General features: G+C 39.5%; 10 protein-coding genes and 1 non-coding gene across 21 annotated transcripts; 5 read left to right on the top strand and 6 right to left on the bottom strand.

Annotated features, from left to right (window-relative positions):
- Positions 1 to 14,340: 14,340 nt before the first annotated feature.
- Positions 14,341 to 15,508, bottom strand: LOC121049788. The gene is made up of 5 exons (XM_040507940.1): positions 15,391 to 15,508; positions 15,138 to 15,302; positions 14,951 to 15,052; positions 14,798 to 14,864; positions 14,341 to 14,515 (listed from the first exon to the last, which is right to left on the bottom strand). The coding sequence occupies exons 1-5, from the start codon at positions 15,429 to 15,431 to the stop codon at positions 14,426 to 14,428; spliced, it is 465 nt and encodes a 154-aa protein (XP_040363874.1). The 5' UTR covers positions 15,432 to 15,508; the 3' UTR covers positions 14,341 to 14,425.
- Positions 15,509 to 15,898: 390 nt separating this feature from the next.
- On the bottom strand, positions 15,899 to 17,177 carry LOC121050034. The gene is made up of 4 exons (XM_040508574.1): positions 17,169 to 17,177; positions 16,324 to 16,773; positions 15,960 to 16,220; positions 15,899 to 15,904 (listed from the first exon to the last, which is right to left on the bottom strand). Exons 1-4 carry the CDS (start codon positions 17,175 to 17,177, stop codon positions 15,899 to 15,901), a joined length of 726 nt encoding a protein of 241 aa, XP_040364508.1.
- A 28,626-nt stretch (positions 17,178 to 45,803) lies between these two features.
- LOC112173704 (MDIS1-interacting receptor like kinase 2) lies at positions 45,804 to 49,868 on the top strand. Its single transcript, XM_024311382.2, has 2 exons — positions 45,804 to 49,281; positions 49,396 to 49,868. Exons 1-2 carry the CDS (start codon positions 45,927 to 45,929, stop codon positions 49,749 to 49,751), a joined length of 3,711 nt encoding a protein of 1,236 aa, XP_024167150.1. The 5' UTR covers positions 45,804 to 45,926; the 3' UTR covers positions 49,752 to 49,868.
- Positions 49,869 to 51,836: 1,968 nt separating this feature from the next.
- Positions 51,837 to 54,269, bottom strand: LOC112172752 (eisosome protein SEG2). The gene is made up of 4 exons (XM_024310223.2): positions 53,870 to 54,269; positions 53,413 to 53,621; positions 52,230 to 53,274; positions 51,837 to 52,144 (listed from the first exon to the last, which is right to left on the bottom strand). Exons 1-4 carry the CDS (start codon positions 53,954 to 53,956, stop codon positions 52,034 to 52,036), a joined length of 1,452 nt encoding a protein of 483 aa, XP_024165991.1. The 5' UTR covers positions 53,957 to 54,269; the 3' UTR covers positions 51,837 to 52,033.
- An 11,494-nt stretch (positions 54,270 to 65,763) lies between these two features.
- TRNAM-CAU lies at positions 65,764 to 65,858 on the bottom strand. Its single transcript has 2 exons — positions 65,821 to 65,858; positions 65,764 to 65,799 (listed from the first exon to the last, which is right to left on the bottom strand). It is a non-coding gene; the product is annotated as a tRNA-Met (tRNA).
- A 57-nt stretch (positions 65,859 to 65,915) lies between these two features.
- On the top strand, positions 65,916 to 68,715 carry LOC112171943 (heterogeneous nuclear ribonucleoprotein 1). The gene is made up of 2 exons (XM_024309066.2): positions 65,916 to 66,291; positions 67,266 to 68,715. The coding sequence occupies exons 1-2, from the start codon at positions 66,070 to 66,072 to the stop codon at positions 68,328 to 68,330; spliced, it is 1,287 nt and encodes a 428-aa protein (XP_024164834.1). The 5' UTR covers positions 65,916 to 66,069; the 3' UTR covers positions 68,331 to 68,715.
- A 175-nt stretch (positions 68,716 to 68,890) lies between these two features.
- On the top strand, positions 68,891 to 73,765 carry LOC112171942 (protein NRT1/ PTR FAMILY 5.2). Of its 2 annotated transcripts, XM_024309065.2 has the most exons (5): positions 68,891 to 68,951; positions 70,994 to 71,147; positions 71,323 to 71,540; positions 71,864 to 72,438; positions 72,816 to 73,765. In XM_024309065.2, exons 2-5 carry the CDS (start codon positions 71,012 to 71,014, stop codon positions 73,648 to 73,650), a joined length of 1,764 nt encoding a protein of 587 aa, XP_024164833.1. In that variant the 5' UTR covers positions 68,891 to 68,951; positions 70,994 to 71,011; the 3' UTR covers positions 73,651 to 73,765. The 2 variants fall into 2 exon arrangements, with proteins under 2 accessions (XP_024164833.1, XP_040364600.1); XM_040508666.1 differs by lacking the exon at positions 68,891 to 68,951 and having other exon boundaries at positions 71,026 to 71,147; positions 71,286 to 71,540.
- Positions 73,766 to 79,713: 5,948 nt separating this feature from the next.
- LOC112173769 (protein NRT1/ PTR FAMILY 5.2) lies at positions 79,714 to 83,141 on the top strand. The gene is made up of 4 exons (XM_024311452.2): positions 79,714 to 79,875; positions 80,021 to 80,238; positions 81,147 to 81,718; positions 82,014 to 83,141. Exons 1-4 carry the CDS (start codon positions 79,743 to 79,745, stop codon positions 82,906 to 82,908), a joined length of 1,818 nt encoding a protein of 605 aa, XP_024167220.1. The 5' UTR covers positions 79,714 to 79,742; the 3' UTR covers positions 82,909 to 83,141.
- A 7,151-nt stretch (positions 83,142 to 90,292) lies between these two features.
- Positions 90,293 to 93,731, top strand: LOC112173941 (protein NRT1/ PTR FAMILY 5.2). Its single transcript, XM_024311632.2, has 4 exons — positions 90,293 to 90,539; positions 90,714 to 90,931; positions 91,903 to 92,474; positions 92,674 to 93,731. Exons 1-4 carry the CDS (start codon positions 90,407 to 90,409, stop codon positions 93,572 to 93,574), a joined length of 1,824 nt encoding a protein of 607 aa, XP_024167400.1. The 5' UTR covers positions 90,293 to 90,406; the 3' UTR covers positions 93,575 to 93,731.
- Positions 93,732 to 93,777: 46 nt separating this feature from the next.
- LOC112173942 (BRCA1-associated RING domain protein 1) lies at positions 93,778 to 99,809 on the bottom strand. Its single transcript, XM_024311633.2, has 13 exons — positions 99,611 to 99,809; positions 99,425 to 99,478; positions 99,262 to 99,332; positions 98,337 to 98,432; positions 97,757 to 98,214; positions 97,196 to 97,441; positions 97,008 to 97,108; positions 96,327 to 96,513; positions 96,142 to 96,218; positions 95,805 to 95,892; positions 95,133 to 95,298; positions 94,450 to 94,568; positions 93,778 to 94,345 (listed from the first exon to the last, which is right to left on the bottom strand). The coding sequence occupies exons 1-13, from the start codon at positions 99,739 to 99,741 to the stop codon at positions 94,001 to 94,003; spliced, it is 2,139 nt and encodes a 712-aa protein (XP_024167401.1). The 5' UTR covers positions 99,742 to 99,809; the 3' UTR covers positions 93,778 to 94,000.
- An 8,815-nt stretch (positions 99,810 to 108,624) lies between these two features.
- On the bottom strand, positions 108,625 to 117,439 carry LOC112172287 (proline--tRNA ligase, cytoplasmic). Of its 10 annotated transcripts, none has more exons than XM_024309567.2 (13): positions 112,834 to 112,899; positions 112,356 to 112,418; positions 112,090 to 112,159; positions 111,849 to 111,941; positions 111,304 to 111,420; positions 111,006 to 111,190; positions 110,694 to 110,760; positions 110,186 to 110,308; positions 109,947 to 110,099; positions 109,550 to 109,834; positions 109,195 to 109,416; positions 108,994 to 109,093; positions 108,625 to 108,894 (listed from the first exon to the last, which is right to left on the bottom strand). In XM_024309567.2, exons 3-13 carry the CDS (start codon positions 112,147 to 112,149, stop codon positions 108,830 to 108,832), a joined length of 1,470 nt encoding a protein of 489 aa, XP_024165335.1. In that variant the 5' UTR covers positions 112,150 to 112,159; positions 112,356 to 112,418; positions 112,834 to 112,899; the 3' UTR covers positions 108,625 to 108,829. The 10 variants fall into 10 exon arrangements, 7 of the variants coding, with proteins under 7 accessions (XP_024165335.1, XP_024165337.1, XP_024165334.1 ...); XM_024309569.2 differs by having other exon boundaries at positions 112,356 to 112,453; positions 112,834 to 112,879; XM_024309566.2 differs by lacking the exon at positions 112,356 to 112,418 and having other exon boundaries at positions 112,834 to 112,969.
- Between the last annotated feature and the right edge of the window lie 2,086 nt (positions 117,440 to 119,525).

A 119,525-nucleotide genomic window follows, 5' to 3' on the forward strand; every position in this document is an offset into this window, starting at 1 on the left:
TAGGCCCTAATCGATATTGAGGTGCCCCCCAATGTTCAGCGGGGAGCAGATAAAAACAAAAAGGCCACAGAGACAAGGCCGAATAACCATAACGCTGCGAGTCGCTGAAGATTAAGGTTGCCCCCCAGTCGGACCAAGAATAGAGTCGGGAGGATCGTCAAACTCCCAGACACTTGGATAATATTTCTTCAGAAAACGACCGTTAATAGGGTTGCGATGGAGATCACCGTCGATGTCTTTGAGGTGGAAAGCACCGCGCTCCAAGATGCGGTGGATAACAAAGGGTCCCTCCCATCGTGGCGTCCATTTACCGCGACCGGCTACCTTTTCACCGAAGGGTAAAATGGCCTTCCAAACGAGGTCACCTTCTTTGAAACTGCGACCCCGCGTCCTCTTGTCATAGGCGCGGGCGATACGCTGTTTGTCCATCACCAAATTGTCCAAAGCGGCCAAGCGCTGCTCGCTTAAGTCTTCGTGCTCCTGCCACATAGCTTGAACATAATCCTCGCCAATCAAGTGATGCTGTTCTTGGACTCTTAAGGAATGAACATTGATTTCTAATGGTAAAATAGCGTCATGTCCAAACATAAGCGCGTACGGCGTCGTGGCGGTGGGGTTACGTTTGGAAGTGCGATAGGCCCAAAGTGTCTCGTACAAAGTATCATGCCACTGTCGAGGATTCTCCAACAACATCTTCTTCAGTAAGGTGATGATTGTCTTGTTGCTCGCCTCCGCCTGACCATTAGATTGAGCATAATACGGAGTACTATGTGTGAATTGAATGCCAAAGTCATTTACCAGCTCCTCAACGGGGCCTCCCATGAACGCTGCCCCCCTGTCCGATACCAGCACTTCAGGGATGCCAAACCTGCATAGAATATTACGGAAAATAAACTGGCGAATGGTAGTGCCGGAGGCTTCCTTCAGAGGCTCTGCTTCAACCCATTTCGTGAAGTAGTCAGTGGCGACGATGATAAACTTGTGCTGTAGGGAAGAGTGAGGATGGATCATCCCAATCAAGTCCATTGCCCAACCTCGCGCAGGCCAAGGTTTAATGATAGGTTGCATAGGAATGTTAGGAACATGCTGGACAGGACCGTGTGCTTGACAGTCCACACAGCCTTTGGCGAATGCGATACAGTCCTTCAAAATGCTAGGCCAATAGTAACCATGACGTCGGAGGAGCCAACGCATCTTAGGCCCAGCTTGATGAGAGCCACATATCCCCGTGTGCACCTCGCGCAGCAATCTCTTGGCTTCGCGACCGTAGACACATCGAAAATCTATGCCATCTTCTCCACGTCTGCGCAGTTCATCGCCTCTAAGGAAGTAATTCAGTGCGAGGAAACGAGTTTTCCTATCAGCGCTGGGGTCTGGTTGTTTGAGGTATTCAATCAATGGAATCCGCCAATCGACATCAATGGGCTCTAGTACCGCAACCACGGGATCATCTGGAGGGTCAGGTCGAGCAAGCCACGAAGGTAGTGTGCGACGCTCAACTTTCAGGATGCGCTCGCGCACTCCGTACTTCAAGCTAATGCCTGTAGCCAACTGAGCGAGCTCATTAGCAGCAAAGTTACGCTCACGTGGTATATGTTCCATATCAACATCTGTAAATTGGTCCAAAAGCTCGATGGCTTGATTCAGGTATGGGATGAGCAGCCAACTCGTACAGCGATATTTTTCCAGAAGCTGATTGATAACGAGCTGAGAATCGCCGCGAATCTGAACGTCCCGGACGTCCATTTCCAACAAGACTTCAAGTCCAATGATAAGAGCTTCATATTCGGCCTAATTATTAGTACATTGGAACGTGAGCTGGAAAGAATAAGAGAAACGATCACCGGCGGGGTTCTCCAGAACAATCCCCGCGCCGGCAAGAGTATCCGTTCTTGAGCCATCAAAGAATAACACCCAGGGCTGTAGAGAGATTGTAGCCTGATACCAAACCTCGTATTCAGGGATGCATGCTTTATCTGATCGAGTCGTGGCGTTGCAGGCAATTTCCAACTCTTTCAGTACGGGCATTTCTAGCGGCGGATGATGTGCTAGAAAGTCTGCGATAGCCTGCCCTTTGACCGCCTTCTGGGGTACGTACTGGAGCGAAAACTCCGAAAGTGCCAATACCCATTTACCAATGCGGCCTCTCAAGATAGGCCGGGACAACATATATTTGACCAAATCGGTCTGAGCGATGATGCAAGTAGTAAAGGATAACATATAATGTCGCAACTTGCACGCCGAAAAGTATAGGGTTAAGCACAGCTTTTCCATAGGGGTGTACCTTGTCTCGCAATCTGTCAGTACACGGCTGAGATAAAATATAGCGTGCTCGACACCGTCTTCATCGTCCTGAGCGAGCAGGCTACCAATGGAGGCGTCGGCTGCTGCGATATATAGCTTTAACGGGACCCCGGTTCTTGGTGGAACCAAGACTGGTGGGTTTGCCAGATAGGCCTTGATACTGTCGAAAGCGTCTTGGTGCTTGGGTTCCCACACAAATTCATTCTGTCCTTGTAGTCTCAGCAAGGGTGAGAAGGGCTGGATTTTCCCTGCAGAATTAGAGATGAAACGCCTTAGAAAATTAATCTTACCCAAAAGACGCTGTAATTCCTTCTTCGTCCGTGGGTGAGACGCATTAATGACTGCGCTTGCCTTGTCCTCGGGGACCTCAATTCCTCGCTGGTGGACTATAAACCCCAGAAAGTCCCCTGCTCGAACCCCGAACACACACTTGGCCGGGTTCATTTTGAGTCTATGTCGGCGCATGCGCTCAAACACCTTCCTGAGATCCGCGATGTGATCCTCTCGCTTATGGGACTTGACGACTACGTCATCAATGTATATCTCTAAAACCTTTCCCAGTAGGTCGTGGAAGATCAAGTTCATGGCTCTTTGATACGTCGCACCGGCGTTCTTCAGGCCAAAAGGCATGACCACATATTCGAAAACTCCCGCGAAGCCAGGGCAGCGGAAAGCAGTCTTGTGTCTGTCCTCTTCAGCGACCGGAATCTGGTGATATCCTGCGGTGCCGTCCATGAAGGACAACAGTTCATGGCCTGCCACCGCGTCTACCAACATATCCGCGACCGGCATGGGGTAAACGTCTTTAGGTGTGGCGAGATTCAAGTCTCTATAATCAACGCAGACTCTCAACTTGCCATTTTTCTTTCGGACAGGCACTATATTAGATAACCACTGGTTATACTTGGCAACCCTTATGATGCCGGATTTGTGCATTTTTTCTACCTCCTCCTTTACCAGAATTTGGGTCTCGGAGTTCATTCGTCGAGGTTCCTGCTTGACGGGCCTCTTTTCAGCAAGAGTTGGTAATTGATGACAAACCAAGTCTGGTGACAGGCCGGGCATGTCCTTATACTTCTCTGCGAAGCAATCCTTGAACTCTAGCAATAGTTCGATGAACCTCTGTTTCTCGTTAGGCTCTAGGTAAGCACTGATCAATACTTCCATGGGCTCACTTACAGTACCCAGGTTGACCTTCTCAGTAGGGTCTTTGACCTTGGGAGGTGTATCGTCCAGCGCCGCCGGAGCGAGCTGAATATGGACTTCCTCGTCATCCTCCGGATCAGCGAGTTCTTCATTGACGACCTCTAAGGTCGCAACGCGATCGTAAGCCTCTTTTTCCACCATGTATGATGACAACCGTTCGGGTATCGAGTGGAAGGCTTCCATTCCCTCTTCAATGAAGTCGTAATCCATTAATCAGTTAAAGGTTTGGGCACAGCATGGCCGGGCCGCTCCAAGCCTTCTTTTGCGAGCGTGAGACCCCACTATGCCAGTTCAGAGGCCGTCACCCCTGTGGGGCGGCCCTTATCATCGATGCCACTAACCTGCAATGGAGTGATAGGCTCCAAATAGTATCTGGCATCTACATAATTTGCGGAGACCGGGAACGGACGGGGATCTGCTGGGACCACCTCTGCCGTGTCTGTTTCTCTATTCCACATAGCTAACTCTTGGTGGAGTGTCGACGGAACACAGTAGCTCCGATGGATCCAATCCCTGCCCAAAATGGCGCTGTAGGCCGCATAACAGTCCGTCACAAAGAAAGCATAAACTCCCTCTGCTGGTCCGACTTTAATACGCAAGAACAATAACCCTAGGGTTTTGGTTACAGTTCCTGCGAAATTTTTGAGCGCAAGAGATGTGGATTGGATTTTCTCCCGCTTGATTCCAAGCAAGTGCATGGTCCGAGTAGTGACTACATTAACGGCCGCTCCGGTGTCAATCATGATTTTGCTGACTTTAATACCACCGATGTCTGCCGTAATGTATAGCGGCCGCATGTGTTGGACCATGGCCGGTGTTGGCCTAGAGAAGTGCATGAGTGACCCCTTGTCTGGAACCCCCGCTGGTTCTGGTAAGGCCCCGTCTTCTAACGGTGTTGCGGCTGCTGAGGTGACCTGCAATGGTTGCGCACCCTTTTCTTCTGTCTCTACGCAATCCTGAGCCGCGACCGGCAAGGCATATTTCGCAGGGAGCACGTAAACCATGTTGCAAGAAACATTATCTGACTCAGTCCCTTCCACGTCGACATTCAGATCAATCTTGGGTTCTTCCAACGGGATATCAGTCTGAAACTGTCGAGCCAAGCGATCTACTAACGACTCCTCTGTAAGGCCTTTTACCTGGCAATGTTCAGGCCCTTGTGACTCGAGTTCTTGCTCAACTGCTAACGGCTTAGGGTTTTCCGGTTCCCTACACTCTTTTGGGGCGGCAATGACCGCACTTTGGACTTTCTTAGGTCGCCATTGCAAGGTGCTAACCACTCTGTCCTTGCCCCCCAGCCTGTCGAAGACTGAAGCCTTGACCGCCGGTGCTTCTTAGGAGAGTCTGCGCCTGATATGCGGTCGCTGAGTTGGCGAGCCATTCCTTTGGGTAGGCAGCGGTGAGATCTCTTTAGCAATCCTGCAAAACACACTGGGCTTTGAAGCCCCCATTAGCAAATTTGTTTGCTTGTCAAGACCACGGAGAGGTCTCAGTGGTTTAGCGGCCAGTGCCTCCATTTCTTTCTGGTATCGTTCAGGCGACTTGACCAATTGGGAAGGTTTGATTAGGCCTTGGTCTAAGGCCTCTAGAGTGCGCTTGGCTTCACCGAACCTGCGCTGTAGCTTCCTCTTCCTGGACGGGCTAATCTCCACTGCCTTCCCCTTTTCCCTGGTGTACCATCTGCCTTCTTTGATAGGATTAGCTGCTGCAGGTGGTATATAGGGCTTGGTCAGAACATCTTTGCAGCCGCTTCTGACCTTTTCCTGCTCTGGTTCTTTCTTAGTTGCTTTTAAGTTCAGGAATAAATTGGAGTCTCTGGGGGGTGGTGGTGATGTTACTTTCTCCCGTTCCCTCGGGCTGGTAGGCTGATAGTTCCGCGACGGGGAAGCCCACTTGACTGGTGGCAGGGAACCAAAGCGAAATGTCTGCTCGACTTCCTCATGCGGCATTTGGATACCACATTCCTCTTTACATCGCGAGCACAGAACCACGGGTGAGGCCTGGTTGGTTGTCGCAATTTTATCCTTAACAAATGCCTCACCTGCGGTGGATTTATAACCCTGTTTGCTCGTGGCCAAATCCAGTGTTGGTTTCCGTCGCTGCTTTCTATTCCAGTCTACGTTGACCATATTGACCCCAGTATCAGGGAAAGGGTCCACATCCGCCAGTGCCGTCGCGGTGACTGGAGCTTCGACCTGCAAGTTACCGTTATTAAGCCATACCTGAATTTGGTCCTTGAGCTTTACGCAGTCCGCAGTGTTGTGGTTCCACAGGTTATGGAACTTGCAGTATTTCTTCCCCTTCAACTGCTCTGGCCGCGGAAACGGCCCAAAATCAGCCTTCACCATCTTCGCAGCAATCATTTCGTCGAGAATCTCGTGCGCTTTGTTGGCATCGTAGGTATATGCTGCGAACTCGGGCTTAGTAAAGGCCATCGACTTGAGCTTAAAAGGCTCCTTGGCAATCTTCAACTGTTTCAAAGACGAGCTCTTCTTCCCAGTCAGTTCGTAGGCTGCTATATCATTATCCTCATCCTCTTCATCGTCCTGGCTCACCTCTCCAATACCGCGATGATAATAAGGGTTGTAAGTGGTCGGCTGGTAGCTCAGGGTCGCTACCGTACGGTGTCTACCAGGCACATACGTTCCTTTGGAAGCATTCTTCCTTGCATCTGTCTCTCGAAGGAGATGCTCAAAACTGCCTACTTCCGTGATGAGTTCTCCCATCGAATGGATCATGCTGCCATGCTGCTTCTTTCTTTGCCGGGGTTCCAAGCCTTTAACCGCTAACTTGACCAACTCCTTCTCGGGCATAATGACGTTCAGTTTGGCTTTCTGGATTTGAAAGCGCTGAAGATAAGAGACTGCTGATTCTGTAGGCTGTTGGGCCATCTGAGTAAGAGAGGCCAGATCTACTTCAGGCTCAATATTCCCAAATGTTTCCCGGAAAAGTAGTTCCATCGCCGGCCAATCCGTCACTGTCCCTGGCCTAAGTTTGGAGAACCATCTGAAGGCAGCGCCGGATAGGGAGGTACCAAAGATCCTGCACTTGAGGACGTCATCATTCTGATATTGGCCGCACTGCACCCTAAATCTGGCCAAATGAGTGGCCGCATCTTCCGTGTCTTCCCCTGAAAAAGTAGAAAAAATAATGTTCTTATAACCTCGAGGGAAAGGTGCGAGCATGATGTTTGGCGGGAAAGGTCCCTCGTACACTCCATCTGGCTGAGCCCTAGGGTTTGCCAATCTGATCATCTCCTCTACCTCCTCACGTCTCACGTACTCCGGACCCGGAGGCGGAGGAGGCATGACCACAGCTCGATGAGCAGTATGCCCAGGGGCTGCTTGGTTTACTATTGTTGATCCTTCCCCGACATGTATAGTGTGGGTAGCCGCTTTTGGCTGGAGAGTCACTGCAGGGTTAATCTCTTCCTTTGACAAAGCGGTTATCCTGATCGGAGTGCCAGTTTGGTCGAGCGCATAATAGCTTCCTGGCAATTCTTGATATACTATTTTCGCTCCGTCACTGTCATACTGGATAAAAGTCGTAGGCTCTGACGCAGCTCCTATACCCTTCGAGGCTTGATGCTTCTTGGCGGCCTGTCCACTCGATGAAGCAGCCTTTTCCTTGCTGCCAGGAATAACCAAGGCCTGCTCCTTGTTCTTTGATGGAGTAGCAGCAGCCATCGTCGACGAAGAACCGACGTTCTGGTTGGCCTTGTCGCGCTGATTTGGTGGTACGTACTTGCCTGAACCGGACGGCTGGCCAAGAGAACCAAGGATAGTATTAGGGTCTCCTAAGGCCGTGTGCATCACCTCCTTCGCATGGTTCAATTCAGCTCTCTGCATAGCCACTTCAGTTGCCAAGTTGGCTCCATCCTTGCGGAGATCGGCTATGTTTGATGCGGTTTGCTTGGAATGATCCGCTATAGCGTTCAGAATTGTCTTATGACGCTCATTTTGTGCGGCAGCGATCGTTATAGCTTGGGCTTTCAAGGCGCCCTCTGTCTGTGTGACCTGCTGCTTGGTGTTCTCCACATAGAGAGTCATGCGCTGCTCAAACTCGCGGAGGAGCCTTTCTGATTTTGCAGTTTCTCTGGCGAGATCCGCGTCCATCTTCTTGCGATAATTCTCGACATTCTCCATAAGGATCGCGATAGTCTCATCGATGGTTGCTCCTTCCGGGATAGGCTTCGAAACAAAAGCCTCTTCCTCTTCACCCTCCAACACAGTGTTGACAGTGGAGGGATTGACAGGCTCGCTGGCCTGATTAGTGTTGACGCTCTGACCCTCAGTTGCGGCCGAGCGATTCTCACCTTGAGAAGTTGACATACTGGATGATTGAGTCTGCAGAGAGAATCGTAGCGTCACTTGTTCCTCAGATAGACCACGACAGTCCGCACGAGAATGCGATCTGTAGCTGGAGGTCTTATGCTTTGGGCAGCTAGCGTAACCTTTTTGGTAAGGGTTATCGCTGGGCTTCCCAATGGTTGCGTTCAGTAAGAAACCCTAGTCTTGGTCCCACTGGGCGTGCCAAAATGTTTGGCTCCAAAACCAGCTGGTGTGCAAACAGTCTCTTTTGAGCGAGTGGTTGCGCAGGCGTGCCAGCACCGCGGGGTGCAGTCGTTGGGGTAGTCCCGTGACCTGACTTCTTCTTCAAGCGCTGTGGACGAGGAGAGCACCAACCTCGTCACAGGGTTCTTTTCTTGCCTTTCGGAAAAGGACTTCTTGCCTTACGCGGGTAAGGGCTTTAGTTGTGGTCTCTTTGCGTTCACCGAATCGATACTTAGTGTTGTAAACTAAGCAGAGCAATCACTGGGAAGTTGAGAGAAGCACGGGTTTGCTAAAGCGTGACTTTAGCTTCGCTGGGTTGCGAGGGCGTTACCCTTGCTTCGCTGGAAGTAACAATGGCGGTTGTGCTCGCAGTCGGCTCCTGGGGAGACTGGGACTGGAAGTACGGTCGCCGGGTTGATCTGGTGAGGCTGACAGTCGGCTCGCGAGGAGACTAGGACTGGCGGGCGGTCACCGGGTTTCAACAAGGTTGAGGGTTTGCTCCGGGGAGGCTTTGTAATCGCTGGGATTGATTGATTTTCGAGGAGTCCACTCTGTATCGTTTTTAGCCTCTATATATAGGCTACTGCAGATTCACTTTCCAAATAGGAATGGAATACTATATTTTAGGCCACAGTTATTGGCCTTGAATCAAATCAAAACTCTTAATAGTTTTGATATTATCGTAAGTAATAAAAGATTGACTCTGTTATCGCTTAGAATATAGGTCAAGATTAATTGCCTCTTAGAGTCCTAGATGTGATCGCTGGATGCGAGCAGTAGGACCCGCACGTATTAATTGCAAATATATCTTCACGCCTTCGCGAGCGCTCATATCTTCATACAATTAAAGCCGATATCTCCTTCCGAAACACGGGATGAGCAGCGTCACAACCCAAGTCCATGTAGTTCCATTTTTGGGCCGCAAGTATCGGCCCACTGGCTCAGACCCACTAAAGGATTTTGCCAAACTATGTTTTGGGCTCAAACAATAAAGATATAGTCTTTCTGTAATAGAACTAAAACAGATTGTACAGTTTCAGTGTAGACTATTAGTTTATTTGGAGGCTCATCATGTCTTGTGGTATTGAAAATGTAGGGTGTACAGTTTCACTAATGCACTATAAACTATAAGTTAGTCTGGATGCTCACTATGCCTTTTGCATTTTTGTGTTTCTTACATTTATGTGCTCGAACAATTACTTAAACATGCTCTAGTCAATGGTGTATTACATTGGTCTCGATTTAGTGAGGACTGTTTCATTTCCAGTGAAATATTTGGTAAGTTTTGAGGGACAGAGATATTTGCTTTATTTCAGAATAAGAGGAATCCCTTGCCTTTCATAAGAGATTTGATATTTGGCAAAGTGCTTATGAAAAGTTTGATATGTGGGTGATGCAAGAGTATGCTGTGGCGGAAAAGAACTAGCATTGAAATAGTGCCTAGAAGAAGATTATGCTAGCTTATCCATTATTAACTAAAGTCCAGAAGTTGTGTTCGGGCACTTGCATTTAGAGAGACTGGTAACGTAGTGCTCAATTTCCTTCTTACTGAAGTCCCTAAAACAAAACGAATTGGTGATTTCAAATTTGAGGATAACAGTGGTGATGCCTCATTCTCATTTCGTACGAAATGCATGCAAACCAGGTTGGTTGGAATATTTTTCTGTTGTTTCCTTTTTTTCTTTCTTTTTTGTATAAGTATGCCCTATAATTTGCAGCTATGTACTGAACTCTCTCTTTTTATTTATTTATTATTATTATTATTACCCAAAAAACTAAAGTAGAAAGCTTCACACTGAAACAATTATAATAGACATGAGGAGCAAACAGGTAATGACAAATTAACAATCGCAGAGAAATCAGTAGGTCTATGATTGGAAGATTACTAAGACTAGCATTTTAAGATTGTAGATCCATTAGAATCCTTTTACTGTATCATTAAGTTTTTCGCATTTGGAAACTGTGGAATTGGTTGATAATGTGTTGGTTTGCTTTACCAGGTATATTGGTATGAAATGTACAGGAGCCTCGCCATAGGGCACTAGCAGTTGAGTACAAATACTATCATTGCGAAGCACGCACCTTAAATTTTTTTTGTTCTATCAATAAACTGTTTTTTTTTTTTTTGTGAACTGATATTTATACTCTTAATTTTATTTTAAATATAATAATTTTATAGTTTAATTAAAACACACATGAGAATAATGTTAGTAGTAATTTAATGAGAATGAAATTGTTTTGGACACCCGCGGTTGATGGTTCTATCTCTGTTTCGGTACACATTTGTTTAAGCAAAAAATAACAGGCTCATGACTAATAGGCCAGCACTTGTGTTTGTAAATAATCTTTATTCGTCTGTGTATTGCTTGCGTAGGGAACGATGTCACTAAAGACTTGCAAGCTATATGGCTTTTGGCGTCACTGCTCTGGCTTTGGTCTTCAGTCTGACGTCATCATATACACCCTACCAAGGTCACCTACCGAGTACTCAAGCTTTACTAGTTGGGAACTTGGGATACAATATAGAATCGGGACCCGTAGGGTAACTAGTTAGGAAAATTAATCTGATCTGTTGAAAGAAGTAGTAATCTGCTTTGATTACTACAGAAATAACGTTGTTGATTATAAATCTAAAACAAATTGCCCTACGGGTCCCGATTCTATATTGTATCCCAACTAGTAAAGCTTGAGTACTCGGTAGGTGACCTTGGCAGGGTGTATATGATGACGTCAGACTGAAGACGAAAGCCAGAGCAGTGACGACAAAAGCCATATAGCGCTTGCAAGTCTTTTGTGCCATCGTTCTCTATGAATGCAATACACAGATGAATCGATGAATCGATGAATTTGGATTTGGGATTGGGATTGGGATTGGGATTGGGGTGGGGTTTTATAGGAGTTTCTAGCTGCATCTTTCGATCATGTAATTGTATATATGGCCGGTCATGCACCAGTACTACACCACCTAATTATCCCTATGTGCAAGGATCGTGAGCACAAAATCACAATTCTATGCATTCTTTTATTTCTGATAAAAAAAAATTATTTCAAGTGAAATTAATGGAAGCACAAGTTGCATTTCTTCTAAAATAGTTGTGGATGAAACTGATTTTGTCTTTGAGAAGACAGTTTTTCATTTATCTCTTCTTCGTTTGCAGAGTGATAGGCTGAAGCAGATACATGCCCATTTGGCATGGGTACATTGAACTCGTTCTGCTTAGTCGGTTTGGATTTCAAATAGAAGGATGTAGAGATAAGTTTGGACTTATTGAACAATTGGCCACTGAAATAAAGAAATTGTGCAATGCTAAATTATAGAGAATCCAGAGCGTAAAGATTGTTCTCCAAAAATTATATTCCTTTGCTATATTTTTTCTTTTTTTCTTTTTCGAAGAGAGTGTAGGGATACTATATGGACTAATATTTTGATTCGTGAACTGGGGGTTTAGGAGCAATGGTAATCATTCTCAAAAAGAAAAGAAAGGAGCAATGGTCATCATTATGTTGTTTGGGTTATTAGCTTATCATCAAGAAGTTGCAAATGCAATCTTCTCAGGGTTAGAGAAACTTTCTTCTGCTTCATCGGTTTACCCAAGCCAACCTCCTTGTCAGATTGTATCCATCGATCACAAACATCTGGATTCCCGTTGCCCGAGCCAGTGCCGGACTCCAGCGTTGGTTGTTGGTGGGCGGTGTGGTCCTCCGGTGCATGATGGGAAGGCATCCAGGGGAGCTACTGACTTCTCTATCGGAAAATGGAGAATTGCTTTTGAAGGATTTGCTTGACCATCGACTTTGGTCTCCTTATTCAAGTCAATTAGCAGTGCAAGTGGTTTCCTTAGTTACAATGGCCTTGGCCTGCACCAGCAGTAATTCGGAGTCACGACTCACGACCCACCATGCATTTTGTGGCAAAAGAACTATCAACAGCCCGGACCTGGACTTACCTTTCTGAGCTGTTCGGCACCATAACCATTAATAAGTTGGCAAGTTCTCATTACTAAAAGCGGCTGAAAAAAAGAGATAACTTTAACAACTAAATCCTACACCAAAATTGAAAGATTCTTGCATTTCCTCTGGTTTCTAGTTTTTTGGTGAATACATATACTAATTCTAGATCCAACAATGTAAGGTTTGATAAGAGTAAGGTATTCCATATTAGAACATATAGAAAGTTTGGCTGTTGCCATGATTTTTGTTTAAGATCATATAGAGGGGATATTACTATAGTCCGTAGCAATTTCATAAGCAGAACCTGTTCATTTTCTCCATCTTCATCGAAATTGTACAGCAGAGGACTAAACTTGAGCTGTACTAGTACAATTGTCGAAGCTAGATTGTTACAATACTTGTTGCATGTTGACGATACAGAGTGGTGGCTGGAGAGGAAGCATTAAGCTGTTTCCAATTTTTATCAAATCTCTGTAAAGTTACCTTGCTATTAATTCGGTTTTGGACGCGGCATTCCCTAGTGCAATTTCTAAATGATGTGCCGATCCAAGTGAGAGTTTTAAACTTACTTTTTATCCAGTATTATTCCGGAATGAACATGTGAGAAGTGAGATTCACGATGTTGTGGCTCTTTGTAACAACCCTCTTATATGATGGGTCATAAATTTATATAACTTTGTCTTCATGCAAATAATCGGTTGTCTCGTTTTTTCGTTACATTAAACAGAAATTAAACTCTTGATTTAATCGTAATTGTAAAAAAAAAAACTGAAATCTTAAAAACTCTCTCTGAAAGAAATTTTGCCTCGCCTGTCCGGCTTCTCCTCGATATTGGCCTTGCTGGCGCAGGATCAGTGCAGCCGGACAGGTAGTTTTCTTCTAAGGCGTATCCCAGGCTCGATGACTGGGATCGGACGGGGTGTGGCTTTTCCTTCCTCTCAGTCGAAGGGTGGAGCTGAGTTGCGGCGGTGGACTGGGGTCTTTGCCAGAACGGAGCTGCGTCTGGTGGACGTCAGGGTTGGCGAGCCGGATCTGGTGGCTGGTTGGAGTAAATCGAAGACCGGTTGTTTGGGTTCAATGGCTTGCAAGCTTGGCTCTTCGCGTTTGGACGTTTTGATTTGGATCCTTGTGCAGAGATCCTTTGCAGGCTGGTGTTGGGTGAACCAAGACGGCAGAAGTCAACTGCCGTTTGGTGGTCGGTGACGGGAAGTGTTGGTGGCCCGACGCAAGTTTGACGGTGGATGCACACTACTAGAATTTTTCTCATATACATCGGCCAAAAACCGATGTAAAAAAAAATTTGTACACATGTGTTAGTGGGTGATGTAAAAGATCCCCAAAACATAGACATCGGTTAAAAACCGATGTCCCATATAACTATAAACATCGGATTAGATTCTAGACTCGATGTTAAACTGCTATTATGATCTCAAATTGGTGTTTTTAGATATTGTTAAAACTTCATATTTATGCATTTAATGCTTAACGAAATATAGGTCCAATAGCACTAGTATTCATTTTAACATCATTACTCATTCTAGAAACGATGTGTAATATATTCTTACACATTGGTATTTTTGAAATTTGCCAACTGTTTATAAGCTTTACGGGTACTTGCCATATACCAAACTATTTCCAATAGAATCTACATTCTTTTGCATTATAGGAACGATGTACATTATTATGTTAAACATCGTTTCCTTTTACGAAGTGATGTGCAAGCTTATATTAAACATCAGTTTTTGAGATTGTCACCGATGTTCATACTTATAGTAAACATCGTTTTTCATTTAATAAATCGATGTCCATTGCATTGTTTTACATCATTTCTTACTTACAAAGTGGATGTCCATTGCGCTGTTTAACATCATTTCTTACTTAAAAAGTCGATGTCCATTGAGGTGCGTTACATCGTTTTTTACTTAATAAGTCGATGTCCATTGAGGTGCGTTACATCGTTTCTTACTTTATAACTCGATGTGCACTGAATAAAGAGATCACATCGATTTTTGTTTCCAATCTGATGTATATATCATCTGTTTAATGACATCGTTTTTGTAGTTTAATACTGATTTGAAATAAACGTATATACATAATGTCCTTTACATGAGCATGATGTCCACTAACTTTGTAATTGCTGCTACAATGCATCTATAATCCACATTTGACAACATGAAATGCCAAATAATTTGAATATGGGGCATTGCATTAATTTGCATAATCCAACATCAAAGATGTTAATAGTTCAAAAAATAGGCAAAAATACCCCAACCTACTTCAAGGCTAGCCTAAAACATACCATTGCAATAAGTGTACATGTTGTTCACATTTGCTGCAACAGTACAACTACTCCAAAATAGTTCACAAAAAATCTAGCTAGCCTTACTCAAAATCACTTTGCTAGTCAACATCTATAGCAAAGTCTGCAAATAGTCAGCCACCTCAATGCGCACCTCGTCAAGTTGCTGTTGGGTGTAGCCTTTCCGAGTCTTTGCTGCCCACTAGGAATGTATTTCATAACGTAAGTCATAATCATCGGGTAAACGCGCCATTTATAATTAAACAAAAGTTTATATATATCAACTATAATGCATATACCTTAGTCGGAAACGAAAATGTGTCATCATTTATAATCTTCTTCATATATCTCATTACATAATAGCCATATTCAATTCCACCCGGTTATTTAGGTACGCCCTATGTATTCAAATTATTGAATTAGAAAGACTTTACCATACTAAATCGAATATGGTAACTTAATCAACCACATATATCACACTAACCGGAAGTAGTTTCAATTTCGGCACCTTGTTAGCCCTATCCGTTTCAGCATTGAAACTTTTAACCGCACTGCACCATCAAACTATGTAATTAAGTAGCAGAACATTACTTGGTTATAGAGAATTACAAATAAAAAACCATTCTGATGTGCTTACTTTATCACCGAGTTCTCCCATGCTTGGTAATGGACTGATTTTCCCAAAGGGTCCAAGATGTAGATATCATCCTCCCATATGATTGTCAATATCCAATGTTCCCTACATTATTAATGCAGCCCACATAATATAACCAACTAATTAAGCAAGCTGCAGCTGAGAACCAAAAGACATGAAGAATACTTACCCTGGATTGTAGGGCATAAAGAATATGCGATCAGTCTTGCCCTCTTTCAACCGGTTCACTAAATAGGAACCAAAATCTGATCTCTCACAGTTATATGTAGCAGCCGGATCAAGAAAGGCAAAATTATCAAACTCTTCTCTTTCAGTAACAACTTCATGTAGGTGGCTGTGTCCAAAAAATTCTTAATTAATTAATTTGCTGAAACTTGACACAAGAAAAATCAAACATTTAATCCGAGTAAGAAAGTGCTTACGCCATGTATGCTGCTATCACTCCTTGGCCAATCTTCTGCATTTCTAACAGATCAATCACATTCTCTGTCAAGATGAAGAGTTCTTTGTGTACGCCAAAGACTTTATCGTCCAATACTCTGGTTATTGCCTCGCTAATAGTATGTTTCATGATTGTTGTGGCATGTTTGTACAATAGCTTGCAGCGCTTGGGCACAAATGGGTTGACCTTAGCTTTATTGAACAATGATTTGACAAAATCATTCTTCCTTATCTTTTTCTGTTAGCAAATAAGCTGAATATATGAGATCATCATTTAATTAAACCTTGTATAATATCTACTCCTAGTTTGACAAAATCATGAAACAGATCCTCTTTTTCTGTTAGTAAATAAGTTGGATCAGAGCATCATTTACTTAAACCTTGTTTCTATGTCTACTCCTACTTTGACAAAATCATGAAACAGATCCTTTTTTTCTGTTAGCAAATAAGTTGGATCAGATCATCATATAATTAAACCTTGTATAATATCTACTCCTACAATGGCAATATGAAATAGATCCAACATTATGCAACATATAGTTACACATACCTTTGATGGCTGTCTCCAAATTACAAGCTCCTCAGGCCAAGCCACGTGACTTCCAATGGCTTCTCGAACCAATTCCATCTCACCCGCTATAGGGAAAGGAAGTGGTGCATCACCTTGAATCTCACCATCCACTGACACTCTAACGCATCCCTCCTTCAATGCAGCTCCATGTATCATCTTATTAATATCCACATCATCAAATACGGTACCAAAAGCAACTATGTTGGTGATGGTATTCACTGCTAACTCACATACGCCACCCTAACCAGAAAAATCAGATGCACATATTACCAAATAGCAATGGTATTACACACATTAACTAGTTTGAGGAGTATTGGAATTGGAGTTGGAATAATATAGTTACCTTATCAGTAGGTGGAGGAACAATTTCACAATCATCCACATTTTCTTGCACCTTGTCATCTAATATAGGGGAATTTTTTTTCACTCTATCATGAAAACTGCCCTTATCTGATATAGGGGAATGGGGTGCATAGTTCGCCTTGTTTGTTATTAGTGCTTCTAGTTGAGCAATCCTTTTGTTTAAGAGATCTTCTGCCTTTGCTTGTTTTTCAATAAGCATTTTCTTTGTCTCCTCCAACTCCCGATCACGCTCTCTATCACGTGCCATTAATTCTGCCTTGGTAATTCTGACCCTTTTCTTCTTTGGAAGCTTAAAGTAGGTGGACGGATTGATGCCTCCAACACCCCTCACCCTACCCGAGTGTTCAGGAGTTTCTAGTGCTTGAGTGAGAACATCATTGCTCCCTGATATTTCTAGCTCACCCTTACTCTTCTTCTCCAACAATTCATCCTATTAAAATATGTAAAGATGCATTACATGAGGTAATAGACTATATTTTTACAGGAAATTCATCGAAAGCACTAGCATAAGTAATAAAAATTATTTAGTACCAGCCAAAGATGTGATTATATGTCACTATCAAAATATGCATTTGATTCGGAAACTGCTTCAATTGATCAGTGCAATACACATACCTATTACAACTTCAGTTCTCAAACATATGTTTCTTTTAATCATTAAATGACTATTGATGCTTGTCAATTCCTATATACAAGTCTACTGGTGCACATATCAAGTCCCAAAATGCTGAACAGCCAAATCCATCAAAGATGATTAATACCCATCAAATATAGACATGCTTCACATCAGCAGTATTAACGAAAATGTTAATTTTCAGACATTACAATTTCCATTTGAGCAAAGAGGAAGATGTTTGTCCAGAAAAACAAAACTAAAATTAAAAACCATTCAGTCCTTCAACTATATCACAAGTCTTTAAACCATCAGTGGAATAGATTCATAGAACAATATCTGTGATACTTACTATCTTTCTTGCTACCGGTGTGACCTCTTCACTTATCTCCCCATTTTTTAGTAAACGGGCTTTCTTCCATATAATAGCGCGATCAATTACCTCTCCTTCAGGCCAAGTATCTCTCTGTGCATAGGTTAAAAATTATAGTGAAAACATTAGACAAATAAGCCATACAGTTATCATTAAGCTAAAAAAAAAGACTACAATAACAGATTATTACCAATTCTTCCTCCAGTCCAATATATCCCTTTCTTCATAATCTATGATGATATTTTCTCTTCTTGACTCGTTCCCTTTGGTCATTGTTAAGTTTCTGCATGAAAAGTAAGACTATAAATCATTTGTGATACAATATACATGTATCTGAATTAGCTTAAAATCAGAAAAGTACTCGTAAAGTAAACCATACTTTACTTATATGTAAACTCATCATACCAACCATTCCTCTGTCTTCCTCTGAGTTACAAATTCCTTCCATGGTTGTAACCCAACGAATGTATATTGCTTCGGTGGCTTCCTCAGTTTCTTCTTCTTCCCCAAGTATGGCAGCGCATGCTTATTTGTTAAGTAGGTCTTGAATTGTCTCCATTTAGTGTCGGCAGATGTCAACACCAATTTCTTGCTTTCAGGGGCCACTTTGAATGTATCCTGTACAAAGAGGATTAATAGACGTGTAAGAACAATCGATTCAAAGTCACAAATTGACAAATAACAAGCTATCAGTCCAAGTCATTGATGTTTGCCCAATGGCTATTGTTTCACAAGAAGTACAATCAACAGTAGCTTGCATACTCCAAAAATAAACATTCATATTTGTTTAGTTTAATTGCAGAAGTTTCCAGAAACAATGAAATGTAATATCACTGAAAAATTGAAATGTGAAGCCCCCTTATTCTTCTCCTGTTCATATTTTTCAACTTCCACAACCTAAAACAGACTACAACTTTCCTCTCCTTGCTTTCTTTGCTTTTCCACTTCAAAACTGTGTATCTAACTTTTATATAGGAAACCAGAATTTGACAAAGAAACACCAGCTAATTTATTCAAATTTAGGCCCAGTGGTCGAGAACAAAAAACATGCCAACATGGTACTAGTGCCAAAACTAATATTGCAAGATGATCAGAGGACTCGATCCTTCAAACTGAGTTAGAACAGAAACTCTGTTTCCTGAAACCTAACATAGATATGGAAACATAATTCCCTCTACATTCTTAAAATTACTTTCTTAGCACATATCTGATGCACCCACAAGTATCATCATGTTTCAAGTAAAAGATAATCTATATATATAGAGAAAGAAGGAGACCACAACTTCTTCGAAACCAAACATTTGCCAGTCATAATCAATTGACAATAGCATGGATAAATACCTGGACATCAATCCAAATTTTATCTTTCAAGTCTTTATCCACTGCAGGCCAGCTTTCAATGTTGATCGGCACCATTTTACGCGCCAGCATTCCTATGTATGATTGCAGATTGTGCCGTGCTCGTCCATTAGGATTGCATGTGTCAGTGTATGTCACTTTCAACTTTTTACCCAATGCTTTCTTGATCAAAACATTGTACATTTCCACCACACTTCGCTTCCCTCTAATTTTCGTTGATTTGCTGGTTGTGACGGTGTCTGCTGATATAGATTCTACTTGCTTCTCAACAGACTCATCAGACTCGGGACAAGTCTTCACATCAGCTTCTTCCACTGATTTTTTCTTTCTTTCAGACTTTCCCTTCTTCTTGGAACCCATGGCTTCCTACAATCTGTTGATAAAGCAGAAATAAATGTTATAGACAAACAATAATGTAATAAATCAATTTCCACAGTTAAGTACTAAATCAGTAAACACAGTAAAGTACTAAATCAGTAAACAATACGGTTATATGGTATTAGAGCTGCAAAGCAAGTTCAGAGAGACGAAGACTACCACAAACAAATGCAGTTAACAAAATCACATATTCAATTCAAAGTCATGAAACAAGAATAGAAAATAAGGTTTTAACTCCTAAAACAATCAATATAGAAACAAGGCACTATTATTCTCTTGGAGTGGTGAACTGGTCAACCCAGAACCCCTCCACATTTGGTCTCCTATATGTGGCATCATCCTCATTCTCCTCTTCATCATAAGGCAATGGTATTTCTGCACAGAAAGGTTGATGTTCCATGGAGGTGTCCCCTAGATCATCTTCATAGAAACAATCACGATAGTCTCTATTTGGGGTCGTTAGTACAACCGACATGTCTGCATCGATCGGATCTTCCACATAAAAAACTTGCTTCACTTGACCAGCATAAGCAAATTTGTCTTTCTTATGGCCCTGTCGATTAAGGTTGACCAATGTAAAACCAAACTCATCTTGTTTTATTCCCTTTTCATTCTATGCCCATCGACACAAAAACAAAGGGGCTTTGAATTCATGATAATCGACCTCCCAAATCTCTTCAATGATCCCATAAAATGTCATATCACTCTCAACTGGATTTTTATCATTGGCACTGGAAACCTGCATCGTCTTAGCCACTAAGGTCACACCACTATTTTGGACAGCTCTAGCATTGTCTCGCTGCTTTGTGAAGTATTTCACTCCATTATACCGATACCCTTCATAACTAAACATTGTAAAACTAGGTTTTCCAGCTAGCCATCAAATTGTTTGGGAAACCTCAGTCGGATTTTCCTTCATTTGAGCTGAAACCTGGTTACAAAACAGCCATATTATGTCAACTTCAGTAATCTATACACTTGATTCTTACAAAATTAAGCAACTGAACACAATGTGTAATCACCTTCGCTTGAAACCAATCTGCAAATGTACGATTGTGCTCACTAATTAGCCACTGTTTACTCTTCTGTTTCCCAGCATATAGCTGCTCTACATTCCTTTTATGTGCGCTGTCCACAAAAAAATAATGAGCAGATGCGAAAAACATTCAGAGCAGCTGAATTTAAATTGCACATATAAATATAAGCTTAATCTACTTACATCTTATACGGATCCACCTCAGCATTATTGGACAGCACATGAAGATGTGCCTGGTCTCTGTCTTTCTCATCTATAGACTTCAGTTTCGCACTAGAAAGTGGGCCCGACAGCGTACTTAGATCCTTAGGAATCCCAATTGGATTACAACGTTGAACAAACTCCGAGCAAAACTCTACAGCTTCTTCTCCAACATAACTCTCTGCTATACACCCTTCGGGATGAAAACGGTTACGAACATACCCCTTCAAAACTTTCATGAACCGTTCAAATGGGTACATCCACCTATAGAAAACAGGGCCACATAATCGCACTTCTCTAACTAGGTGCACAGTAAGATGTACCATTATGTCGAAAAAGGAGGGAGGGAATATCTTCTCTAACCCACACAAGGTCAGAACCAAATCAAATTGCAACTTATCCAACTTTGACACATCAACCACTTTGGTGCACAGAGCATTAAAAAAGAAGCACAGCCTCATTATAGAAATTCGAACATGCTTGGGAAGCACTGAACGAATGGCCACAGGAAGCAACTGTTGCATTAATGTATGACAATCATGTGACTTCAATCCATACAATTTCAAATCATCCATGGACACCAAATTTTTAATGTTTGATGAATGACCATAAGGAATTTTCATAAACAAGAAAGAAGTACACATTTTTATCTTCTCTGCTCTCGACAAAGTATAAGGGGCAGCAGGCAAAAATGTTTTTTTCTCCCCAATATTTGGACCCAAATCAAGACGAACACCCATGTCAACCATATCTAAACGGGCAGCCACACTATCCTTTGTCTTAGAAGGCATGTTTAGTAGGGTACCAATCACACTTTCGCAAACATTCTTCTCAATATGCATTACATCGAGAGAATGGAAAATATGAAGAGATTTCCAATACTCTAAGTTGAAAAAAAATGGTTTTTTTCTTCCAACAAGAATTACCGGCAGCCATTGAATTCTTCTTCTTTTTTCCCTTCCCATACTCATAACTTCCATGTTCTACCCTCTTTAATACCTACTCTCCGGATAACGGTGTAGGTGCAACTTCAAATTCTTGCTCATTATTAAATGCTTTTTTGGCCCTCCAATAAGGATGATGACAAGGCAGGAACTTACGGTGGTAGGCATAAGACATTTTCCTACTATGAGGCAAATGGATGGCTGAAGTTGTGTCACCACAAATTGGACATGCTTTGTAACCTTTAGTGATGCACCCTGATAAGTTTCCATATGCGGGAAAGTCGTTGATGGTCCACAACAAAATAGCCCTTGGAGTGAAGTATTCTTTCCTATGAGCATCATACACATCATTAACTCTAACCCACAAAGTTCGCAAATCATCAATTAATGACTCCAGGTAAATATCAATGTCATTTCCTGGCTGTTTGAGACCAGAAACTAACAGAGATAATATCATAAACTTCCTCTTCATGCATAACCATGAAGGAAGATTATAAGTCACCAATATTACGGGCCAACAACTATACCTACTACTTAGAGAGCTATGTGGGTTAATACCATCTGCTGACAATGCTAACCGAAGATTTCTTGAATCACTACCAAATTCTGGTCACTTATAATCAACCAACTTCCAAGCAGGAGAATCAGCTGGATGGCGCATGTATCCATCCCTAGTTCGCTTATCCTCATGCCAAGTAAGCATTTCAGCAGTTCCGACAGATCTAAATAAGCGCTTAAATCTGGGAATTATAGGAAAGTACCACAACACCTTGGCGGGTTGCCCCACTTTGATTGTTTTATCCTTCTTTAGCTTCCAACGAGAGACCCCACACTTAGGACAAGTACTTGCATCAGAAAACTGTTTCTGATACAATATGCAGTCGTTAGGACATGCATGTATTTTCTCATATTGTAGCCCCAAATTAGTGAGAGTCTTCTTTGCCTCATATATAGTTTGAGGCAATACATTATCTTTTGGAAGCAAAGACCCAACAGTAGCAAGTAACTCAGAAAAGCAAGTATCACTCATGTCGTACCTAGCTTTCAAATTGTGAAGTTGCACTAATGCATCTAACTTCGTGTGTTCACTATCTTCAAATAATGGAGTTTCTGCGTCATCAACAAACTTATTAAACTCATATGAGTCCTCATCATAATCACCTTCATTGAAAGCTGCTTGACACATATCAACAGTTTCATAACCAAATACAAGGTTTGGAGGCTGGCCTAAACTACTAGGTGCACTAGCACAGGAGGACAATGTAGGTTCTCCATGCCACATCCAGTTTGTGTACCCCAAACTGAAGCCATAATCAAAAAGATGTCCCCTAATGACTTTAATCGACTTTTTTTTTGAAGTTTACACATCTTAAGCAAGGGCAACGAATTCTCTTAGGGTTACTAGCATTTTGTTCAGCAAAAATAAAGAAATTTTCAACACCCAATTCATATTTTAAAGTATGCCTATCTGCATTTATCCAAGATTTATCCATGGCTGAAAATCGGAAGAAAAAAATAAAATAAAAAAATAAAAAACAATGAAGTCAGGCCATCAAACCAAACACAAACAATCAAGAATTCTTAAATTTCATGCACAAACCAAAGTCTGGAACAGTTGGATTGCTTACCTGAAAACTTGGATTTATCTTGAAGTTTGTGAAAACCAAAATGTAGCAAACGCTTTTGCACCTCCTCAGATTTGACACCCTCTTGTTGTTAAAGCACTTCCTCAACAAGATGCCCTCCTGCCAACATATTGTAGTTTAGAAAAAGTACCAGCCTTTAAATAATATGGATATAAGTATGAATTAAAGCAACTGCCAGATAACTATAGAATATAAGAACTATATTACATTTGGTTCAAGCATTCTGATTATACACAATGTTAAAGCATCACCCAGTGAACTGAATATGAACATACAAACCAAGCCAAAATCTTATTAAAAAGGTGAAGAGAACTAGTACTGAATCCCAACCATAAATTTAACTAGTTTGAGGATAGATTTTGTCTTTATAAAGTACAATGACTACATCATTTCTTCTAACTTTCTACATTACACCAAATAGAAAAAATCACTTATCCTATTAAAAATCAAAAATTCCACATTCTAGTAAAAATCACTTATCCTACAAATATTAAGTAAATTTGAATGAAATGCCACAAGGTATATCATCTTAATAAACTACGGGTGAAATTTAAATAAAGACTACCTTCTGAAATCTATGTCAACATCCATTCCGGTTGCAAGTCGAGGGAGTAGATTGATACAATCGGCTATATTCTGCTGTTGGTTTCCTACATAGATCATCATTTATTCCACAGAATGACAAGAATGATCATTTTAATTTCAATTTACATTGATAACAAACAAGCAAAGTATAAAACTGAAAAAGAAAATTACGATGTGATTACATAAAGCTTACTGTTTGAATCAATTAATCTTCCAGCACAGAGTGATAGTAACTTTTCTTCAACGATTATATCAAAATGTTTGCACTTAAATTCAGCTTGTTTTCTCAGGGAGATAACATTACCTGCAAGAAACCAAAATGTAAACTGAAATTAGTAGGCGTGCATCACTCTCCTTCAAAAAAACAATAATCCAGGTATGCATACCTTTCCATATGAGAATGGAACACCATCATTCATGTTCAACTTTACAAGCAAAGACATAATATGCAAGCATGAATGAAATCTACATTCCTAGTTTCTCTCCTGTAATGAATGACATATAGATTCCTAATTTCCTATTCAAGTTTAACATCTAGACTAGTAGAGTTGTATTTGAATTTGGGCCAACGATAGCAGAACACCTGACAGTCAAAAACTTTGACATTTATCTCCTCAGATTTTTGGGATCCAAATTATGTACTATAACATTATGTGCTACAATGTGCTTGGACTTCAAGATGATGCTGCCACATCATAAAATGGAAATCAACAGCTTAAATCTATCTTTCCCTTCTTTTGGCAGTTTTGGATTCTGAATCAGTTCTGGAACTAACTTGCTTTGTTCAATGAAACAGAATGAAATATATATATATATATATATATAGATATGTATATATATGGCGTAAAAAGATACCAACATGCACATACTGCCACAATGACACACATACACAAACAAACACAAACAGCTGCAACATCAGAAACCATTAATTGTTTACAATGAAGTAACAAGCAGAATGAGTAGTTACTGTTTTCGCTTGTTGGCCCAAGCTTAAAACTTCCAAGCTACAGAAACCTTCATGACTAGATAACACAGTTCCAAGTCTCCTCTGCAAAACCGAAAACCTATAACTCAACAAAAGTGCAAAAATTTCCCAAAACCAAGCACAAACAATGAGAAGAATCGAGAGAGAGCAAACCAGATATGGAGAATGCCCAGCAAACCAGATATGGAGAATGCCCAGAAAGGTCAAATGCAGCCCACAAAGCTTTGGTAGATGAAACACAAATCCTTGGAAGCAAAATAAGAAACAAAATCAGATCACTGAATTAAGGACTCACAAATCCTTCGACGACATGCATTGAACAAATTCTTCAATTACCTATGACAAAAAGCTCAAATTGTCTCCCAAACCCCGGGCTCCATCTCTGATTCTCTTCACCGTCTTCGAGCAGAGGAGCTAGTCTGAGGATGAAAAGGAGGAGGACGAGGCGGGTTGGGTTGTGATTGTGATTGTAGCCGGAGAATGAAGACGAGGAGGAGGGTTGTGGTCGGAGGCGGAGAACGAAGAGGAGGATGGTTTTTGTCAGATGGGGAGAACGAAGAGGAGGATGGTTTTTGTCAGATGGGGAGAACGAAGAGGCTGATTCTCTTCACCGTCTTCGAGCAGAAGAGCTGGTCCGAGGCGGAAAAGGAGGAGGATGAGGAGGGTCGGGTTGTGATTGTAGCCGGAGAACGGAGACGAGAAGGGGGGTTGTGGTCGGAGGTGGAGAACAAAGAGGAGGATGGTTTTAGTCAGAGGCGGAGAACGAAGGAGAAAAGGGAGGTTTGGTCGAATAGTGTTAGGGCAAGCTGAAGTCAATGTTAGTCCAAATATGTCTAAGTGTGGGAATGAGTTTTTCCTCCCCCGCGCTTCTTTAAAAAATTTTAACTTAGCTGCTCAGCGGTTTTCTGAAAATTCAAACAAAATTTTTGTCATCGGTCAACAGTAAAAAGCGATGTCAGTTATATACATACAAATCGGTTTTTGCGAAATCAATGTTAATGACATTGTTTTACATCGCGTGTATTTCTCACCGACTTAAATGGCATGATGTCTATGAGCATAATTCCAGTAGTGGCAGCTGCAGAATTGAGTCGGGCGGCTGGAAATGGCCCACATGCTGGCTTGGTCTATTGGGCTTGAATACTGCCTGAAGGCCCGTTTGCTCTTTTGGGCTTATTGGGTCATTATTTAGTTTTTTTTTTTATTTCTAATAATTCCCTTTTATTTTGGGATCTATGCTTGTTAGTTTTTAGTAAGCATCAAGGAGTCTTAATTATTTCACATATTTACTATGTTGTAGTGTTAACATAGTTTATAGGCTTGCTTTTTTCAGTGAGCAAAGAACTATTAAATGAGAAGACCTAATCTATGTATTGCTGTGGCACCACCACAAACTTTTTATATACCCTATGACGGTTGAGAGAGGATATGTAATGGCTCATTCTGGCTTTTGATGAATGATATACAACCGATTGGGTTTGATTAAATTTAAAAAAAAAAAAAAAAAACTCCTGATTTAATCTAGTTCTAAATATTTAATATAATTCTCAATTCCACCATAAATTTTTTTTATTTTTTTATTGGAGCTTACTCCCTGTTGCTTGTTACATCAAAATTCGTTTTATTTATATGGTTTGGATTCATTTTAATACATCTATCATGTAATTATGAAGAGTTGAACTGAAGACTTTCCATTCAAAAAAAAAGGGCCTTGACGCTGTATACAGAATCAGGCTAAGGCTTTCCCACTTAGAGCAACTCCAACAAATTCGCTATATTTTGATTTTTCTCTACTTTAGGGAAAAATAAGCCTCTTTTGCTCCAACAGATTCCCTATAACTATCTCTATTTTAGGGAAAGTGAGGAGAGAGAAACCCAAATTCCCTATATTTACAGCAAACTCCAAAATTTTAAAGAAAAATATGGAGATTTTATAGATTACTGTAAACTAGGGAATCTGTTGGAGTTGGAGAAGAAAAATAGGCTAAAGGTTTGACTTTTGCTTCTCTATAATACAAAAATTATAGGGAAGCTGTTGGAGTTGCTCTTACACCATTAAAAGTTTATATTTTCCAGCTATCCAACTCAAGCGTTAAATAACAACTTTACCCTAAACCAAATTAATAAACTACATCATGCCATCGATCTATTTCTCCTCTCTCTCATACGGATACGGTCACACATCTTCGATCTGAAACTCTCTCTCTCTCCCTCCCTCCCTCCCCCGCCCTTCCCTCTCTCCTCATCGGAGTCGGACATACGACGTCGCTCTGTTGGATCTTTGTGCTCGACGATGGCCGGCACGAAGAAGGATAGCTCCAATCTAGTACTCAGAACATGGAATTTGATTGGTACTCTATCATCTGTGAAGCCTTTTCCGAACACCACCACCGGTTTCCGGTCGCCGTTTCTTGAAAATTAATTTCCATTGGGTTTCGACGCCTTCAACCGGATTCTGACCCACTCTACCATCGGGTTTCTGGATTTCTGTGATAAGGGTTGCGAGGAGGAGACGTCAATGGAGGAGGTGGAGTCTGGAAGGGACTTGAGCGCGAAAATGTTTGAGAGGTTGAGGGAGAAGAATTTAAATTTTCTAGAAAAGGTCGACCCAACCTAGGCTCAGGCTTCGGGTGCTCTGGATGTTGCAATTATGTTGGCAGAGAGTCTACCTAGAATTAATCATGCATGTGTTTCAGTTTGTGGTTAATTGGTTAAACTAAGCCCAAATATGCAAATAGCTTGGGTAACAAAACTTCTATGATGGGTACCAAATGTTTTAATTCATCACCCACTAGTTTGGGCCTTAGTCACCGTTGTACCAAAGAGAAGAATCTGAGTATAGATATACTGCAGTTGCAAATAAATTTTCCTCAAGCTCAACATTGCAAAGGCAATTCAATCATTTTGAGTATCTCAAAATGGGAAAGTGCAAGGTTTGTCCTTCAGCTGTAATAAAACAATTATTGCCCTCCAATAAATGTTTATTGCCCCCCCCCCCCCCCAAATAAAAGATTTTGAATTTATGTAATCTCTTCATCTTCTTCTTCAATCAAAGTTTTATTTGTCTAATTTTAGATAAATTAATTCCCCTTCTCCCTAATAAATTTTTATTGCCCCCCAATAAACCTTTATTGGAGGGCAATAAACCCCAATAAAAAGTTTTCATTGGGGGAAAATAAAAATTTATTTGTGGGGGGTAATAAATCTCTCCAGCGACCTATGAGATTTCCGACTACCTCTTTGGAGACCTTCGGTGAGGTTTCATAAAATTTTATTGTCCTCCAATAAATGTATATTTGGGGTAATAAATGTTTATGAGAAGGTCAATAAACCTCTCTGGTGACCTATGAGATTTCCAACGACCTCTTTAGAGACTTCTGGCGAGGTTTTCAGAGAAGTCCTGTGGCTGGTGATTGGTGACCAGATTCTCGCGGCCAGTCACAAGACTCTGGTGTAGTCACCTATGGGGAGACCTTCGGCGAGGTTTCATAAAATTTTATTGTCCTCCAATAAATGTATATTTGGGGTAATAAATGTTTATGAGAAGGTCAATAAACCTCTCTGGTGACCTATGAGATTTCCAACGACCTCTTTAGAGACTTCTGGCGAGGTTTTCAGAGAAGTCCTGTGGTTGGTGATTGGTGACCAGATTCTCACGGCCAGTCACAAGACTCTGGTGTAGTCACCTATGGCTTCTCCCTCTCTCTCTCTCTCTCTCTCTCTCTCTCTCTCTCTCTCTCTCTCTCTCTCTCTCTCTCTCTCTCTCTCTCTCTCTCTCTCCCTCCCTCCCTCCCTCCCTCCCTCCCTCCCTCCCTCCCTCCCTCCCTCTCTCTCTCTCTCTCTCTCTCTCTCTCTCTCTCTCTCTCTCTCTCTCTCTCTCTCGCTCCCTCCCTCTCTCCCTCCCTCTATGTAACAAAGGGGTGAGGCACAATAGTTTCAAAAAAATAAAAAAAACTTAATTGGGTATTAGGGAATACCTTATTAGAGTCTTTATGGGTATGTGGAAATAAAAATAAGTGGATGGTGTGAGGGGGGGAAAAGTACCTAGAATTAGGGTAAATGGTCAAAACTAAAATAAAAAAATAAAAGCACTAAGGGACAATTAGCTGGCCAACTGTACAAGCTTTGTTTTTTTTTTTTTTGGAAAAAGGGCTGGTGCGGCTGCCTCAAGTCTTGATTAATAAAATTGCAGAATCCAAGGGAGGGACGTAAAGCTTCAACCCCATATATATTACAATATGCATAAAGAGAACATCCTGAAATAATAACAGGATTCTCCAAAAAATCTATGTATTCTAAGTTCTAACAACTACCAATTAGCAAAGAGTGCACGAATGGTTGCTCCATTTTCTTTGACATAGCGGTGCCATACAGGAAAGATAACTTTATTACGAAGAAGTATAATTACAAATAACACCGTTTTCCCACTATGTTGCTTCACGGAAATAAATCCGGCGACACTCAATTTCATCCTGCCACTAGAAGGTTGCGTCCATTTCATCAAGTGAATAGCTCGTCACCTCGTTAGGACAGACAAGGCACACTGAGTGTGCATACCAAGACAAAACCCACATCCCCCTACCCAAAAGTGGTAGGGACTTATTACGGGCATAGAGCCACGTCTTTTTTTTTTTGGAAGAAAATAATGAATTTTATTCATCAAATATGATTTAGGTCATACAATAGGGCATCCGAAATAATAGTTGGAACAGAAGTGAACCACTTAGTCTGAATAGAAGATTCAAAACCAAGGCTAGCCAACCTATGAGCAATAGAATTTGCTTGCCTATTTACATGAAGCAATTCAATGAAATGAAAGGACTTACATAAATCCTTGATATCATCTACTAGGTTACTTAGTAGCGAGTGGTCACCAACCTGATCAGTAACAAATTGTATAGCAACAAGACAATCACTTTCAATTTCTACCTTTGTCGCTCCCAATTGTTGAAACATATGTATGCGATGCTTGATGGCTAGTAACTCAACATGAAGGGGTGACATAATAAACTGCACTTTACATAAACTGGGTCAAGGGCCATGTCTTACTAAAAGTAAATAACAATAAAACAAAGTAGAAAAATAAACTAGGTCAAGGGTCAAAGCCCAGACCCAAAGCCCATTAGGCCCAAGTTTGAGTAACTGATTGCAGAGATCACGACCCACCCATGCTGCCCGCCCCTCACCAGCAGCAGCCTCGCCTCACAAGCTTTGTTTTAAAACCTATGTTTCAGTTTTTTTAAATTCAAATCAGGAGGCATTTGTCGTAATGGCCGTTACGTACTCACCTACGTGTCAAATTATTATTGGCTTCCGTGATAACGGTCTGGCTACCCTTCCTAGAAAAGACATTGCCCCAAAACAGAGTCCTGTTTTCTCCCATTACTATTTCATTCAACCCTCTCCCTGCCTATTGCGACCTTTCATCGCTTCAGAACCAGCAGCAAACTAAAACCCCCAGCTCCTCCATTTAAACATCAAAGCAAAATGTCACCGAAAAATCAATCAGTGCAACCGATCTCAGACGCCCGTCAAATCTTTACTCAAATGCAGAGCAGTATGCAAATCATTGTGCTGTTTAATCCTCATCCTCAGCAAACCATCCAAAACGACGATGCTCACCTCCTCCTGCATGTCCAACGAGGGAAGCATGCAGCAAATTTCCGTAGGTATTGGTCTTTGTTGGAATATAATGATTACAAGTTTGATTTTATGTATAGACGAGAAATGTGCGCTACTATTGTAGCAACAACTTTAATTTCCATCTTCAGTTTTTGTTTAAGATTGTTGACCTATTAGGATCCACATACAATTAAGCCTTTCTCTTAAAGCTGAACCTCCCCGGAATGAGACGCCTGATAAGATGAATGTTGTGTGTAGGTTGAAGAAGTCACTATATGGTTTGAAACAATCCCCCCGTGCATGGTTTGGGCGCTTTACTCAAGCAATGAAGCAATTTGGTTACAAACAAAGCAATTTGGATCATACTCTCTTCCTTAAGCATCAGAAGGGTAAAGTAACAGCTTTAATCATCTATGTTGATGATATGGTGATCACGGGTGATCGAGAGGAAATTAGGAGGTTGCAGCAGCAGTTAGCTTCGGAGTTTGAGATGAAAGACCTTGGTGACTTGAGATATTTCCTTGGGATAGAGGTAGCCAAGGAAAGTAGCAGCATCTTCTTGTGCCAAAGAAAATATGTTCTAGACTTGCTGTCAGAAACGGGTATGTTAGATTGCAGGTCAGCTGATACACCAATTGAACAGAATCACTGGTTAGCAGAGTACCCTGATCAAGTCCTGACTGATTGACAGGACCCGCCCCAGATTTCACCTTGAAATCCGAAGTGACCCTGCGGGGCCCACCTTAGAAGAAATTCTACCAAAATTTTGGCGGAACTCCCTCTAAAGTGGACTACCTAAAAACCTGTAGAAAGACATTTACACTTCTAAAATAATCCACCCTTAATCTTCTAGAGCCACCATACTCCCTAAATCACAACGTCTCCCAATTTCACAAATAATTCTGAACTTAAGAATATTAATCTCAAGAGTTATCAGAGCAATCTATTTCTTAGGTGTACAACAAGCTAGAATACAAGATAAAGGACCGATACTTTATAATGCGGAAGCTATGACAGCTATGTCTCAACCCCAAGTACGCTCGACCTCAAGCTAAACTAGCCTGCAAATTGGGCATTTGAAACCAAAGAGCCCAGGGGAAAACATTTAAAAACCGTTAGAGTGAGTGGACAAAAAAATAAGTAATTTTGAATGAATACGTAAAACGTAATGCTTTCCCAAATTATTCTCTAAAATCTCGCATGCAGTAACAATATTGAAAAATACTTTTAATCATTATCTTTACTGCAATCTTAATCGCATAGAAATAGAACATCTTAAAATCTCATCCTCAATCCTTATAAAAACATCTTTTTCAAGAGGCTTGCTTGATGACTAGAAAGGACTGCTGTCTAGTCATCTCATGCCATCTGGGAGGGACTGCCACCCAGATGACGCATCGGAAGGAACTGCCAACCGGAATAGGAGGCGGTGGTAGAAGGGACTGCCAACTAACCACAGGTAGTAGACGGGACTGCCGACTAACTACCTCATGTCATCTGGAAGGGACTGCCACCCAGATGATTCATCGGAAATGACTGCCAACCGGAATATAGTCTGAAAGGGACTGTCAACCAGACTATTACCTAGAAGGGACTGCCAACTAGGTACTATACGCATGCGCCAAAGATAACCTCCTTGATAAACTGGAAACAGCCTCTTACAATTACCTGCTTTTGGAAATAAACTCGATAATACTTCAATAAATCATTAATAATCCGCTAAAAGCATACTCATGATTATCCCGCTAACTCAAACCTCAATATCTCAATAAATCCTCGAAAGCATAAATCAAATACTCTGTAAATCAATAAATGATTTAGGAAAGAAAACTCAATAATTCAATCACGCTCAAATATTTGCTAAATCCTTCGTACTCGTAAATCCTCATAAAAACTGCTATTCGAAAACAATAATTCTCATAATCTTTTCTTAATCAGTCACTTCCTGAAAATCGTTTCCCAACTCAATAACTCATAAATAAATAGCTTGAAAAATCTATTGAAAGCCCTCGGGAAGGAAATCCACTAAAAATCTTGTAACTCATAGAGCATAATAAATCTCAAGAAATCAAGCTCATAAAATCATAATACTCAATAATTCAAAATAATAATTTAAACCTCAATCGGAAAATAATAATATACTGCATGCACATTTAATTTAAAATAAATGTCCACTCACAGTACTATTTAGGCGACCACGCTACAGGTTTCCTGCGTCGAGCAGTAGCTCGGCACGTCGCCATGTATACAATTATAATTCGTGAATAACAATCCGGAATTTAAATACGATTCCAATGTCCTATTGTCAAAAATCAACATTTTCATTTCTTCTCCAATTTAATCCAAACTTCACCATTAACACCAATTCCTTGATTTATATATTCCACAACGAAAACGAGGGAAATCCGACAACCGGATTTCCCATAATTCAATCACAAAACTCCAAACTTCGGAAAATCACAAACAATTCCAAATTCCTCCAAAATTCACCAAACTTCACATACAAGCTCTACAACATTTAAGAAATTAATCTAGCTAAAAACAGACATTAAGTCACTATTCACGCACCGCAATCACTGTTCACCGCACTGTTCACACACCGGCAACCTCCTCCTCCGGCCACCAAATTTTGGCAGCAGCTTCGTCTTATCCATCCAAACATCTTTCTCAACTACCACAAAGTCAGAAAACACATGAAAATACCCGAAACTAAGCTCAAACAGTAAAACCCGATTTCCAAATAGTACCCAGAAATTCAAACCTTCGATTCGTCAATTTCACTTCAATTTGTGGAAAAATCTTGGAGGGATATCATCCACGTCTCGAGGTGCATCGATCAAGCTCAAAAATGCCGCCAGAGATGGCCGAAATCTGGAAAAATTTTCCAGAAAACCCGAGCTGCTACAGTGAACTTGTTGGCTTCGATTCGTCGTCTATGGTGAATGATAGGGTGCAAGGCATATATAGATAGAAACCTTGTTTCAAGATGAAGAGATGGACACCAATTTCATGGCCATAGGTGGCCGGACGAGGCGGCGGTGACGTCGAAAAGTTACATCGGCGAGAGAGGAAGAAAGCTGGAAATTTTTGGGGCTTTCCCGAAATGGAAAGTCCAAATTTCTATTTATAGACATGAATTTCACAAAATTACAAAACTGCCATTAACTTAAAACCCTTATAACTTCTTTGTTACAACTTCAATTTTAGCGTTCCACGTGTCTCTGAACTCGGTTTAACGTCCTCTACAACTTTCATGAAGAAAATTTTCTCAAATTTTGACCCGAACAAAAAATCATCTTTTAGGGCTCCCTAAAAGTACCGAAACGACAGTAAAAGTGAAAGAAAAGGTCGTTTACCGTCCAAATGACTAGTAAATCGGTATATTCAGGTTCGAGACGTTATACTGATAGGGTGAGGTATCAAAGGTTAGTTGGCAGATTAATCTATTTGGGTCACACTAGACCTGATTTAGCTTATGCAGTGAGTGTGGTGAGCCAATTCATGCATAACCTAGTGAAGACCACATGGATGCAGTCGTGCGAATCCTGCAGTATCTAAAGAGAGCTCCTAGGAAGGGCCTTATGTTCTCAAAACATCACTGCCTGGAGGTGACTGGTTATACTGATGCTGATTGGGCTGGTTGTATTACTGATAGGAGATTGACCTCAGGTTACTTTACATTTGTCGGAGGGAACCTTGTCACTTGGAAGAGTAAAAAACAAAAGGTGGTGGCAAGGTCGAGTGCTGAAGCCGAGTATAGAGGTATGGCACATGGAGTGTGTGAGTTGTTATGGTTACGTAATTTATTGCGTGATTTGGTCAAGCCAAAAAGAGCTATGAAGTTGTTTTGTGATAACAAAGCAGCTATTGAAATTTCACATAACCCAGTGGAGCATGATCATACGAAGCATGTGAAAGTTGACCGACACTTTATCAAGGAGAAGTTGGACACAAACCTGATTGCCTTCCCATTCGTACCAACTGAGGAGCAGTTAGCAGATGTTCTGACTAAGGGTGTGTCAGTCAAAGTATTTCATGACTCACTTAACAAGTTGGGCATTCGAGATGTGTATGCTCCAACTTGAGGGGGAGTGTTGTGAGTCACAGATATTTTAGGATTACTATTAGGAATAGAATTATACTAATTGTATAGAATCATGATTGTAATTGTGGTTTGATTACTTTCCTTATTAGTTCAGAATTAGGGTTGTATAAGGTTGTATAAATATGCCTCTGTATATTGAATGAATGTGTGTGAGAATTCATCCTTAAATTATACTAATTGTATAGAATTAGAATTGTAATTGTGGTTTGATTACTTTCCTTATTAGTCTAGAATTAGGGTTGTATAAGGTTGTATAAATATGTCTCTGTATATTGAATGAATGTGTGTGACAATTCATCCTCAAAAGCTTCTTGTTCTCTAGAGAGTCTTATTTTTCAACTGGCAACATCGAGACGAAGCCTCCAACACTCATTTGTCGCGGTAGCATGGCCGAAATAAAAAAATTCGTTGGAAAACCGGTGAAGCTTTAGAGGTTCGATTCTCCCTCACTAGAAACCCATCTTTGAAAACCAACTCCATAGACACGTCAGCAACATCGAGATGGAGTCATTTCTGCCCGTCCATCGTCGAGAAGTGGCCGGAATACAAGAATTCGTCAAAGAACTCGAGAGTCTTCTGGGCTTCGTCCTACCGCCATCGATGGTTGTTCAGAGCAAAAAGTACCGGACCTCATTTTGCTCTGTCAATACAAAGCTAACGACATCAATGCTACGTTGGTAGGTGGACGGACGACAAAGAATGGACAAGGTCGCCGTCGTTGCAAAATGGGTCATCGACTCGGGTATCATGTCGACTGATCTGATCCGTTCCAAACTGATCCAGTGATATATCTAACACGATCAACGGTACAGATCTAGCACTGTTTGAAATCCATGATCCAGATTGCGTCGCATCATGTTCTATTTTAAAAAAAAAAAAAAAAATCGGATAACACTAACTTTCAAAAATGATTAAAAATAACTTGAATGTCTGAAAAATCCTCCGAAATTTGTAATGAACTCGTAATGACCTCTAATTTAATCCTAATTGCTCAAAGATAAAATTGGAAAAAAAATTAAATAATATTTGAAAGTTATAGAGTCTAAAATAAAATAAATAGTAGTAGGAATTCAAATTAAATTTGCTCGAAATTGTATTTCCTTTTTAAAATAGGAAACTAAATCTTCGAGATCTTACATTATGATTGTTGTGGGTGTGTCCATTCCTAAACTCAATTTGCTTGTGGGGCTAAAATCCTAACAAGTGGTATCAAAACTTTAATTCAAAGTTGTGGCAGTTTGTTTGAGATTCAGGGCACCAAAGAGTTTTACAATTCAACAACTGATGGCAAATGCAACATTACTCTTTGGCAGAAGAGAGAAAAGGATTTCTTACCCAACAAGTCTTAGTTAGAGCTTTAGTAGGCAAGGATGGAAAGCTAGAAGGAATAGAAGATGATAAGTGAGAGGAGCTGGAGTCACACTGTGTTAGCACGGTACGGCTGTATATGGCTGATGACATTATCAGCAATATGTTACGGATGAAGATATTCTCTGCTGGCTCAATGGGAGGAGTTGGAAAAACCCTATCTTGCATAAAGTCTGACCAATGTTGTAAATGATAATGATTATTCATGCAATAGGTATTGCTTAATGTATGCGATTGACAGACTCGTAATGTATGCCATTGACATACTTGTAATGTGCGATTGATTAGTATAGCTATTATGTATTGCCTTTTGTATACATGATGTAACCCTATATAAACCTCATGGTGAGATGAATACAATACAATTATCCAATTCTCTACAACACGTTATTAGCACGATACTCTAACCCAAGCCCTAGCCGAAAAAAAAAATCTAACACCTGAAATTTCTTTCACCAAAAATTGCCGCAAACTCCTACCCCTTGCTAGCCATACCGTGCACTTCTCCTGTATCCCTTGAGTACTCGTGTGCCTCCTACTGGCCATGCAGCATCGTCGCACGCCTGCTGCCCCTGCAGCACGCTCATTCCTGTGCAGATCAGCCTATTTACACGCCCCTAAACGTCTTGATCGGGACCTCAGATAAAAATCCTTCCTTCATCAAAGTTGTTCGTCTCTGCCTCTACTATCTGACCTACAAATTTCAGCCCTATTGGAGTCATTTTGAGATCTGTACACCATTCGAAGTGGGAGATATTCAGAAGCGAATCTGCTCTGAATTTCAACAAGTAAGTTTTAAAGATTAAAGTTTCTGCTTTCTTGTCTTTTAAATTTCTTTATTTTCTGCAGGATTTTCAATATACGAACATAGGTTCGATTATTTAATAAAGCGAAATTGTGGGGATTCACGCTTAACAAACTAAAAGTGTTCGTATGAACTAAGAGTGTTCATAATGCTCGGACTAAGAGCGTCCGTAAGCATCAAATTGTGACCATATTAAAACATTATTGTTTGGTCTAATCCAAAAGAGATTCTTGGAAATTGTTTTCTTGGTAGCATAGCTAGGAAATCTTATTATTTTAGTTTTCGTGGAAGTTTAGCTCCGAAACTAATATATCTTCTCTTCTTATTTTCAGGATGTCAAATGAACCTAGACTCGACTTTCCCATGCTTGACTCAACAGGCTCGGATTACCATAGTTGGGTAACCGATGTTGAGAACCACCTCACTTCAAAAGGAATATTACCCATAATCCAGGCACCTAACCAGGATTGTGTGTTCGTGTGAACACCTACAAAGCATGCTCAAGCAGTTATCTTGATGCGACGCCATATGGACAAGGCACTCAGATTGGAGTATATGTCAATCAAGGATGCAAGAGAGCTATGGGTAGCACTAGAATAGCGCTTTAGCAATGTCCAAGATCCCTCCTCCCTGACTTGAAGGTTCAATGGAACAATCTGCGCTTTGCTGATTTCAAGTTTGTTGCTGAATATAATTCAGAAGCTTTTCGCCTACAGTCCATGTTGAGGTTTTGTGGACAACTTGTCACAAAGCAAAAGCTAATTGAGAAAACTCTCTCCACCTTCCTCGTTTCAGCCATTGTGGTATCAAAGCAATACCGCACTGAAGTCAATGCTGGACGGATCACGAGGTTTCATCAGCTTATCAATCTCATATCTGTAGCTAAGAAACATGATAACATACTCGTGAGGAATTATAATTTAAGGCCCATTGGAACTAAAAGCATTCATGAGGCGAATTATAATGCACCCAAAAGAGGGTGCAAGGAGCGGAACCCTAAGAATAAGGGATATGAGGGACGTATGGGTCCATATAACCGCCCTAACAAGGAAGGAAACCACAGGTTTGGTGCAGATACACGTGGTGGCAATTCCACACGTGGGAGAGGTGGTTGTGGTGGTGGCGCCATGGCTCGTGGTGGAGGCACCATACGTCGTGGTGGTGGCACCAACCCTCCTAGGGAACGCCCACAATGTGCACCTCAGTTAAAGGGAGGCAACCATAATGACATGTGTCATCTATGTGGATCAAGTGAGCATTGGTTCAAGCAATGCAAGGCAAGCGAGCAACTAGCTTCAAGATACAGGGCATACAGGGACCTGAGAGAGCAAGAAGTGTACCTTGCAGAAGAAGAAGAAGAAAATGGTGGAGACATCCATCTCACCATAGAGGACTTCAAAGATGACAATGAAGTGCACAAGGATGCCGCAGACTTTGATTAAATTAGTCCTTTTATTTTCCAAGAACTTTTGTAATGGCAATATGCCTTAGTCAATAAATGACAATTGTATTAAACTCTTTCTTATGCGGTGCACCCAATGAAATATGATGTCTAGGAAAGTCATTGAGATTAATGGTACTTAAGAGAGCCTCGCTCCACCAACATCTCTCTCTACTTTCCTGTTCATATTTGATTAGAGTTACCAAACGGATAGAGTAACTACAATGTGTCTTAGTTTGATTTTATTTTGGATTAGACTTTTGGGACCTTTGATGTAATCATTGGCTATCTTTATTAATAAAGTATCGTATTATTATTCGATGTCATGGACATGTTTTAAATCCGAACTTTATTATTGTTCAGTACGTTTCCTGGAGAGTTGGAATGCCTTGTTGATAGTGGCACCACACATACTATATTGCGACCTAGGCAACTATTTCTATGGATGACGCCTAGTTGATCTTCTGTGACTACGATGGCTGGACCATCACAATTGATTCATGGTCGAGGACCAGCTCAATTTATGTTGCCAAATGGCACAAGTATTAATGTCACTGAAGCTCTATATGTTCCTAGGGATGGAAGGACCCTATTGAGTTTTAAAGATATAAGAGCCAATGGTTTTCATGTGGAAACACATTGTGAGAATGGACAAGAGTTCCTTTGCATCACCTCTAATGACTACGGACATAAACGAGTATTAGAGAAACTTATGTGTCGATCTAGTGGGTTATATGCAACCACTATTCGAATTATTGAATCCAACCAAGTCATGAGAGATGACTTATGGGATTCTGACACATATAGGCTTTGGCATGACCGTTTGGGACACCCAGGTCGTGATATGATGATCCGTATATTAAAGACTTCACATGGACATCCATTTTTCAAAACTAAAACAAGTCTGAACTGAAATTCGATCCAAGGTAGGGCTAGCGCCTCCTACTCCCTGCTGGCCAAAAGTGGTATTGACGCCACCAATACCTCCTTGGTTCCTTTTTCTACTTCTAAAGTCAATTATGACTTCGTGGCTCAACCGAATACTTCCCTGGTTGCTTCTAAAGCCCATCTTTCGTTTTGCAAAGCCTACTCTTTAGCAAAATTAGGATCGATACCATCCTATGCAAAGGACACTAAAGAAAATATTTCATTCTTACAAAGAATCCAAGGTGATATTTGTGGACCTATTCAACCAACTTGTGGACCATTTAGATATTTTATGGTGTTCGTTGATGCATCGACACGATGGTCACATGTCATGCTATTGTCCACAAGAAACGCTACATTTGCTAAACTGCTAGCACAAATTATTAAATTAAGGGCTCACCACCCTGATTATCCCATTAAGTCAATCCGTCTTGACAATGCTGGAGAGTTTACATCAAAAAAGTTTGATGAATATTGCATGTCCATTGGGATTGAGGTTGAACACCCTGTTCCCCATGTTCACACCCAAAATGGTCTCGCAAAAGCTGTCATTAAAAGACTTCAAATGGTCGCTAGAGCTTTGGTTATGCGCACCAATCTCCCTGTTTCTGCTTGGGGCTATGCAATATTGCATGCAGCTGTGCTTATTCGTCTAAGGCCTACTACCACTCAACCCTTTTCTGCGTCCCAGATGGTTACTGGATATGAGCCTGATGTTTCACATTTACGCATATTTGGGTGTACAGTTTATGTGCCAATTGCACCGCCACAGCGCACCAAAATGGGTCCTCAAAGACGATTAGGCATTTATGTTGGATATGACTCTCCAACCATTATCCACTACTTAGAACCCTTGACAGGTGATCTATTTACCGCTAGATTTGCAGATTGTCACTTTGATGAGACAGTCTTCACGTCGTTAGTGGGAGATAGGAACAATAATGTTCAACAGGAACGACAGGAATTGTCGTGGTCTGTCCCCACTTTGTCTCATCTTGATCCCGGAACCGCACAGTCCTAAATTGAAGTATGGAGAATTCTCGATCTTCAGAACGTAGCAGACTCTATTCCTGATGCGTTTTCTGATATCGCTAAAGTGATAAGATCATATATACCTGCTGCAAACGTGCCTGCAAGGATTGATGTCCCTAAAAATCATGGACATGGCGCCACCCCTAGGGGTATTGGGCATGGCGCCTCCACCACTAATAGTGATGGCAATATGGCTCAGGCCGGGCTCCCAGCAAGGAAAAATGGGAGGCCCAAAGGTTCGATGGATTCTCGCCCGATAAAGAAAGCGAGTTTGGCACAGAAAGATCCATTAATCATCAACATAAATAACCCGTCTCATGAAGATATTCCGGATTATGGTTATGTCAAAGAGACATCATTGGGGGATGCTCAAATGTTAGAACCAATTCCAGGGAATAGGGAGATCTCCATGAATTACACTAGTGAACATGAGACGTTGAATCGAGATTCTATTATCCTTGATGATGTGTTTGCATATTCTATTGCTCAAGGAATTATAGAACACGATGATGTCGAACCTTGCTCCGTTGAGAAATGTCAACGAAGAGCAAACTGTCCTAAATGGAAAGATGCGATCCAGGTTGAATTGGATTCACTAACAAAGAGACATGTATTTGGGCCTATAACGCTGACACCCCCAAGTATAAAGCCTGTTGGCTATAAAAGGGTCTTTGTTAGAAAGCGTAATGAGAAAAATGAGGTTGTTAGATACAAAGCCCGCCTTGTGGCGCAAGGTTTCTCACAACACCCTGGAATCGACTACGAGGAGACATATTCTCCCGTAATGAACGTTATAACGTTCCGCTACCTTATCAGTTTGGTAGTTTCTGAAAAACTTGACATGCAGCTTATGGATGTGGTTACAGCATATCTCTATGGGGATCTACATTCAGAGATATATATGAAGGTTCTAGATGGACTTCAATTACCCAAGTCAAGTTGCTCTAAACCACGGAGCGCGTTTTCAATAAGATTGAGACGCTCACTATATGGATTGAAACAATCCGGACGGATGTGGTATAACCGTCTAATTGACTACTTGATTGAGAAGGGATATGTCAATAATGAAATATGCCCATGAGTGTTTATAAAGAGGACAAGTTCCGGATTTGCAATTGTAGCAATGTATGTCGATGACATGAACCTAATTGGAACTCTAGATGAGTTAAAGGAAACTGCTAAGTACTTGAAATCCGAATTTGAGATGAAAGATCTTGGGAAAACACGGTTTTGTCTCGGACTAGGACTCGAGCACCGTAGTGATGGGATTATGATCCATCAGTCAGCATATACTCAAAAATTATTAAGGCGCTTTAATGAAGATAAAGTAAAGCCTATGAGTACTCCCATGATCGGTCGTAGTCTTGAGCCTGAAAAAGATCTGTTTCGTCCAAGGGATGAGGACGAAGACTTATTAGAGGCTGAAGTGCCCTATCTAAGTGCAATATGTGCATTATTGTACTTAGCTCAATGCACAAGACCGGACATCTCATTCGCAGTGAACTTGTTAGCTAGGCATAGTTCTGCGCCAACACGCCGCCATTGGATTGGCATAAAGAGAATCTTTTGATACTTGAGAGGTACGATTGATATGGGCTTGTTCTATCCCTACAGAGAGAAAAGAAATAACGGAAGTGTGGGATCGGACTCCATAAGGCAAAACGCCACCTTCCGTGCTCCTCCTCCCTTCCATCAAAATTACAACGATGTCTTGATGGGTTTTGCTGATGCAGGGTATCTCTCTGACCCTCATAAAGGTCACTTCCCAACAGGTTATGTCTTTACCATGGGAAGCACTGCGATATCTTGGAGATCTACAAAGCAGACCCTTGTTGCTACTTCCTCAAATCATGCAGAGATTATCGCTCTACATGAAGCGAGAATGCATATAGCTAAGGTCTGTAGTTAGACACATTCGAGGAACTTGTCGTTTGAAGTCTACCACAGATGAACCTACATGCATTTATGAAGATAATGTAGCTTGTATTGAGCAAATGAAGTTAGGTTTCATCAAGGGCGACAACACCAAGCATATATCGCCTAAGTTCTTTTACAATCAGCAACAACAAACACTTCTACATATTGAAGTGAACCAAATCCATTCAGAGGATAATGTAGCGGACTTGTTTACCAAGTCATTACCTAAATCCAGCTTCGAGAAACATGTGAAGAGCATCGGATTAAGAAAGTTATCTGAACTCCCATAATTGTAGAAATCAGGGGGAGACCTTGACATCAGGGGGAGGTATAATGTCTACATGTTCGATCTCGAAAAGTGAAGGACGTGTTGTGCTCTTTTTGCCCTTCGACCAGGGTTATTTTTGTCTCACAGAGTTTTTGTTACCTGGCAAGGTTTTTAGTGAGAAAACGATCAAAACATCATCATTGAGTTTGAGCTGCACAAGGGGGAGTGTGGAAGGATGTCGACTACTCCATATTCATGCGCGTTGTGCTCTTTTTCTCTTTCGACCAAGGTTGTTTTTTCCCACAGGGTTTTTATTAGTTGGCAAGGTTTTTGACGAGGCAACTTAGAAGCGCATAGCAGAGGCAACACTATTGACATGGAATATCCAAGGGGGAGTGTTGTAAATGATAATGACTATTCATGCAATAGGTATTGCTTAATGTATGCCATTGACAGACTCGCAATGTATGCGATTGACAGACTCGTAATGTATGTCATTGACATACTTGTAATGTGCGATTGATTAGTATAGCTATTATGTATTGCCTTTTGTATACATGAAGTAAACCCTATATAAACCTCATGGTGAGATGAATACAATACAATTATCCAATTCTCTACAACAACCAACAAGTTATGATAAAGCGACAACTGTAGACGCTGAAGATGCATGACGACAATAATCTCATGGACCACATGAACGTGTTCGATCAATGGATGCTTGGATCAACTGCAGAAAGTTGATGTGAATAGGAAGAAGCTAAGGCTCGTTTACTTCTTACCTAGCTTCCCAAATTGTATAAAAATCTGGTGATTTTTACCTAGTTTTATTATCATAGTGAAATAACAAATATCTTGGGTGGACGTAGGCAAGTTATTTGCTGAACCACATTAAATCTTGTGTTAACTATTTTTCATATTTATTTGTTTGTTCTGCTTTATTGTGGTTGTTATGGGATGTGTTTATTCCTAAATCTTGATTCGTTCTTGGGATTAAAATCCCAATATAGACTAGCATGCATTTATGTTGAAAGAAGAAACAAACTTTTTTAAATACAAGTCATCTTCCAAGAGTCCAGATGAAAAATCCAAATGTCGAAGACTCGAGAGTCTTCCTCATAACAAAAGAACTGACTATACTATAGAACAAAACTTGACTCTCTAAAGCGTTCATTTCTATATTCATTACAATAATTAAATTTCCTGAATTTTCAGTACGTAGCATGTATGCGTATAGTTCCTCTTTGCATATTCTGCATGCTATGCTATTTTTTGTAATCCCTTCATGTCAGAGAACTTTATAAAACCTCTTGCGTAATTGAATTGAAAGATATAACATCAAAACTGGTCAATATATACCAGGAAAGAAGTCAGAAGCACCTCATCACCAAGAGCAGAGGCTGAAGCTCTCATAAGCTGGAAGAACAGCTTTGATTCTGCATCCCATTCTCTCAATTCATGGTCCCTCATAAATTTAAACAACCTCTGCAACTGGACCTCCTTTGTCTGTGACACCAAAACCAAAACAGTTTCCCAGATTGACCTCTCAAATTTCAACCTCAATGCAACACTAACAGGATTGGACCTCACCCAATTTCTAAATCTCACCCATTTCAACCTCAATGGCAACAATTTCACAGGGGCAATAATTGGCAACCCCACCAAGCTCACAACTAGGGATTTGGGCAACAATCTTTTTGCACAGGAAGTGCCTGTGGAAATGGGGAAGCTAACGCGGGTTGAGTATTTTAGTCTTTACAGCAACAATCTCAGCAGTGCCATTCCATATCAGCTGGACAATCTGGAAAAGGTACAATATTTGGTTCTTGGAAGTAACTACTTAGAGCCTGCTGATTGGTCTAAATTCTCTGTTTTTCCTGTTTTGACATACCTTAACCCCACCAGAGATTGGGAACATGATTTCGTTGTCTGTCTTTGATGTCAACACAAACCAATTTGAGGGGAGTTGCCAGAGACCATTTATCTCCTCACAAACCTCCAAGGCTTTTCTGTGTACCATAATAAGTTGTCCGGAAGTATTCATAGTGATTTTGGGAAGTATAATCCTAACTTGGAATATCTTAACTTCAGGTAACAAAGTCTCTAGAGAATTGCCACAAGAACTGTGTAGTGGATTTGCTTTGTAATTTTTCACAGCGAATGATAACAGCTTTACAGGGTCATTGCCCGAGTGCTTGAGATTTTGTTCAGCATTAGTTCTAGTGTGGCTTGATCAGAACAAATTCACTGGTAACATTGCCAATGCATTTGGTACACATCCCAGCCTTAAGTACGTTTCTCTCAGTAGCAATCAATTTCTCAGTCATGTCTCACCAGAATGGGGAGAATACAAAAATCTCACTTGCTTACTGATTGATAGAAATAAAACATCCGGTGAAATACCGGTTGAGCTTGGGAAGTTGATCAACTTGGAGAAGCTCAGTCTTGACTCTAATGACTTGACTGGACACGTTCCACCTCAATTGGGAAACTTAGGCATGTTGTTCAGTCTCCACCTGAGCAATAATCATCTGATGGGGGGGTCCCTCAGAATCTAAGCAATTTGACTATGCTTCAGGAACTTGATTTATCTGGAAACCATTTGACAAGAACTATACCAGCAGAGCTTGGTGGTTTGAAGTGGTAACCATAGCAGGAAGTCTTCGGAGAAGACAAATTCCAGGAGAATTAGAGACACTGGCCCTGGCATGAATATCAGCATGCCATATTTCTTTCTCTATATATGAACATGTTGGACTTGAGAGTAATTGAAATATTGCAGAAAATGTTTGCAATTAATCAAGATGATTCCCAAAGGGTGATAATCAATGTCATCTTGCTTGAGAAGGTTCACCAAAACAGCAGAATGAGATTCAATTTCCAAATGCATGATTGATAGGTCCAAGGCAAGCTTCATCTCATAAAACAAGCCCCAGGCTTCAGCTTGCAGAACTTCTCCAAACCCAATATTCTACATAAAGCCACTAACCCAGTTACCAGAGGAGTCTCTAATGAGACCACCAGCACCAATGCTTCCATTTCCAGATTTTGACCCGTCAAAGTAAGTTTAAAATGACCAGGCATAGGTTTGTTCCAAGATAGCAACTCCACTTGAACACTTCTAGAGAGAATAGACTTTTGACTTGCTTCTCTTTTTTTTTTTTAGTACTGAAACGTAAAGGACAAACCAAATTCTAATCATCATAATCATCATCGATCATCATCATCATCATCATCAGGTTGTACAAATTACTAGTTCAATGTTCTGCTACATAGTTGCATTTAATGCCGAAAGTACTCTATTTAGACATGCTCAAACTCGTTTACAGAACTGAATCTAGGTTCAAACACGAGGCGGAGGCGGCATGCCACGAGGCTGTCCATACAAAGGAACACCACCAGGTGGAGGAGGCATCCCAGGACGAGGCGGTGGACCTTGCATTCCAGGCCGCGGCGGAGGCGGTGGACCCCTCATCATCTGGCCAGGAGGCCCCATTGGTCTCTGAGCAAACTGCATTGGTGGAGGGTCTGGAAACTGAGGTGGACCGCGCTGGTATCCCGCCATCTGCGGCGGCCCCTACTCTATTTAGACTTTTGACTTGCTTTAAACCATTCATAGGCATATCCTTGGATAACATCAGAAAAGTTAAAAGGAACACAAAAACTTGATTCAAAAATTTCCTTGATACAAAGTGATATTAGTTGTCGGTTAGGAATTTCAGCTCTCACTGTCTAAAAAAAATCAAAAGGTTAAAACATGAAACACGGGGCACTCATTCATAGGTGAAGTTTGTATTGCATTCAAAAGAAAAACTACAGGTCAAGTGGACTGACTTGCTGAATGAGTTTCCCAAGTCGTTTTAAGTCTCTTCAAAACTATTCAGAGAACTTAAAAAATCAACCTCTTGCTTCAAAATTGATCCTCTCCTGGTGTAGATTCCTCCTTCCGTGCAGCTTTATTGGATCGAGCACAACATCATGAAAGCAGTTCAGGAGACTCCTCTGCATCTCCTCCTTCATATATTCTTGCTCTTTTTGCTACCATTGCAGGCCACGTCATCACAAAGAATACAAGCTGAAGCTCTCCTACAATGGAAGAACAGCTTTACTTCTTCACCACCTTCCCTGAATTCATGGTCGCTCACAAACCTAAACAACCTGTGCAACTGGTCTGCCATTGTCTGCAACCACAATACCAAAACAGTTTCCGAAATTCACCTTGCAAACTTCAACATCACCGCAGCACTAGCACAGTTCAACTTCAACAAGTTTTTCGATCTCACCCATTTCAACGTCAGTGGCAACAATTTCTCAGGGCCTATACCATCTGCCATTGGCAACCTCACCAAGCTCACAACCTTGGATTTGGGAAACAATACCTTGGAACGAGAAGTGCCTTCGGAAATGGGCAAGTTAACGGAGCTTCGGTTTCTAAGTCTCAACAACAACTATCTCAGTGGTACCATTCCCTATCAGCTGGACAATCTCAAAAAGGTACAATATTTGCTTCTTGGAGGTAACCACTTAGACACTCCTGACTGGTCTAAATTTTCAGGCTTTCCTTTGTTGAGCTACCTTGATCTTTATGGGAACAATTTAGATTCAGAGTTCCCAGAATTTATATCTGAATGTAGGAACTTGACCTTCCTGGATTTGTCTGGAAATCTTTTGACTGGCCAAATACCAAAATTGGTAGTTACCAACCTGGTCAAGCTTGAATCTCTCAATCTCACCGATAACCGATTCCAAGGGCCATTCCCATATAACTTTCCCAACATAAAGCACCTTTATTTGGAATCGAACAACTTTAGTGGTTCAATTCCTGAAGATTTTAGTTTGATATCTGGTCTTCAATTTATTAGCCTTTATAACAATTCCCTTGAAGGCAAAATCCCATCCTCTGTAGGCCAACTCAGGGAGCTTCAGCACCTAGACCTTGGATGGAATTCCTTGAACTCTTCAATCCCTTCTAAGCTTGGTCTTTGTACCAACCTAACTTATTTGTCCTTGGCTATGAATAAACTCAGTGGGAAAATTCCAGCAGAAATCGGCCTGTTGACAAAACTTGATCTCCTCCGGTTGGGCGGAAACAATTTCTCTGGATCAATTCCCTCAGAGATAGGAAACTTGAAAGTTTTGAGACAATTGAAACTTTGGGGAAACCAGCTCTCAGGGCCGATTCCTATGAAATTATGGAACCTCACAAATCTTCAGAAGCTTTCTTTAGGAAACAATAGCTTCAATGGGCATATTCCACCAGAAATTGGCCTCTTGACAAAACTTGATCTCCTCTGGTTGGGCGAAAACAATTTCTCTGGATCAATTCCCTCAGAGATAGGAAACCTGAAAGTTTTGAGAGAATTGACCCTTTGGGGAAACCAGCTCTCAGGGCCGATTCCTATGAAATTATGGAACCTCACAAATCTTCGATACATGGGCCTTTCCAAGAACAACCTCTCCGGCCCAATCCCCCCAGAGATTGGAAACATGAGTTCCTTGCTTCACTTTCAAGTCAGCGTAAACCAACTTGAAGGGGAGTTGCCAAAAACTATTTCTCACCTCAGAAACCTAGAGGGGTTTTCCGTTTTCACTAATAGATTTTGGGGGACCATTCCTAGTGATTTCGGGAAGTATAGTCCAAACTTGACATTTATTCAGTTGGCATGGAACAGCTTCTCTGGAGAATTGCCGCCCGAGTTGTGTATTGGATTTGCTTTGCAACAATTGATAGTGAACTCGAACAACTTCACAGGGCAATTGCCTGAGTGCTTGAGAAATTGTTCTGCATTAACTAGAGTCCGGCTTGAAGTAAACCAATTCACCGGAAACATCACCAATGCATTTGGTGTTCATCCCCATCTTGAAGTAATTTATCTTAGTCACAACAAGTTCGTTGGTCAACTCTCGCCACAATGGGGAGAATGCAAAAACATCACGGATATGCAAATGGATGGAAATAGAATTTCTGGTCAAATCCCACCTGAGCTTGGGCAGTTAAGACAATTGCATAAGCTAAACCTGGGCTCTAATGAATTCAGTGGGGAATTTCCAGTTGCCATTGGGAATCTAAGCTTGTTGTTCATTCTCAATCTCAGCAGGAACTACTTGACAGGAGTTATCCCTCGGTTTCTTGGCAAATTGACATGGCTTGAGTTTCTTGATTTGTCTGATAATAAATTTACAGGGGTATTACCAGTCGACCCTGGAACGTTTGAGAGGTTAATAAGCTTGAACATAAGCCACAACAAATTATCTGGTGGAATACCAGAGGAGATTGGTAATCTACACCTGCAGTACTTGTTGGACCTAAGCAGCAATACATTCTCGGGATCACTACCACTAAACCTTGCCAAGCTTATAATGCTGGAGATTCTTAATGTCTCGCATAACCAACTCTTCGGGAATATCCCATCAATATTTTCCAGAATGGATAGTCTTATCGGCATTGATTTTTCTTACAACAACTTGACAGGTCCAATCCCAACTGGTGGCATTTTCCAAAAAAAGCTTCCTAATAATGCTTTCATTGGAAATAGTGGTTTGTGTGGTGAAATAGAGGGACTAACTCCATGCACTTTGGGTCCCAAAAAGTCCAGCAAGAAAATTCTTGTTGGCGTCCTTGTTTCGATTTTTGGTTTATTGCTGATGGTGACCATATCTGCTGTAATCCTTAAGTTCTGCAAGAAATCAAAACCTGGAGAAATCGATCATCCTAAGATGTCTAAAAGTTTTGATACAAGTATTTGGGGAAGACATGGTAAACTTGCATTTTCAGAAATCATCACCGCCACCGAGAACTTTGATGAAAAGTACCTCATTGGAAGAGGAGGTTTTGGAAGTGTCTACAAGGCTGTGTTGGACAGAGGCAGAGTCGTTGCAGTTAAGAAATTGAATATGTCAGTAGAGTCTAGTGACGACATTCCAGAATCGAATCGCAAGAGTTTTGAGAATGAGATAAGAACCTTGACAGAAGTGAGGCACATAAATGTAATAAAACTATATGGTTTCTGTTCCTGGAACGGGTGCTTGTACTTGGTGTACGAATATGCAGAGAGAGGCAGTTTGAAAATGGTGTTGTATGGAGTGGAGGGCGAAGGAGAAGTACTTGGCTGGGGCACACGGGTGAATATTGTGCAAGGAATAGCTCATGCTATTTCTCACTTGCATAATAACTGCTCTCACCCAATCGTTCACCGCGACATAACTTTCAGCAACATATTACTAGATCGGGATTTCGTGCCACGCCTATCAGACTTTGGAACAGCAAGACTATTGAGCTCAAATTCCTCAAACTGGACTGCTGTAGCAGGGACTTATGGCTACATGGCTCCAGGTATCAGCCATTCAATAAACTTATAAACTTTGTATTTCATTTATACAGATGTTCATACTCGCCCATTATGATGGGAAAATGTTGGTTGATTTTGTTATTTTAATGAGCATGCAGAGCTCGCATTCACAATGCAAGTGACAGATAAGTGTGATGTATACAGCTTTGGGGTGGTGGCATTAGAAATCATGATGGGAAGGCATCCAGGGGAGCTACTGACTTCTCTATCAGAGAATGGAGAATTGCTTTTGAAGGATTTGCTAGACCAACGACTTCATTCTCCTTCAAGTCAATTAGCAGTGCGAGTGGTTTCCTCAGTTACAATGGCCTTGGCCTGCGCCAGCACTAATCCAGAATCACGACCCACCATGCAATTTGTGGCAAAAGAACTATCATCAACAAGGATCTGGACTTGCCTTTCTGAGCCGTTGAGTACGGTAACCATCAATAAATTGGCAAGTTTTCATAACTAGGAAGTTGCTGGAATAAAAAATGGGGTTTAACTACTAAATCCCTTCTCCAAAATTGAAAGTCTTGCATTTCCTCTAGTTTCTGGTTATTTGGTGAATAAATGTATTATTCTAGTGCCAGCAATGTAAGGTATAATAAGTAGTATTTCTGTTGATGTAAAACTCAAATAACTGGTACAGTTGTACTATCACTTGAGTTAGTTCTGCTCATCATGTGTTGTAGTATAAATTTCAATAACAATTTCTTGTGGGTTGTTTTCATATTTGTTTTCAATTCTTGACATATTAGGGATCATACTAAATTGAGGTTATACAGCAGAGAATTTCTCCTCGAGCTGTATCAGTGCAATAGACATGGATTAGCCACAATATCTATGGTAGTACAAGTGACATGAAGTAGTCTACATTATTATTTTTCCTGTTTTTTCATATATGTAACTTTCAATCTGCTGATGTTTATGATGAGGAATTTAGCAATGTACACAGTCTGATGTATGCAGAAAGGAAACTTCATTATTACTCCAAAACACACTAACGAGTTATTGATTAATAAAGGCAAGCATTTACAGTCTGATGTTAAATTTATAGCTCCAACCATGTAAGGTAGCAAGAAATAGTCTTTCTGTTGGTATACAACTAAAGCAATTGTACAACTATAAGTTAGTTTGGAGACTTATCTTCATATGGAAATATAGGGTGTAAGTTTCACTATAGACTATAAGTTGTTATGGTTAAGTCTCCAGAATAGTTTATTAAACTCCATCCATCAGAGTAATAGAAAACTCTCTATTGATCGAAGTCTTGCTGTCCAGGACAAACAGAAGTAGAAACTCCTAAATGGAAAACAACTGAATATGTTATGAATTTATGGTAGGAATGCAAAACTATTAGGTATCAGCTGCTTGTTCATATTCAGCAATATGGTTCACAGATCATGATCAAGATAACCATGAATATGCTAACCCTCTAGCTAGGCTCTTCTACTGTCCGGTTGCAATACTACTATGAAGGGGTGAATTCTAGGACTAGCTCTGACTTTATTAGTTACTATACTCAATTTGTATAATATTCTAATCCTTACTATATTAAGCTCACCACGTCAACAACAATCTCAGTAGTCAGTGTGGTATAGGCTCACAAGATCGTTTACCGGGAGATAATTTTAACCTACATATCTATAGCTGGATTCAGTGCCACAGCTGTCAGGTGAAAATCATGAGGTAAAGTAACTCGTATGTTCTGAATGTGTTGCCAGTGAATAGTATTGCAAAGTGTTTGATCTGAAACAGACTCCTTATTTTATAGTTAGTCTGCAAGCCATCATGTCTTGAGGTATTCAAAATGTGGTTTCGTCGTTTTTGATTAAGATTCGGACATAATAGTGGTCTTGCTTCAACTTACTGTAAGGTTTTGTAAAAGCAGAAACTGTTGAAATATTGCTCTCCATAAACAGCGGAGTATTTCTACTTGAGCAGTACTAGTACAGTTCACATGGAGCAGTAGCTCCAAGCATTCTGGTCCTATTCGGATCTCTATAGACATGGAGCGACTGCAGTTGAGCTATCTCATAAGCAGGAGCTGTGGAAAATGTTCTGCTTTTGTTTAAAAGAAATTTCCTAAACCAACTTAGAGCACCATTGTTTTATCTCATTTCTAACTCAACTCGATGATAAATTCCTTAAGACTTTGTTCAGAACCATACGACATCTGGGGTATCAGGTGTGAAACTCGTGATATCCCTTTGGCTTTGCGCCCTTGAATTCCATTATCCGATTCGAGGGCACAAGCACTCCTATTGCGAGCATTGTGGTTCAACCCATTAACTCGACAATTACTTAAAAGTATAGAAATCCCTCTATTGCGAGCATTGTGGTTCAACCCATTAACTCGACAATTACTTAAAAGTATAGAAATCCCTCTATTGATTCTACAATTTCATCTTCGTAGAAAAGTAATGGCTACACTGTGGCAAGCTGAAGATGAATAATAATGCCCTTTCATTTTTGGCTTGGTTGGGCAGTGGAACTTACAATGAATAATTTGTTTCTTCTCATATCAATAGTCTTATAGACTAATCTGTGCCGATCATGTAGTAAAATGACATTGTTTTCAGGACTAATGATCCAGGAAGTGTAGGTTCATGATACAAGCAGTGTATATTTCATATAAATATTACAATACCCAAGCAACTATCTCACAAACAACTCATAGCAAGGTCTAGTTCACACAAAAAAAATTAAAAAAAATGGACACAATGAACAGACAACAACAATCACAAAACAATCTCACAAACCATGAGGCGTATGAGAAGAAGAGTAAGCATCTGCAGCACCTCTATTCAAAGCTCTTTCCAACCGTGTCTCAAATGGGGTAGAGTGCCAGTTGACTCTTCTATCCTGCAAACCCATAAAGCTTTTATCAGAACCCACCACGATCTAATTTGGAAGAGTGAGTGTCTCACAAATCTTACTTCACGCGTACCTCTCTGTACTTGCTGGTCGTGTTCGGTATTCCTTTGTAAGAGGAGGCGCCAGAACCCTTGGCAGGACCAGTGTGATCATTCCAGTAGCTCCCAACAGTCCCAATTATGGCCATCTCATCAGGGCTTCTACTGGGTGACTTCCGCGGCGAAGATGAAGCTGAAAACTGTCTCAGCTCTTCAACTGTTAACGCACCTAAAATTGGTCTATCTTCGTGGCTTGTTGCCGAGTGTGGTGATCCGTAGGACATGCTTTTCTCAGGTGTAGCAGTGTCCAGAGATATTGTGCTAGTCTTGTTAATAGGTGTAGATTCTGATGAACCCAACCAATTTGACAGGCTAGCATCAACTGCCATTTCTTGGTTAGAATTCCTGGCCTGACCAGGTTGCCTCTTAAGTGATTTGAAACTCGACGATACTTCCTTAAAAATTGGCTCTGAACTGAACGAAATCCGGGGTTCATCAGCTGGGGTGAAATTCTCCTTCTGAGGCTTCATTACTGTTGTCTTTTTGGCTTTGACAGCTTTCCATTGTGTGAGATTTTCAACCGGGTTAAGCACAGCATGAACATAATCACTCCTATCACGAGCACTGTAGTTTAGCCCAGTTGGCTTTTTCGGCATTGCACTATCAGAATCCTCAGCCATTACTTGTGTCCCTCTCTTCGAGTCTACAATTTCATCTTCATACTCTAGTTCCCCATTATCATCAGTGTCATCCTCAAGATCATCATCATCATCATCATCATCGAGATCACTGTCCTCATCATAGTCTAATGGTTCATCTTCATCGTCACTGTCCCTGCAATTCTGGTACCTATGATTAGGAGGGTATGACCCTGAGCTAGAAGTGATGGAACCATCTTCAGACGAAGTCTTGGATTGGCTTGATTCTTTCAAGGTTTTCCCCTCCTCTTTCTGACACTCTTTACTATCGAATAAAAGATCCGTGGATTCGTTGATTGCAACATGCTCATAGGTTTGGACATTAGAATCAAAAGTAACTTTCTTTCTAGTAATGAAGCTCAGTTGATCCACCGGCTTATCCCTACAGGCGAAAACTCATAAACTTCAATATCAAAGACACCAAAGCAAACTCTAACTTCAAAGCAAACAGATGCATCATAGAGATATATATATATGGACCAAGTGAAATCAAATTCAAGAGGCAATTGAAATCACTCACCTAACTTCTTCCAATTCTGGGCTACGGGGTTTTTCTTCCTTCAATTCCACGCTGATGGGTTTTTCATCCTTCAATTCTGGGCTGATGGGTTTTTCACATTTCAATTCCGGGCTGATGGGTTTTTCATATTTCAATTCAGGGCTAATGGGGTTTTCCCAAACCGGCACAGAAGAGACAGCAGATTGAACAGGCTCAAAACTTGTATATCTCTGAGGGAAAAACAATTACACATAGCTATTAGTCAAGAAGAACACCAATTCAAGCTCTTTATGTTCTTGAAATTTAAGACTTTGCCTAAACAGGAGAACTCAAAAGCACAAACAACACCCAATTCAGCCCAAACTTAACAAAACCAAGCCAAACCCAAAAAGGAAACAGTAGGCAAGATTCAACACTTTACTTGATTCTAAGCAACAGAACCATAAGCCATTAACAAAGCTTGGAAATTCGGGCTTACTTGTTCTCGGTGCTGAACCCTGTACCTCTGTTGATTCCTGCGGCTTTTATCTTTGGAAGAACCAAAACATGCAAGAAAGCAACCCATTACAAATCTCTCTCTACTTCTCTCTCAAAGATTGGGTCTTTCTGTGATTTGGGTTCTCGGTTTTCAAAGCAACCAATGCATCTTTGATCTCTGCGAGTGAGAGAAGAAGAGAGCGAGAGAGAAAGAGAGAGCGATGGCCGTTGGGTTTGGTGAGAAAGAATTTAGAAACTTTGAGAAAAAGGTCAAAAGGGGGGGGAAGGAAAGGGACAAAACGGTCATAAAATTTGAAGGCTGGGGCTTGGATTGGGGACGGGACCCTACCTGTAAGAGGCTCTAGGGTTTTTTTATTTTCGAGAAGAGGAAGTGACCGTTAGGATTCATGAGTGATCACAGCCTGTAATTACTTGCGAGATCTTCCAAAAGCCCAAGTGATATCTTGGTGTGTTACTGTGCAGACTGAGGCTTATCTAGCCAACTTATCTGGACCGTTGATCACCAATAAAGCGTTGTGGTTGACTGTGGGGCCCTACAGTGAGAGCAAAAGCAGATAACCAGGCCCTACTGTTGGCTCTTTCGGCCGGCTCTCACTAAACCGGAACCCGGTAGCTGTTGCATAATTCATTGTGTGGAGCACTATAAACAACAATGACTAATTAAATAGCTTTCGTCTCCAACACCATCACACGATAAAGCTATGACACGAAAATGTTACTAGTTAACAAGTTCACACACGAAAAGGGTCACATGTCTCATATCAATACAGGAAAAAAGAGAAGCGCTAAACATATTTTTGGCTAAAATACCGGAAGTATTGAAAATATTGATAGTTTGAAAAAAATAAATTTCGATAGATATTATATTGAAATTTTTGGTTAAAAATTGTATAATCTATTGAAAATGTTGGATAAAAAAATTAGATATATTACAGTGGTGTTCACCTGGTCAGTTGCTGACCAAAGAATTTATGCTCAACAACCCTTAGATTTACATCCAAGGGTGGAAAACAAAACACCTCAACTTAATAATAATTCTCTCTGCCCTTGGATGTAAATCCAATGGTGGTTGAGCATTATTTTCTTGGTCAATAACTGACCAGGTGAACATTTTCGAGATATATTATTACTCTTTTTCATGAGGGAAATCTATTTTTCAGAAAATAGATTTTTCTAAAGTAAAAATACCATGTCAGCGAAACTTGCTCTTGATAGGAATTCTTTTCCTTTAGAAAAATCTTAGCCGCCACTATATAAATGAAGCGTTAGTTCTCTCCTTTTCTTAATAACCAAAAGAAAAATAGAGAAATCAGAGAATTGGAATATCGAACCTTGCGATTTTCAGAAACGCAATCGATCAAGAGAAAGGTGTTGAAATCTCTGACAGAGAAAGGGCAGAAGAAGCTGAAAGCAGGCAAAAGGTGAATCGTATTGTGGAAGGGAATCTGAGCACAAAAAGAAAGAGAAATATGACAAGATGTTCAGACAAAGTTTTTATGCGCGCCAACCTGAAGAACGGGAATGGGAGAGAAGAGTTGCTGCCCTCACCTAAGACCTGAGGAACAATTTTGACCCAGTTAGTCGGTAATCCAAACATAACAATCTTGTTATCATAATTGCTAGTATTTTTACTATTGGGGAACAATCATGCATATGATGCTTAATCATAACAGAAAGTTCAATTAGGATTGTAAGAAACAAATCAATTCTCGATAAATAAAAGTTATTCATAAGCAAGTATGCATATATATATGTGTGTGTGTGTGTGTGTGTGTGTGTGTGTGTGTGTGTGTGTGTGTGTGTGTACGACAAGGATTGCAAGTAATGTATCAATCCTAGTATACGAGTGTTGTAGTGTTTGAATCCTAATGCACGAGTGAAATCAAACTTACTGATAAACTGATGAAACAAGTAATAAAGCAGAATAGAAGAGGAGACTATTAACTTGATTTGCTTATTGTGGCTTGCAAATGCAATGGAGTAAAGACATATTTTTCCCCTGCCCTTGTGCTTTTAGTTCAGTGGGCGTCCATCTTCTAGAATACAACAATCAATTATCCAAAATTAAAGTAGCTCTTTGTATGAACTTAACCTTTGAAGTTTCAATTTCAGACCAAATGAATAAAAGAAAGGGAGTGAAATCACACTCCTAGTTTTACAGTCCACACGATATCATTCTCCTAAAAGAACTAATAGTAAAAAAATTGAGAGAGAAAACCTTGAGAACGCAGTGGTCAATCGTGCCTGTCCAGCTCCACCTAGGCGCTAGCGCTAGCTTATGGCCTCACTAGCGTGCGTCAAGTTCGACGGGTTGTTGGTGTAGATGAGTGGAAATTGGAAATGAGAGGGCTCTTTTTTCCTTGGTTTCAGTTGATGGTGGCGTCTGCACAGACATAGGGTTCACGGCTGAAGGTGGTGACTGATCGGATCTGTTATGATCTAGTCACAGGCATCGGTTCTGTGCCCGGGGTTCGCACCCCTCTTGATGGGTTGGTCAGTTGTTGGATCCAATCGAATCTTGCAGCAATCCCTTTGGAGAGTGGTTGTGGACTGGATTCGATCCATACAGCAGAGGGCAATTGAGGGTTTCAGTTTGGGCCCTCATGGTTTGGGCTTCTAATTGATAACAGTGTTCTGATGGCCGTTGGGATCCAAATGTGGCTGTTGTGCGACAGCCTTAGAGACTCGATGGGGTGGCTAGACCGTTTGTGCACAAATTGTAGTGAGTTAGGATTATTGGCTGGACCCTTTTGGCCTGAGTCCAAGATGGTTTATTTTTTCTGTTCATGTTATTAGTTATTTTTATATTTTCTTGTTAGTAGTTGAGTTAATAAGTTGCTATCATATTTTGGTAGGATGATGTGTGCTTAGTCCCGATCTATGCATCTTGTCTGCTCTAGGTAGGCAGTGATTTCCTTGTATTGGCAAATTATAGCAAACTCTTAGTAGCAGTAACGTGTCTGCTTTAGGTAAGCAGCAAGTTCCTTACTTGGTCAAATGGTCGCAGTCTCCATGTGGCAGTGTGAAAGTAAGTCTCACTGATTTTATATTTCGGTGGCAACATATGGGGAAACCAGTGCTATTTGTAATGATGTTTCTTCTTAATAGAGTTATTTTTCTAGTATGTCACTACATTTGTAAAGCGAATGAAGTAGTCAGTAAAGCACTTTTCGCTAGTTAGTGCTTGCTAGAATACATTGTTTTAGTCGAGACTCATGTTATCATCTCAAGAAGTTCTCTTGATGCATATTGCAATCGGGGTTTAAATACCATGTCCGCCCATGCATTCTACAGTTTCACTAATTAAGGGCAAGACTTGAGAACAGCCACACCGACTCTTACTAAAAAAAAAAATAAAAAAAACACTGATAGTTGATAAATGAGAGCGTAGAATACACTTAATGGAGTATATAAGACGTTGTATTTATTGGAGTATATATACGGCATAAGTCTATTGGACTTTTGTTTGGCAAGGTGAGAATTTCAGGGTCAGTGATGATATGCTTCTGTGGGCCCTCACTGAATCTACTAACACTACTTTGTACTCTGCTATGCACCAACAGGAGGGTTTGAAATTTCAAAATTTCCAATATCACTCATCTTATTTCAATAGGGAGCCATTCTGATGAGGACCACTAAAATGAGGACTAGTTGAGGACTAGTTGAGAACTTTCTAATCAATGATTTGAGAGACCCACTTTTCGATTACATTACAGCAAATCAACTATTAGATGTTTATGTATGCATGAGTAGATCACTTCTAAAATTTTTCTTCCAAATTGTTAATCGTTAAGGTACCGAACTAGATTAAATCAATGAACGAATGAAATTTGTCAAACATGAACCGTTCATGTTCATACCTGATAAATCATGATTCTGAATGTTTTAACGATTTTCAATTTGGTTGAAAAATTGCATAAATGATCTACACATAAATATATAAACTTTTAACGGTTGATTTATAGAAATGTGATCAAAAAATGCATCTAACACAAAAATCCTCAATTAGTACTCATTAGAAAGGATCCCTTCAAAATCAAGTGTGTGTATTCACAACGAACATTTTCTCGTTCTTCTAGCTAGTAAAATTAACTTGGGGGAAAAGGTATCTGTTTGCTAGGTTCTACACTGATCACTCTAAAAGATAATATTTCTGCATTCAATTAACTACTTATTCGTTTTGCAATGACGAAAGTCATCTGATTAACTACTTATTTGCTCCCAGAAAGAGTGTCATCCACACCATCCCTACCCAATAATTTGTAATAATGTTTGAGCAGCTCACTGTGCCTTGATCCTCAAAATGGTGGATGACACAATTCCATAAAAGTCATCCTCTCTAAGTAAAAAACTTCACACCCAATATACAGAGAACGAGCGAGAAACTTAGGCTAAGATGAAGGAACACACTTGTATGTGTTTGATCTCAGACATACAGGTCTACCTTTGAGATCCACAGTCTTGTCTCGTGTGTGATCTTCTGTTCCAAGAAATTCATGTGAGCAACTAGTATGACATTTTATAAGTAACCAAACGATTAGCAATTTGGAAGAAAATGTTCATTGATTTAATATAGTGGTACACCCTTGTACACACTATCCGTGGTAAAAGAATAAAGGGTTTTATTAAGCTGTACTATAAATGGTTTGTAAATTTAATCTCCTTAGCCACACTTCAGATATAGAACAGAAAATTAGGAAGAGAAGTAGAAGATGACAATACCACCAACGTGTAAGCTATTCATCATAAAAACTCCAAGTTAGATAGTAACACTAATGTAAGACCTAAATTGTCTCCAAACTAACTCATATCTATGAAAGTACAAGCTCGCTGGAAGTTTTCAGGGAGCACAAATCGATCAATCAATGACAATTTACTGCATGAGGAGATCTCGATAGTGTAAGCTATTCATCACAATAACTCCATATTGTCTCCAAGCTAACTCTTATCTATATGAAAAGTACAATCTCGCTAGAAGTTTTCAAGGAACACAGAGAATATTTAGTGCGTGAGGAGATCTCGATAGATGCTGAAATACTCCACGATACCTTCTTCATTCGACACCCAACCATTAGGCTGAACTCGTATCCTCTTTTGTATTCCGGAATCCCTCAAGTAAACTGTGACTCAAATCTGATATGGAGAGGTTGAAGACCTCACCATTACAAAATCATCATAGTGATTTGAAACTGGTTCTGGAAACCCAAAGCCTAAGTCCATATCTTATGCAATGAATTCGACATCAATTGTCTCACTTATCCACTGATCAATCCAATAATCAATAAGAGTCCACATACCAACTGTCCAAGGGTCGAATAAAACAACGATAATAGCTAATCTCCCCCTATTTCAGTGAGGCTCCCGAGGATGTGACCCTCATGAGGCAGAGGAGAATCCATCAGTCTAACCTCTTCATTGTCGACCGCAAATGCAACAATTAACTTTTCTTGCTTAAACAACTAGTGGATAAATCCCTCAAGTTGAACACACACATCAGCAGCAAAAAATATCCCACTTGTTGTCATACTCCAAGTCCAAGGGTCAGTCACTCTTTTCGACACTTCACTTTCACCAGTCCATGTAACATTTTCTCTCACAATCCTTATTTTCATTGTGCATTCTCTTTCATCATCTCCAATACTCCTCCATTGGATCCCCAAAACCTTGTACACACTATCCGTGTTACACCCTAGAAAATAGCTTATCATAAAAATGTTATTTGGGACCATATGAGGGACAGCGGGGAGAGGAAGTAGCAAATTCCTTGGTGGATAAAATAGTCATACACGGTCATTATTCACATGCAAACTATCAGAAGCACTCGCAAAAAGGAATAAACCACCAGCACACTGACCCACATAACACATATCAAAACTGTCATCCAGATAAAACATGATCAGAGGCGTAGCCAAAACTGTGGTTGATGGGTTACCACGATCAATAGGTCAAACAAAAAATCTTTTCTCAGTTAAACTACACATGCTGAAAACCAGGAAGGAATTAGCTTCTCTAGCCATTGATCCATCATCCTCTTGAAAAAGTGATGGATCATTTGGAAATGGGAATGGTGTGTTGTTTAACCCTGATTAGCTGATAGGTGATGCTATAATGAAAGAGCAGAACTCATCCCTACAAGCCTCTTATAACATATATTCAAAATTCTGTCACATTTAAAAGGTTTTATGTAAGTCAATCTAGATTCTAGAACAAGGAAGCACCAAAATGAACTAGTTAGAACATATATCACCTCTGTTGACTCGGTTTGCATACCCAATTTTGCATGTAAAGTAAAACATGTGTAGTCATCGTTTGTGACTAACTTTATCACTTCTTCAGGCTCTTCCAACTCTTCTAACTAAATTTGGCCACTGCCATATATAAAGAGGTTAACAGTTCATATGAAAAGGTTTCCATGATATTTTTCAGACGCCACAACCAACGTCGTCTCTATTGGTGCCGTCTTAATTTGGTCTCAAATTGTGATAACGTTTGAAAAACGTAACCTTTCAATGAAATTTGCTAAACGTTATAGACCTTCTTCTAATGACGTTTTGAAATAGTCATGGTAAACATTTTAATGGCATTTGCAAACTCCATGTTAAGATATTCAATGAGGTTTACTAAATGCCATACAATTATTTCCATGATGTTTTTCCATGAAGACAACAGAGATAGACGATGGAGAGAATGGAGAGAGACTTCACAGTGAGAAGGAGAGATTCAGATGAAAGTAGAGAGAACAGAGTTTTTTTTCGGGTAGATGATTTTTTTTTCTGGCCAAGGTGTCTTTCATAGAATAGAGAGAGTTCAAAAAAAAAAAAAAGTGACTATATCGAAATGAAAATTTGGATGCGGGGTCTTCAAAATTTGGGCCAAATTTTGATTATAACCTTTATGAAATGCCATGGCCTGTTTTAGAATCAAAGACACTTAACAAACATTATAAAAAATAATAAAAAATCATGACATTTCCTAAACGCCATGGCCCATTTCAATCATGACATTTCCTAAACGTAATGGTTGGAAGACCTCACCATTACAAAATCATCAAGTGATTTGAAACTGGTTATGGAGCCCCAGAGCCTAAGTACATATCTTGTGCAATGAACTCGACATCAATTGTCTCATGTATCCGCTAATCGGTCCAATAATCAATAAGAGTCCACATACCAACTATCCAAGGCACTTAATAAACGTTATAAAAGAGTAAAACAACTCCATGTCCAAGGCACATACCAATAAGAGTAAAACAACGATAGTAGCTTTATGAAACGCCATGGCCTGTTTTAGAATCAAAGACACTTAACAAATGGAGGTAATGGCGGTTATTAAGGCAATTGAGCTTGCTTGGGTGAGAGATTGGAATTATGTTTGGTTAGAGGTGGATTCTCAAATTGTGCTAGACCTTCTTCGTTCTCCCATGTTAGCTCCTTGGCAGCTTCGTGTGCGGTGGAAAAATTGTCTGCAACAGATTTCAATGATGCACTTTCACTCCTCACATATTTATCTGGAAGGAAATCAAGTAGCTGATGCCCTTGCAGGTTTTGGCACATCATCTTCTAGTATGACTTGGTGGGACACGCCTCCGGATTTTGTTCATTCACTTTATAATAGAGATAGGTCTGGACTTCCTAATTTTCGTTTTCGATAGTTTGGGTTTCACTTTTTGTATGAGAGGTTTTGGTGTTTGTCCCCCTCTCCTTTTTATCTTCTTCAATAAATAACCTCGTTCTTACGAGGCTTAAACCAAAAAAAAAAAAAAAGACACTAAACAAACGTTTAAAAAAAAAAATCATGACATTTCCTAAGCGCCATGGCCCATTTCAATCACGGCACTTATCAAAAGTCATGAAAATATTTTTCATGACGTTTTTCAAACGCCATGACCCATTGTCATTCGCGGCATTTAACAAATATCATGGAAACATTTTTCATGACTTTTGAAAAATGTCATAAGAGTGATGACAATTAAAAACGTCATCAAATAGTAAGACTTACAATGATGTTTCAAAAACGTCATAAACTTGAGACGAAATTTTGATCCATGACTGTTTCATTAGAAAACGTCTTAGAAAGGGTAATGAATGACATTTTTGAGCAAATTTCATTTAAACATTGTCATTAAAAGTCATATTTCTAGTACTGGGGTAGACCCCTGAACATCTTCTGGAGTTCCTCAATCGAACCGAGCAGTGGAACCTCCACAACCCAAGTGTTTGCTTTCACAGCCATAGTCATGACCTCAGTGTAAGCTGCCATGCATATTTTATAGCACTCCTGCATTTCTAGAAACTTGGGCAGTCCTCCCTTTGGCTTCTTGATTCCATTCAAAGACGAGCCCTCATATAACTCGACAATGATAGTGTTATTAGTATACGTGGAAACCCTTTAGCCCCATTTCGATTGATAACACATACAAGAAAGTTCATTCGAGCAATTCCACATCAAGACCAATCAATGCAAACACCCGCAACTCCAAAATCAAACACCAAGAACTCAAAATTAAAGTGCAGCACTCAACGCAACAATGACTATCATTTGGTTTCGAGAAAAATAATCACATAGAAAAAAATTCATCAGAAAGTGAGAAGAGTAGTCATACCACCGGTTCCATTTTCATCTTGGGATTTGTAGCAGTTGAGTTTCAAACCCAAATGGGTCATGCATGTACCTAAAAAGAAATCAAGTAGACTTGGATTCAAGAAACCCTAAACCAATGTGATGAATCAAATTGAATACGAGTATGGTAAACATGGTGTATGATTCTGAGTCTCGCAGAGTTGTTTGACCCTTGGTCAGAGTTAGAAAGTGGAGAAAATGAGAGTACCTCAAGGAGAAAAAACCTGACCTTTCTTTTGTATGTTTGGCTACCAGATGGGCACGCGTGACGCACGTGACGGGCATATTGAGCGGGAAGAAGGGAAAGTGATCGAGCATCCAGCTCATTTTAACTACTAGGCTACTATCCTCCTACCTACGCTGTGCGACAATGCATGTAAGAAGAAAATATTATATGAAAAAATAAAAATAATTTTTTTAGTTTTCTTAATCAAAAAAAAAAAATTGAGAGAATATCTTTAGTTTCAACCAAATAGTAAAAAGATTGTGACTCTTCACGATGACTTAATAGTTGTAAGAAAATGTACAAAAACTATTGATAGACCGAAATTTAATGTAACGGAAAAGGGGGAGTATAAAAATATTTTAAAATATCATATGTGTGTGTGTGTGTGTGTGAGCCCCTGAAAAATATTGAATTGGGAGTGCAATCAGTCGAGATTGAGTTTATTGGTCTCGATAATTATTTTAAGACTCGGGAATAATTTTTGAATGTTTTCACAAAGTGAAGTATTCAATACTAAAGTACGTGACGCGTTGAGTCTGTAACAATTTTCGGTGAATTTTTCAAAAACCTGAGCTTAATTTTTTTTTTTTTGAAAGGGAAAAAAGGCGTGAGCTTAATTTTATGAATTTGGGAAGTTTTGAGATTTTAGAAAATATTAATTGGAGAAGGAAATAAAGATCGGTGCGATCTTAGCCATCCATTCAGCCACCGGATCATCTAAGCCGTCGAAAACAATTATATTTCGGGGTATAAGTAACCACTGATCGAGCTAACGCTCCAGATCGTTCCATAGGGAGATCAGAACTCGAGACCCGGAACCCGCAAAGAAGGTCCGGCCGGAACTTCACCGTCCGGCCATATCATGGCGGCGCACCTGCACCATTCCCTTCGTCTCGTCGTCGCCGTCACGTGCATGGTCACCACTTGGTCATTCGTCTACCGTGGAGAGATAATCGACGCCGGAAAGTCGTAGCCGCTTGACGGTTTCTGGACAAATTCCGGCAGCTCCGGCGACGGGTTGAGCTGCATGTGGTATGAAACTAACTCTTCTCGTCATGCTCTACATGATTATGTAATTGGTTTTCAAATTCGGTTGAGTTTGATGATTTGGGCTTCTGTTCTTGATCTAGTTTGATCACAAGGTTAGTTGGAAGTTGTTTGAGAGTTCTGGGGATTTACTTGTGTAGTTAGCTGCTGGAAATTGATTCCCAGTGTTTACATGCTTACTGTAAATCATGTTATGAGAACGATGAATTGGACCTAGTATCATTCTTGGATACTAGTTATAAATTGTGGAATGGGTTTATGGATATATGCTTGTTGTTGGTTCTATTGAATTTTGATCGGTTGTGCTGGGATTAGCATGTTGATTAGCTTTTGTGTTGAACTGGAAAGTATGACAATTTGGTCGAGGAAATGCTACATGAATGACCTACGAGAATTGGTGTAGGCCATCTTCTTTTTCATCAAATCCCAATTCCCTTCCTTTGGTCTAACACCTCAAATCCTAATAAAACCCCAAATTTTGGGTCGCCTGAGATCCGAGTCGGGATTCCCTTAGATACGGTCAATGATGAATGAATTATGGATCATATGTTTATTTTTTGGGTGAAATTGTGGATCATATGTTATGTTCATGGTTTGAAATTGATGCAATTTGAACTGACAACACACACACATGTATATGCGGGTGTTGAAACCTCTGAGAGAGCAAAAATGGAAGAAGCTGAACGCAGGCAAAAGGTGATACGTACTGTGGAAGGGATAAGGGAATCTGAGCGCAAGAAGAAGGAGAAAGGTGATGAGATGTTCAGCCAAAGTTTCTATGCTCAGGAGAAAAGAGTTGCCGCCCTCACCCGAGACCTGACGAATAATTTAGACCCCGTTAGTTGATAATCCAAGAATAACAAGCATGTTATCATAATTGCTATTATGTTTGCAACCCTAAAAATCTACTATTGTAAGCAAATTTGGAGTCTATGTGGTTATCATTGTCTTATATCTTCGGACTTCTATTAGCCGAGTACCCTCTGCCTATCTTTCATTGTTTGCTTGCTGCCTCATTGCTCTCCCCATTTTTCCCAAGTTCTCATCCCCACTTTATCACTAATAATTTCTTTTAGAAATCGAAGAATAACTAGCTGGGAGAGGGGAAAAGTAACTAGAGAGCTGAGATCTAGAGCAAATTCTTTGTTCTCTATGTTCCAGTTTACACGCATTGATTTATTGTGGTTTTGAATCACTTGTGTACTCCTTAATCTATATAAGTCTAATGGAATCTGATGTCCAATTACACTGCACCTGAATCATTTTCAGCGACTCTTTTGAAATCAATACTCCATTGCCTGATAATCAAAACTTCCTAGGATGCCAGTCACTACTCGATTGATCTTAAGAGTGTAAAAAGTGGTGCATAGTGAACTTCAAATGAAATCATCAAATTTGCATCCTTACAAACGAGTTTAGATTAAGAGTTGCAAAAATGGAGGCAATTCACTTGATGACCATACAAACTAGCATCAAATTTACAGACATCAAAAGAAGTAGAGAGTTTAGGGAGAGATTAACTAAACTAGCAGGGCATGTAAATGAGCCCCAAAGCTATGGCTAGTGATGGAAAACTCCTCCCTAAAGATCTCCTTGAACATTCCTTGATGGTAATGGATGAACCTTGTTGGTGTGGGAGATGTTGATGGAAATTAAAGATGATGCTCTTTGGCTAAATTGAATGAGTATCTGAGCTAGGTGGTGATGTTATGATGGTGGCAAAATTTAAATCTTCACATGGGTGATTGTTACCCAATTCAGAATATGACGACTATAGTGAAGCTAAATTTTTTATTTAGGTTCTTGTCCTTTATACGGGATCTTTAAAAATATATATATATTTATGACGGTGAAGAGAGATGGAGTTCGATGAAGAGAGAACAAGCAGCCGCAGAAGACGATAAAAAAAATGAACCGAGTACATGAGGAAAGAGATGGAGATGTATTAATGAGTTTTGGCTAAAAATGGAAAAAAAATTGGTTGGGGTGAGAAAGGCTCGAACTCTCGACCTCAGGATCACTCACAAAATTTCTTTAGCTATGAGACCTACGCGCTAGCCAACTGCGCCACCACCCCGTGCCGGTCACTCTCAGCAAACACGTTTAATTCTACGAAACAATCTGAGCATCCCCATAGCTATATTCCCTTCCCACGTGCCCAATTCGGTGTCGTTTTCAAACAAACCCTAGGCTCTAGCCCTTCCCTCCTCCTCCTCTCTCTCTTCCTCGCTCTCATTCTCAGAGGTGTGTGCACTCCCCGCAGAGAGAGAGAGAGAGAGTGAGGCACCATGGACTCCGACGAGAGCAAGCTCTTCATAGGCGGACTAGCCTGGGACACCACCGAGGAGAAGCTCACCGAATACTTCAACCAGTACGGTGACGTCAGCCAGTCCGTCATCATGCGCGACAAGACCACCGGCCGCCCCCGCGGCTTCGGCTTCGTCGTCTTCTCTGATCCTGCCGTCCTCGACAGGGTCCTCAACGAAAAGCACACCATCGACGGCCGAGCGGTCAGTCCTCTCTCTCTCTCTCTCTATTTCATCTGCATTGCCTCGTCGCCTACTTGCTTACTGCTTCTTTGTCCTGGTTTTGATTTTGATTATTGCTTTTTTTGAGAGCTTGTGTTAGTGTTCTGTGCTATGGGCTTGGCTATGTTGGATGTTAATTTTGGTGAGGAGCTGTGTTTGAGTGTGCTTGCATTTCGCATCTGGTGACTGAGGAACTACAGAATTAAGGGAAAGATAGATTCGTTTGGTTGAAATATCGTTTGTTTATCGTCGTAGCTTCGGCCGATTTCGATTGGATGATGCTTTGGTGGAGTGGTTGCAGTTATATGATTACTGGGTTTGTACTGGTCTCTGACTGATGCAAATCAAGTTCTTTAGAGATAGAATGAAGGAATGTTTTCATTGCATTGATTTCGTGCAAGGAGTATTTTGGTTTACAGGGTTGTGTTATTGTCTTTAGTAACAGATTCTTGATCTTTTAGTTGATCAGTAATCAATACACATAGGGTGCTTCAGGGAAATGGCGTAATCAGCTCTTGAATATTCAAAAACTTGACCCCTTAATCCCAATGTGTCTGTTGATGCACTTCGTGAATAGTATGATGCGTAAACACACCAGTTTACCACACTAATGTCTGTTGGTGTATTTCTTGGAAATCTTTTAATATGCACATTGTAGATGTAAGACTTTCCAAATTCAACATTTGAACCTTCAGTTTCTGTGTGAGGATTTCCTTGTAGCTAGTTAGAGAAAGTACTTGTTTTGCAAATTTATATATGTTTATTTGAGTTTATTTATGTACGAGACATTTGTTTGTCATATGACATTGATCAATCGCTTGCATTTTCTTGGGTTCTTTCTCCGTAAAAATAAACACATGCTACTTTCATATATCTCTACTTTAGTACTTTGTCTTGAATAAACAAACACCGGTTTGTCTCTTCAACTGTTTAAAGGTTCCACTTTGACTATGCAGGTGGAAGCAAAGAAGGCTTTATCAAGAGAAGAACAGCAAACATCCAATAGAACTGGAAATTTTAACGCCACTAGAAGCTCTGGAGGTGGAGGAAATTTTAAGACCAAGAAAATATTTGTTGGAGGATTGCCTTCCACACTGACAGAAGACGGATTTCGTCAATTCTTTGAGGAGTACGGCAGTGTTACTGATGTAGTAATAATGTATGACCAGAATACTCAACGACCTCGAGGATTTGGTTTCATTACATTTGACACTGAAGATGCAGTTGATAGAGTACTACAAAAGAACTTCCATGAGTTGAATGGTAAACTTGTAGAAGTAAAACGAGCGCTTCCCAAAGATGCAAACCCTGGCGGTGGAGGTCGTGGTGGGGGCTATCAAGGTTATAGTGCCTCTGGTGCCAGTTCCAATGCGTTTGATGGCCGAATGGATGGCAATAGATATATGCAGCCTCAGTCTACGGCAGGTGGTTTCCCTCCATATTCTGGTTATGGCGCCGCAGGTTATGGTTACAGTGGGAATACTGGTGTTGGTTATGGAGGTTATGGAAGTTACGGTGTTGGTGGTTATGGAAGTGCCAATTCTGGTTTTGGTGGCCCTGCAGGATCATATGGAAATCCAAATGCTCCTAATGCTGGTTATGTTGGTGGGGCACCCGGTGCCTTGAAAAATGCTTGGAGCAGCCAAAGTCCCTCTGGCTATGGTGCTTCAGGCTATGGGGCTGCAGCTTCTTGGGCTGCTCCAGGTGGAAGTGCTCCTTCTGCTCCCAGAGGTCAATCCCCTAGTGGGGTTTCTGGTTATGGAAATCAAGGTTACGGGTATGGCAATTATGGAGGAAGTTACGGTTCTTATCCTGGTGTGTATGGGACTTCTGGTGGACGTGGTGGAAGTACCCCAACTAGCAACAGTGGTGGTGGAGACCAACAAGGAACGCGAGGTGGCTACATGGGAAGTGTGTATGGCGACACAAATGGAAATGCAGGATACTCTAATGCATCATGGAGAGCAGACCCTTCACAAGCCAGCGGTGGTTATGGTAGTTCTCAGTCCAGGCAGACTTAACAGCAGAGCTCCAACCGATTTAAAATTTCTTTCACAGGAATCCTTACACATACGATCTTTTCCCCAGTCTGACAGCTTATGCATGAGAAGAGTTGACAATGAATCTTTGGGCTGGTTGGATCGCTTGATTCTTGGTGGTAGTTGGCAGAAGTAGTTTTGCTAGAAATCACGACCATTACATTCTAGCAGTATTATTTTTTAGTAAATGTCTTTAAAATTGTAGAATTTAATATTAGCTTGCTTAGACTGTGTGTGTGCTTGCTAATTTTGAAGCTACCCTCATCCTCATTCTACTTCACCCTCTGCCCTCTTTGCTGTTTTCACTAGATACTTCTATTCAACTTATCATTGTGGATAATGATGATAGTTTATTGTTGGTGCTGCATTAATGTCATTCAGTTACTGTGTTAGAAGTTTGATGTTACTGTCTGGATTCTTCATGCTTATTGAATGTATTTATCATTGTTGGTAATAATGATAGTTGCAGTGTGTTGGCAGTTTTTGATGTTGCTATCTGGACTATTGCTTGGAGTTTATGCTTTATCCTTTCGAGCAACTGGGATGTTGCGATTCTAGTGATGGAAGAGAGATGGGGACACCTAGTGAGGCACTTGGAAATATGTACGATATACAGGCTATTGTGCTTAATCACTGCATATGGGGCATAACTAATTGACCTGACATTTTTGTTTGAGGTTTCTGGATTTGCACCTTCTGTGCAGGAGTGATTCCATATTCTAATTTGGGAACACTTGGAATGCATAATTTTATAAATAGTATATGATGCTCGAACTTGATATTCAAGTGGGGTTGTGCAGTGCATTTGATTGCCTACTTGGGTTCGGAATGTTGATGGAGTAGCTATAGTTCTTTTGATTTATCTACTGTATGTTGCTACCTTTTTAGGAAAGTCCCACTTTTGATTCAAAATGCCTGAAAATGTATTTTCTTGGTTGCCCTATTGTTTCCTTTATGCTTCAAATGTTGCATATGTCTGCTAGCACTTGATCGGTAAACATCAGGTTGATTACTAGTTCGATCATGTCAATGGCATTTGGCCGGTCCTGTTAAGTGTAGTTGCGGTCCTGTACCATTGATATTCCATTCATGCTCAAGCATTTTGAAAGGAGAAGAGAAGCTATAGGCTTTGATTAGCTGTTTCCCTCAAACTACATTATCAACCCACATACTACACTACTGTGCCTGAAATCTTCACAACCACTGTGTTTCCCACCCAGGAAGACGAAGCCATAGTGGTTTAGTTTGAAGCATCGTCTGAGTGCTAGCGACGTATAGTTCAACTTTTCTCCCTCCCATTTCGATCTCAGTGTGGCATATTCCAATCATTTCATATCATGATGATTTTGGTCTCTTATTGCTACTTGACTCCATACTGGTTGGGTGTCCCTGTTCTTCAACGTGGTCTGTGAATAGCCGTTTTCACCATCATTTTGCACTTGTGCGACGTTGAGCTTTGACTATATAAACAGATTGTATTACAATTATTGGAGACAATGAAGGCTCACCAAATGTTATTTTGTTAAACAGAGCTATTGCAATATATTGTTATTTTCTCCGTCACTTTCCAGAGTTATATAGACGTTATAAACAGTTATATTGGGATATTTTCATATAAATGGACCAACTAGATTGCAAACAGGTCATCCTTCTTTCAATGACAATGTTCCCACCAATTATTTTGGTGGAAACTCCTATTTCTGTTGACTCAATTGCATGCATTGCACTGGTTTGAATAAGGTTTTTGCACCGTGAAATATGTAGTGACAACTTCTGTTCTTCAATTTATTTCGACAGTACTAATAAGACAACTAAACTTAACTAATATAGTCGCACAGAAAAGTGCTCAATCTGTTATCAGGAAAAGATTAATATACTTCTAATGTAATAAGGATTAATTATGCAAACGTAGCGATCTGCAGTGTGATCATACGCGCGCATCTTATAGACGACATTGCTTCTCAACTGATCAAAGTTTTCTGTAATTATCTTCTTCTGGTGTAAAACCGGCCGTGTCACATTATGTAGCTAAGCATGCCTTTGACATGTAGCTTCGAATTTCTTTGGATGTGAAACTTTGGAGATAAGAAAGAAAATAAAAAAAGGATCCTGTTATTCGTTCTAAAAGTGATCACATCCCTTTGTGTAATTCTGAATGGAATCCCTGAGTAGATTTGTGATTGCACGTTTGCAACATCATCAATAGTCATAAACCTAACAATAGTAACCTTTAGCCAAAATAAGTAAAACAAATGAGGACAAACAAAGGAGATTTATCTATATACGGTTATACAAGTTGGTAAATATTATTGACAATTTGGTGTTAGCTCAGTGGTTAGAGCACCCACTACCTAAGATCAAGGTCCTGGGTTCAAGTCACCATGAGGGTAGGAGTGAAATCACTTGATCCTCTTTAATAAATATAAAAAAAAAGAGTTGGTAAATATTACTTCCAAATTATTAACATCTTCTATACTGGTCATTGTCATTCCCCTCACTAATCGGCCATGGAATGAGTTTAAGAAGTTGAAAGGACATCCTTAGTTAATTTGTTTATCTGACCTAATCATTGTAAAAGTTTATATATATGTAATATTGAATTCCAACTCGCTAGACTTAAGTGACTTTTCGCTCTCCGGCTATAGCTACCTAGCTCCAAAATTATGGCAAAAGTAGAGAAGAAATGCCTTGAGACTGCTGGATTACTAGATTACACAGAAGATGGGACTACAGACCTCAAAGGTAGACCTATTACAAGATCAAAGACTGGGAGATGGAGAGCTTGCTCCTTCCTTGTAGGTACGTACTTACCTTCCTAATTTCTCGATTTGAAGAATGAGTCTCCCATGGTGTACCCATACTTGGAAGAACTTGAATAGTTCTGTAAAAGCCCAAAATTGCTATGAAGAAGAATGATGAAGCTAGCTAGCTAGCTAGCTAGTTAAAGAAACATGTTTATGCTATGTTAATGTAGGGTATGAAATATTTGAGAGGATGGCAAATCATGGGATTTCAGCAAACCTAGTGGTGTATTTGGCAAGGAAGCTCCATGAAGGCACTGTAAAATCTTCAAACAATGTCACCAACTGGACTGGTACCCTATCTCTCACACCGATATTAGGCGCTTATGTTGCAGATACATATCTTGGCCGATATTGGACCTTTGTTTCTGCATCAGCCATTTATATAATGGTAAAATATTCAGTTCCTTGTTGCTCTTCCCTTTCAGAATATTTAACTGCATGAACAAAAATCTTGGTACTCCTATGCAGGTAATGGATGTTATCTTGTTAGGTATCTCCGTATCTGGTATGTTATATAGCCGAAATTACCAATGCAAAACATACATTGAACGAAGATATATGCCACCTTAAATATTTCTAGTGAAAACAAAACCCAACTTTGATAATTATTGATTCAAATTGTCATTGCAATTGACAACTCGATGACATAAAATGTCCAACGTACGTCTAATAAATAATGTTTAATTTATACCTTTGCAATTGCATATTCAGGGAATGTCACTACTAACCCTAGCAGTATCAGTGCCAGCTCTGAGACCACCATCTTGCGGCCCTGGAATCAAGGACGAGGACTGCACATTAAGAGCTTCGCCATTCCAAGTAGGGATTTTCTATTGTGCATTGTACATGATAGCGGTTGGAATTGGTGGAACAAAACCCAATATCTCAACCATGGGGGCAGACCAATTTGACAGTTTTGAGCCAAAGGAGAAGCATCAGAAGCTCTCCTTCTTTAATTGGTGGATGTTTTGCATAGCCTTTGGTAACTTCTTTTCTTACACTTTCTTGGTGTACATACAAGACAACGTCGGTTGGTCGCTTGGCTATGGGCTCCCAACAATAGGGCTTGTGATCTCAGTGTTGGTGTTCTTGGTTGGTACCCCATTTTACAGGCACAAAATGCCTTCAGGGAGTCCTCTAACAAGGGTTGCTCAGGTACTGGTTGCAGCTGTTAGGAAGTGGAAAGTGAATATCCCAAATGACCCCAAAGAGCTTCATGATCAACCAAGCTTGGATGAACATGCAGACAAAATGAAACACAGAATTGACCACACCTCCTCATTAAGGTACTTCATTTCTGTATTGTAATAAACATAGGACATGAGTAGTTTAGATCTAATAGGGCATTAAAGCCACAAATCCAAGTAGCCTGTGATCTTGTGGTATTTCTCTTTGATCTCTTTGGCGAATGAGATCCCAAATTCGAATCTCTCTTCCCCATTAAAGGAACTCATAACTGAAGTGAGATATAAGGGATTGGAAGATCTCCTCTTTGTTTCTAAGGCACTAGTTTTTGTTGTTTAGATGTAAACGCAATATCGATAAATCAGCACCGAAAACATAAGCTTATATTTTTTTTTCTCAATCCGGCCTATTATATACATCATGGTTCTGCATTTTAGATTAATTCGTTGGCCTTATTTATTCCATCTCCGGCCTGCAGATTCCTTGACAGAGCTGCAGTAAAAAGTACCAGGCCAAGTACACCATGGACTCTTTGTCCGGTGACCCAAGTAGAAGAAACCAAGCAAATGATGAAGATGATTCCAGTTTTACTCACCACATTCATTCCTTCCATTATCATAGCTCAAACCCACACCCTTTTCATAAAGCAGGGCACCACTCTAGATGCTTCCATGGGTCCCCATTTCAAAATCCCCCCTGCATCTTTCGGAGCCTTCGTAACCATTTTCGTCCTAGTAACCCTCGCAATCTATGACCGCTACTTGGTTCCAACACTACGGACTTACACCCAAAACCCTAGGGGAATCACATTGCTCCAAAGAATGGGAATAGGGTATGTGGTGCAGATCGTAATCATGGTCCTTGCTTGCTTGGTTGAGAAAAAACGACTTCTCGTCGCAAGGGAAAACGGCATTGTTGGCAAAGGAGAGAAAGTTCCCCTCACAATATTTATTCTGCTGCCTCAGTTTGCTCTTATGGGTGTGGCTGATGCGTTTCTGGAAGTTGCAAAGATAGAGTTCTTCTACGACCAAGCACCACAAGGCATGAAGAGCATGGGGACATCATATTATACTAGCAGCTATGCAGTTGGGAGTTTCCTCAGTAGTTTTCTTCTGAAAACAGTTTCTGATATGACCAAGACAGATGGCCACAAAGGTTGGGTCTTGGACAATTTGAATGTATCACGCTTAGACTACTACTATGCATTGTTGGCTGGTTTGGTATTTCTTAATTTCTTATTATTTTTGGTTGTTGCAAAGTCTTTTGCTTATAATGTTGACATCTCGGAAGCCAAGATAGCTGTGGAAGCTTGATTTGCAAAAGATATACGGCTAGCTTCATGTAAAGATGTGAAGACAGATCTTAGTTGATCCGAGCTTGATGAAAGCTTACGTTAATTCCTTGCTTTTTAGTCAAGATGAAATGAATTCCCATAAATTTGATCCCGATAACTTTATGTCAATTCTTGTAAATGAAACCCTTTATAACTAACCCTCGGTTTACCCTAGGTGGTGGGGAATTAGGTAGGATTAAGCTAGCTGCAGGCCATAGGTTCGATTCTCCTCCAATAGTAAAAAAAAAAAAATGATACTCGATTTTATATCTGGATTCTAGGTACTATTTTTGACATGATAACAAAAGCATTAATCTTAACTCAATTGTTTCCCATAACTATGATCTCTCTACAAAAAAAGGTATTTTCCTTCTGTCCTTTAGCTAAAAAGAGAAATTCTTCCACTAAGAGCATGTCCACCCGTTGTGTCGGAGTATGGTTTTTGGGGCTATGGGTCTCTAGAGCAGAATATTGTTCGCTACTTTTTTTATGTTTGTTTCCACCCATTGGATCAGATCTCTAGGGTGGGATATTGTTCATTCTATTTTTTATTAATTAATTTATTATAAATGTGAAAGATATAATATATAAATGTGAAAGATATAATGTAACTAAATAGTAATGATAATCATTTTGGAAAATGTATCGACTAAGAGATATTAATTTTAGGTATTTTAAAATTTTGTGAATTTGGTGTGTTGGGTATGAGATACGACGAGTCCATGAGAACTTTTAGGGAATTTTTCTAACACCCGAGCTATTTATTACGATTTTTGAAAGTTTCATAATTAGAGAAAATTATTATAAAAAAAAAAAAAAAAGATTTTAAGTTATCTTGACCTTTCATTTCTTCACCGCTTGATTGGAGCCATCAATTTGAATCAAATTTTTAGGATATAAATACCCTAGAGCTAGATCAAAGGGTCAAGGAGGAACTAGACCGTATGACCCGATTTCTAGGCATGTGACACCGCGACCCGACCCGATCCTTGCTTTTGATTTTGGCCACCTCAAGTTGACGAACCGGTGGCGTTTGAACCGTCTCGACGACATGGGACGAACCGTGGCCTTGGTTTATTCATTCGATGTCAGGAGACGAAGAAATGGAGCCTAACTCTAGACGAAATCGATGGTGCATGAGGTATGAAAAATGATCATCTCGTTGTGCTCTACGTCTTGCCATACTTAGTTTTTGATTTTGATTAAGTATCCAAGATGGGAGAGGATCCTCTCCTGAGCTCCCTAACTACCTGAGCTTCCTGAGCTTTCTACAGATTATGACACATGTCCAAACTTAGATCTAATGGTCCACAAGTTTTCCTTTTATTTCCCTACTCTTTGTCTTCCCTTTCTCTCTCTTCTGTTCTTCACTCACACGACCGAAAATTGCATAGAAGAAATTTGTTCAGTTCGTAACAATTCACTGTCACTGTGAACGCCACAAGACCTAGTGAAATCCATTTCAGCAATTGCCGCTACTTTACTGTGACCTACCACCACTTCACTGCCCTTCAATCGGAAAAAAGAGAAGATTTTATTTCACCCAATTCTTCGTTTACAAATGGAGAGAAAATCTCACTCGGACAATCTTTAGCCAAGGCCAACGATGACTTCATTTCCATATTGAAAAACTCGCTCTGCTTCTTCATGTGGTTTTGGGCAATTTCCCGTCTAAGATTCGAGATTCTTCAATCGGTTTGATTACTTGGTTGATTTTATCCTCTTTTATCTTGGCTTGTCCTTCATCCCTTGAATTTGGGGATCTGCATTTTAGATTGATTCATGCTTTTCTGGGTCAATCGCTGATGGCTGGTGGACACTCTCTGAGTAACAGAAAAGCCAAGGCCAAACCAAGAATGTTAAGCCACGCACAGTGTTTGCATGGTAGTTTCTCTTGGGTATAAGTGATCAAACCTTGGTTAAATTAAGTGTCACAATATCACTGACCCAATAAATTTTGTATAAAAATGCTAAAAATCATAATCTAGGTAGCACAAGAAAAGTGAAATTTCAACAACAAAAAAACATTTGAATACAATATAATTCTAACGAGTGCTAAACGATCAACTTCCTAGCTAGCATGTCCCCAATTACTGAAACAGTGGCACTACGTGAGAGACTGGCCGAGGAAGCCAAAGGTTCTATATATGAACATCGCCTCTTCATTTTCTATGGCCAATTACTGAAGTAGAAAGTAGGGCTGTTAATGGGTCGTGTCGGGTTGGGTTCGTGTCGGGTCAAGATACTTGTCGTATCGCAAAATACAAACTCAAACTCAACCTATTTAATAATCGTGTCAAAAATTTAAACCCAAACCCAACTTATTTATTAAACGGGTTACCCATTTCCAACAACCCGCTTAATCCATTTAATAAAAAGGTCATGTTATGTTAGACAAAATGATCATTTAAGGGTTAATAATGCAACCCATTTAACTAAAAAAAAATGCACAAATTGATTAAATTCACTAAAAACTCCACAAGACGAATAATATAAATAATTATATATAATTCATAAATAATTAAATCCAATTATTATAAAGCAAAATATTTCAAATTGTCTAATCCTATGATCAAATATCACAACATCCAAAATTTCAAAAAGAAATATAACATAATCAGGTTAAACGGGTTCACTTCATGTTGGCGGGTTGACCTATGGCCAACCCATTTATTAAATGGGTCATGACTGGTTAACCCACGGCCGACCCGCTTTTTAATCGTGCGAGTTCAACCAGCTTTATTTTTTGCGGGTTTCGAGTCGTATTATCTGGTCGTGTCAGAATTGACAGCCTTAGTATAAAGAATCAACTTGTAGAGATATGAGCGGCTCTTCCTTTGACAACTTCCAAAAAAGAGCTTTCAATTTATGCTAAAGATGAATGCTAGCAACCTTCCCCTCTAACCTTTTCATTTCTACCTTTCTCATTCATTGTTCGCCACATGTAATTCACTAAGACAAAAAAGTTAAATAATTAACGGACTCAAAAGACAACTTTTTAATTCCCTTATACCCTTATTTACTTACATTCCTATTAAAACTCTTCAGTTTTTTTTTTTTTCAATAACATTAGAACTCTTCAATTGTCTCACATTCATCTAGTTTTTCTTTTCTTTTCTTTTCTAAATCTGTGTGGAACTGGATAGTTCTCCAAGTCTCTATCTCTTCTTCTTACTGGGTTTGCAAGACACAACCCAATTTGAGAACCTTCAAATCTTCAATGGCATAACCCCAAATCTCCAAGACTTTCCACTAAAATCCAAACCCCGAACCCAAAAACAAACCCCATAATCCAAGTACTGGTCTTCCTTCAAAACAAAGCAAATCCCAAACCTCATCTCCTCCATAACCTCCTTCACCTTCTCACCCACCGAACCTCACTCTTTCTCCCCCACGACTCCGCCTCTCTCACCCTCTACAACCCCAAAAAGCACTTCTCCCCGATCTCCACCATCTCGTTACCCGATGTAGCTTCCTCCACCTCTTTCCGTTGTGATGGCCGATCGAGGACGTGATGTTCTAGCTATTTGGGGGTGCTAATTGCAACAGTTTGAGTAGATTGAGTGAAGATTTGGGATTTGATTAGAGATGGAAAATTGGTTTATTCAATGGAGAAGCATAACAAGATTGGGGAAGAGGCTCAGCAGTACAGGAAAAAAAAAACTTCTACGAAAAATATGAGCCCAGAAAAGATCAGAAACTCAGAAGATAAAAAAACCATCGAAAAAAAAGACTAGAAAACTCAAATCTGACCCAAAAAAAAAAGAAGAAGAAGAAGAAGAATCTAGGAATTCAATAGAAGGGCAAACAAGGAAGAAGTGATTTGTTTTTCAATACAATAAAAGATGAGTTTTATGTCTTGATCGAATACACGTGGCGAGCAATAAATACAAAAGGTAGTTGGAGGGAAAGATTACTAACATTCTGCTATGTCAACCACGTGGTGTGGTGTGGTGTGGTGTGTTGGTCGAACGGCCTAGTCTGAAATCCCTAGGTCTAGCGTTCGAATCCCAACTTCATCCCATGGCCAGCAGATTTGAGAGACCCTTTGGGTTCGTGCGTCTGCGGTGCAGCGGCTTTGCCTGCTTTCGCCGCAATGTCGGTGCATGTGTCCTAGCGCTGGGATACCACTACATGGGTGTGTGAGTTACTAACTGCTAACTAGTGGATTAGTCTGGCTTTTGCCGCAATGTCAGTGCAGGTGTCCTAGCGCTGGGATATCACTACATGGGTGTCAGGGTGTGTGAGTTACTAACTGCTAACTACCCGATCTAAAAAAAAAAAAAAAACATTCCGCTATGTCAAAAAAATAAAATATTCATTCACCCCAATTTTAGATATGAGGGGCTCTTCCTTTGGCAGCTTCCAAAAACGACCTTTCAATTTATACCAAAAAATAAAATATTCATGCACCAAAGCGGAATGTTTTTGGAAGCTGCCAAAGGAAGAGCCCCTCATACCAAATAAAAATGCATTTATCACGATTCAAAAGCTACTGATATCACAAGGAGTATTTGCGGCATGTGGTTTTTATAATTAATTTGCTTACATGCATGGTGTCTCGTGATTGGCAGCCCATCCCTATTGTAATAATCCAGAACATTCAATGTGATGCATGGTAGAAGAGATTCACCTGGTTCAAAGTTAGGCTTTCATCCACCCTACTCGTATCGTCCTCCAATTCAAAGTGAACGTCGAAATTTTCTTTTTACCTGCTGATGTACCTACTGCCAGGGAGAACTAATTAAGATCCCAAAGAGCGCTCAACTCGATCTATCTTCGGAGTTTTGATCCTCATAGGAAAGGAACCCGTCTTCAAGAACCAAAAGATTATAAGTTTTGAAAACTTGTGTACTTTCATTGAGCTTTTAAAATTTATTCATTAATCTTGACATAGGTTATGTTGCCGCATAGAAAAGGCGGTGACAATTTACTCAGAGCTAGGAACCTGAGATTATGCTTTCTATTTCGTTTGGTACTTTCATATCCATGACCGGCTAACTTAGATTCCATAAATTAAAATATTATTCCATAAAAATCAAGCACCAACAGTATACAGTGACATGAGATGTTTCGAGTTATAGATTATGTAATCAAGTCCGTTATATAAACATGGCAAAGGTGATGACCTTTTCTTCCTTCTTAACTTTCTCATTGCAAGTTGTTGTGGCGTATTGTCAAGCTTAGGATCTTCTTTTCCAAAAGAATATATGAGATTGACAAGGGGACATGTTGAGCCAATAAGAGAAACGTTCAAGAATTTGTAGTTCATAGCTTGTTCTAGCAGAGGTACGTGTCAACTTCACTTTATCACTGCTCCCTTATTAACTAGTGTTGTATATATCAACCCTACGTACTCATCAGGAAATGATGGTAGATAACAAAAGGCCAAAAGGGAACCTAGAGGTCGGCTTTTTGACATAACCTTTGCTAACATAATAGAAGATTGTATATTTATATAGGAAGAACAAAAGGGATAAAAAAAATGCAGTACGTCTCGAGAATTTGTTCGAGCATCATTTGCATAAATAACAGTACTTTTTAAGTAGAAACTCTTTACTTATTTGACTATGAGGAAACCAATAGACCACATATATTCTCAATAAGTAAATAGCTAAACAAGTTTCGGTCAAATAATCGATCATTATAATTATAATTAAATAGCTAAACAAGTTTCGGTTTTGTTAATTTTGGTTTCGCAAGAATGATTCTTATATGAAAGATCATTAGAGCACAAAAGAGAGGGCACTTACGTAGCCTCAACAATGCGATATTTTCTTGTTGCTTATAGATCAAATATATGATAACAATATTCGACACACTTATATAGAATATATAACAATATTCACATATATCAAGTCATCCATAAAAAGCAAGTGAGCAAGAAACTAAAAGGAATGTCTACAATATTGGAGTTAAAGTTGAAAGGTTCTTGGTTAACTAACTTAACCTGTAGTACTTCCAAAGCTTTATAAAAAGCTCTACGAGGCAGTTGATCACATGAGTTTCAACGCCCTAGCTAGGTAGCTAATAGAAATACTATTCGATCTGTTTCCTTATTGCTATAGTGATATGGAAAAGGTAGAGGAGAAAGGGGCTTCATATGGAAGAGAGGACTACACACAAGATGGGACTGTGGACCTCCAGGGGAGACCCGTTTTCAGATCAAACACTGGCAGATGGAGAGCTTGTTCCTTCATTGTAGGTACGTAATGCGCCATCTCCTCTGATCAATTCCAACCCTATCTCAGTGTGTATATATATTATAATATTAAATTAAAGTTCGATCTCAAGCGTAAATGATATTATTATTATGATGTTTAACGGAATATGTATACATGGATGTGTAGGGTATGAGGTGTTTGAGAGGATGGCATATTATGGAATTGCATCAAACCTGGTGGTGTATATGACAACGAAGCTGCACGAAGGCACAGTGACCTCTTCAAATAACGTCACAAACTGGGTTGGGACGGTGTGGATGACACCCCTTTTGGGAGCTTATATTGCAGATGCTCATCTCGGCCGATACTGGACTTTTGTCATTGCCTCCGCCATATATCTTGTGGTATTCATCAATCTCATCAAACAATTATGTGTTTGTTTGCACATATAAGTTATATAACATAACGATCTATGCAAATAGTATCTTCATCTTCGTAGACCTTCATGAATTTGTTCTTTCAAAGTTGGCCTTCCATGGACACCCCCCCCCCCCCCCCCACCCAAAGAGTTCTTGTAACAATGTCTTTCCAGATGCTAGTAGTTTAATCATACGTCGCAAGCCTTTGTAATTCATATATATCTAGACAACATAAAAATATGAAAAGCTCATGCATGCATGCACTCCTTGCTGCCTCTTAACACTCGCACTTCAATGGTGTCCAAAAGATGAGATTATTCTAGACCACGTATTGAAACTAGCTAGTACTGTTTGACGGAGGTTTTATGAAACTAGCTTGTTTTCAATCTGACGTATGCCTTAGCCAGTTTGGATCTGTTAAGGAATTTTGCAAATTTCTAGTTTACACAATATATTGGACATATTCTTGGTGGAGCTCATTCAATGAGATTTAACAGATAAACCTTTTAATAAAAACATCATTCAAATCATGTCATGAGAGTTTATATTATTTTATGATCTAGATTGAATTTCTAGAAAATAAGCTTAACAACCTTAATTCATAAAGAAAGAAGAATGAAGGAGATTCAAGTACGATATGTTAAAATGGTTTATGCAATTTCTGGAGGTTATTCTTGAGTAAGTTGCTGGTTATAGCTAGAGATACTATATTTAAAAAATGTAAAAAATGTAGCGGATAGATCTCATATTGAAATTTAACGAACTTTTTAACGTTAGTGAGATCCAACATTAACCTATGTTATTCTTGTAAACTACATCTGTATAATCATATATACAATAGATTAATTGGACGTATACCCTATTATTGTAATCACCGCTTCGTTATCATTTAGGGAATGTCCTTATTGACGCTAGCAGTGTCACTCCCTGCCCTAAGACCACCATCATGCGACCACGGAATTAAACTTGAAGATTGTGAGAGAAGAGCCTCCCCATTCCAAGTGGGCATATTCTACTGTGGATTGTACATCATTGCACTCGGAACTGGTGGTACCAAGCCAAACATCTCAACCATGGGTGCAGACCAATTTGATGAGTTTGAGCCTAAAGAGAGGATCCAAAAACTCTCCTTCTTCAACTGGTGGATGTTCAGCATTTTCTTTGGCACACTTTTCTCAAACACCATCTTGATTTACATTCAAGACAATGTGGGGTGGGCACTTGGCTATGGACTTCCAACAATTGGCCTTGCACTTTCCATTTTGGTGTTTTTGGTGGGTACTAGGTTTTATAGGCACAAATTGCCTTCAGAGAGTCCCTTCAGTAGGATAGCTCATGTGCTTGTGGCGTTTATAAGGAAGTGGAGGGTTCCTGTCCCAGATGACCCAAAGGAGCTTCATGAGCTGAGCTTGGAAGAGTACACAAACTCCGAGAAATTCAGAATTGATCACTCCCCTTCATTACGGTAAATCCCCATGACCCTAAAATTCTAATTCCAAATATTTTTCTATCTACAAATTATACATGGTATCCCTCTTACTACATATATGTAAGTTTTCACTGCATACAATGGGTTCTGCATGCATGTTGTGACTTGTGAGGGAAAAGTTAAATATAACCGGCAAATGCAATTTTTTTATTTTTTTTATACTAATACAGTTCAGAAGTGTGGTCAAAATTATAGTTTTATTGTTTTATTTTTGACCAACTTTCTTTTGCCCTTCTGTAACTAATCAAACTAGCACTGAATCCCGCGGCAGGTTTCTTGACAAAGCAGCTGTAAAGAGTGGACCAACCTCACCATGGATACTATGTCCAGTGACCCAAGTCGAAGAAACCAAGCAAATGATCAAAATGGTTCCAATTTTGATTGCAACATTTTTACCAAGCATGATGTTAGCTCAAGGAGGAACTCTCTTTGTCAAACAAGGAATTACACTAGATAGAAGCATTGGACCACATTTTGATATTCCTCCAGCATGTCTCTCAGCATTTGTAACAATCTTCATGCTGATAAGCCTTGTGCTCTACGATCGCTACTTTGTTCCGGTGGTGCGGAAATATACGAAGAACCCTAGAGGGATCACACTGCTGCAGAGACTAGGCATTGGCCTTGTGTTGCACATCATCATCTTGATGACAGCTTTCTTCGCTGAAAGACGAAGGCTAAGTGTTATACAAGAAAATAAACTGTTTGGGAAAAGGGACACAGTTCCTCTCACAATTTTCATTCTCTTTCCTCAGTTTGCTTTGGCTGGGATTGCTGACACCTTTGTGGAAGTTGCAAAGATAGAGTTTTTCTATGACCAAGCACCACATGGCATGAAGAGCTTGGGAACCTCGTACTTCACTACTAGCTTGGGAATTGGGAGTTTCCTTAGTAGTTTTCTTCTATCAACAGTTGCAGACTTCACCAAGAAACATGCCAAAAGGGGTTGGATTTTGGATAACCTAAACATCTCTCATCTAGACTACTACTATCTGTTCTTGGCTAGCCTGAGCTTTCTCAACTTGCTCTTCTTTCTCCTGGTTTCCAAGTACTATGTTTATAATGCAGACGCGAGGGAATCTAAGGGAGACTTTGCCGTGGAAACTTTGCCTAGCAAAACTTCAGCTCAAGATCTTAAGGATGCCTCAAATAGTCTCTATTTTTGAGCTGATAAAATTAAGAGTCTCCTCGATGCCTACTTGCTCAGCTTGGAATTAAGTCGCTAAGACGTTGTGATAAAAAATGCATATGAAAGTATGAAACCTAAGGGTTCAAAAATCTTCTTCATGCATATAGATGCGAATTGAAACCTTCCATATATATGGCTTATTTTTGAGATCACGATTTACTCAAAAGTCGAATCATATGAAACTCGATCGTATGTACCAACGGATCCAACGGATCCTATATATGCATGAGAAACAATGAATCAGTAAATATATATTGTGGGTGTAGTTTTCGCAGTGTGAAGATGCCTTAAGAACTTCGTGTAATGAGCTTATTCACAATATCATATATGAAAGAAATAACGGTCACGATGTTATGCTTTTTCAGTTTTCTACTATTGTCCCCATCTTCGAGACCAGCAAGTTTTGAACCAAGTATTGGTTTAGTAGTATTTTTTATCTGTGATGCTGGACAATGAATTTTGTCCGTCATAATATCATTTCGCCTAGCTACCGAATTTCATTTTGTGGGTCATGATTTTGATCATTCCAGTGCTGGACAAATATTAGTCTTTGAACGTTAGAATGGTGGTTTTAACTGGTTTTCTTGTGTTTGAACAGCATCACTAGCTTGTAACCTGTATCTTTTTTTTTGAACGCGTGGGATGTCAGTTCATTAATAGTAAAGTAGGAAACATTATTTGGGCAACGACAGAATAGAGTCCTGAATGAATAATCTAAAACTCTATATCTTTATTTGGCATGAATACGTGTGCCCTATATCAATATCGAAGCTTGTGAAATTGAATATACAGCAACCTAGCAAAGATATTAGTTAGTTTGAGTGAACCGTACGTATAGCTTCTTATAAGGCAGCAAAGCTTATCTTTGTTGTACATATATATTGATTCTACCAGACAAAGGCTAGGGCAATGCTTAGGACAACTCCAACAATACCAGATTTGAGATTCAAACAAACATCTCCAACAATGGGTTTTTGGGGAACTTGGTCTTGGAATTATAGAACTTGGACTCAAATCAAGTCCGATATATAATATAGGGCTAAATACTGATTACTGCCCTGTACTTTGGGTCCAAAATCAATTCAGTCCCTGAACTTCTAATTTCATCAAAAACATCCATGCACTTTGAATTTTGATATAATAGGTCCAATTTGTTAGTTTTCCAATAATTGAAGTTATTTAACTTGTTAATGTGGCTCATATATAGCCTATGTTTTATGATGTGGTGTCAAGGTGGCCTGCATAGTCAATTTAGGAGTGAGTCCTACTATAAAATAAATAGTTTTTTAACAAATAATCCAACTATAACTTGAACTCATAACAGAATATTAACGAATTTGACCTATTAGATCAAAATTGAAAGTGCAGGGGTATTTTTGATGAAATTAGAAGTCCAGAGATTGAATTGATTTTAAACATAAACCACAGGGTAGTAACTAGTATTTAGCCCTATAATATATGTGACTTTTTTAGAAGAACCAGGACTGGGCTACAGTGATTGGGGCCACACATGTTGGCTAGGTCAGCCCAACTCATAACGAAATGCGCCGGATAGAGAGGTTGAAGAGGATTCGCTGGGCTGGATGAAAAGGACGACGTGCACGGGCCATAATGCGCTGGAGAGAGAAGACATCCATGAATTTGGACTGCTGTGGTGGGCCCCGCCTGACATACATGTCCCCTGCTGACCACAGTGAGTTTACAACAGTTATGTTTGGACGGCTATGATCCGTCCATTTTATATGGACGGTTCTGATGCTGCCCTTTTTTTGTTTTTAGCAGCAATAGATATATTTTGAATCTGACGGCTCATATTTGAGCGGAAAAAAAATATAACGGCTCCTTTTAAATCTAGACTTATTAATTTCAATTTTATCCAAATTTTTTTAAAAAATTACCAGAAAATTAAAGGAAAAAATCGACCCTTTGGAACAGTAAATTTTAGAAAACTCTATAAATATCAACCCATTTTTTCTTAATTTCACACCAAACATCCTTCATCTCCTTCAAAATTTTTCACTTATTCACCCATATTGTTGTTCTAAAACTTTTTGCTCTTGAAAAAATATGGGTCCAAAAGGATTTAAATCTCTGCGATATTTCCGATATATCCCCCGATATCTCCTTTTTTCGACGGACCGATATATCTAGGGTGGTAAATATCTTATCTTTTACCGTTTCTGCGAAATTTCTCCGACATCGTCAAATATCCCCGATATATCAGATATTTGCGATATATCCCCGATAAAGTGAAGAAATATCTGTAAAATTTGAGATAAAAATTAAAAAAAATTGGTAATTCTCTAAATGAAAATCTGTGTGAAGAGAGATCTCCTAAAGGCAAATCTGACTATCTGAGTGAGGAGAAATCCCTTCAAGGTGAATCTAGGTGAGTAGAAAATCCCCTCAAGGCGAATCTAGGTGAGGAAAAAAAATCTCCTCAAGGCGAATCTTTACCCCGGAGAAATACCCACAAGGCGATTTTGGATGAGAAGTAATTCTCTAAAAGTCTAAATGCAAATTTGTGTGAGGAGAGATTTGGTACTATGTAGTCTATGACTATGTCTGTAACTCTGTATGTAGTTTGTAACTCTGTTGTTGAATAATAGAAAGAAGATAAAGCCATAAAGGTTCAATTATTCAAATGAGGCCAAATGACATTGCAAAAGGAAGTCAAGGAACCATATATGGATGACATGATGAGAAGAGAGTGCAGAGTACGGAGTATTAAATTTTAGCTATGCATCTTGAAAAAGTGAGGAATAATGAAGCTACGGTGTAGTCTGTGAGTGTATAGTATGTAGTTGAATAGTATAAAGAAGCTAAAAGTTCAAATGCTAAAGTAACTATCAAATGGAATAGGTGAATAGGTATATAGATCTACTTCATGTTGCAAGCGAGCCGCTTGATAATGGCATTGATCCACTTCATGATTGGATTATGCCTGCACACCTCGATGATGAAGCTGGAAGACCTCTTCCACAAGTTGTAGAAACTGCAACTAATGCTGGAATCAACGTAGAGAGAGTCTTATCTGAAGAAGTTGTTAAAAACCCAGAAGATAATTCAGATAGTGATGATGCGTGGGGTGGTACAGCAACTCCAAATAGTTCTGATGATGGTGGAGAGGGTGGAAGCGGAACAGGTGGTGGAGGTGAAAGATATGAATATGGATAATCTTTTGTGGATAGAGGATTCCAATTTACCTGTGAAGGTAAGTTTGATCATGCCACCCAAGATGAAGACCACGGAGTGAGAACAGCTGGTCATAGTGCTCAAGAGAAGACCTGATATGGGAGGAGGACTAGAGGTGCAACTGATGATCAAAGTACCCCATTTGATGTTTCTTCAATTGCCTTAAGTTTTGACTCTATCAGTTTAGGCACAGAGCGCAGTGAGATCTCAAATGAATCTCATGAAGGCAACAATCAATTTGGTTATGATGCTTATGGATATAATCAATGTGGAGAAGTATATGATCAGTCATCCAGTTGGGTTCATCCTTATTATCTCCTTATAGGGGAAACAGTCGGCAACTCTAGAGAGATCTATAACTATCATGTTCATCACTACAATTCGCACTATATGGGTCATATTTCTTGGTCTGATTATTGCATTTTTGTAGACCAGCGAGCTGCTTTTCAACCGCCTAGAGTCTCTTTTTGGATGTAGATGAAGTTGACATTCATATGTATTTATATGTAGTTCTAAATTTCTAATAAATTGACTTTTTTCAAAAACGATATTTTCGTACCTTGTATCCCCGATATTTCCGATATCTCCCTTTTTCAAAGTACCGATAGATATGAAAATACCGATATTTAAAACCTTGGGTCCGGGCGTCCAATGAAGAAGTCGTTCTTTGCCAAGGATCACAGTCGGTGGTGATGGTTGTGTCAGAAAAGATAAGAATAATTTTTTTATATTATGATAAAAATTGAAATGTAAATTTTTACCTTATTTAATTAAATAAACATAATTTTAATATAATATTTATAAATATTATACTCATATTATTTATTATGGGGAAATGATCATTTACCCGATTTTAGGCTAAAAATTGCCCACTTGCTCCACCAACTGTTTTTTAACCCCATTTACCCAAAACACTCTAAGGGATTATTTCCCCTTTACCCAATTAATTCTTTTTTCTTTTTTTTTGAGACTTTTTTGCCCTCTCCTTCTTTCTCACTTAGAGAGAGAAGTCACCTTCCACCTTGCTGTGCTCCGGTGACCAGAGGCCGGCGCGGTCTCCGGCGACCGGACTCCGGCGACAGGTGACCGGACTCCGGCGAACGGTAACCGGATTCCGGCGACCGATGACCGGAATCCGGCTATTATTGCCCCCCAGTAATCATATTACTGCCCCCAGTAATCATATTACTGCCCCCCAGTAATCATATTATTGCCTTCCAAAAATCATATTATTGCCGTCCAGTGAATTGTATGAACTCCCAAAACCAAAATGAATACACTACAGGCACAATTGATCAATTTATAATCATATTACTGCCCCCCAGTAATCATATTATTGCCCCCCAATACAAAGTCCAACGTCTCTACTGCCCCCAATAGACCACCAAAAATGCACCATTTTGTAAGATTCACAGATAATTTGACTTTAATACACAGAAAACAACAGGTAATTTATCAAAACACCACACTATAGTGATCCCTGTCCCTCGTATCAAAGTCTACTGGTGGCCAATAATGTGTCTACTGCCCTCCAGTAGACCATCAAACAAACCCCACAGTTACATTGCAATGTTAGATTACTCACATTGTTGAACAGATAGTAGATCATTGGCCTCCAATCCAATAGACATTCAAAAAAAAAATGCTGTTCCTTGCCAAAAAAAAGAACTGAACAACAATTCTTAAAAAAAAAAAAATAACGCAGCAACCGGAGTAATGTCACTCCTCCGGCAACTCCAGCATCGATTTGCTAAGGGCACCCAGTCGCTTGGGCACCCAACTCATCCAAGACAGCCCACTACCCCCACGTCCACCACCTGCTACTGCACCGAGCACTGACACAGCAGCCCATCCCCGCGCGGCCCCTGCAAACCCAGCAACGCACGACAGCTCCACTACCATACCGGATCACCCACGTCTCCGGATCCACACCGACGCCGTCGAACAGACCCAGTCGCAGAGTTCCTAGGCGCCGGAATAGCTGATAAGAACGACATCACCGACAAAGGCAGCGCCGGTGAGACCTCTGAAGCTTTTCGTCGCCGCCTCTCTTCTTCATCATCGTTGTCGTCTTCGTCCAGAAGGGAGCAGCGATTTCCTGCATCACGGAGATCTCCATGACGCCGAGATCTCCATCCCCAATCGACCGCCTTATCGATCAACGTCCATTCGTCGTCCGGCGCAGATGGTGGTGAACTCACATCTTCGAGACCGATGGTGGTTGGTGGACTCGGCATCTTCGTGGCTTGTAGTGGTCGTTGAGTCGGCTTGGTAGGGGAAGGAAGAGAGAGAGAGAGAGTCTAGGAGGAGAAGGGGAGTCTGAGAGGATAGAGTTTAATAGGGGGCAATACTGTCACTATAGGTTAGATTGGGTAAATGGGGTTAATAAACTCTTGGTGGAGTAAGTGGGCAATGTTCATGCTGAAATTGGGTAAGTGGTCACAGCCCCTATATTTTAATCAAAAATAATAAAAATAGCACCCTCATATAGCATCTCATGGTTAGAGATGAGAATTGAGTCCTATATAAATAGTGCAACAAGTGGGTGTTAAAATGATGATAGCACCCTAAAATGAGATTTCATTGTTGGAGTTGCCCTTGTACCCAGCACCCTTCTTAGAATCTTCACGATTAACTTTTTTTCATATAACTAGTGGAAAGTCAGATGCTTTATTTTGGACACACATATATATATATATATATATATATTAGAACTTAACAAGGAGATATCAATCAAATTTGCTCTCGTTATGGTCGTTTTCCTTGGACTTTAAGCCTTAATTTGCCTATGTCACCAATACACTAACCAATTTTTGTTTTATCAATTTGTGCTTACTTTTTTGTATGATATTACATTGAAGAGAGACTCAACAATTTTTGGAAATTTCTATATTCATGACCGGCTAATTTAGATCCCATGAAAGATATATATTGCATGCAAAACAAACACCAGCTAGCTAGCAGTACATATCATGAGGTTGGGTCGAGAGAGACACATGGCAAATTAAGGTGATTAATCATTTTTTGGTGTTGTTTTCATGACTTCCGTAATATATTACAAGTTGGAGTATTATGCTTGGGATATATTTGAAGAGTAAAGAATGAGAATGACAGAAAAGGAAGGTATCTTGAGCCAAGAGAGAGGATCCAAATCCTTCGATAATTTGTAGTTTAATTCCATAGCTCGTTCTAGTATGTGTCAACATCACTTCCTGTCACTGCTAGCTCAGCTCATCATCAAGTTGTTCCATTAATAATTAATGTCGATTGATTCGATCAGAAGCAGGAAAAAAAAAATAGTAGATACTATAAGATTCTAGCTCGAGGTTGGCATTATCACATAGGCATGGCATAAATTAATATTGCGTAAGATTAACTTTGTCATATTTCTAATACACATAAGCATGCTCTAGTGTTATAAATGCCATATTTATCTTATCACGTAATTCATGGAAGTGCGTAGTTCAATCTTTTAGTCACTAATAAAACTCGACTGTACCCTACGTTATTGGTTTAGCCATATTTAACAATGATCATTATCATTTCAGTTTTATCTGAAATATTAGATTAGTCGTATACTCTATTAGATTCTATTTAGCTGACTTTTTTCATGAATGATATTTGAATAAGAACACGTAATGAATATATCCGATTATAGAACTATATTAATTGAGTTTGGATCAAGGGACATCATATTTTACACAAATTTTGCATTATGAAAGGGGAAGTCCGGAAAAGTTTTACTAGCGGATATCATTTCTTGACCCAGCTTGTATATTAATGCATTATAAACTTCTATATTTTCAGGTCTCCTTAAACAAAAAAGAATATAAACGAATAACAGAACAATCATCTTTGGAAGAAAATAATTAAGTAAATTAATTCAAAATTACTCGGCCTAACTTTCTCCTCCTCCTTTGTATATGTTCACATTGTGTGATGCATGAATCTCGCGTAGTTGCTGCTTAGTTAGTTTTGTATGACAAAACCAACTAGCTAACTCCAAAACACTGCCACTGTATAATAAGCATGATTAGCTTTCACATACATCCAGTATCCACGGTTGTTAGGTATCCATACTGAGAGTTCTGGAATCACTATTTAGCAACAAAAGAAAATTAACTAGAAGGCAGGTGAGCAAGAAAGCAAGAGGAAACCAAGTTGAAAAGTTCTTGGTTAACCACTTATAAAACACCATATGAGGTGCTCACATGAATTTCAACTCCCAAGTCATCCATAGCAAGTAGCCAAGTAGTACTAATCATTTCACACACATTGACATGGCAAAGGTAGAAGAGAAGGGCTCTGCATATGGAAGAGATGATCAGACACAAGACGGAACTGTGGATCTCAAAGGCAGACCTGTTCTGAGATCAAACACTGGCAGATGGACAGCTTGTTCCTTCATCGTAGGTAACGTAGTCATCATCATCAAATCCATATATAAGTACGTACATGTGATATTAACTTTCTCTTTTTGTCTTTTCATCAAAAAGAGAATTTGGCAATATTAGTTTCTCGATAACAGCCTACACTAGGCACCTTAGTTCCTTAGAGGCTTCAATTAACATGTGTTGTTATGTACAGGGTATGAAGTGTTTGAGAGGATGGCATATTACGGAATTGCATCAAATTTGGTAATGTATCTGACGGAGAAGCTGCATGAAGGCACAGTGACATCTTCAAACAATGTCACAAACTGGGTTGGGACGGTGTGGATGACACCCCTTCTGGGTGCTTATATTGCAGATGCTCATCTCGGCCGATACTGGACTTTTGTCATTGCTTCTGGCATATATCTTGTGGTACTATACACTTGTAGCTTCATTTTAGCATAAATATTTTATCCTTTTTGTAGGAAACCACTGTTTCATTCCGCTTCTTATTGAAATTGTCAAAACAAAATAAGTGGTTAATTAATTGCATGCAAAACGTAGTACTTTTTAGGGTGATTAGTCGACAAGAATGAACCTAGCAAGTATCGGAAATGAGGATCCTTTTTCCCCCCCCAAGTGAGCCTTCGTAGCTAGGAGAACAAGAAAACTTAGTTGTCCGTATGCTTGGTTGTTGAAAGGATCTTTTCTTAGTTTTTCAGTGTAAGAATTTAACTTTCGGATATGCTGAAATCTAGCAACTCCCATCGTAACTTTGGCTAGCCTTCTCTTTTGCCCTCTTGATTACCGTCAAGGTTTGTCAACGTACTTATTCTCTGTTAAGTTGGCAGCTCTTCTTCATTCTTTTAGATTGAAAATTACCAGTCTTGACCTGATTTTCAACCACTCGAACTGAAATGAGTGCTCTCTTCCTTACTTTTAACTCCATTCGTTTTGTCCATTTTGTCCATTCGTAGTTTAAGCTTGCCTCATTGACAACAAGCCCCAACCTGACCCATGAAGAAGTATCAACGAGGTTGAAGAAATTAAATTTGAAAAATTAATTGAAAGACTTTTCAGATAGGGATATTGAAAAACTTGAAACTTCGATCGGAAGGTATCCAAGCTAAATGTTCGGTGGATGCAATACTACTAAAACTAGTGAAAAGTTGGAAGATTGCTAAACTTTAGCCTGCATACCCTTCGAACTCTGAAGTTTCAAGTTTTTGCAAAACTTTAGCGTGTTCAACAATATTGGTAGTTTGATCACACACTCACTCACCTAACTCTATATACTAGCTTCATAGAAAAGATATGACATGATCCATGCATTTCTTACATCAAATAACCGCTCTCATCAAGACCCAAGTAATAAGATGTTGCTCTTTTGTACCAATTATTAGGGAATGTCCTTATTAACCCTAGCAGTTTCACTACCTGCCCTAAGACCACCATCATGTGGCAGTGGAGTTAAACTTGAAGACTGTGACAAAAGAGCCTCACCATTCCAAGTGGGTATATTCTACTGTGCCTTGTACATAATCGCAGTTGGAACTGGGGGCACCAAGCCCAACATATCAACCATGGGTGCTGACCAATTTGATGAGTTTGAACCTAAAGAGAGGATCCAAAAGCTCTCCTTCTTCAACTGGTGGATGTTCAGCATATTCTTTGGCACCCTTTTCTCAAACACCTTCTTGGTTTACATACAAGACAAAGTTGGCTGGACCCTTGGCTATGGTCTTCCAACAGTTGGTCTCGCAATCTCTGTCACGGTGTTCTTATTTGGCACCAAGTTTTATAGGCACAAATTGCCTTCAGAGAGTCCTTTCAGCACAATAGCTCATGTGCTTGTGGCTGCGATAAGGAAGTGGAGGATAACTGTCCCAGATGACCTAAAAGAGCTTCATGAGCTGAGCTTGGAAAAGTACACAAAAGCTGGCAAATTCAGAATTGACCACTCCTCTTCATTAAGGTAATCCCTAAACCCTAGATGTAAAAGCTCACCTATATAAGCGGGTTTGGCTTTCACAAGAGAATCAAGAGATGTTATTGACGATGTAGTCTATATGAATGTCGATTGCAAATAGTTTTATTGTTGTTTCTTGATCGATCAAATGTTTTGTAGCCATCTAAAATCACAACTAACACTGCATTTATAAAATTACTTGCAGATTCCTTGACAAAGCAGCTGTAAAGAGTGGACCAACCTCACCATGGATGCTACGCCCAGTGACCCAAGTTGAACAAACAAAGCAAATGGTCAAAATGGTTCCAATTCTGGTTGCATCATTCATACCAAGCACCATGTTAGCTCAAATAGGAACTCTTTTTGTCAAACAAGGCAAAACACTAGACAGAAGTATGGGTCCTGGTTTTGAAATCCCTCCTGCATGTCTCTCAGCATTCGTAACAATCTTCATGCTGATAAGCCTTGTGCTGTATGACCGCTACTTTGTTCCAATAGTCCGGAGATACACAAAAAACCCAAGAGGGATCACATTGCTGCAGAGACTAGGCATTGGTCTTGTTTTGCACACGATTATCATGATCACGGCTTTCTTGGCTGAAAGGAGGAGGTTGAGTGTTATACAAGAAAACCACCTCTTTGACAAAAAGGATACAGTTCCCCTCACAATTTTCATTCTGTTCCCTCAATTTGCTTTGATGGGTATCGCTGATTCCTTTGTGGAAACAGCCAAGATTGAATTTTTTTATGATCAAGCACCAGAAGGCATGAAAAGCTTGGGGACCTCATATTTCACTACTAGCTTGGGAATTGGGAGTTTCCTTAGTAGTTTTATTCTATCAACAGTTTCCAACTTCACCAAGAAACATACACACAAGGGTTGGATTTTAGATAACCTAAACACCTCTCATTTAGACTACTATTATCTGTTTTTGGCTGTCTTGACCTTTCTCAACTTCCTCTTCTTTCTCGTGGTTGCAAAATACTATGTCTACAATGCAGAGTTGAGGGACCCCGAGGGAGAATTTGCCATGGAAACTTTGCCAAACAAAAGTACTTCAGGTCTAGATCGCACAGTAGACTCAAAAACTTCACTTATAAGCTGATAACTTCCTCTGTATGCTGCTTTAAGCTCCAAAGGTACTGTGATGCTAAGAAATTAATAATGTAAAGGTTTCATTCAGTGGATCACTGTATTGTATATTGGCATCAATCATCTGTCAGTAATGTTTTCCTTTTAGTCTGAATTTGAGACCTTGGAAGTGAATTTCAGAATAAGAGGAACTATCAACAATTTGAAAACTGATAAAAAAAAATATTCAAAAGAATTGAAATTCATTGACTTGAATTACACAAAAACGGAGTAATGATACATTATATGACATCACAGGTTGCAGGAATCTAATGAAGCATGCAGAAAACCATCTTCGACCTACCTTTCTAATGAAGCATACAGATTACCATCTTACCTATCTTTACCAGATGGTTGTTCTGTACTTCAACAAACAAAAATCACTGCACTTCATACTTCGTCAACATACAATTGGCTGCAACTCATATCTCGCAATTGACTCCAACAACCATGTGTGAAAGACGTATTCAGCTCCAATTTTCGCAGCTATATCTTGTGCCTCGTTAGACCTTTGCCAAAGTATTGAAACTTCTTCCCCCAACTTGCACCCTGGTGGGGGGTCAAGGTTGTACACAACTAGTGTCCTCGAAGTGCCCTTTTCATGACAACTTGCTTCAAGCACATCTTCCTTACTGTTGAAAACAGTACCTCCTGCAGCTATGACCAATTCTTTGTAGTCTTCCTTCCGTTCCAGTATAAAATCACCAGCAAAATAGAAATTCAAACCATTAAAGAGCTTCGCATCCTGCAAAGGAAAATGATCCAATTAGAGGAACCTAAATCGCTTAATGCCCATAGTTATTTGAGTTCCTATTTGTGAAGAACACGGTATTCATTAGAGGAACTTACATTGCTTAATGCCCTAAGCCTGCCAGCTTTGGCACCACTGCGACAACCATAGTTATCAAGACTAACTTCATAAGGTTCTTCATCCACATGATGCTTAGTTTCCACACATGCTTTTACCCCTGCACCCATTTTCAGTGTAATTAAACATTAAGTATTAAAAAAAGAAAGAAAAAAAAGAAGCCAGGTTACATACTAAATAATAGAATATCTGAAAGATTGCCATGAGAACAAATGCATGACAAGAATTCCACACATTAAGGATATTTTACTTCCTAAGTAAAACTATTATTACTAGAACTAAATGCATAACTGCATATTATATTTGTACCTCATAATCCTAAGGATTGTACATTAATATGCACATTTACTTTTAAAAGTAGTCCCATGCATATATTTCAACAACAAATGAGCCAGAAAGGCCAGAATACAGTCACTCTTAGAATCCACATGCTGATCTAAGAAACATACTCAAAAACAAGAATAAAGGGAAAGAAAACTTAACCAGAAGAATCATTGGAAAGGTTTGCCAACAACATATAAAGTCTCTGTACTAAACTAAGGAGCACATAATTACCAATAAAACTACATGGTAACCAGCTCAAACAAAAGCAAGAGCAGTCAAAACAATAATCCACAGAAAAATGTATTGAAGCAACAAGGTAGAATATCTACGTATCGCTTACAGTCAATTGTCACTATCCATTTTCCTGCCAAAATGGCCATGAAAATTTTAAACGTCCGGACATATGCACCATCCCCATCCAGGGCAGCAATCACATGTGTAACATCAGGTGTCCAGCTCTTGGACAAAGTTGCACCATTCATCTCAGCAAATTTGATAAGAAAAATCTGCACCATTTAAAAACCATTTATAAGTTTTTAATAATGCAAGCAAGATTTTTAGGTTACCAAGTAGAACATGGCATCGGAAAAAAAAAATATGCAAATTAGCCTGGCAATTGAATGCTTCTAGACCTGAAATCAAGGAGCTTAACAATCTACCTTCTAACAATGCTCTCATAATGTTTATCCAAGCCTTTGCAAAGCACAATATTAAAGATACCAATAATACCATTTTATTCAAGGTTTCGGTCATGCATATATGTTTAGAGACTGAAAGCATATTAGCATTTGTACCACAACAAGGTCCTCATAAAGCCAAAGAAAGGAAGAAGAAAAATCAGTATTTAAGGAAAGAAGCTCAACCAAAATTTGAGAATACCTCAAGGTACTTTGCATAATTTCTATTGACAACACAGAATCAAGTGATTAAGATCAGAATCGTAATCTGTTCATTGTACAAGCTTTTGTTTTAGAAAGAAGATTCGAATGGAGAAGTTCTCTTTTGCACTAACCTTCTCTTCAGAAGACAAACCAGAAGGGCATAAAACCCAGTTGTTCACTCCATTTGAAGCGACTCTACTGTCGGAGAGCTGACAATTTCTGTAAGCAGATTGGCAAAAAATAGGACATTAGATTAAACATTGACAGGCTACTATCATCTGGCTGCAATGTAACCGCAGAAGAAACATTTTCCAAGCCTCTTCCTTTTGTTGACTTTGGGTTGTAAGTGAATAGATTAGCTTGAAGAGCTAAGAGTCAAAATCCTTAAATCAAAATTTAACATTTTGAGGCCCCAAAACATAAAAACATCTGCTTCAACTAAACACTGCTAAGAGAATGATGTCATACTTGTGCTTGTTACGATTCAACTTCTCATTGGGAAATTTAACTGAACAATGTGCTGGACACAGCAGAAGAAAGCTTTCCTGTAACAAGCCAAAAAACACAACAACAGTTACTTATAAGGCTCATGGCAAAGAGAGAAATAAGACTAGCAAAAGGACACAGTAAAGCATATAAATCATGGGACATACATAATCCCAACGGCACTTGGAAATTTCAATTGCACAGGTAACATGATAGCTTCTTCGGCAGGATTTCACAAAGCATCCCAAGGCTGCTCCCTTTATCCCACATTTGGTGCATTTTAATCTTGCACCCCTTGTCACTTCCGCCTTCAAATTTTTAATGGTTTCATCTTTAAAGAACACTTGTGGTGCCCTGCAGTTCAAAATTTATAATGTTTTATCTAGTAGCATATACTTTAACAGCAATCAGGCAAGCGAGAAATATCAATCACTTTCTTCATTATTGAATTATTGACCCTGAACCATTATTCTCAAACCAAATTTGGACATAATGATCCATCTTTCAAATAAACACTGAAACATAGGAAATAGACTTCCAAGGTCAAAAGGATACAGAATCAAATAAGTAACTCAGTTCAAAAGGATCCATTTTACATTTCAAAGAAAACACTGAAGCATATCCAATAGACTATAAAGTTCAAAACAGATTCAAAATAACAATATGGTTAAGATAATCATTCAATGTCACTGGTTATAATGAATATAAGATTTTAATTTATAACCCTTACTGATGCATATTAGATTATTAAAAATGCAACATTATCTTTATCAGACTTCCAAAGTGTACAAAAACCATATTCATAACTATTGTAGACAAACAATGTCATAATTACTGCTTGAACATACCAATCAATGCATATTTTGTGAACATGTATGACATCTGAAACAGCTGCATCATCTCCCTCCACCAATTTTCCCTTGGAATAGTGCAACATTGGCCCAGTGACCTGCAGGATTCACTCATTGTATTGAGTAAAACTTTTTGACATGTATTCAAAAAGACACTGAGATTAGAATATATAAGAGAAACTAACCTCTGAGATTGTGGAAGACTGGCAAAATGCACAAATGGTGTTATTTGTGAAAGACTCATTAGAAGGTGTTCTGAATTTAAGTTCCAGCTCAGAATTAGTCCCTGAGACTGGCCCATAGTCCAGTTTCTTCTGTCTCTTGAGTTCCCTCAAATGGCCATCAGTATCAGATGCAGAACTATCAGGCCTCATCTGCCCTGTTCTATCATCAATTTTCCTCATTGACCCCCTGATCAAACTGTCTGAAATCTGAAAGCAAAAAAAAAAAAAAACCATGAAAAGGATATAAACAGTATGATTTCAAGGGAAGTAGAAAAAGCTACTATCTCAGCGAAACTAGCTTTCAAATGAAACATAAAGGTAAAGTTCATCTATGTCTGCAAACTCACACATTCAGTTCAAAATTTATATTCCAACATAAATTTTTTCAAGATCTATCAAGATGATATTTTCATGCTTTTATAGCATCTAGACAATGATGTTACTTCTTTATAGGATGCAAAGGATTAATGCTGATTTGCACCGACTTATGTAAAGGGAATAAAGAAGCTAGACAATTCTTACTTGCTCAGAGCACTGGTCAAAGCTATTATCATTATCTGAACATTTGGCATCACCAAATGAAGGAGGACTATCCAGCAACGCCTGCACTACTGGATTCATGTCTCTTTCTGAAGTCATACACTCGTCCAGTCCCACAGATCTTATTTGAGAACTTGGTAATGGTGAATTGGGATTTAATCCACCATTAAATTTACGTCCTCTACCCAACTCGAATTCTTCGCTGTTACCATCTATTGCTATGCTACAGTTATCTACTTTGCCATGCTTGCCAATTCCATCTGTAACAGAATGTTTCTGACTACATGGAACCCATACTCGCTTATTACCCCTTGATGAAACAATGGTCTGAGCACTTTCTGATTTACCCTCTTGGCAATTGTCAAACAGTTCTTTAGTCGATTTCCCAGCAAAACTGACATCAGGTGAAACCGGGTTTTGACCCGAAGCTGTTCTAACATCTGCAATCATGTAAATTCAAAGCTTCAATGATTAGCACCTGATAAAGTTTGAATATTAGTAGGGAGACTGGGGAGTTCCAAATCAACCTCTGAAGAAGTGTGTTTATTTTAAGACGTTGTACCTGAATATATAGGCTGGGAGGAGTTGGTACAGTAAGTGGCCTTCATGCTTTTGTAGATTGCTACTATGCTTTCCATGAAAGGCGCATGCCTCAGATCTATCATCCCACAAAATCATTGCATCAGAAAGGAAATATATAATCTTTTTTCCCTTTATAAGAGATAGATAATTTTTGTTTCCACCGAACACTTATTTGGTATCTAATAAGGAATTTCAGCAGATGGAGTAGCTTCCTGAAATAACACAGGTTGCCGTTGGGTATCATTAAACAAGACCTAACGGCTAACACTGTTTGATCAAAAACCCTACTCCTAAACACATAATAATCATTTAAAGCGTTTTAAGGGTCTCGTACATCACTTGTGGTTTACGGTTTAGATCTCAAGTTTTGAGACCCGCAAACCCAAGAGCTAAAGTCTAGGCACACTCTCTGAGGATAGAAACTCTATTTTGAAAACAGCTCTTCCCATTTGCATAAAAAATAATTTCTCTTCCCCATTTTGTTCACTCACACAAACAGCTATCTTAGGTAATGACTTCTGAAAACAGATTCGTACAATACTACCTAAAATCTAAATAATCTTGACTACTTTCTTATTCATTTTATTTATATTTTGAAATTAAGTGAGGTTTTTAGTTAATATATGTCAATCATTAGATCTCATTTTAATGATACTCCAGTAGACTAAGCCGTGTTCAAGCTACTCCATTTCCAGAAATCCCTTCACACTATGCACAGAGGACAATAAAAATCTTATACAATAGGCTTTATGTAAAATTACTATTTCCCACCCAGAAACTTAATCAGAGGCATCTACAGCCATACCTGGATCAAGATAACAACTTCAACCCTAAATCAAATAACTTTAAGGGAAAATTACCATCTCCAACCATAAAAACCTAATCAAGGGCACCAATACACATACCTTGACCAGGAACTTGGATATTACACAGAGGACACTCTGCTCCCAAATTGGTCCCATTGGGCACACAGTTGCTGCAAGTAAAACCAAAAGCAACAAAAAGATCAGAACTTTGCGAATCGTGTCAATCAAACACGGAAATTAGGGCAAGAAGAAAGAGACGAACTTGCAGAAGATGTGATTGCAGGGAAGCAATGTCGGCCGATTAAAAAACCCTAGGCTGCAATTCAACAACAAAATCAAATATCAAGACTCAGATTCAGATCGCCGGAAACACAAAAAAAAAAAAAAAAATCAAAGATCTGTTGGTTTCTGATGAAATCGGAGACAGAGAGGAGAGGTGGATGCGAACCAGAGAGGGCAAGTGAGCTCGAGGCCGAGCTTCTGGAGATGAAACGTGAGGGGGTTCTTGTTCATCGGCGAAACGACGCCGTTGCGGCAGTTTCCGGAATCTGAAGAGTGCTTGGCGGAGGACTGGGCCATTGGGAACTGTGCAGAGAGAGAGAGAGAAGCGTGTGAAGGGGTGGTGTGGAAGAGTGTGGAGTGTTTATGAGGCGGCGGATTTCTATTGGTTTGGAGGTGGGGAGGGACACGTGGAGGGCGGAAGTGTTTTTGCCCGAGTGGGAAAAGAGCGGGGTGCTGGAATTTTTGAGTGGAGTGGCGCCCTTTTCCTCTTTTGTTTTGAGAGAATTTCCCGCCGGAGAGGTGGTGCTTAATTAACGAGATTAATGTAATCATTGTACTGCATATCGCTGACGCTGAATTATTACTACGGTATTGTCTGTTAGACGTTTTGCTTTTAAAATTTTTATAGCTCGAGTGGTTAAGAGCTTTTATAATTACTTGTTATAAATTTTTTTTTTTTTGTTCTGAATTGAATATTTTAAATTTGTGATTATTGAATCCAACGGTTATGTATAATAAGGATGTCATACCTAACTTGATAAGTAGCACTTTTGATCATAAGTTGAAAGGCAAGGGTGTAGCCGATGTAAAGGGCGAGAAGAGTCAGCAAACTCCTCTCAACTTTTGAAAAGTGCTACTTACTTATCTTCCAACAAGAGACTTTGTTTGTTTCCTCTATACCAAGACTAATTGTGTCAATAGATCCTTTTCGGGAAAAAAAAAAAACGGTGTCAATAGACCGAGTATAATAACCCATTGGACTATTCTTTTTCTTCTAGTTTTACTAGGCATTGAAAAATTGTTGGGACAAATTAATACAGTATTATTTGTCTTTGAAATTGAAAAGTTGATTTGGTCGACAGTTTTAACTATTAATTATTCAATAATTCTTTAATATATCTATATTATTATTAAGAGAAGAGAGTTTTGTCAACTAAAACAGAAAAATTTTATCAAAATATCCCTCAAATATTAAAAAATATTTGAACTGAAATATTTGAGAAAGACAAAATGGTCAATTTACAAATAAAAGAAAAACAAAAAAATTTAATAAAAAAAATATGTGCAGCAATTTTCTCCACATTCTGTGAAATAACTTCCTACGTAATTATCTACACCCATATGGTGTGCTTGGAGTCTAGTATATATATAAGATAAGAGATTGTGGCTATTTAAATTTTGACATTTCTCGATAAATTTTTTGGCTACGCCACTAGTTAAAGGGACTTGATTGTAACAGTCCGTAAAATTCTAAGCCCTGGAATCGAGCCATTGACATTATTTGATGTTGTTAACTGCTTTTAATTAAGTTGGACATATGAGAGAATTCAAGTACAAAATTAATAATTCGAGAATTTTTATTTATTTATTAGACTCAATTACAAGAGTTAAGCTTTTTTTTTATCGAAATAGGTCAGCCCTTTTATTAAGTTCAGCAAGCAGTACAAAAACGAAACACTCATATGTGGTCGACAAAAAGAATTGTTCCTTAGAACCTCTGAAATCCCTATTTTAGAAGAATAAAAACCCAAAAAGTCTCTAGTACACTCACCTTTTAGAAAATCCACACGCCTTTATTCTAACAAAAACCAAGAAACCTCGAAGCAGACATAAAATGAAACCAACTAAGGCTCTGGTTTTTGCTACCCAAACAACATTTAAATTAAACTAATAGTAGGTGACATAGCACCCTCCACAGTATCCTCTGCAATAGAAGACTCCACCATCTGCCAGCTGCACAGGCTTACTCTCACCAGCATTCTCAGCAACAACTGAATCAAAGTTTATTTTCTCCCTGCGCTTAGAGCAACTCCAACAGCTTCCCCATATTTTGATTTTTCTCTACTTTAGGGAAAAATGAGCCTCTTTTGCTCCAACAGATTCCCTATAATTATCCCTATTTTAGAGAAAGTGAGGAAAGAGAAAACCAAATTCCCTATATTTATAGCAATCTCTAAAATTTAAGGAAGAATATGGAGATTTTAGAGATTGTTATAAAATAGAGAATCTGTTGGAGTTGGAGAAGAAAAAAATGCTAAAGCTTTGACTTTTGCTTCCCTATTATACAGAAATTATAGGGAAGCTGTTGGAGTTGCTCTTATACTTTCTAATTAAGCTGTTTCACTTCTTGCTCATCCGCAACTTTAATTCTATTCTTGCTGCCCTTTGGTCTCCCAACCTTCTTCTTTTTTGGTGAAACCAACAACTTGCCATTCTTATGCTGCAGCACCAAAGAGACATTCTCCTCCACTAGAAGCATTGAGTCAGGAAAAGCTAAATACTTATTTCCAAATCTCTCCAAATTCCTCACTGCTTTTCTTTTCTTTCCTACTGGAGCTATTTGAATGGAGGAGAACGCCACCCTATTAGCTTCCTTTCCAGATTCTACCAATGCAGGAACTAAAGTCATAGCCTTCGAGTTTACCTCATTCGAAGTGGAGGGAAAAGGAACCCAGATGTTCAAGCCACCCGCTGCCTTGATATCAGCCAGAACTTGTTCCAAAATAATGGGGCTACCCATACTCTTGGACCCCAACAAACCATGAGATCCTACTCCCACTTGGCTTTCCTTCTCAACAAAGAATCCGTAGACAAAACCACCTAGAGAATCCAACCCAGCACCTACAATAACAAGGGCCTTGCAGCTAGCCTCTGATGCAATTCTCATCCCCATGGTCCTACCAGAATCACCGGAAGGGAAAGACCCAGACTTAGTCTCCGAGATCAGAGATAGTCCAGCCATGGAGAATCTCCTCCTTCTCCTTAATCAGACGTTTGTCACAGCCTAGAGCATCATGGACGAAAAACCCACAATCACCAAAAAAACCCTTCACCTTTTCATAGATGAAGACTAACTCCTATTTCACAGCAAGAGAGAACTCAACAACCTTCCAGGTATGAACCCGTTGCCTAACATCAAACACCACTTTGATCCTCTGTTCTTCATCCTTTCTCTTAAGAGCATTCAGATGAAGACGTAAGACTTGCCCTAGTGAAGAGTGTTGTGCGGAAGCGTAACAAACAAGGTATTGATAGGTATTGATATGAATTCAACAGTAACAAACAAAGAAAAAGAAAACAACTAATAAACAAACCACAAAGAACACCAAGATTTATAGTGGTTCACTCAATCAGTGTGATTGAGCTACATCCACTTTCGGAGCCGGCAAGATATTCCACTATGATCAATTTGGAGAAACATACAACTAGAGTTTATGAACAACTCTTTCTACCCAAATCCCCAATACACCCAAAACCTATTAACTCTCATTTGATTCAAATAGAGAAGAAGAAGAAGAATACTTACTTCTCATATACAATAGATAGCAACACCAACAACTAAGCTTAAGAAGCTTTAACTATGGAGTAGCTAAGTCACCAACAAAGAGAGGAAGGCACAAGGAGTATTCAAGGATGGCTTCTTATGTTTCTCTGTTCTTCTAATTCATCTCACTTTCGGCTGCCAACTTCAAAGGCATATATATATGTCTATAATTGTGCTATTAACCTAGCACATGCAGCTCACATGAGAAACCAACTTGGGCCAAGCCCATCAAGTGAAAGCCAACATCAACAATCTCCACTTTGGCTTCACTTGATACAATAATGTCACAAGTAGAATATCACATATCAATTTGGCGCTCCGACATCCCCGTAGGGAGAATCAAATGCAACGAACACCAATCAAGTTCAAGCAATGCTTGAACTTGCTCAATGGAATTGGCTTAGTCAACATATCAGCAGGGTTGTCTTCAGTTCCAACTTTCAGGAGCTCTATATCACCATCCTCCACCAGTTGACGAATCTTGTGAAATTTGACATTGATATGTTTAGTGCCAGCATGAGTAACCTGGTTCTCTGCTAAATGAATAGCACTCTGACTATCACAATAGAGATCCACATAATCTTGAATTATTCCCAAGTCCTCAAGCAAACCACAAAGCCAAACTGCTTCTTTTGCACCCTCTGTTACCGCCATGTATTCAGCTTCTGTAGTCGACAAAGCAATAGTAGATTGCAAGTTCGACTTCCAACTCACCGGTCCACTAGCAAGAGTAAACACATAAGCTGTAGTAGATCGGCACTTATCCAAATCACCTGCGAAATCAGAGTCCACATATCCAACAACACACTGACTCGTCTTATCCTGCTGAAACACAATTCCAACATCCACAGTACCAAGAATATACCGTAGAATCCATTTCACTGCTTGCCAATGGCTTTTACCTGGGTTATGCATATATCTGCTCACCACACTTAAAGCCTGTGAAATGTCAGGTCTAGTACACACCATACAGTACATCAAGTTACCAACAGCACTAGCATAAGGAACTTTAGCCATATATTGCATATCATCATCAGTGCTAGGAGACATAGTAGATTTAAGCTTGAAATGAGAGGCAAGAGGTGTACTTATAGGTTTACATCTATCAACCATGCCAAACCGCTGTAGTATCTTCTTCAAATATTGTTTTTGTGACAAACAAACCTTGCCTTTCGATCTATCTCTTTCAATTTCCACGCCCAAAATCTTCTTAGCTTCTCCCAAGTCCTTCATTTCAAATTCACCACTCAACTGTGATTTTAATTTTTCAATCTCCACCTTGTTCTTAGATGCAATTAGCATATCATCAACATATAAGAGCAAATAAATGAAGGTCCCATCATGTAGCTTGCGAAAGTAAACACATGGATCATAAAGACTCCTAGTGTACTTCTGACCAAACATAAATTTATCAAACCGCTTGTACCACTGTCTTGGTGACTGTTTCAAACCATACAATGATTTATGCAGTTTGCAAACCAATTTTTCCTTACCAGCAACTTTGAAACCATCTGGCTGAGTCATATAGATCTCTTCGTTCAATTCACCATGTAAAAATGCAGTTTTGACATCAAGTTGTGCTAACTCAAGATCAAACTGTGCAACCAAGGCTAATAGAAAACGAATAGAAGAATGCTTCACAACAGGAGAAAATACCTCATTGTAGTCTATTCCTTCTTTTTGTGCATAGCCTTTAGCTACCAATCTAGCCTTGTACCGAGATCCTTCCTTTTTAGGAAATACCCATTTGCAGCCAATTGCTCTCTTCCCATGTGGTAACTGAACCAATTCCCAAGTCTTGTTCTTGTGAAGAGATGAAATCCATTGCTTTTTCCCACTCTACACTATCTGCATGTATCACAGCTTCTTCATAGGTAGAAGGAATTTCTTCTTCAGTAATTGGAAGTGCATAAGTTACCACATCATTTAGCCAAGCCGGCTTTGGAGCATTTCTCTTTCCTTTTCTAAGTGCAATAGGTCCATGTTGCGGTGGAGACTCTTGAGCTTGAGCCTCTACTTCAATACTTGAATCTTCATTTATTGAATCATCTGACTCAACTGTAGGACTACTTGGATCAATCGGAGTTTCATCAACTTTTTTGTAAACTCCACCTGCTTCAAACTCTTTATGGTCATCTCCTGTTTTTGAGAATCAGTCTGCTCACTCTGATTAACCATAACAGCCTCATCGAATGTCACATCTCTGCTTACAATAACTTTCCTCACATCTGGACACCAAAGCCTAAATCCCTTCACACCATCATTAAATCCCAAGAAAATAGCTTTCTTGGCTCTCGGATCAAGCTTGCTTTCCCTGACATGAAAATAAGCAGGGCAACCAAAAATATGTAAGTAATGATAATCAGTAGCAGGTTTTCCAGACCATACCTCCATGAGTGTTTTACCCTCATTTGCAGCAGTAGGCAACCTGTTGATGAGATGGCCTGCATATGTAACTGCCTCAGCCCAAAACTCTTTGCCTAATCTAGCATTAGACAACATACATCGAACTTTCGCCAGTAAAGTACGATTCATGCGTTCTGCCACCCCATTCTGTTGTGGTGTCTCTCTAACTGTGAAGTGTCTCACAATGCCCTCATCTTGACATAACTTCAAGAATGGATCAGACTTGTATTCACCACCATTATCTGATCTGAGCCTCTTAATTTTTCGACCGGTCTGAGTCTCAATCATCTTCTTCCACTTCACAAATATATCTAAGACTTCATCTTTATGCTTCATGGTGTACACCCACACTCTTTTAGAGAAGTCATCAACAAAAGAGACATAGTAGTGCTTACCTCCCAAAGATGCAGTTTTGGTAGGTCCCCACACATCTGTTTGAACATAGTCTAGAGCACCTTTAGTCTGATGAACTGCAATACCAAACTTCACTCTAGTCTGCTTTCCCAATACACAATGTTCACAAAATTCCAATTTGCAAGTCTTTGCACCCTTTAACAGACCTTGCTTCACTAATCCCTGCATTGCTTTCTCACCAGCATGTCCAAGACGCATATGCCATAATCTGGTAGTATCTGCATCATCTGTAGTCTCAGAAATTGCTGTTTCACTTGTCACTATACTCCCTTGTAGAAAATACAAGTTTCTATCTCTTGTACCTCTCATCATCACAAGTGAACCGGAGACAACTCTAGCAACTCCATCCTTCAATGTAATTGTGAGACCCTTTGATTCTAAAGTTCCCAAAGAGATAAGATTTTTCTTCAAGTTCGGAACATACCGAACATTTGTCAATTCTCTAACAACCCCATCATGCATTTTGAGACGAATTGTACTAATCCCTCTAGTTCTGCAAGGACTATCATCTCCCATCAAAACTACTCCACCATTTACTTCTCTTAAAGTAGAGAACCATTCCTTGTTCGGACACATGTGGTGTGTACAACCCGAATCCAGAATCCATTTCTCAGAGTAATCAAGTGCAGATGAGCTTGCTAAAGCAAAATCAATCTCAGCCTCTTCAAAATCATCGAAGGTAGATGAACAACTCAATGCGAAACCAAAGTCATCATCATCTTCAAATTTCTCAACATTCACTTCAGAACCCTTCTTGTCTCTAGTCTTCAACTTGGGACAATCTTTCTTCCAATGCCCCTTTTGGCAACAAAAGGCACACTCATCTTTTGCAGGAAATTTGCCTCTTGACTTGGAACGAGAATTACCTCTTTTTCCACCAAACTTTCTATCATTAGATCTTCCTCTTGCTACAAGTGCTTCACTTATCACTTTTTGCAATTGCTTCTCCTTCTTTCGACACTCATTATTTATCAATGAATTACACACATCATCAAATTTCACAAATTCTTTTCCATGCAACAAAGTTGTAATCAAATGCTCATACTCGTCAGGAAGAGAATTTAGCAAACACAAAGCCTTATCCTCATCACTAATTTGCACATCTAAATTAGCCAAGTCTGCAAGTATCTTATTGAAATCACTGATGTGTTCAGACATAGAAATACCTTGTCAATAATTGAATCGGAAAAGCCGCCTCTTCAGGTGAAACCGGTTTTCAGCACTCTTGATCATGTATTGGTCTTCCAATTTCTTCCACAGCTCTTTTGTCGAAGTTTCCTTCATGATAAAGAACTTTGTATCCTTTGCAAGACACAATCTGATAGAACCACAAGCCCATTTATTAATCTGCTTCCACTCCTTCTCACTCATATCTTCTGGTTTGTCTTCAAGAGCTATATCCAATTCTTGTTGACACAAGACATCCATCATCTCACACTGCCACATGCCAAAATTGTTTGTTCCATCTAACTTCTCAACTTCAAATTTGGCATTGCCAATTGATGGCCTAGTAGTGGACGATGAACCCGAACTCGAATTTTTCTTTTTGTCTGCCATTGAATCCAATCAATACACAACTCCCAAGTTCATAACCGGAGCTCTGATACCAGTTTGTTGTGCGGAAGCGTAACAAACAAGGTATTGATATGAATTCAACAGTAACAAACAAAGCAAAAGAAAACAACTAATAAACAAACCACAAAGAACACCAAGATTTATAGTGGTTCACTCAATCAGTGTGATTGAGCTACATCCACTTTCGGAGCCGGCAAGATATTCCACTATGATCAATTTGGAGAAACATACAACTAGAGTTTATGAACAACTCTTTCTACCCAAATCCCCAATACACCCAAAACCTATTAACTCTCATTTGATTCAAATAGAGAAGAAGAAGAAGAAGAATACTTACTTCTCATATACAATAGATAGCAACACCAACAACTAAGCTTAAGAAGCTTCAACTATGGAGTAGCTAAGTCACCAACAAAGAGAGGAAGGCACAAGGAGTATTCAAGGATGGCTTCTTATGTTTCTCTCTTCTTCTAATTCATCTCACTTTCGGCTGCCAACTTCAAAGGCACATATATATATATATATATATATATATATGTCTTTAATTGTGCTATTAACCTAGCACATGCAGCTCACATGAGAAACCAACTTGGGCCAAGCCCATCAAGTGAAAGCCAACATCAACAAAGAGCCCACCATGGAGAGAGCAACTTTGTTTCTCAACGCAAAAGGGAGGCCTATTACTGCAACCCAGGTCTCCATCAGATATAATGGAACTTCTTCCACTGGACCCAAGCCATCGTACTCCCCCACCACTAGCATGGTATTGCGATAAAACCACGGCCCCATGCAGGATCCTATTTCGTGCAGCCTCATTCTCAAATTGGAAAACGAATAGCTACCCTGCATCCTGGATAGTAAGGCCCGATCTGATGTGCCAGATGGTGGAGATTGCGCCTTTAAAACTTGGAAATTTTTCCTTCGGCCCCAACAATTAACCCACCATATACCAATGGCCATCTTGAAATACAGCAGCCCCTGCTGCCCCCAGCGAGACTAGTGTTGAATTTGATTGTGTCAGAACAGTAGCGAGACTATCCATCGCTGCTGCCAGTGGATTGAAGGTAAAAATCGGATCGGAAAAATGAAGTTATGACAAAACCAATGTAGGAGTGTACACCGAGAAACCCTAGCAGAGACGGCTATGTCTTTTTTTTATGTTTTTGTTTTTCTTGTTTGGTCCTAAAAACAGATAGATCAAGAGAAAAAAATTACGAGAGTTAAACTTAAAATCTCTCATTTACGGATAAGTATTCAAATTTTAATCTCGATACTTTAAATTTACAGAAATTTTGGTTAAAAATAAAGAAATCACATTATTTAGATACATATAACAAAATGTCTTTCTTGAACCACATAAGTGACATAACAGAATCTGAAAATCCTCATTATCTAGTTACCTACATGTTAATCACACCATTATTCAGGAGTCGTAAGTTGTATCTTCTAGTAAGTCCTGCCCCAATAGGTCCACTTCCTTGCTGGCTTTCCAGAGGCAAAGCAAAGTGTCCCTGCACATACACATACATATAAGCTACAACAATACTCCATATTACGAAGATAGGCATAGTGCTTATTCTATCTGAACCAAAGAAAAATTAATGATGTACCTTCAGGAAGTTCAGACTGCTCAAATGGGGTGCAGAGAGACTTAGCTGCTCCCATTTCACCTTCAGCCTTAGTTCGTTTTTTCACATCCTCTTCCACATCCTAATAAACAAGACCAAGAGAGAAACTGGATTAAGAGCTGGCCAGATGGAAGCTATATATCATAACGACGATATTGATGACAATGTGACAACCATACTTACCATTTCATCACACCAAGGAGCCAAGATCATTTTCTTTTGGTTTAGAGCTTCCGTAAATTCTTCCCATGTCCTTCCAACTTGGATACAAGCATCTCGTCTTTCCCTTGCAACATCAAACATGTTTTGCTGAATTCTATCCAACGTGTCCTTTACTCGCTCAACCAAATTATTGTTCAGAGGAATGTCAACTTTTTCTGAATTGTCCCGACGAACAAAGCGCACCTGAAACCCAGATGATGAACATGATGCAGTTCTCTTGGAGAACCATCAACAATAAACGAGCCAACAGAACCTGGATAATTACAAATTGAACAATAAGAGAAAAATGACTAGCTAACTGAAGAAACAGTCTTACTTGATTCTTGTCCAAATCCCTCTGTCCAATTTCAATCCTCAGAGGAACACCTTTCATCTCCCAATGCCAATACTTCTGACCAGGTGTAGAGGTTCTACTCAAATCTGCCTTAACACGAAAACCAGCTTTTTTCAAGGTAACTACAGTTTTCCTGCAGGCGTCCAATATGGCTTCTGTATCAACATCCCTGTAAATAACTGGAATCACAATAGCCTGCAGAGTTGCCACTTTAGGTGGCATTACCAACCCTCTGTCATCTCCATGCACCATCACCATCACTCCAATCTGTACTCATAATATCACATAATGGTAACAACAAATTATAATTCATAATTGGACGTCGATGATAGTAGTGCAACAAACTTTAAATCCATAAATTAGAAGAAAGTAAACTTACCGTTTGAGTAGTATAAGCCCAAGAGTTTTGCCAAACCATGGCCTTTTCTTGCATTTCATTTTCAAACTTGATGTCAAACATTTTAGCAAAATTTTGACCCAAACAATGTGAGGTGGCACCTTGTATACCGCGGCCGGCATTAGGAATAAAAGCCTGCATGTGTGAAAGTAATATACTCAAGCTCACCATAGAAAGAGGCAATAAAAACATGCTTAAATCAGGTATAAACTATCATGTACCTCTACACTTGTGGTGTAAAGAGCACCAGCAAATTTCTCAAGCTCGGTATTTTGTCCCTTCACAACTGGAACCGCCAAATATTCCTCATATATCTTTCTGTACAGTTCCAACATCTCCTGGACCTACAATCAAGATGAATAATCAGAATCCAACCTTCAAAACTTTACTCTCAGTGAGTTACTATTAATAAGCACATTATCAAGAAAATGTCAGGTGGAGCCTAAATGAAAGTTAGAAACTTTGCATTGAATAGATCACATAGCCAATTAACTTCTGTAATCAGGAGGGTGTTATGTGCAGCTTTGTTTTGTGTTTCTAGAATCTGCAGCTGTGGAAATGGTACCTCAGTGGCTAAATATAAGCTAACACCCATATATACGAGTAATATCAATAGTAATATAAAGATGAAATATGAACACGGCTAAACTTGAACTTCTATAGAACAGTAAACGATCGGACTTGGCTATACATAATCTATAGAACAGTGAAATCTGAGTAACTCCGTACCTCATGATCTGCCTCTTCCTTTGTTGCAAAAGCAGTATGGCCTTCTTGCCAAAGAAACTCTTTACTCCTGAAATTATAAAAGGAAACAAAGTATTACATACTTTTCAAGAGATAAAGTTCAAGAAACTGGTCATTTAACATGGAGAATAATTGGAGACCCTGCCAAAGAATCAACGAAACATCTAGTTTGAGCTGAAAGAACAACTTGAATTCTATGAGATTGCCATCTTTATTGTTGTTGTCAATGCTGCAAAATTGTTACATATATAGAAGGGGTGTATGCATTTCAACCCATGTAGACAAAGAAACTACCTGATAAATGGAGTAGGATTGCTCTCCCAACGAACAACATTGACCCACTGATTTTGCTTGTATGGTAAGTCAAGGTGACTCCTGATTCTTTTAGAGAAATCTGGATACATGATAGCCTCGCTTGTTGGACGGATTGCAACAGGCACTTTCAATTCTGATTTTCCAGCCTCTGTGACCCAAGCGACCTACAAAAGCATAAAAATGACATAATATAATGTAGCTTATTTTCCAAGGGCATCTGAATCATCAAACACCACTGCTGCAGTGTTTCTTAAGCCACACTATCATGCTTTCTCACCTCAGGAGTGAAGCCCTCTATGTGATTCTTTTCTCGTTCCAAAGAATCACGGGTTACAAAGAGAGGGTACGTGCAAGATTCTATCTCCATTTCATCTGTTTCTGCTTCAAAAAATGCCTACAGATTAACAGCATTGGAAAGATAGAAAGTGAGCTATTCTGCTGAGTTATGAGGAAAAATTTGTAAGATAAATAGTGAAATCTGCAAGCATAAGCTAAGAACGTAAGTATTGAATAAAGAACTGGGAGACAAAGTTCAAAACTCCGATATTTGGGATGGACATAGTACAGGACCGGTACTGCTACTCAATTTAAATGAGAAACTCAAGATAATGAAAATTTGAGGACAGCATTTAGTAGTACTCAGAATGCTAGCGACAAATAGTCGTTCAAATATCATATATTAATTGCCTTACTGAGAACTAGACTTAGAGTTCTAATCATAATGCTGACACCAGATGGGTAATATGTAGTTCTAGCAGAAACCAACACAAATATCAACATATATGACTTGATGATATTCTAGGAATCTAAAGCAACGCATACTTTCATATTCTCCCATATTTTCATTGCCCAGTGCCTTATAATATAACAACCAGAGATATCAGTGTAGCCAATCATGTCGGCACGAAGAAGAACCTGCAGGGATCAGCTAGATATATCAGTGTAGTCAATTATGTCAGTACGAAGAGGAACCTGCTGGGAACAAAGTAAGGGGCCAATTTCTCAATCATATTTGTGAAAGAACACTAGGAACAGAACCCAGAAAAAATGGAAGGACAGATACCTGACGATACCACTCTCCGAAATTCTCGTCCTTCTTATAGGAAAGACCCAGTTCAGCCATGTTTTAGTACCTAATTGACAGTAGCCAGTAGCACAGTTAGGTTCTATATATTAGGCTCATACAATTCACTATGCTAAAGAACACCAGAATGCCTAACATTTAAGTTAACTAGAAGAGCACAAAAACCAGTAGGCAAACCAGAAACTGAAGGCAAATATTAACCCAAAGACGGAAGGCAAAACGAACTGGGGAAGTTTGATGCTCACCAAACTGAATTTGGTGTTGTGTTTTCTGATTCGGCCTCTGCTTCAGGCTATTTAGCCTTCTCTCTGAAATCGGAGGAAAGAAAGAGGATGCCGACTCACTGTTCAGTATTAGTCTCGGACAGTAAGTATTTTATTCATTGCAACCGTCAAAAGATGCTATATTTAAGGACAACAGTCATATATGGAACAGATTTCAAGTCTTGGGCCGCAAGTTTTCAGTTTTGAACAAAGGAATCTTGGGCAGCAAGCTTTTTATCCAAATATGTTTTAATTCTTCTTCTTTTTTTTTTTTACAAGAAACGAGTACACACTCAAGTTTCCCCAAAAAAAAAAAAACAAACAAACAAACACGGTCAATATGTTGACATTATTGAGCAACTTGGGTGGCAAGGAATTTTAGAAGTCCCTATCCTCTGACAAAATTGGTAACAACCAAAAGTACTGAGTTCTACAGGTTGTACAGTGTCACAGTATATACCATTAGAACTGAAGCAGTCCTCTTTTCTGTGTTATTTTGGTATTGCAATGTAACCAAGTCTTTCTCAGGAGTATCTCCAGGCCTTGACAAATCAATAGTGACTCCATCTCATGGATTGTTCATCACCAACTCGGAGGCTTCAGACTGAATGTGACTCCCCTCCTCATCGGGGACCTTCATCTCGGAGGCCTCATCTGTGTTATGTATAGGCAACACTACAGTTGGTACATTTATTTCTTCAATGATCTCTAACACATCAACTGGCTTGTTGGACACACTTTCCAAACCAGAATCTTGAGACTCTAAGGAGGTATATGTCAGATTTGTGGTACTTCTGTAGGTGGAATTTCCATCCACATCTGGAAAATTGGCAGATAATCCCGGAGCACAAGATTCTGTATTCAGTGATACTGTTTCTGCATTAACTTGTGGATTGTATCTGGCTGTCTCATCCTCCTCTAATTGCATATGATCCTCTGAAGGACTTGCAACATCATTCTCGGAAGTGTCAGAAGCACACTTTGATTCACTTGGTTCAGCTTCCAACGACGACGTTGTTTCAGCATTGAAGTCAACTTCTTGATCATATGAGGCTACTGCACCCTCCTCTACTTCCACATAATCCTCTAAAGAACTTGTATCATCTTCCTGAAAAGAGTGAGCTGTATTCATTGATGCTGATTCAACATTAAAGGAAACTTCTGGGTCATATGAGGCTACTTTACGCTCCTCTGGTTCTGCAAAACCCTCTAGACAGCTACTAGCATCTTCCTGAAAAGAGCCGGTCTCATTCTTTGGTTGGTCAGTACATTCTTCTGTGTTCAAGGATATGGATTCAGCATTATAGGCAACTTCTGGCTTGTCTGTGGCTACTGCATCTTCCTCTGAAGAATTAGCATCATCCTGAAAAGAGTCAGCTTCATTATTGGGTTGTTCCTCTGCTTCTTCTTCACTCACATGCTCTTTTTCCTTCTCAATCTCCAGCAACTTTTGGATCGTTTCAGCAGCAGAATCTATAGCCCAGGCATCATCGTTGACATCTCTGCATTTAACAAATTGTTAATACTTGACATAAAAACCTCTGGCCAAACTCATGCTGTGGGTAAAAGAAGCACCATCACATTATGTCAACATCAAATGACAATAGAAGTTCAAGAAATACCTTCTAGGATCTACTCCAGCTGAAACAAAGGCTGATTTCATCAGATTCATGAGAAACAAAGGGTTGCTGGAGAAGTAACCTCCGTACTTTGTGATTTCCACTAGAAATTGCACATCCAAAATAAACTGCTGTAGGATACACAGACAAAAAGAAATAATTTGAATAAACAAGCATCATGAAAAAAGAAGCGGATAGTAACCAGACTGCTAGCACTTCTCTAGGCATGCATAAGGGACAAGAAAAAGGAAAGGAACCACAAACCTGCTTGAAAGCGAGAGGATAATCTTCTGTCATATTCTCCTCATTAATATCCCTGAACTCTTTGTTATTTGAAATCCAAACAAAAACGGCCTCTATAAGCTCCCCTAATAGCTCTATTAACCAATCAACTTCAAAAACATTGTCCTCAGAAAGTTTTTCTAGTTTCCTCAGTTCTAGAAACAGTACCTGATCGTCAGACATCAAAACCAAGACCATATTAGTAGCATATATGCTTGCATAAAAAACAAGACCACATCAGCAGCATATAATCCAAGTCCCCCAAAGTTACAACTTTTCTTAACTAAGAGGATATAATTGACTGGTGCAGTAAATTCTGAGGAAATCCAAAGAAAAACTGCTGAAAGTAGTGGTGACATGCTGTAGCCCAGTCCAACTAAGCTGTCTGACTGTATCAAAGGAATGACATGCTGAGAACATGATTATCCTATCACTATTCAACGAACTCTTCTAATATTTTCAACAATTTCAGCAGCTTTCTTGATTTCTAAATTTCAAAAACTTCAACGTAAAAGTGAACAGTTGCAGATGTAAATTTATGAAGCACCTCCTTGCACAGCATTAAGAAATAAGGAACTAGTGAACCTCATGAGCTTTTAGACGATCGTTATTTCAAACACATTTGATTTTTACTTTTCCCTTTCTTGTGGTTTCAAGTCGGACTATATTGCCGTTCAAATTATTTATCTGGCAAAGAAAAAATATCAGCATAATTATGTAATAAGATACCTGAAAGGTAAGGGAGGGCATTCCTCCATCAAATATGCAAGACTCACCCTGGCCGTCAATGCAGATTTCTGGAAGTTTGTAGCTAGTTTTGAGGGACATTACTTTATTTATGAATTGCTCACAGAATAGAGATCTGAGCCCAAGAGAGGCTTCTTGAATGAAAAATATACAACCGTCAATTTCCTTCGGTTGATAACCACCAGGGTGGCTTTTTCTTAATTCAGAATTGGTGTCACTCGCACCCTTGAAAATACTCCTGACCATGTTGGAGAAAAGTTGCTCAAGTGATGATAGATTGGATAGAATAGAAACCTGTTGTTGCACTGACTCAGCCAAATTGATTCTTGAACTGGATTTTTCTGTAACAGTTGTTTCACAGTTGATGGCTCTTTCAAGGATGTCTATATACTTTTTAAAGAGGTTCATTAGTCCTCTAAGAATTGATCCTTCAATTTCAAGGGAAAGTAATGGGCTGACATCTACAGTGATAGCCTTGAAGCAAACAACAAAAAAAGATGAGTAAGAATAGCATCATACCATTACCATGCATCACCTAGAATCATACCATGAACTCTTTTAGATGATCCTTTTTGTTCTCTTTATGTCTAAAATAGATTTAAAGACAAAATGATACATACCTGCAGCAGTGTTACAAACTTCCGGCCGCTGTTAGTAAGCAAGCAATATTCTGGCTGTTGCCCAACAACCATGGAAGAGCACTGTTCATTCATAATTCCAGATACAAGATATCTACCCAAAACCCATGTATCAGTCGCTGTAAAGATGCCAATGACTTTTGTAAAATGGTCCAGGTGTATATTTAGAACATCTTCCATGCAAGGGCGAATATGCTTGATCAAATATGGCTGCAACACTAGTCTCTGAGTTTCCAGCAAACAACAAAATGAAATTGCAAACTGCATAGCTTCTACTGCTGTGGACAATCCACCACTTATTTCTGAGATGGACTTAACATATTCATCAAAACAAGCAGCAAACACTTTAGTTTCTTGACGAGTCCACTTAACAACTTCTGGTGCATAAGGAGAAGTTTCTCCATATAACATCACAAAACTTCTTGCTGCTTGAGAAATCTTAGAAAACACGAACTTTGAGAGTTCCCTGATGTATACCCTATCCAACAACGATTTCGAAGCCTTCAATTTATGTATCCCAGAAGCAATGCGTGAATGATAATATTTGAGCAATAAATTGGTTGCAAGATGACTATCACCTAGTCTGCAAAGCCCCACCAGTGCTTTCTGAAGTTCAGCTGCAGATATTCTTGGATTTTCAGCCAACATTGTCAACTGTTGTGTAAGCAAGCCCTTCCTCTCAGAAATTGCAGAGTCAAATAGTCTTAACTCGTCCAATGGACAATCCTCTTCAAACTGCATCCTTTGGAAATTCTCATCCTCCAATTCTAAGATAGCCAGCGCTTCATCTATCCTGTTCTCAGACAAGAGAATGTCCAACGTTTCTAAAACATCATTTTTGTGAGACTCTAACTCACTGATCAGAAGAGGTTCATCCCATTCTGATTCTTCAATAACCGAGTCCATACTCTCCTTTGATAAAACCTTTGAATATATGCCATCTACAAGGTCATTCACAAGCCTCTTTTGGGTCGAAACATGGTTTCTCAGTTGCAGCAGCTCCCTTTCCACGCGCCCTACTTCTTCAAAGACTCTACATATATATAACAACACATTCCACTTATTTTTGCAATCAAAGCATCACTTCCACTCTATTGACAAGTAACCAAATCGCGACACCAAATTACACATATAATTAAAGATCACATACTAATTACAAACACATTAATACAGTTCTCTGATTCGTAATCCGAGAATTTCGAGTGTTCATTGAGTAAAAAGAACAAGGAAAAATATATATAGCTGAAGAGTGAAGAATTTACCTAATAAAAGACGAATAATTAGCAAAGATGTGCCTGTGAAAATCTCCATTCGATGCAGCCTTCAGCTCCAGGAGTTCCGAACAGAGATGCTTAATACCCTAAAATCAAAGCAATACCAAATATGAAATGAACCTCTAATTCCACACAAAAAAAATAAATAAATAAAAAATAAAATCAACACTGACACTCGATTGAAGGTAATTGACTAACCCTTCCGGTCATGGATTGAAGGTCGGAGTCGTCATCGCGGTCACTGGAGACGACGGAGGACGCGTCGGAGGCCGTGTCGGACTGCGTGGAGTTCTCCATTTCCGGGAGGTCTCTGAAGCGAAACCGAGAAGAAGTGGAAGACGAATCCATGGGGAATGGCTATCCATTAGCACCGGAAACTGTGATAAAGTATTTATAGCAAATCGTAAGCCCCACTGATTTGGAGGTGGCTCTTGTCGTTTGGTGGCTCCGTTGGCGCGCTTTGGTTTCTTCGTTCATCTTTAACGTTATGCGAGGGTAGAGGATAACTTATACGGCGTCGTGTCCTGGGTTTGGCCGTTAGGATAAATTTACAATTTCGATTTTAACGAAATTTCGGTATTTCAAATTTACGGAATTTTTTGTTAAAATTTTGAGGGTTGACTGTTGAGAGTTGTTGTTGTTGTTGTTTTTTTTTTTTTTTTTTAATAATTATTTTATTTTTTATATGTGAGAAGAGAGGTTTGAGAGTTGATAAAAATCTATACTATTATTAAAATAAGAGGTTTTGTTAGCCAAAACAGAAAAAATATACCAAAATGACCCTGAAATATTAAAAAACTATATAACTCATTCAACAAATAGGGATAATATAGTTAAATTACAAAATAAATAAAAAGGATAAATGAGAAACAGATGAATTGACCATCAACCGAGTTGTCCCTTGAACCTCCCATCCCAATTTTTTTCAACAAACTTCCTATTTTGTCCTTGTTTGTATTTTACTTTTTTTTTTTTTTTTTTTTTATACCTCTTATTATGATGCGTGCAGTTCCTTTGAACATCAATTTTTTTAATCTTTGTCCGGTAAGGAACTATATACATAGAGAGGAGAGGAAGGATTAATATATGACCACACTACCAACTTTAAAGTCTAAACTCTATACATGGCGTGGAGGGTCATTGACATGTTCGTCAAAAGGGATAAATATAGGAATACAGCAGAGTATTTAATTGAGAACTACAAGTGCAATTGTGTTGGAGTACAGAAGAAGGGTCAAGCTGGAGGCTACGTTCTCAACAACCCACAAAAATTTCTGGGTTCTTGCATAATTTAAAACCACCTACGTACACATCTCAAGTGATGTAATCTGCTCTTTACTAGTTCTTCTTTTTCTCTTTAATTTCTCATGGCTACGGAGTTATGAAGTGCATCACAAATTTTGAATAAAAAATAAAAAATAAAAACTCTATGATTCATATTTGTCAATTGGCTAAGAACAATTGCGAAGGAAGAGAGTGTTTTTAGAATAATGACTCTTGCGTATCAATGGTATTCATTCTATATATTCAGTTTTTTTTTTTTAAATTATAAAAGGGATAAATTTCAGTTTAGTACCCTGTGGTTTGGGGGTATCATCATGTCAGTCTCTGCTCTTTCAATTTGATCAGCAACACCCATGTGCTTTCAATTTCAATCAGCCGTGCCCAAATTTTACTGTTCCGTCCAAATTTGAACGATAACTTTGACCGGATTGACAAAATAAAATTTGGACGGAACAGTAAAATTTGGGCACGGCTGATTGAAATTGAAAGCACAGGGGTGTTGCTGATCAAATTGAAAGAGCAGGGATTGACATGATGTTGCCCCTAAACCACAGGGTAGTAAATTGAAATTAATCCTTATAAAAGAGGGTTAAAATAGGGATTAAATTTTGATAAAAATTTAGATAGGTCCAAAGAGCAAATTTGGAGATCTGAATGGAACCCACCCAACAGATAATCAAACTACCCACTTCTATCATTCCATGAAAAACTACCCACTCCTGTAAATAACTCTCACTGCCTATTAAAAAAATAATATAAAATTTTCACACACAGTGTGTGGGGCCATCTAGTATTGATAAAGAAACGAAATTTGATTTTTCTTTAATATAATAAAAAATATTAAAGAAATTTAAAAATTAAATTCTTAATAAAAAATGTTTAAAATATTTTGTCGATAACGGCACTTCAGCTCTAATGGATATTTCAGTACTGTTGAGAATATATACATCCCACATGAGAAAAATGAGACCTTGCATATGGATTTATAAGGGTTTTGGCCACTCCATCCATTGCCAATAGTTTTGATGGATATATTGATAAATGTCGACATATATATTATGCACAAACTAGTGTCGAAGATGTTTTATGAAAATTCTCGAATATCAGTTAAAAAAAAAAAAATCAAGAACGAGTTAGCAAGCCACCTCGGTTATTATAGTGAATTAGTAACACCTATCTAGTTAGTACTCAGACCAAATTCCACGAGAGACTAATCTCCCGCCACAGCCCAATGGTCTTCTTAAATCTGCTGACTACAAACTAATGAGAATTGGGACTCAAAAAATAGACATGAGAATTTCATGCTAC

The sequence above is a fragment of the Rosa chinensis genome, chromosome 6 (genome assembly GCF_002994745.2).
Source record: "Rosa chinensis cultivar Old Blush chromosome 6, RchiOBHm-V2, whole genome shotgun sequence".
NCBI classification, from domain to species: Eukaryota; Viridiplantae; Streptophyta; class Magnoliopsida; order Rosales; family Rosaceae; genus Rosa; species Rosa chinensis.

What these genes read in the sequence shown, in the direction of transcription:
- LOC121049788 (XM_040507940.1), bottom strand. Translation starts at nt 15,431, where the DNA reads ATGCAGAAGATTGGCCAAGGAGTGATAGCAGCATACATGGC. An exon ending in GTGATAGCAGCATACATGGC is followed by an intron (nt 15,303 to 15,390) that starts GTAAGCACTTTC and finishes TTTTGGACACAG; the next exon opens with CCACCTACATGAAGTTGTTA. An exon ending in TGGGAGAACTCGGTGATAAA is followed by an intron (nt 14,865 to 14,950) that starts GTAAGCACATCA and finishes TTGATGGTGCAG; the next exon opens with TGCGGTTAAAAGTTTCAATG.
- LOC121050034 (XM_040508574.1), bottom strand. An exon ending in TTCCTCCACCTACTGATAAG is followed by an intron (nt 16,221 to 16,323) that starts GTAACTATATTA and finishes TTTTCTGGTTAG; the next exon opens with GGTGGCGTATGTGAGTTAGC.
- LOC112173704 (XM_024311382.2), top strand. Translation starts at nt 45,927, where the DNA reads ATGAAAGCAGTTCAGGAGACTCCTCTGCATCTCCTCCTTCATATATTC. An exon ending in TTATGGCTACATGGCTCCAG is followed by an intron (nt 49,282 to 49,395) that starts GTATCAGCCATT and finishes ATGAGCATGCAG; the next exon opens with AGCTCGCATTCACAATGCAA.
- LOC112172752 (XM_024310223.2), bottom strand. Translation starts at nt 53,956, where the DNA reads ATGGGTTGCTTTCTTGCATGTTTTGGTTCTTCCAAAGATAAAAGCCGC. An exon ending in CCAGAATTGGAAGAAGTTAG is followed by an intron (nt 53,275 to 53,412) that starts GTGAGTGATTTC and finishes TTTCGCCTGTAG; the next exon opens with GGATAAGCCGGTGGATCAAC. An exon ending in CGACCAGCAAGTACAGAGAG is followed by an intron (nt 52,145 to 52,229) that starts GTACGCGTGAAG and finishes ATGGGTTTGCAG; the next exon opens with GATAGAAGAGTCAACTGGCA.
- LOC112171943 (XM_024309066.2), top strand. Translation starts at nt 66,070, where the DNA reads ATGGACTCCGACGAGAGCAAGCTCTTCATAGGCGGACTAGCCTGGGAC. An exon ending in ACACCATCGACGGCCGAGCG is followed by an intron (nt 66,292 to 67,265) that starts GTCAGTCCTCTC and finishes TTGACTATGCAG; the next exon opens with GTGGAAGCAAAGAAGGCTTT.
- LOC112171942 (XM_024309065.2), top strand. Translation starts at nt 71,012, where the DNA reads ATGGCAAAAGTAGAGAAGAAATGCCTTGAGACTGCTGGATTACTAGAT. An exon ending in AGCTTGCTCCTTCCTTGTAG is followed by an intron (nt 71,148 to 71,322) that starts GTACGTACTTAC and finishes ATGTTAATGTAG; the next exon opens with GGTATGAAATATTTGAGAGG. An exon ending in CATCAGCCATTTATATAATG is followed by an intron (nt 71,541 to 71,863) that starts GTAAAATATTCA and finishes TTGCATATTCAG; the next exon opens with GGAATGTCACTACTAACCCT.
- LOC112173769 (XM_024311452.2), top strand. Translation starts at nt 79,743, where the DNA reads ATGGAAAAGGTAGAGGAGAAAGGGGCTTCATATGGAAGAGAGGACTAC. An exon ending in AGCTTGTTCCTTCATTGTAG is followed by an intron (nt 79,876 to 80,020) that starts GTACGTAATGCG and finishes ATGGATGTGTAG; the next exon opens with GGTATGAGGTGTTTGAGAGG. An exon ending in CCTCCGCCATATATCTTGTG is followed by an intron (nt 80,239 to 81,146) that starts GTATTCATCAAT and finishes GTTATCATTTAG; the next exon opens with GGAATGTCCTTATTGACGCT.
- LOC112173941 (XM_024311632.2), top strand. Translation starts at nt 90,407, where the DNA reads ATGGCAAAGGTAGAAGAGAAGGGCTCTGCATATGGAAGAGATGATCAG. An exon ending in CTTCTGGCATATATCTTGTG is followed by an intron (nt 90,932 to 91,902) that starts GTACTATACACT and finishes ACCAATTATTAG; the next exon opens with GGAATGTCCTTATTAACCCT. An exon ending in GACCACTCCTCTTCATTAAG is followed by an intron (nt 92,475 to 92,673) that starts GTAATCCCTAAA and finishes AATTACTTGCAG; the next exon opens with ATTCCTTGACAAAGCAGCTG.
- LOC112173942 (XM_024311633.2), bottom strand. Translation starts at nt 99,741, where the DNA reads ATGGCCCAGTCCTCCGCCAAGCACTCTTCAGATTCCGGAAACTGCCGC. An exon ending in CTCCCAGCCTATATATTCAG is followed by an intron (nt 98,215 to 98,336) that starts GTACAACGTCTT and finishes ACATGATTGCAG; the next exon opens with ATGTTAGAACAGCTTCGGGT. An exon ending in CACAAAATATGCATTGATTG is followed by an intron (nt 96,514 to 97,007) that starts GTATGTTCAAGC and finishes TTTGAACTGCAG; the next exon opens with GGCACCACAAGTGTTCTTTA.
- LOC112172287 (XM_024309565.2), bottom strand. Translation starts at nt 117,281, where the DNA reads ATGGATTCGTCTTCCACTTCTTCTCGGTTTCGCTTCAGAGACCTCCCG. An exon ending in TGCCCTCCCTTACCTTTCAG is followed by an intron (nt 114,443 to 115,003) that starts GTATCTTATTAC and finishes TCTGACGATCAG; the next exon opens with GTACTGTTTCTAGAACTGAG. An exon ending in GCTGGAGTAGATCCTAGAAG is followed by an intron (nt 113,876 to 113,995) that starts GTATTTCTTGAA and finishes TGTTAAATGCAG; the next exon opens with AGATGTCAACGATGATGCCT.